At 39.6% G+C, this 144,179-nt stretch overlaps 1 protein-coding gene across 1 annotated transcript; it reads left to right on the top strand.

The window, feature by feature from the left end:
* Positions 1–32,658: 32,658 nt before the first annotated feature.
* On the top strand, positions 32,659–143,105 carry RASGRP3 (RAS guanyl releasing protein 3). Its single transcript, XM_033425272.2, has 18 exons — positions 32,659–32,918; positions 99,449–99,577; positions 102,377–102,568; positions 103,582–103,684; positions 105,515–105,577; positions 106,115–106,246; positions 107,676–107,823; positions 109,281–109,454; positions 109,839–109,955; positions 111,938–112,213; positions 119,183–119,260; positions 122,637–122,753; positions 128,628–128,743; positions 131,310–131,457; positions 136,429–136,465; positions 138,946–139,071; positions 139,418–139,782; positions 141,345–143,105. Exons 3-18 carry the CDS (start codon positions 102,499–102,501, stop codon positions 141,351–141,353), a joined length of 2,079 nt encoding a protein of 692 aa, XP_033281163.1. The 5' UTR covers positions 32,659–32,918; positions 99,449–99,577; positions 102,377–102,498; the 3' UTR covers positions 141,354–143,105.
* Positions 143,106–144,179: the final 1,074 nt, after the last annotated feature.

Here is a 144,179-nt window from a genome sequence, read left to right as displayed (position 1 = left end):
CCCACCCCCCCACCCCAATACCCTTTGCAGACCTTGTTACTTCTGCCCGGAATGCTTTGCCCTTCTTTGTGGCCAAGTGAATACCTACTTATTCTTTAGGACTCAGCTCCAGTGATACTGTATCCATAAGGATTTTTCCAACCCTTTTCAGTCAAAGTTACATGTTCCTTTGTTTCTGCTCCCTTAGTCGCCCCCTCCCATGTTATCATAAAACACTGCTTTATAGTCGTTTTTCTTATAAGATGGCAAACTCCACGTTTTAAAAATTTATCTTTATACACAGTGCTTAATGAATGGTAGGCCTTTAGTAATATTTCTTGAATTAATAAGAGACATTCTTAAGTGATGAACTCTGCACAAAAGGGGTACTGCTACTGGATTCCAAATTGCCATGCCCTCTGTACCAGTGGTTGACAAGGCCAAGAGGCAATTACTCCGTAGAGGAGTAAACTATTTAGATTTAGAACCTGAGAAAACAAATTAATCTTCAGATGCTGGGAACTCCATTTTATATTTTTGGCCATGCCACACGGCTTGCGGGATCTTAGTTCCCCAACCAAAGATCGAACCTGGGGCCCCTGCAGGGGAAGTATGAAGCCCTAACCATTAGACTGCCAGGGAATTCCCTGGGAACTCCATTTTAACCTCACAACCCTTGTGAACCACTTGGGTCTCTCACTGGTTGGTACACTGATGAGAGCACTTTTGGGTGCTTTTTGTACAGCTTTGTCATCCCCCCATACAATTGGAGAATAGTTTGTTGGCCATAATAGTTATAATGCTTTTAACTCATGTATTTAAAAAAACAATGAACAACAACAAAAAACCCCCCAGAGTTACCATATGATCCAACAATCCCACTCCTGGACATATATCCAGAAAAAATGAAAACTCAAAGATACCTGCACCCCTATGTTCACTGCAGAATTATTTAAAATAGCCAAGACATGGAAGCAAACTAAATGTCCATCAACAGATGAATGGATAAAGAAGATGAGATATATATACTATACATACACGCACACAAACAAAATGGACTATGACTTGGCCATAAAAATGAAATATTGCCATTTGAAGCAACATGAATGGACCTAGAGGTTATCATACTAAGTCAGACAAAGATAAATATATGATATCACTTGTATGTGGAATCTAAAAATTACAAATAAACTTACTTACAAAATAGAAACAGATTCATAGAAAACAAAGTTTTGGTTACCAAAGGGGAAGGGGGGAGGAATAAATTAGAGTATGGGATTAACAGATATACACTATTATATAAAACAGATGAACAACAAGGATTTACTGTATAGCACAAGGAACTATATTCAGTATCTTGTGATGACCTATAACGGAAAAGAATCTGAAAAAATACATGTAACTGAATCACTTTGCTGTACACCTGAAATAGTACTGCAAATCAACCATACTTCAAAAACAAAATGGGCAGAGGACCTGAATAGACATTTTTCCAAAGAGAAAATGCAGATGGCCAACAGGCACATGAAAAGATGCTCAACATCACTGATCATCAGGGAAATGCAAATCAAAACCACTATGAGATATCACCTCATATCCGTCAGAATGGCTGTCATCAAAAAGTCTACAAATAATAAATGTTGGTGAGGATCTGGGGAAAAGAGACCCCTCATACTCTGTTGGTGGGAATGTAAATTGGTGCAGCCACTGTGGAAAACAGTATGAAGGTTTCTCAAAGCTAAAAATAAACCACCATATGACTCAGCAATTCCACTCCTGGATATGTATCAAAAAAACAAAGAAAACACTAATTCAGAAAGATTCATGCACTCAATGTTCATAGCAGCATTATTTACAATGGCCAAGATATGGAAGCAACTTAACTGTCCATCAACAGATGAATGGATAAAGATGTAGTGTATATACAACAGAATATGACTTAGCCATAAAATAGAAGAAAATTTTGCCATTTGCAACAACATGGATGAACTTGGAGGTATTATGCTAAGTGAAATGTCAGGCAGAGAAAGAAATACTGTATGATGTCACTTATATGTGGAATCTAAAAATACAACAAACTAGTGAATATAACAACAAAGTAGCAGACTCACAGATATAGAGAACAAACTAGTGGTTACCAGTGGACAGGATTAAGAGGTACAAAGTATTGTGTATAAAATAAGCTACAAGGATATATTGTTCAACACAGGGAATAGAGCCAATATTTTATAATCACTATAAATAGAGTATAACCTTTAAAAATTGTGAATCACTATATTGTACACCTATAACTTACATAATATTGTAAAAGTAACTTTAAAAAATAGTTTAAAAAAGCAGATGTACAATATATGTTTGATAGGACACCAACAGCCTGTTTTACTTAGTATAAAATTCAAGTTAAGTCACGTGTAAGCGGAATGACTTTCCCATATATCAATATGTCAAAATTTCTTCCGTCAGTTCAAAACCCAAAGATTTTAGAAGGCTGAGAAATCTGTGCCTTTTTCTTTGACTCCTTATAGCCTCATTCAGCCAAAAAGTTCAGTCAAAACTGTATTTTGGGGCTTCCCTGGTGGCGCAGTGGTTGAGAATCTGCCTGCTAATGCAGAGGACACAGGTTCGAGCCCTGGTCTGGGAGGATCCCACATGCCGCAGAGCAACTAGGCCATGAGCCACAACTACTGAGCCTGCGCGTCTGGAGCCTGTGCTCCGCAGCAAGAGAGGCCACGATAGTGAGAGGCCCGTGCACCGCGATGAAGAGTGGCCCCCGCTTGCCACAACTAGAGAAAGCCCTCGCACAGAAACGAAGACCCAACACAGCAAAAATAAATTAATTAATAAACTCCTACCCCCAACAACAACAAAAAAAAAACTGTATTTTGGTCTGAGGTGTCCTTTGTCTTACTAGCAATCAGAGTATCATCCACATACTGGAGCAGGGCTCCCTCGTTTAGTTAAGGGTCCCTCAAATCTTTTGCCAGGATTTCTCCAAATATTGTGGAGGAATTTTTAAAGCCTTGCAGTACTGTCTAGCAGTACTGTTGTTTAACTTTTGTTATCTAGATCTTCACATTCGAAAGCAAACAACTCCTAGAATTCAAAACTGAAGGGTATACCAAAATAAAAGGCCGGGGGGGGGGCATCCTTAAATCCAATACGGTAAACCAACAAAAATCTCTGGACAGAGTAGTGAGCAGAGTGTATGGGTTAGGGACTACTGGATGAATATCTTCTAGAATTTGATTATTTGCTCTTAAGTCCTGCATAAACTGATACTCATCTGTGTCTGGTTTATGGACTAGTAAAATTGGAGTATTGCAAGGTGACCAGCAGGGGCATATTAAAACATATTCAAGGAAGTCTGTTAGCAGGGGTTGAACTCCATACTTTCCCTGCTCCTTTATGTTTGGAACTTTTGCCCCAGGGCCAAGACTAACCTTTATAGACATAGCTCCTTGCTCTTGCTGTTGTCCCACCTACCCATACCTCTGGGCTCACCTTCTGTAGTATCTTTTCCAGAATGGTTGCTGGCCATTCTCTTTGGGTTTCGAGCAATAGAGTCTGCAATGCATAAGCCTGCTCGGGTGGTACTTCAATGTCCATTCGTCCAGGTGCAAATGTAATCTTGGCATTTAATTTAGTTAGTAAATTTCATCCCAGAAGAGGAATGGGGCATTCAGGCATGTATAGAAAGCTATGCTTCAAAAAGAAAAGCTATGCTTCAGATGGATCTCCCCTTTTGACAGTTTATCAACTGGAAAAAAGGTTTCTCCAAAATTTCTCCGGATACCCCAGTTACTAAGTCTCAGAAGAAAGTTTAGAAAGCTGGGTATTTAAAACCAAGTAAGTGGCCCCCCCAATAGATCAGAAAGTCTAAAAGTTGATTTCCCACCATCATAGTCACCTGGGATTCCAATATTGATGTACTCAGTGGGATTTAAAGGAACCCCTGGGCCCCGTTGTCATTCACTGTCATTCTCTTTACATGGGCATCTGATGTGCCACCTGTTATTTACCTTCAAGAATCTTATTCAGGATGGGACAGACTCTTTTCCAACGTCCCTCCTATTTGCAATATGCACATTGGCAGGCCCCTACTATCAGGTGCCTCATTCGAGTGGAAGGTAGGGGCTTGGGGCCTCCTACCTTTTGCTGAGTCCCTTGCTGGGGTGCTTCATTGGGCCTGGCTCTTCCCTGTATTAAGACAGCTTCAAGCAGAATAGCCTATTTCATTCTTTTTTTGTTCCTTTTTCCTGAACCTGGTCGCTGTCGTTAAAAACTTTGAAGGCAATTTCAACAAGTTGAGATGAGACAGGCTGGAACCTGGAACCCTTTGCTGCTGTGCTTCACCTGGACAAACGTATCCTCGAGCAACAGAATACAAAGAAATTATAAGGAACTAAAAATAACTGCGTGCAGTTGGGACAAATTATAGGCAACAAGATACAAAAAGACCAAAAGGACCCAACTGCCACTTCTGAAGAGCTGGGAGCAAAAGCAGGGTATTGCGCATGCTCCCTGTACACCCACCACAAAGGGCTGGGCAAAACACCTAAGCCACTCCTCCAGCCCAGCCCCTGGACACACCCCTACACTCACCCCATATAAGGAACCAGCTTGCCTCTCCTCGAGGAGTAACCAAGGGAACCTGTTACTTGTTTTTGCTCCCTTGTGCTGCAGCAGGAGCCCCAATAAAGCCTTGCCTGAATTTCTTGTCCAGCCTCTTATCAATTTCTATTGATTAAGGAGGCCAAGAACCCTGGTTGGTAACAGAGACATAGGCAGTCCTAAAGCCTCTTCCACCTTCTGCAATTTCTTCTGTGTATGGGGGCTCTCTGACCAATAAAAGCCATTAACCATATTTAAATTATCTGGTTGCCAAGTGGGGGTGGGGCAGGGGAGGGTTGGATTGGGAGTTTGGCACTAGCAGATGCAAACAATTGTATAGAAATGGGTAAACAACAAGGTCCCACTGTATAGCATGGGTAACTATATTCAATATCCTGTAATAAACCATAATGGAAAAGACAAAAATAAATTCTCTGGGCCTCAGGATGTAGATCTGTATATTGCTTCTAGGATTTAAAGACCTCTTCTAGAAATTCTGAAGGATCCTAATGCAGTTTGTTTTACCTCCTGTACTTCATTAGAATCCGCTGTTGGCACAGCTACTCTTGCAGCAGCCAGTACTGGGTTGCCAGGGGTTTCTTTATGAAGCCCACCTGCCTCTCTCCTAGCTTTATCCAGCACCATTCTACATTCTTCTCAAGTGAGGAGGTTATTTAATACATTTTGAACAGCTGCCTAGGTTGGGTTATGGGTTGCAGAAAAAAAAAAAACTGATGAAAAGGATTTTCCATACTCTTTGGGTCATCTCTAAGTTGACATATTGTTCTTCCAACTAAATAAATCCAAAGTTGAAAAAGGGGAGTGGACCCAGATCAATCCCATCAGCTACCCAGTCTCAGCATTCACATCCCCAGTGGGGACCTGACTTAACGGAGATTGCTCCACCTGAGTTTGGGTAGCTCCCTGGCAGGTACGAGGGGGCAAGACCATTCCTATTTCTCCCTCTTCAGAGACAAGGGTGGGAGTCGGGGATGCTAAGCCTGTGGCTCAGGCCTTGGCAGCAAAGGAGCAGCGGCAGCATCTACGTAAGGTGGGAGAAGGAGCCTTCTGAGTGTCCAACTAAACAGCAAGTTGTCCTCCTTTTCATTAGAATCAAGAAAAACAGGTTTGCCTTTCCTTCCTGTTGGATCATAATCTTATTTTCTTTGCACACATTTATTTTGATACAACATACAAGACGGTACATAGGTATTTCATCCCATTTTTCTCCCCATTTACAAAATACGTCTGTTTGCAAAATTATATTGTAATTTAAGGGCCCATTTTCAGACCATTTTGCTCTGGAGTCTAAAAGCTATTGTGGCCATGCAGTATTACCAAAAAATACCATCTTTTTCTTTTCCCCAGATTCATAATTGAATGTACCAGTTTTGGAGAATGCAGCAGAGAGGGCTGCAAGAGGGAATTGAATGAACGTTTCCCACCTTAAAGAGGCATTGCTTCCAAGGGTCACAGCAATGAAATCTTTCTGAGGGTCCTAGCCAAGAAGTTTAATCCCCAATAGCCAGGTTTTGTTTTTGTTTTTTGCGGTACGCAGGCCTCTCACTGCTGTGGCCTCTCCCGTTGCGGAGCACAAGCTCCAGACGCGCAGGCTCAGCGGCCATGGCTCACGGACCCAGCCGCTCCGCGGCATGTGGGATCCTCCCGGACCAGGGCACAAACCCGTGTTCCCTGCCTCGGCAGGCGGACCCTCAACCACTGCGCCACCAGGGAAGCCCCCCAGTAGCCAGCTCTTAACAATTAAGACAATCAGACGTAAACGGACATGGACAAACAAGATGAAAACAAAAACCAGAGCCCCAGGCCTTTAATCCAGGTAGTGAATATCTCAGCAGCTGTAACTTTTTATACTGTCTGACAAAATGCAGACAAAACCAAACTGTTTTTGCCCAGTTGGGCCACCAACCCACTATCTGGTCAGAATTGCAAACACAATCTAGAAACGGGTGTGGTTCTTTATTGAAGTTACTCACCCAAAAGATGTCTTCCTAACCAAACCTCCAAAACCGTTTGTTTCTCCGCTGCAAAACTAAGCACTGAAGGTCGGCAGCACCTCACCGCGGAAAGCCAGGGATGGTGCCAGAGCTAATGGACGAGACGGCTGCTGGGACTTGTCCACAGGTTCTCAGTACCTGCACGGGGCTGAAGAGCCATGGGCAAATGGTCCATCCAGACTTCCCTCCTGGACTTGCCCTCAACAAATCTGTTACCAACTCAGGTTTGTTTTGCCTGACGCACAGCAAGCCAAAACACGGAGACGCAGAGGTTTGCAGCAAAGAGAAACCTTGTTCGCAAGGCAGCCAAGTGAGAAAACTGGAGAACAAATCTCAAATCCGCCTCCCAGAGGGCGTGGGCTCGGAGTATTTGAGTTAAGGAATAAAGAGGCAGGCAGCGTATGGAAACTGGTGGGGAGTGTCGGGAACGTGGGGGGCGTGGAAAGGCGTGGAGCCGTGATTGGAAAAAGGTGCGGGAATCATGGTAATCATCATTCTGCACAGGCGTAGCTAAACTACAGGTCTGTGTACTTTCAGGTCACCAGGTGGACACTTGCGCCTGCCCAGTTGAACAGTCAGTGGTCCCATCTTGTCTTAACCAGCTCAACTGAAATAGACACAGCTAACTCCAAGTTTCTGGAAGACACCTGGGCCAAACATCTTACTCTTTAAGTTACTTGCCCCTTGGAAGACATGTAAGTCTTCTGTGGCAACAATTAAAACGGCCTTGATAGGTCAAGGCAGGTTACAGGTGAATTGGATTTAACTAACGATTACCCTCCGTTTCATCACCAGCTTTCACCTGTCTTTGAGAGCCTAGGACAGCCATTGTTGAAGGAGTAACAGTTATCTTCCAAGGCATTTATGGAGAGGGTTTTTCTTTTTTATAGATGACTCTAAGCATAACTAGAACATGCAATGCTTTCTTGTGAACAAACACAGAATATTGAATAGGACTCTGATTATCCTGGTGCTTCCTCCCCACATGCTCCCCATGCCCACACATGTATTTACATAAGAATTCACTGAAGCCTGCATGAGAATTCCACCCCCTCCCCAAATACCCCTGAAGCCAGGCCCACTCAAAGTGTGGTCCTCAGACCAGCTGTATTTCCTGAGAAACCTTCAGAAATGCAGAATCTCTGGCCTACAAACAAGATTCCTCAGATGATTCCTCTGCATATTAAATTTTCAGAAGCATTGTTTTAAAGAAGTGGGTTTTGTTTGGCTGTATTGGAATCACTTGGGGAGCTTGAAAAACTGATGGCCCTATTTCCAGAAGTTCTGATTTAATTGGCCTGGGGTGCAGTGGAATTCTTAGAACTGTTACTCTTTGAACCATGTTCCTTATCTATAAAATAGGGACAATGATACCTGCCCTTACTACTTCACAGGAGTGTAGAAGGGATCAAAATAAGATCATATAGGAAAAGCTTTACAAACCAGGATTCATTGTGCGCAGATAAGGAATGATTATTCGTTGCCCCATGTCACTAAACACTTTAAAACCTTGACTCTTCTACATGATCCTTTTACTACAGCAAAGAATTAGTCTGGATTCCTTCTTCTCTCTTCCCTTCCCAGCTGCTTTCCTCCAAACCCGAGGCTTTGTTTTGATACACTTTCACTTAAACTCTCCACGTCTCCAGGATCTAGAGACCCTATTCCTTGCCCAGATACTGAAATAATTTTCTGGAGGAAATGGCTGCAATGGAGGATCAGAAACAAAAGATCTTGGAGGGTCAAACTAGAAAAGTTATATGTAAAATTTAGGAGTCATCTAAACCTTCCGACAAAAAGACATCGTATAGCACAGGGAACTCGCTCAATATTCTGTAATAACCTAAATGGGAAAATTTTTTTTTTTTTTTTTTCAATACGCGGGTCTCTCACTGTTGTGGCCTCTCCCATTGTGGAGCACAGGCTCCGGACGCGCAGGCTCAGTGACCATGGCTCACAGGCCTAGCCACTCCGTGGCATATGGGATCTTCCCGGACTGGGGCACGAACCCGCGTCCCCTGCATCGGCAGGTGGACTCTCAACCACTGCGCCACCAGGAAAGCCCCAGGAAAAGAATTTGAAAAAGAATAGATACAGGTATATGTATAACTGAATCACTTTGCAGTACACCTGAAACTAGCATAACATTGTTAAAAACAAAAAAAAAGCATGGGATTTTGGAGGCAGAATCTGTGTTAGAAGGTGTGGGAGAAAAAGGAAATTAATCAGAGAACAAAATGCCTTTAGCTGCACAAGCTGGTTAAGTGTCATTTGAGACACAGTTTAAAAGTATTCAATTTTCAAGGTCTTCTTGGATCCTCTCTTCTTTGGAGAAAAATGGCCACACTGACCCACATAATCTGAAGTGTACCTGAGGCTTTATTCTCCCACCCTGAACAGGATCGTGAGACATAGCCAGGGCCCTAGGAGGGAGGCCCTGCCATCAGTGTAGCCAGAGTCCTGCCATCACCAGAGTCCTGGTGATTCAGTGAGAATAGGCCAGAAACCTTCCACCACCATGTAGAGTGAGAGGCAAGCAATTCCTGGATAGCATGGTAGGCTCGGTCTGAGAACACCCAGCCTGTTTTCCTGGGACACCTTTCTTCCCAGCAAGGCCATGACATTGAGCTTGAGGACCAAGAAGCTGTGTGACCAAGAAACAATGTGTTGACCAGAAAAGCACTCAAATCATTCAGTGCAATTGCCATTCATGATTTTCAAGCTCTAATTGCAAAATTACTTAGCTGGACAAGGGCCGGGACACCTTTGGATGACTTTCACCTTTGTTCGCTGAATTGAAAACACTGCAGTTTCTGCAAATTGTCTGAGAGCAGTTAAATGTCCTCCAAAATCTTCCCAGCCTGGTTGATGGGCCAGAAACTCACTTCCCGAGGGATATCACTCCTTCCCTCCTTTTCAAATCCTCCTTTGCATTCTCTTCATTAGTTCTCTGGACCAGTGCTGTCCCATAGAACTTCCTGCCATGATGGGAAGGTTCTATATCTGAGCTATCCTGTATGATAGCCACTAGCCACATGTGGCTATTGAGGACTTGAAAATTAGCTAGTGCAACTGAGGAACTGAGCTTTAGATTTCATCTACTTTTAGATAATTTTATCTAAATTTAAATAGGCACCTGTGGCTAGTGTGGACAGCACAGCCCTATGGTCTGACCGTACACTGGCCCTCACACTTCACGAGGATCCATTCTCTCCCAATTCCCTCCTCCAACCTGTGGCTCCCCAGTGAAGTACTAGGCAGAAAGCTGTTTATGGCAAAGGAAACAATGTCTTTGTGGCTACCACAGCCCTCCAAAGCAAATTTACAATCAATGTTTAAGAAAAACAACAAATGAACTCACATAAATCATCTTGTCTTACCTTCAGAGATCACCAGACACATTTCACTTCTGCCAAATATAATCAATCATTTTTGGCATAGCAGCAAACAGGGGCAAAAGGAGGATTACGGAGCCCTGAACCCCGGAGAAAGAAAGCCAGAGATACCTGCCAAGACAGAGAAAACTCCATCTCTAGCTCCTCTGGCCGTCATTGCCATAACTCAGGTGTTCTCCAAGTGTGGGCCCCAAACAGCAACATCGGCATCACCTGGGAACTCATTAGAAATGCAAATTCTCAGCTCAACCCCAGACCTACTGGACCAGAAACTCCGCGGTTGCAGCCCAGAAATGTTTTAAGAAGCCCTCCAGAGAATTCTGATGCATGATAATGTTTGAGAATCGCTGCCATAAATAACCGTCTGTTTGGTGGGCAACAGGTGCCCACTAGGCTCCAGAAATCATGGGACTTCTTTCAAGAAGATCCTACACCCAATGAGCTCCCAGGCACAGATCTTGAGATAAAAGCTCAGTTTCATTCTCTTTTTCCTATTTCTGCCCCCCAACCCACCAGCTTTTCCTATTAACCAGCCTGAACTTCACCCCTCCAAGTGGGCCCAAAGTAAATGCCTTTTTTCTCACCTTATCCAATAGTACTGGATAGTATTTTATTTATTGATGGTCTACTAGAGCACTCCACTAATTATTTTTCATACATTTCACACTTAATCATCATAACAACCCTGTAACCTAAGTATTAAGAGGTGTTGCTGGAGCTGGCCGTTACCAGCTCATGAGAGCTAATCGTGCATATCTATTCCCAGCTCACTGGTGGCTGGAAGCTGACCATGTGAGAGTATTTACACCAAAGAAATTGGCAGATGGAGAGCAGATTATTAAACATTTACCAGTGCACCACTGAATGATCCTTTCTTATAAATGAGGGAAACAGGATCAATGAAGTTGAGTTGGCCAAGATTGCATATATAGGAATTTTAACCCAGGTCTTGTAACTCCCAAATCAGCCTGTTTCTGTTACAAGGCTCTCCTGGTGATACCTGAGTTTGTTTCAGTCAACTGTGGGGGCATCCAGAAGGCACCAGGCTCTGCCCTTGTGTAGGGCAGAAAGGGCTGTATCAGCTCAAACTGATAGAATTAGGTGGGGTGGAAGGGGAAATGTATTAACTGGATAACAATAAAGCCACGCCTTTGAGTACAGCCTTAACTATTTTTGAAATCATTCCCCTTTAAGAAGGTCTTTTATGTTTAAGGTTTTCTTGGCTCCTCTCTTGGAAAAATTGGCCACACTGACCTGCAGAAATCTCAAGTTTAACTGTGGATTTGTTCTCCCATCCTGAACAGGATCTTAAGACACGGACAGGGATTTTGATAGGGATTGCGCTGAATGTGTAGGTCAATTTGGAGAGCAATGCCATCTTAACAATATTAAGTCTTCCAAACCATGATCAATCTTTCCATTTACCTAAATCTTCTTTAATTTCTTTCAACAACTTTATGCAGTTTTCAGAATGTAAATTGTACATTGCTTGATTAAATTTATTCCTAAGTATTTTATTCTTTTTGGTGCTAATATAAATGGAATTGTTTTCTTAACTTCAATTTCAGTTTAGTTATTGCTACTGTAGAGAAATACAGTAGTGTTCTACATATTGATCTTATGGGCCCCACTCCCAGCAAAGCACTTTCTGCCACAGCTGCATTAACCATCCCTTTCTGTGCCATCTCTTTCTGGTCACCTTTTCCAAACATTAAACCTGCTACTTATTGATCCCTTGTTCTGTGTCAAGCCTATCGTCTGATTTTCATGAGAACCTTACTCCATCTCCATATTATACATGAGGAACTGTGGCTTGGAGAAGTTAAAGAAAGGCCCAGGGTTCCACAAGGAATATTACCCAGAGCCTCAGCTGAGTTCCCAGCCCATACTCCCATCCATCAAGTCTCAATTGCCCACAGTCTTGCATACTCTTGCTTAGGAAGAAAACATACACTCCTCAGTTTACATCAGGAAATTAAAATGGGTGTAGAGGATATTCTCCTGCAGAGTCTCTTAGGGCAAGTCTTTTATCAGACTCCTGGTTACTTAGCATTAATTAGCCCCAGGTCACAGAGGCTGAAGAACAATGTCAGGCTCAAGTGCATATATCTCCTCCCATTCATTCATTCCTTCATTCATTCCCTCAATAAAGATTTACTGAGTACTGCTATGTACTGGCTGGCATATGAGGTGCTAGGATCCAGCAGCAATCTTATAAACAATATTCCTGTCTTCATGGAACTTCCATTCTAGTGAGGGGGCAATGATAAGTATAACATCATGCTAGTAAAACCTCTCTAAAGTTAGATGGAGGGCGATGGAGACAGCTATTTCCTGTAATATCAGGGAAGGCATATCCTGGGATTATGTTTCAGCAAAGGCCTCAGTGAAGTAAGGGCATGAAAGGCCTGCAAATATCTTGGGGAAGGAACTCTTCTGTCTTAGAGGAAGTACAAAGAACCTCAGGTGGGGGTGTCTGGGGAACATTTGGGCCAGCAAGGCCGGTGTGGATGCAGTGGAAGGAGCACCGGGTAGAGCAGTAAGTGATGGCTTCAGAGAGGCAGAGGGAACCCTTCTCCTGTGAGGATTACGGGCCCGGGTAAGAAAGTTTTCCTACTTCTTAAGACTTGTTTTAAACGTTCCCCTTCAACCTTAGGCATCTCAACTTTTCATTCCATTTTCAGACTCAAATGTCCTTAAATGGTGAATCATTTTTCTGCTATTTGTAAGCAAACTCTGCTTCCTCGCCATAGGGGTGATCCCCGCTTGTTCCTTCCCTTGTGGCTTTTACAGTCCCCTACAGTTTATTCTGGGCTATAAAGATCCCAGGGCATCCTACGGCATACAGAACAGGATGTCACGTTGCTCCTGAGCCTTAGGTGGCCAGCTCTTGGAAGAGAAAACAGCCCTTTCCTCTCACCATTTGGAAGCCCAAAGAGCAATTGCAAGGGGTGGGCACTAGGAAACACGCCCAGCAGGGTCCATTTCAGCTCCTTTCCTTTTAGACCCAGAAGTTCCTACCAGGTGGGATCCTTGGGGTGTTATGTACACCTTCTCCACAGGTGGGCAGGGAGCAGAGGGAAAGTGGTTGAAAAGGGGGAAATGATTTGATTAGATTTTTCCCACATAGAACTGGATGGGCACTAATTAGCTTCTGCTGAGATTTTAAAGGCCAAAGAGAATTGTCATTATCTCATCTATCCAATAAACATGTGTTAAATGCTTATTTTACCAGGTATTGTGCTTGACCCTGGGAACACGGAGATGAATAACTTGTAGTGTCTGACCCCACAGCTAGCTCAGAAAACAGATGTGAGCCCAACTAGCTGTACTACAACGAGGTAAGTAATTCAGTGGAAGCTAGAGCTCAGTGTTATGGAAACAAGGATGACCCAATTGATTCTGCCTGGCTGCGGGGGTGGGGTGGGATGGGGTGGAAGCCCTAGGGAGAAGATGAGATGATTGAAATTGTATTGGACTTAAATTTCACTAGGAAAAAGAAAGCAACGTATGTCATAGCCACTTCATCTGTCCTTCCTTAGAGCACCAAACTTGGCATCTTAGACTACCTACCTGGTCCTAATTTCTGGCTTTTCCACAGCCAGCTATGAGACCTTGAACAAGACCCTGTATCTCTTGTAACTTTGGTTTTTGATCAGTAACGTGAGCTCCGAAATCCCTACCATGTCAAAAATTGTCTAATTCTTCGATTTCCTTTTATCGAAATGTCTTCTCTTTCCCAGCCTGATTTCTTAATCCTGTTAAGTGTGAGCACATACATGATTCCTTACTTTCGAATGGCTTAAGCAATCTCAGGAAAAATCTTTGGAAAGCTGGGTGTTTCTGTGTTCTACAGATGCATAAGAACAGGTGGTGAGTGCTCTAACAATACACTGCATTCTGCAGATTAGAGCTTCAACATTTGAAAGACTTGACATGAAAAACATTGATTAGACTCCAAACCCACTGGCATTATGACAAGAAATTTCAATTTTATATTTGCCAATGTGAAAAAGGAAGAACTTCTTTAAATATTCTTTTAAATGTCTTAAGTTTCGGAATGAGTTTTAGAAGATTTAAAAATTTTTAGCCATCTATTTGTGCAAATTTTTCACCCAAGGTGACTGTTAAAGTCTGAGAGATCAAAGCAAAAGTCTTGATAAGAACTGCAGGTGGTCATTTAAAAGATAAAACATTAAAGTTTGCAGCTACAAGCTCGAGTTTCTCATAAAACTTTAAAAGACATTTTATTAGGAAGGGTTAGGAAAACTGTCCCATACTTAATATTATACCTGCTGCTTTCATATTTTATCTTTCTTAAAAATGAGTATACGTATAATGTAAAGAAATTTTAATGAATTTTTTTCCTTCAAGCTCCATTTAGTGGCCTCAAATTTCCTCCCTCTTACCCCAGTGTGCCAAATAAATACCTGTGAAATAGGCTTTTTCCCATCATTTGAAAAACACTAGGAAGCATTATTTCAGGGTATTTTCCTGTGGGTGGAGGCAATCGTTTTATTTAATAGTCATCCTTTACCCCACTGATCTGCAGTGACAGCTCTGACATAGATCAAGTTCCCACTATGCATGGTTCTATTTCTGAGCACTCTGTTCAATTCCATCACTTTTGGTTTATCTCTGAGTCTATACCATAGGTTTTTATTATTATAGCTTTTTCTTAAAGCTTTCATTTTTGGTAAGATCAATTCCTCCATCCCCCCCCCCTTTTTTTGTTTTAAGGAGTATATTCACTATTGCTTTTGTTTTTTTTTAATTAATAGACTTTTTTGGGGGCAGCTTTATGTTTATTGAAAAATCGAGAGAAAGGACAGAGGGTTCTTGTCTACTGAGCTAGTTAAGACCTCCCGTACAATATTGAATTGTAGAGTGGTGAGAGCAGCCATCCTGATTTGAAAGAAAATCCTTTCACTGTCACCCTCTTTAATATGGTGTGTGCTTAATTGTTTTCATGTATGCCTTTTATCTGGTGAATGTTCCTTCCTATTCCTAATTTGCTAGAGGGCTTAATATGAATATAAATGTTGAATTTTATTGAATTATTTTGCAGCTGAAGAAAATATTCCTTTTGGTTTTGTTGCCTACAGAAACCTCATGCAACTCAAGAATAAACCTTTAAGTCTGACATGACTGAACTGGCCTCTGTTTGGGGGGAATACTCAGTGAGTCATCCAAGAAACCCAGGTCACATAGGATTATAAAAATGTTCATTGATCGACTGAGATAATAAAATCTTTTATTATTCTCCCTTTAAGCAGGCAACTAAGTTAGTCAATTACTGGAAATTATAACTTGACTTCTCAAACAGTGTACAACTCTAAGTACATACATTGGTGCAAAATTAAAACCATGAGTGTATTGTATTTCCAGAGGGGCTTGTCTAGGAAGCCTTCAGTTCAGAGGCATAGAACAGTCAAATGCAGTGCCCTAGCATCTAGGAAGCACAGATTTACTTTATTTGCTCTGGCGACATACATCCTCTCCACCCCATCCCCCAGTGTACCCATATTAAAGATGAAAGAGCCAACAATGTAGAGAGGAAGTAAGGAAGGATGGAGTAAAAAACAGGAAGACAATAGCAATAATGAGATCTCCTAGTGAAAAGAGCATGGAGACACCAACATCAGAGCAAAGTGGATATTGTCCATCTAAGAGCCAGTGGAGGCATTGCTATGATGTTAGTGTCAAGGGTTTGCACTAGAATCCTTTAATTTTTTTCTGCTGTTTACTGTATATAGTCGGCCCTCTATATCACAGGTTCTGCATTCTAAGATTCAAGAGTTGAATCCTCTGGGATATGGAACCTGCAGATATGGAGGGCCAATGGTCCTATGCCATTTTATCAATGTATGACGCATCTGAGGATCTGTGGATGTCCTGGAACGAATCCCCCACGGATACGGAGGGATGACTGTATTAATATCCAGTGAAATATTTACTTTTACTATATGTATGAGTGTGAAACGGGCATTCTTTCACATTTATTTTCTTGCTGTGTGTTTTGTACCAAGTTTTTACTGACTCCTTTTGCAACTGTAGAAGAAACTGTTCTTATGTATTCTGTTTTGCTAGTTGATTTGTCTTAGCTTTTGTAAAAGTTTATTCAAATTTATCTCATGTTGTTATTAACTTTTGGTTTCCATTATTTGTTGGAAGAGTGTATTGATATCTATTTATACAGAATTCCATGTGGGATATGGGATTTCACTTACCAGTGAATTTGTTTTGTTTTATAGCCTACTCAGTACCAAATGTCACTGATATATTTCTTTTTAACCATGTGAATTTATTTTTTTTCCAGGATTAGTAGAATATTTTTGCATAATCAAAACCAGTGATTTTCATCTGGACGTCTGTATATTGAATACTATATCTACAGAACCCCTTTAAAACTCTCTTTAAAACAAGTAAGATGAAAACTATTTCAATTTTTTCCTCCACATTCCCATCTACCAAATTTCCTTGTAAAACTGGCATAAGTTATCTGCCAGTAAATACAATATATATTGACCTTTTATTGGATGCCAACTGCTTGCTTTGGTCTTTACATCTTTATGAATTATATAAGCAGAGCTTGCACAGCATTCTCTGGAGGTGGTTTGGGGTTTTTGTTGTTCTTGTTGTTTTGGTTTTGGTTTTTGGTCTGGGCCAGTCCCTGGAAGCTCAAACCACTAGATACAAGCAAAGCCCTGTGGTCTCCTGAGCCCCTACCCATTGGCATCTCTACAATGGACTACAAACCTGCAGGAGAAAGGAAACAGATCTGGGTGGTGTTTGTTTTTAGTGTCAAGGAGTGACATCACTGCCAGAGATTATGGCATTGTACAAGCTGGTGTGTGGGCTTGGATTTATAGCACAGAAAGGTCAAACTTTGGTTAACAGGACACATCGTTAGTGCACAGAGAACACTATATGTGAATTTTAAAAGTAGGAAACATTAACGCTTTTATGAGCTTTGTGTAAACTGGATGGTGTTTGTCAAGGCCAAAAAGTGTGCTTTATATAAAACTTACATGATATGCTTGGGCCAATTTTTTTCTTTTATTCTAAATTTGGTGATAATTTTTTTTTTTTTCTCCAGTAGGCAAAGGCTCTTGCTGGGTTAAAATCAATGAGTTGGACTTTGGCCAATTCCCTTTTTTATTTCCCTGGGCCTGAAATAGTCAATATAGGAGCTCACAGTTAAAATGTAGGAGCTCACAGATAATAAATGACGTGGAAATGTCCAGTAGGGACTGAAAGGTGAATCAGTGATGTTCTCTCTCTATAAGGGTGTGTAAATGGGCAGAGCTAGGGAGAACAGGGCAGGGGTTTGGGGTGTCATCAAGACAAGGGCTCTAATGGGCCAGATTCTCCCCACATTGAATAACTCTCAGAGTAAAGTGGTTGCTCTGGAAGCATATGATCTTCTTCAGGACCACAAGAGGACAAACTGAAGTCATTACTTTAAAATCAGAAAACCGTAATACAAATTTCATGGCAAGTTAGCATTGCAGTTTAGTCCCTAAGCTTGAATGAATGGCATTTGGGACTTTGCAGTGGAAAACAGAGATTAATGATGGGCTTTGAACCATCTTTATCTGAGAGCACCACCACTGGATGGCAGTAACAATCCTTGGAGTTCCCCCCCTCTTTTTTTTTTCCCTTCTACTCATTAGCTAGTCCATCTTGTCCACTTACAAATGCCATGCTTTTAGAGTTAACTTCTACCAGAACACCTTAATGTGATATGCTTATGACTTGCTAGGCTAAAGTTCAAAAATAAAAAAAGGAAAGATAACTATGTGTACTGTGGTTAAAACAGGATACAGAAATTTGGATGCCCACAAAAGTCAGGCAATTTCTCCATCATTTAAGGTCAATACTCAGTCATTATGTCATTTAAAAATCAAATTAGGTCCAAAGTGATGAGATATTGTTTACACAAGGTCTCATAGGAACTTCAAACTTCTAAATGCTAGGGAGAATAATGGTCTCAAAAAAGGACACAGGAGTTATATCTTCACTTGTTACCTTCAGAATTGAGCAAAAAGTTATTCAGTCCCTAGAGTGGACTTTCAAAAGAGGACTCACAGGCACTCAAAGGTCTCCATATCCAAAATTGAACTCACTATCTTAACTTTCAAGGTTACTCATTAACTCATTCATTTACTCAATAAATATTTATTGAATACCTACAGACTGGAGCTGAGTGCTGGAAATATAATAACACCCAAGGGAATCAGAATCTCTGAGAATGGTATAAGGTCTAGTCATTTTACTTTGGTAATTTTTAATACTGATGTAAATTCAAACTTAAAGAAAAGTTGCAAGAAGTGTATAAATAACCTCCATAGTTTTTACCCACGTTCGCCAATTGTTTCCATTTAGCCCTATTTTCTTCTTTTTGTCTGATCTTCCACCTCTCCATGTATAATTTTTTTCTAAATCATTTGAAATTAAGTTGCAGATATTGTGTGCCTTTATTCCTGTTTTTGTCAGTGTGTTTCCTAAGAACAAAAACATTCTCTTATATAAACACAATATATGATCAAAAATCAGGAAATTTAACATTGGTACAACCCCATTGTTTAAAAAAGAGTCCATATTCAAATTTCATCAGGTGTCCCAGTGTTTTTGTAGTAGGGTGGGGTTCCCAGGAAGCAAAGTCTGGGATGGAGATCAGTGTGCAGAAATTTTTCTAGGGAGCACCCTCAGGATCAGGGAGAGAAGGAAGCAATAGAAGAAACTGCACTGTGATGTGGTCTCAGCAAAGGCTAGGCTAACCCTCTGGGGACCCTGAAGTTCTGATGTCCTTTAATGTCCTGAAATAAGGTGAGGGATTTGGGCCTTTATATTATACATTGACCAGTTATTAGATCTGAGCTGCCCTGGGGAAGGAAGCATGGGAACTTTGTGCAAGGCAGAACTCTCCAGCCTATAGTAATTTCTGAGGACTGTCAGCCAATGGTGCCCTGAATAGCTGGAGGAATAAGTCCTTCAGTCTTCGAGGAGACAGAGTGGCACATCACAGCTTCCACTATGGTCCACCATTTGCACTACTCAGATCCACTTCATATAAATTCTGGGAAGAGTTCCTCCAAGATTCTGTTGGATCTCTTTTCCTGGGGGATATGGATAAGAAGGTTAATAGATAAATTACACCCCTGGCTGTAAGCAGTTGGAGCCCAAACACTTGGGACCACAACTGATACTCATCATCTACTACCCATTCCAGATTGTCTCATTCTCAGCCACTGTCTTTGCCGAGTAGATGCTTTACCTGTTGGCAAGACCCAGATCTTCATTTCTGAGGCCTCTGAGCTCCTGATCTCCATGACTTTCTTAAGTATCACTGCTGTGTTTATCCATCTATCATCAAGATGAGCAAGGAATTGTCAAGAGGCACTCCAGTGGATCAGGAGGATACCATCACATTCTTCTCTGTCCCATTATATAGAGCAGCCCTCCTCCTTCTGATGATCAGGGTCCTCACTGCTAGCTGGCTAGTCAGGTGGCAGCTTCAGAATCCCACATGAGCATCTGTTTTCTTGGACCACTCCTACCACTGTTGCAAGTTGAGTTTCCTGGGAAGCAGACTCATCACACAGGAATTGCATTAGGGAGTGTTTTTGGGAACATGCTTGTAGAAGGGAAGAGAAGGAAGTGATATTAGGTAGAAGAAGAAAATGGATTTTCAAACTCAGCAGACTCTCCATCTCCTTACAATCTTGTAAAGTTCTACTGTTTAAAGGTTTTCATTAAAACCAATCACATCAGTGGCATCAAGTAGTATCACTGGCACTTCTAGCCTCAATTTCTTCACTGAATTAGCTCCCCCAAAGAATGAAACATTGGATGAACACCACAGAGATGAACATCCCTGTCAGGGTTTCCAAAATCCTTGTATTCTTCTGCAGGAATACCTTTTATTCTTCGAATTCAGTGGTTACACTTCAATAGGTTTCCCATAAAAATATTGTTTTTATTTATGAAATCATTTATCACTGGGATATTCTTTGGTAGGATTTTTCAGTAAGATTTTTTAAATGCCTCACAAAAAAAGCAGTTCTTTGGGAATGTAACTGTTGAAATAGAATCTAACAAGTACCATAGATGTAGACATGTTACAAACGTTTGTACTTTCACCCCAGTACATGGCCAATCTGTTCTAATATTTGTTTCTTCATATCTTCAGCAATGTTTTCTATGTGGCTTCACCAAAAATGTGCTGACAAAGCAATGCTTTTGAGTTTGTTGGTCCTTTGTTTTATAATTACTTCAACCATCTTTTACTGTGGCAGGAAGAACCAGAGACACTGATGGTTCGTGGCTTTTGTTCCTTAATTGTAAACTGAAAAACCTCAAAAGAGGCTTCTAAGCAATTATCAGTAGGTTTCATGAGATTTGTCAAGAACTGGGTTTGTTCCACGTAACTTTAAAAATCTCCAAAAAACTGCTGAAGTTTGTCTCCCTGTTCTGAATGCTTAGCTTTTAAATGTCTGGTTAATCACTGGAATTCATATTATTAATAGATAAGATCTCAAGACATAATATGCTAGCCAACTAGGGAGAATTTTATCATGAATGTATATGTCCATTAGTGTAAGTCGATGTAAATCCATATTTTAAATGGTCTTCTTGATAATTTTAGATTTGGAGGGACTCCTTCTTGCTGTTCTAATCGCATTATCATTCTTTTTTTTTTTTTTACCATAATGCAGCTGACTTGTACTCAGAGTAGAAAGGTTTGCTATGCCATTTTCTTTAAGTTCATTTTGCTGTTATCTTTCTTTCACCAGTTACTTTTTTGTAGAAAGCTTTTTAAACCATTTTTCCAAAATGAGTGTTAACCTAGTTAAAATGAGATATTATCTGAAAATCTCCTTACTGGGCACACGTTAATGGAATGTCTGAAGACTTGCTAGAAGCAGTCAATTGACTGAGCCAGGACTGTCATCTCTTTGGCACTTTTTCCTCCCTTGGATATCTTAAAACCACTGAGGCTTGGAAATTATAGCAATTAGCATACGCTGACTAATGTAACATCAATGACAAGTTTGAAAAGTATGGGATCCTGTTAAGCCATGTCTCCCCCTTCTGAATTTGTGCAACTGTTTTTTTTAACCTCAATGCAGAATTTTACCTTTGCTCCTATTAATTTCACTTTCTGTCATTTGTCCCTGTACTTTAGCCTGTCAAGATCTTTTGAGATTCTGATTCTGTCATTCAGTATGGTTGCTATCTCTTTCAAGTTTGCATACCCTCTACGTCTTTATTCACAACTTTAATATACATATTAAGAAGGATATCTCTTTAAGACAAAAATAAAACAATACAAAAAAAACACAACTTCCTTCTGCTCCAGTTGCTCAGCCCCTTGTGTGGTGGACAATGGCAGGATGGTGTAGTCTGTACTCTCCACAGGGTTGCCTGCCAGGGCACTTCTGCATTTCAGAATCAGGTAACAGGAGTCAAACAACTCTTTGAATTTGTGTTCTCAAACTCCTCCTGCAGATCAGAGCTAGAGATCTTCAGAATTCTCTCCCCATGTTTCTAATCACCAGCCCCACCCCCCATTTGCTCATGATTCCCTTGTAAGAGAGACATTTGAATAAAAGTCTTTCCCAGATTTACCTTTTACTGATTTTTTTCCCAATTAGGCAACAAAATTTCATTTTATTCACTGATATGTCACATAGATTATCCAAGCAGTTTGAAGTCAGTAAGAGAGAGGAAAAAGGGAAGATTCTAGGATGACACCAGATTTCTGGTTTCAGTGGCTGCATTGAAGAAAGCTATTGCTTCTCACCTACTTCTCATGAGGAAAATTGAATGAAAAAGAAATGGAATCCAGACTTGAACATAATGAGTTTGAGATGCCCAGGAACATCCAAGTGGAGATGTTGAGATGCCATGAGATGAACCAGTCTAGAGCTTAAAAGGCCACTGGGATTAGTACTCTGCAATGTTCAGGTAGTAATTCTGAGGACACATTGAGTAAGTGCTCTCATAACTTCAGTCTCAAAGCAATTCTGGTCCTTGCAGTAAACATGGTGGGCCAGAAAGAGCCACAGGGCAAAAAAAATCCCTCTTTTCCAGGTGTGTCTTACTCTATGACCATAGGCAACACACATTAGGAATCATTTTGCAAGCTGCCTTTGGAATTCATCAACCCCAAATCTAGACAAATGGAGATTGCTACCTGAAGAGTTAGTTTCCGTCCTCAGCCTACACAACTCCAGGGGTGAACTGCAAGCCACAATAGCTGGTTATGGTCACCACTCTCTGCTGCCACCTCCAGGTGGGCACATAGCCATCCATGTATTGTGCTGGGGTACCTCACATATATGGGGACTGCTCTGAGCAGCACACATCTGCTACTGGGAAAATGAAGCTGGCCAGGCCCCCCACACAGAGATCAGAACAATCAGTGCCCACCTCCAAGTTCAAGCCATAGTAGAATCAGAGGCTCCCAACAGCATCAAAATTTCCATGCATGACTTGGGGGCAGCAATTCAGCTGGGAGGGGGAGCTAAGGAGTCTGCCATTAAGCTTCTTTTGCATAACAAACATCCTATTTTTACTTACTTTGTATGCTTATTTGGGATGACTTTGGGTGTGGAGGCTAATGGATGTCATGGGAGCTAATGGCCCTCTTAAGACACCCTTTGGTGCTATGACTTGGACCACCAATTCTGCTATGAAAACCACGCCATAACTTAGGGATCCGAATAACCTATTAGCCAAAGAACTCTCAGACTTCCATATACCTCCCAGACTTCCTTGTTCCTTCTCAACCTTAGGATCCTTACCACATCTAATTCTTAGCAAGATGCTTTCATCATTGAGAAGAAAAATTGTGCCTCTGCACCAGGAGAGCATCTTCCTGTTACACAGCACTTGACCCATGTCCTTCCCCAGTAGGTAGTTATTGTTAGAATTTGAGGTGTAGATAGGGAAATTGATATTTAGATGGTTTAAAGCAGGGGTCCTCAAGCCCCCATCCGCGGCCTGTTAGGGACCGGGCCGCACATCAGGAGGTGAGTGGCGGGCGGGCAAGTGAAGCTTCATCTGCTGCTCTCCATCGCTCCCCATCGCTCGCATCACTGCCTGAACCATCCCCTCCCTTCCCCCGCCCCGCACCACTGTGGAAAAATTGTCTTCCACAAAACCGGTCCCTGGTGCCAGAAAGGGTGGGAACCACTGGTTTAAAGGTCATCCGGATGGTAAGCGGCAGTAGAATTTGAAGTTGGGTGTGTCTGGCTTCAAAGTGTAGGCTCTTTCTACTTTTTCCATGCTTTCTTTCCTAGAGCATGGCTTGGATGAGCTGCAGAGCCACCCCAGCATACACAGCAGGAGAGGTGTCTAGTTCTCCAGATTGATTAGTTTAATGTTTTGGAGGAACCTTCATATAAGTTCTTGACTTCCTTCAGGCCATCTCCCCAGCCCTGTTGGACGATCCTGGCCTACTCAAAGCATTAACCATGGCCCTTCAGAACTTCTGATGGCTCTATATTTCGAATGGTGCCTTTTGACACTTAATTCTAATGACATCTGTGCCCAGAAAGCAGAGACCCACAATGCCCCACAGCCTGCCTCAACCACTCCAGTCCTAGTAAATTATCACAGTGGGTTTTATCACAGATCTGCCCATCTCCCAAGTCTGCAGCAAATTTTGGAGGTGGTAAATATCCTTTATAATCCCCAGTCTTCATCCTCTGACCTCCTTCTCATCTACTTTCATCATAGTCATTTGTTCACCAAAGATGTAGGAAGATTATCTGACATGACAGTGGCTTACAGTTCTAATCTGGCTTCAGAGAGCACACCTCCCTGGCCTCCAACACCCACAGCCAGAAGGCCAAATTCTATCAACCCAGTTCTGGAAAATGCCTCTGCTTCTACATCCATCTGTCTTTGCTTTGCTCCTTCCTTCTGCTTTATGATCTCATTTCTTAACTCCAACCCCCAATTTTGGTGTTTAGACTCAACTCTCCTTGCTCTCTTTTTCTCAGACCTGACACTTTGTCATTGGATAATGTTTTAAAAATGGCTCCTTCATCTTAGAAACAGAAAGTAGCATGGTGGTTACCAAGGGCTTGGAGGAGGGTGGAAAGGGGGAGTTGTTGTTTTAAGGGTATAGAGTTTCAGTTTTGCAAGATAAAAAAGTTCTGGAGATCTGTTTCACAACAATGTGAATATACTTAACTGTACTTAAAGTTTGTTAAGATTGTAAATTTTGTGTTAGGTGTTTTTTACCACAATAAAAAAAATGCAGAAAAAAAATTTTTTTAGCACCCAGAAAAAAATAAATGGTCCCTCCATTCCGATTTTTTCTGAGAGACACAAATTAAATTTGCTACAAATTTGAACTTGTTTTAAGGGAAGTTTATGCTATAACATGTATTCCAATATGGAACCTTGATGTTAGCTACGGCTATAGTCAGAATTCATGCAGTAATTACATAACCTGATCCTTTGGATCACTCTCTTGTATTAGTTAAAAATATATGTTTTGACCCCTGGACCATGGGTTCTCAAACTTCAGTGTGTAATAACAATCACAGGCTTATTATATATGCATATTCCAAGGCTTACCCTATGCCTACAGAATTAGAAATCCTCTGAGTTTGAGGCCCAAAAATCTGCATGTTAAATAAACTCTATGTTATGTTGAAACAGGCTGTCATTGAACCACAGTTTGAGAAATTCTGTTTTAGAAGGTATGCTGTTTTTAAGGCAAGGACCAAATATTTAATTTTATTTTTTCTTCTATGGGCTCAATCTCAGAGATTTGTACTTAGTAAGGACTCCCATGTGGTTGAAAAAATACAGTAAAAAAAAAAAAAAAAAAGCATTTTGCTGGACTTGTCCAAATAAAATACAATCTGTAGCATGTGGTTTATTTTAGAATTAATTGTGCATTAATATGTATTTGAGCAAGCCATATAATAAAGAGCTATAATGTGATGCTATCTCCAAAAATGTGGCTTTAGTGTTTTGAAATCCAGACTCTGAGAGACTCTGATCTCATATAGCTCTAAAAATGTCATTTCCTTTTTGAACTTTTTATCCCTCTTCAGCCTCTAGATGGAAATGAAGCATTCCTAGTTTCAACCTGACTTGCAACTTTCAATGTGTTCTCAAGGAAGTATTGGAGAACATTTATAGCATTCATTTCATCGTGTAGTCTGTCCATACAAGAATAACTGTGAATATACTTTTAAATATCATATATTTTAGAATTTAACTTTTTGTCTGAAGAAAAAAAGTGTCATTTATCTAGTGAGCAAAGCAATTTGGAGTTGCCTCATTCAGATTAAATTCATAATTTTAATAGTCATTTACATTTATGATATCACAAGGATGTGCAATGACAGTCTTTTTACTTAGACATTAATAAGACAATTTGTTCTTCATGTTCTGGAGGATTTTTGCCCATTAGATGGATGTTTAGATAAATGTCTGTGAAGGCTCTATCTAACCCTGAGAATCTGTGAATTTATACTGCCAAAGTAATTTTTGATACACTCAATATTACTTGGATGTAACGTGAAATGTAATTTGTTCCCCACGGAGAACATAGTTTTAGCCCAAAATTTGTCTGTACAAAGTGAATTGTCTAATAGTTTTATCTTCATGTATTTTTAGAATGATGTCATACTTTAGCAATATATACATTCAAGTGGAAAATCAAACATTGGATCAGATAGTAACACCCCAACTGATTTGTCTTTTAAGTTTTCTAAGGGATTAAGCTTTTATATATGCTCTTCCCCGCCCCCACCCCCATTTTAAGGTTTCAACAGTAACACAATGGTCACCAAATACATTGTATGAATACAGCCAGGATTTGTGACATTCCAAAATGTCTTGAGAGGCTTGAAGGGGCAGGTCCAAAGTCACAGAAGCTTAGACCTGAAAGGACCTCAGAGTTGGAGCAGAAGAACATTTAGGTTACTGAGTTGCTCAAGAGTGTATAATGGTGGAGAGATGACCTGCTTCTCTGTTGAGGCAGTGCACTTCCCACTGCTTTGAAGGAGGAAAAATTAAGTTGTTTTGTCTGTTCTGCCTGTGGATAACACTGTCCTCACTATCCTTTAGAAATCCACTTGGTATTATGTCTACTTGTTTCTTCTTTCTAGGTTGGTTACCCACTGTGGTAGACAAACTCTAGGGTGGCCACCATGATCCCCTGCCTCTTGGGATTCACACACTTTTATCCCCTTCCCCCCGAGTATAGGCAGGACCTATGACTTCCTGCTCACTAATAGAATGCAGCAAAGGTGATGGAATATACATGGTTATGTGTATATGATGACCTTACACATGACTATAAACCAACTTGATAGGAGACTCTCTTAGCCTGCCTGGCCAGACATGAAATAGCTGGGTCCACTGATTCAGAGTCTTACAAGGATGCAATCAAGTTATCAGCTGGGGATTTGGTCTCATCTGAGGCTTGACTTGGGAAGGAGCTCTTTCCAGCTCATGTGGTTGTTGGCAGCGTCCAGTCCTTGCATGCTGCTGGATTGAAGGCCTCAGTTTCTTGCTGACTGTTGGAGGGAGGCTGTGTCAGTACCTTGCCACGTGGTGCTCTCCAGAAGCAGCTCACAACATGACAGCTTGCTTCTTCAAAGCCAGCAAGGGACAGTCTTTGGGTCACATTGGCTACAACCAGAAGACTCAGTTATTTTATTTTATCTTTTTTATTTTTTTAACATCTTTATTGGAGTATAATTGCTTTACAACAGTGTGTTAGTTTCTGCTTTATAACAAAGTGAATCAGCTATATATATACATATATGCCCATATCTCCTCCCTCTTGCGTCTCCCTCCCACCTCTCTAGGTGGTCACAAAGCATTGAGCTGATCTTCCTGTGCTATGCGACTGCCTCCCACTAGCTATCTATTTTACATTTGGTAGTATATATAAGTCCATGCCACTCTCTCACTTTGTCCCACCTTACCCTTCCACCTCCTTGTGCCCTCAAGTCCATTCCCTATGTCTGCTTCTTTATTCCTGTCCTGCCCCTAGGTTCTTCAGAACCGTTTTTTTTTTTTTTTTTTTTTTTTAGATTCCATATATATGTGTTATCATATGGTATTTATTTTTCTCTTTCTGACTTACTTCACTCTGTGTTACAGACTCTAGGTTCATCCACCTCACTACAAATAACTCAGTTTTGTACCTTTTTAGGGCTGAGTAATATTCCATTGTATATATGTGACACATCTTCTTTATCCATTCATCTGTGGATGGGCACCTAGGTTGCTTCCATGTCCCGGCCATTGTAAATAGAGCTGCAATGAACATTGTGGTACATGACTCTCTTTGAATTATGGTTTTCTCAGGGTATATGCCCAGTAGTGGGATCGCTGGGTCGTATGGTAGTTCTATTTGTAGTTTTTTAAGAAACCTCCATACTGTTCTCCATAGTGGCTGTATCAATTTACATTCCCACCAACAGTGCAAGAGGGTTCCCTTTTCTCCACACCCTCTCCAGAATTTATTGTTTGCAGATTTTTTGATGATGGCCATTCTGACTGGTGTGAGGTGATACCTCATTGTAGTTTTGATTTGCATTTGTCTAATGATTAGTGATGTTGAGCATCCTTTCATGTGTGTTCGTTGGCAATCTGTATATCTTCTTTGGAGAAATGTCTATTTAGGTCTTCTGCCTATTTTTGGATTGGGTTGTTTGTTTTTTTGATATTGTGCTGCATGAGCTGCTTGTAAATTTTGGAGTTAATCCTTTGTCCACTGATGTGTTTGAAAATATTTTCTCCCATTGTCTTTTCATCTTGTTTATGGTTTCCTTTGCTGTGCAAAATCTTTTAAGATTAAGATTTTTAAGATTTTGTCCCATTTGTTTATTTTTGTTTCCATTTCTCTAGGAGGTGGGTCAAAAAGGATCTTGCTGTGATTTATGTCATACAGTGTTCTGTATATGTTTCCCTTGAAGAGTTTTATAGTGTCTGGCCTTACATTTAGGTCTTTAAATCAGACTCAGTTATTTTAACTTGCTGCATCTAACTGGTGTGAATTTGCACCCCGTAATTTTTTTTTTTTTTTTTTTCAGTACACGGGCCTCTCACTGTTGTGGCCTCTCCTGTTGCAGAGCACAGGCTCCGGACACGCAGGCTCAGCGGCCATGGCTCATGGGCCCAGCCGCTCTGCGGCATGTGGGATCTTCCTGGACCGGGGCACAAACCCGTGTCCCCTGCATCGGCAGGCGGACTCTCAACCACTGCGCCACCTGGGAAGCCCTGCACCCCGTAATTTATATTAGGATTCTAGAGCTTGTGATTGTGTTCACCTTGACAACATCAATATAAACTCAGTTTATAGTTTTTTCATTAATTGTATAGTCATATGTTTCAGGGGATTATGGAGTATATTGACTCTATTATGAATTCAAACTAATCTATTGTGTAAGCAAGGAACCTGTATGAACTATTAAATCAGCAACCAACCTACCTCTTGGCCTTCACTAGACTAGAGTGTCTGCCAAAGCAATAAATTTTACCTTAGGTAGGTAAATCAATTTCACTGCCATGTTCTCTCCCCTACTTCCTTCCCTTCTTTCCAAATGTTGCACCAAAATGTTATATTTGGGCACCAATGCTCTTGGAGCCCATGGCAATCTCCCTCTGTCTTCAGAAGTGTGCCATGCACTGTGCCTACAATGATCTGTTTTCTTTTCTGCATATTTTCCTCCCAGTGATGGTTTTGCTTCTTCTTGCCTCCACCGGTGATTAGCTTCACAAACCACCGTATGGTTGAGTCCAAAGGTTTTTCCCCAAAAGAACACACAACTGACAGAAACAATAAAATGAAAGTGTCCATGTTTTAAAATTAATAGAAAAACTTTTACTACAACACCAGTTAGAATTTCCTTTGGTTATTATGACATCAGATTTTAGTCTTGACAAAACTGATAAGCTCTAGACATTCATAACTGGAGAGTTTCAAGATCATTTTTTTTAAATCATCATTACACGGAAACTAGTGCTGTTTTATTTTAGGTGCATGGCAAACTGACAGAATACTAATCCAGTCCAAAGCTAAATCCAGTGAGGGCAGTCTAATTTAGATTTCTCCACTGAATTTTAACCAAGGCTGGGCTTCTGCTGGGCGATACTGTGAACTGTTTCATTTGTGCCAGGATTACTGTAATTTTGCAAGGTAACTTTAACATTATCAGGCTAAGTAAAAAATAAACTACTGATGAACAAAATTTATGGAAATTAATGGAAAAGTTTCACCTTTATCCCACTAAGTCTTCTAATTCCTTCGAAGAGTTAACTTTTATATTTTATTTTTATAACATAGAGCTCATTCCTGACTTTCAACCAGCTTTTCAATGTTCCTGCTAAAATTTAGAGACTCATCCTTTACTGATGTCCTTTTGATTATTCATTCCAGTAGCTCTGATTTATTTTTATTAGTATGATACAACAATTCAAGTCAAAGGAACACAGTTCCCCACAATTTGGTAATACCTAGAACTTCTGCACTTTGTGAACGAAGACAGGCTTTTTAAAAAAATACCTGCAAGGCATACAGGCTCAGATACAGGCAGTGCATTCAGGTCATTTGAGAAATAACATGCAGACTTCTTTCACATTTTCCTTGAGGACTTTTGCTTGCGTTTCCTTTATATTGTATACATTGAAATTCTTTGTAGATGACTGCAATAAAAAAATGTATTTTCCTCCACTTGCAAAACCAAAGCAGTTGAAGAAATTTACACATTACCTTTCCTTGCGAGGCCTTTGGCTTTTTCCCCTAATGCCTTTTAAGAGAGTCTATCGTTAATTTTAGATGAAGAGTACAGAGCCTTTCTGTTTCCATAAATGTTTTAATGCTTCGTTCCTAGAGATGGGCTATATGGGGAGCTCTGTGAAGTTGTTCTTTTTGAGAAGTAAAATATTTCCCCACGAAAAGAGAAGGAAAGTTTCCAGAGAACAATGAAAGCCAGGTAATTGTACTCGGAGTTTCTTAGAAGAGTTCATTCTTCGCACACGGGAGGGTGGTTTGCTCCCAGAAACTTATTACCCCGTTGCCAGTCATTTTTCTGCCAAAGTCAACTCATGTACCTTTTAGCCACTTCAGTACACTGCAGCTGTTATATCCTGACCACCGTGGACTTCCTTCTTCCTTTCTGCTGTTACAACGAGGTCATTCATTCCTTTCTCTCTCTCTCTCTCTCTTTTTTTTAAAAGAAATCTTTTCCTCCCCATCTGTGCCTGGGATGCAGATACTGTTGCTTTTCCCTCACCAGCTGGGGCTGCGCTCATTGTTCAACCTATTGTTTCTCAAAGATAGGGCTTTGCATTAAGGCTACAAATGGACAAAAAACGGCTGGCTCAGAAAACCGTCATCAAATTACTAAACAAAAATAGGGAGTGGAATATTTTGTCTGCATTTAGAGACTTTTCTTTTAATTTCTTCATATTTTCTTTGTTTTGCTTTATTTCAGGTAGCAACGATTTTCAAACATCCACATTAGTAAATTCTGCCTTGAATTCATCCTTTTTAATTACGATTAACCCCAAATGAGAGAGTGCTTTCATCTCTCCCTTAAATACCATCAGCTTGCTCTTTCCACTGCTTTTGCCTTGCTTTAGATAGCTTCCTCCTAAGTAACTGGGAAATTAGTATGTCTTCTCAACCTTTATGTGTAAGAACTCTTCTAGCCTTCTAAACAGGAGTCACTGGCATTAAGTGTTTAAAGTTATCCTTATTTTTCCACAAAATAAAATCTTGTCTCAAACCCTTTTATTTTCATTCATTTTTTGCTTATTTTAATTGAGGTCTAATTGACATATAACCTACCTAACCTACCTAATGGCTTGATATTTGTGTATATTGCGAAATGATCACCACCGTAAGTCTAGTTAACATCCCCACCATTCATAGTTACAAAAAATTTTCTTTCTTGTGATGAGGACTTTTAAGATTTCCTCTCTTAGTAACTTTCAAATATGCAGTATGGTATTATTAACCCTTGTCATCCAGCTGTACTCTCAAATTCTTTTTAGAGGGTGGGATACTAATAAACAAACAAAATAATTCTATAGGCTGGTGCTTCTCATACTTTAGTGAGCATGAGAACCATCTGGAGTTAAAATACAGATTGCTGGGCCCTGCCCTGGAGGCTCTGATCAAAGTGCTACTGATGCTATTGATCTGTGGACAGTGCTCTCAGTACTCAGCCCTTCCCCCTCAAAGAGATTCCTGGGTATTCCAGGATTGCTTCTTAAAGCGTTACCCAATGTAAACCAATGAAAAGAAAAGCTTGTTGAGACGGTAAGTGTATAATGATTGACAGATAGATGACGGATAATAAATAGATAATAGAATCCTATGAATCCTATGTTATTATTTATTACTTAAGTAATAACAGTTTTAAAAATTCTACCTTTTAATAAGTTTTTAAAGCATGGCATACACAGTATAAAAGTTAAAAGAGGGCTTCCCTGGTGGCACAGTGGTTGAGAGTCCGCCTACCGTTGCAGGGGACACGGGTTCGTGCCCTGGTCCGGGAAGATCCTGCATGCCACGGAGCGGCTGGGCCCGTGAGCCATGGATGCTGAGCCTGCGCGTCCGGAGCCTGTGCTCCACAACGGGAGAGGCCACAACAGTGAGAGGCCCTCATACCGCATAAAAATAAATAAATAAAAAAGTTAAAAGAGCACAAAATATGTATATCAGAAACTAAACTGTTCCCCCTTTCTAGATCTCCACTCCCGCTTTGCAGAATCAAGCATGTTTAAGTATCTTGTTAAAGTATGTGCACTTCACATTTTGAAAGAAGTTGAGAATTGCCCTCTATCAAATAGTCTATGCCAGTTTACACTCCCATCTACTATTATACAGATGCTTATTTCTCCACACTTCAATGGTAGCAGACAATATCCAAAATTTTGATCTGCCATTCTGACATGTGAAAAATGACGTCTAATTTTTATTTTACTTTGTGTTGCATATAATTATAAGAGAAGTTAAACAACTTTGAGTAGCAAGACTGTGGACAATCTATTAATTTAGTACAAATAGCTGACTGGCTTATAAATTCGACGTCATACTTTCATCCAAGCAAAAGTATCTGCTTTTCTTGTTCACCTGATATTTTCCTTTTGTTGAATCTTGCTTCAAAAAGTACTGCTTCACCTCCTTTTGAATGAAAAGAAACAACTACGGTAACCCCCCTTGTCTGCCCCTTTCCTCAGTTCCCCCGGAAATTTTGATTTATTTGGCAATCCTTTGAAAAATGAAGGCTTAGATGTAGATTTTTTATGGTCTGTAGAAAATAATACATCTCTAAACCCAAGCTTTGCTTATGAGAAATGACAGCTTATAGCCAAACTGAGGTTATAGGAAATCAAAGAAAATATTGACTATGGTGCACACACCAAAGCTGAATTTTCCTTAACTTGTTTATTGGTGTTCACTTGAAAGAAACACACACACACACACACACAACCCTAAGACTGCTTTTTGAAATCAAATGTATTTCCTGCCTTCTTCTTTCCTCCGGACTCTTACGACCAGCCTATTTATAGCCCAGGAAAGGAAAAAGCTCCGCTGGAGGCAGGAAAACTAAGTTCAGAAAGAATAGAAGGAAGTGTGCCTGCCATTTAGCCAAACAACCTTTAATTCAGTGAGCTCAAAGCTTAGCAGCTTCGCTGTCGTCGTTAGGCGTAAACAGCTTGCAAATTCGAATTTTTTACTCTCCCCATTTTTGAACTGGATTTGGGCAATGGAGGTGAACGCAGCATTTTAGAAGAGAGAACAGGAATCTCTAGGTGTTTAGATACGTGGAAGAGAAACTTGTAACGGGTTGGTGAAGCAGAAGAGAGGATTCAACAGAGGGATGCGCTTGAAATGATTCCACACCTGCGAGTTAAGGTAAGTGTCCTTTTTAAGACTGTCTATTGTTGTGTCTACATGCATATTATGCACTGTGGATATTAACCCCAGACGGTGCGTATAATTTGAGGGCGGTCACTCATGAAGAGCTCATAAGCTTTGCTTATATCTCTGAAAAAATGTGGAAATCAGCCTCACTTGTGACATCTTCGCTTTTTAACAATAATGTTTTTAAAGTAGTTGTTTCCTTAAGATAGCTTTATAGCCACTAAGTTTTCTTTGGTTTCATTATCACCAGGGGATTAAACAGTATACATAATTTCATTGAAGATCATTTTTGAAAAATAATTTCTTGATATTTGTCTGTTTTTCTACCCTTTTCAAAGTGCTGATGAGTGATCCATATACCATTTGGGGGGTATCAATACTGGTTTAGAATACATTTAATAGAGAGGCCCTCAAGCAAAAGTGGTCTATTTTAGAAAAGTTATTTTAACTAAAAATTAAATTTTGTATAAAATTATGTGAAGATTAAATTTTTTTTAATACAGAGCTTCTCCTGAACATTCATCTTCAGACCAAGAAAAACCCTCTAGAAGCACAAAAAACAGCACTTAACAGCTCCAGTGATAGAAACTGTTCACAATAATTATTTACATTTAAGTTATTATTTCAAAACATTCATTCAACATATATTTTTGAGTGACCTGAAAAAATGTCCCTGGGTTTGGAAGTGGAAAGGTCAAAAGGGAATGGATTAAATCCAAGAGCAGTTGATGCTGCCCACAAACACTTGTAAAGCTCCTAGAGACATTCCAACTTCTGTTAACGTTCTTTGCCATCAAACAAGTACGTTTGTTTAGATGATGCACCGTATTTGCATTCACCGCCGATAATATCCACATTCGTGTCCTGGAGAAACATGATTAATGTCACCATGATGTCAAACAAAGGAATAAGGTTCTGGTGGTTTATTGAAAAGGAAGAGCCAAAGGAAATGTGTTGCTGTTATTTTGGCTTATGCCAGTTTGAGACTGGTATGTTTAGAATCTGTCTTAAGAAGATAGCAAATCTGGAAGCCAGAAAAGCTGAGCCAGCCAGATTGCAACTAGTGCAGGAGGCCAAGGCTCAGTTCTGTCTCAATGTGGATCGCATTGGCTGTTCTCTTTCATGGAAGAATTTAAGGGTTATTTTCTTCTGATTAGAAAATTATAATTCATTCCATGGAAATATCAAAGTATAATATTCTTGAGTAGAAAGAGCGATATTTCTTAGTTAAAATTAAGTTGTAAAAAATAGAGTGAAATAAAATTAATCTGGACAAATATGATGGGTCTGAAGAAACAAATAAAACAAACTCTTAGCCCTTGTTTCCAGGACATTCCAGTGCTGCAAAGTCCTGAATTCAGTGCTGAATCCACTTTATTATTTCCACAAAGAAAAGTCTGAGGTAACCTAATTAATTGCTACTCCAGGTGGGTCAGCGACAGGGACATTGCTTACAGTGATCCTGATTTCTGTTCATGTTGAACCTTTCCTCTTATAATTTCAAAACAACATTCTCACTTGACACATTCATATGTTTACATGATGAGAATAAAAATGTTTTAAACACTATTGAAGGTTTAAATAATAGATAAAATAATGAGTTATGTATTTTATTCTAAGAATATGTATTTTTTCACTTTTAAAAGTCTTATTGTTGGTCATTGGTTTCTGGTTGCCCATAGATGCTTATAAATGTATCCATGAAATGCCAGTTATTTAAAATAGATTTCTTGGGAATGGCTTAATAGTTTCATAGCTTTCTTGATGTATTCTCAAGCTCCTGAGAATACGGTACGTTATTAGAGTTAGCTAATTCTGAAAAAAAAAATGCCAATTTTTTTAGCTTCTCTATTAATTAAATAGTCATTTATTTCTTCATTTCCTGCATAACTCCTATAATCACTATATGTTTACAGGTTGCATAGTATAGCCACCCCGACCCTCACATAGAAATATAAGTGAAATCAGATTACTCTTCAGATAGAGTGGAGTTTTAAGAAATTTAGTCACCAATGTAATCCACAACTTGTAGGATGTATTGAAGGTGGGGTGTAGGAAGAAGCATGCCAAGGCCAGGCAGCCATACCCACCTGGCCTGATGCTATGGAAGGAGGGGGAATTGCAAATTGATTTTCGTGGGTCTATGAGCACCTTAAATCCAGATTAGTGGCCTCTGGATGTTCTCTTTCTCCTGTGCTCTCATCCTCTCACATCCTATATTACAGGTCAGCACAGCACCACACCACCAAAGCATATTTGTTAAGTTCTCCTACTTATAATACATTCTCTACCTTTGATAAACTCAACATTTACTTGGAGAGTGGGAGTTATACAGAACACAAGGCATACTATATATGGAACGAAATGAATGATGTAGATAATAAGTACAGATAAGGAAGGCCTGATCCAGGCAGTCTTCATGGAGGGATGAGGCTGAGCTGAGCCTTGAAGGGCAGAGGGAGATCTCATGGGTATGGCAAGAGATAAGGGCATCCAAGACAAGAACGGAGCTGTGTGCATGGGAAGAGATAGGAATGTATTGATACTTGGGTTGCTGGATGAAATACAAGATTCCCACTGAAATATGAATTTCAGATAAACGACATATACTTTCTCTAGTAAGAGTATGTCCTATTTCACTGGTGTGTATGAGGCATATTGCATGAGACATACTTATACAAAATATATTTGTTGTTTATCTGATTCACATTTAACTGAGTGTCCTGTGTTTTTTATTTCCTACTGGCAACCCTACCAGAGAACTCTGTGTCAACCAGCTTGATAGAAGCAGGGGCAATGCCCATACAGAACAAGAAGAAAGCATCTGGATGAGGTTGAAGTCAGACTGCAGTGGGAAAATAATGCCAGACTAAGGAATTTAGAATCTAATTTGAAGACACTGGGGAGTCACTGAGGATTTTGAGAAGGGAAATGACATCAATAAGACCTGCCCATTCAAGGCAGAACTTGCTGGGGCAAAGAGCAGGTCACCAAGGTCTGGGTGCTGGTGACAACAGAGAGAAAGAAACCATCCCGATTGGGGACACATTAGAGAACATATCCCACATGTTTTGTAAACTGATTGGATATGGTTTTAGGAGGAGAAGAAGTGTTAGAGAGGATATTATGTTTTACTTAGAGTCCATTCAAAGAAATAGCCAAAGAGATAGAAGCAGGTCAGGGAGTTAGTGAGGGAAGCAAGGATTTTATTTTCAGACATATTAAATTTGAAGTGATGATGGGATAATCAAGTAGAAATAGTAAGTGGACAGCTGGAAATGGGAAACAGCTTAGGAGAAAGGTGAGGGCTGGAAATAATAACAACGGCCAACATTGATGGGGAATTTTCTATATGCCAAGCTTTTTAATATACATTCTCTTATTTCGTGCTCACAACCACCTATGGGCAGGTTCCATTGCTAGCCACATTGTATAAGTGAGAAAACTAAGGCTCAGAGAGGTTAAGGGACTTGTCCTTAATTACCTAGCTAGAGACAGAAAATGGAAGCCAGGTGTGCATGAGCTCATTCCCCTGGAGAATGTATCTGCTGTGGATTCACTTTCTCCATCTGCAAAGATCTAAGGGCACAATTGTTCATGCTGTAACCCAATTTTTAACCAGATGCCTGGTCTTTGTTCCTCACTACGGTAGCCCTCACAATTCTGCACCTTTTGGTTAATCTCTCTGAGGAAACGGGAATAGTTTATACACAGAGATTTTCTTATTGATTTTACTTATTTGTATATTTATTACCTAAATTGTTTTTCCCTTCAGTGCCTCATTTTTAGATTTCTCCTCGGTTATCTTATGAAATAAAGATTATACCATACCGAAGAGAAAACAGGACCAAGAAAGGGGTAAACACCTCTCCCTGTCCTTGGCTGCCCTCTAGTGGCAGAACCAGGTAACAATGCTCAGCCCAGGTCAGGGACAGTGCAGGCAGCCGCTAGAAGCAAGCTCTTTAGGAAACTAAGAGGTCACAGAATCACTGCAGAATCATCTGTGGGCTCCTAAAGGGTTTGGAGGCTAGTTGTGCTAAAAGATTCTGGAAAAGGACTTCGTGGAATTACTTAGACTTTTACAGCTGGCTGGCCCAAAGGGCATTTCGGATAGACCCGTTGTAGATTTATCTTAAACTTTGTAATCATTGAAAATATTTCACTTGTTTATCCTGTTAGGAAGGTACATATATCAAGCTCGGTTATTAAATTTTTAATGCACATCTGTGCCTTGATTGTTAAGGAATTTTCCTAGACATTTTATTCTAAATATTTATTTCAAAATACACAATATTTTTTCTACTAAAAAGTAAATAGTCTGGGGCTTCCCTGGTGGTGCAGTGGTTGAGAATCCGCCTGCCAATGCAGGGGACACAGGTTCGATCCCTGGTCCAGGAAGATCCCACATGCCGTGGAGCAACTAAGCCTGTGTGCCACAACTACTGAGTCTGTGCTCTAGAGCCCGTGAGCCACAACTACTGAGCCTGCGTGCTGCAACTACTGAAGCCTGTGCACCTAGAGCCCATGCTCCACAACAAGAAACCACCACAATGAGAAGCCCGCACATCGCAACAAAGAGTAGCCCCCGCTCACCCAACTAGAGAAAGCCCACGTGCAGCAACGAAGGCCCAACACAGCCAAAAATAAATAAATTTTAAAAATATATATATATGTACATAAAAAAGTAAATAGTCTATCTTTTAGGAATATATCCTAAGGAAATATTCATAGATTGAGGCAAAAATGTATGTAAAAGAAAGTTTATCTATTTGAAACAGACAAATTTTGGACAAATATACAAAATAAGGAAATTGCCAAATAATATCCCACAATATGAAATTACAAATAGCCATTAAACTACATTAAAATATTTAATGGCATTGGAAACTCTTTGTAGTAAATGTTAGGTGAAAAAGAGAAGACAAAAAATTATGTACATGGTGTGATCTCATTTTCTTAAAAATTATAAATGTATATATGAAAAAGAGTTAAGAACTAAAAATTCATACACCAAAATGTTAACAATAAGAATCTCTGGTCAGTGAGGTAATGGTGATTTTTATCTTCTACTTTGTCTCTGGGATAGCATGTACTACTTTTATTTTTTATTTAATTTGTATTGGAGTATAGTTACTTTACAATGTTGTGTTAGTTTCTGTTGTAAAGCCAAGTGAATCAGTTATACATATACATATAGCCCCTCTTTTTCAGATTTCCTTTCCATTTAGGTCATCAGAGAGCATCGAGTAGAGTTCCCTGTGCTATACAGTAGGTTCTCATTAGTTATCTATTTTATACATAATAGTGTATATAAGTCAACCCCAGTCTCCCAATTCATCCCACTTCCCCCACCTTGGTATCCATAAGTTTGTTCTCTACAACTGTGTCTCTATTTCTGCTTTGCCAATAAGTTTATCTGTACAATTTTTCTAGATTCCACATATAAGCAATATTATACAATATTTGTTTTTCTCTTTCTGACTTACGTCACTCTGTATGACAGTCTCTAGGTCTATCCATGTACTTTTATAATCAGGTACAAAAACCAGTATATTTTGAAAAAGTGGAAAACTAAGTCCCAGTGCTCTAATTTCTTGCTGTCATGGCTGACAGTCAGGTTTGTGCTAATTCAACCCCATTTTGGCTTCTTTGCCCAGTAAAGCACTGTATCCTGTTTGTGACAGCATAATTCATTGTAATGGAAAAGATTATGATGCACTAGTCTGGTCTATGACTTCACTGTATTCATGGGCAACAGGAAACAAAGACAGACACTTGTTTTTTTCATAATTGTTTTAGCAATAATTGACAATTGGAGGAAATGAATGGCAGAAAACAATTATGGGCAGACAAGATGGTCAGCAAATCAGACTGGGAAATGCAATGGAGCCTGTCTTAGTTCTATTAGTGCAACAATTTCAGAACATTACAAAGATATTATTGTTTTGTTTTCAATCTACTCCTGAAATCACTATTGTTTTTACCAGCAGTTACACAACTCTTTGCTGGCAGTAGTGACCCCCAATGTGTTTTTAATTCAGTAATCTGGTAATCCCACATCAGTGATTTGGGAATGAATTTTTATGTATGTTAATATTCAGTGTCAGTGTGAACTTCTCCACATGCATGACGTGTCCAGTTATAATGCTGCTATAATAATAACTAGCTCCCTGTTGCCCGTACACAGAATCTTAAAAGTTTTATTTTCCATTAAATTTTTAAAAATCAAATTCACGTTTCTATTTTCTGTGAAAAGATCCCTTGTCTTCATTTTAACAGCAATGGTGGGGGAAACCAACAACAAAAAGTCAAAACAAGTGAATTCATGATTCCCTCTCTTGTTTCCGTGCTATGAAATGAGTACAGTTAACAACGACTGAGATGAAAAAGAAGGATGTGTTATCAACTGGGAAAGAGCTAAGTAAGGCAGGTACTACGTGCACTGCAGTGACATTTATCAGTATCTCAACCAGTGACTTGTGTCCTTAGACATGACTTAACTGTCCTGTTGGGTATTATTAAAATGCTTTGGTTGGGAAAACTAAACATGAGAGGCTGCTTTAATCTTTACTCCTGGTCATATTCTCCTCTGATTAGCCCAATTTGGAATAAAATTCTGCAGCGGCTCTGACTTCCAATCTGAAAGACTAATTACTGGTCATGCAATTTATTGTGGAGGCCTCTAGACCAGCACTGTCCAGTAGAAATATAAAGTGAGCCACAAATGTCATTTTATATTTTCTAGTGGCCACATTAAGGAAGTAAAGAGACAGGTAAAAATTAGTTTTAAGAATCTCATTTGTTGAACCCAATATATCCAAAACATTATCATTTTGACGTGCAATCAATATAAAAGATTGTTAATGAGATATCTTACCTTCTTCTTTGGTCCAAGTCTTTGAAATCCAGGGTGTATTTTATGCCTGCTACATATCTCGGTTCACGGGCCTCATTTCATGTGCTCAGTGGCTTGAGGTGCCTAGTGGCTACTGGAGTGGGCAGTGCAAATCTCAACAGCAGAGCTGCAGTGCTATGCAGTTACATGAATGGCATGTGAAGTTTGGGCTGAGAGATTCTGCTGTCTGTTCAGGACTCACAGTCTTCTTTCTGATGTACTCAGCAGGCCACTCTTACATGTATCAAATAAAACTGAATCACTGAAAGGCAAGCAAAGGATTGAGAGTTTCTAAGTTTTGGCCTCTTAGAACAGTCCAACTGTTCGTTGGATCAACTGGAATGCTGAGAGTAACGATGGATTTTTCAGTTGAGAATAAGGGTAATAGAGGTTTTAAAAAACTCTCAATTTTTGAAATCTGGGTTATATGATTATAAGAAACTTTATTTTATCATGATGTTTCCAAGTGAATTTAGACATGGTAACAGATATTACACAGCCTAAAATGAACTTCTAGAAAGCATTATAGATGTTGTGCTCTTAATAATGCATAAAACTTAGTACAAAGAAATCTTTAGCAATTCACACACACACACACACACACACACACACACACACACACACTTCTTCTACCATTGTGACCATTTCTGATGTCTTTTCTGCAGTCTGCATTGTCTTATTTGAAGGGTAGGAAGTATGCTTCAATAATCTTGTATAACTACTATGCCCTGGGGACTCTCATGCCAGTCAGCTGGAGTGACAAAGATAGTTCTGTGTGCTAAGTATGGAGATACAAAAATAGAACCAATGGAAGTGGATAAAACTAAAAGACACTGTAGGTTCTTAAGGCCCCGCCAATAGCAAGAGACCTGGAAACAAGGGCTTCTGAAGTCCTGGCAAGGAGTCACAGCCAACTGAAATGATCATATTTTGGGTTCATTTCTTATTCCATGAAGGTTTGGTTACGGAGCTAGATTTAAAGCAATCAGAAAATTCTAAAATCAAAATAAAAGTTAAAGACATTTAAAATATAAATAATGACCATCCATTGCATGATATACAGATTGGAAGTGTTCCAAAAGCTTGTTTTTAAGAATGTTCTTGGCCCTCTGAATAAACTTTTCATTTTTCCCATAGAAGCAAAGTTGTAGAGTGACTGGTGTGTGCACCTAAAATATCATATCTCATATACTTACAATGAAATCATTACAGTGTATTTACAACGTATTCACAATGTATTACATTAAATTATTATGCTTAAATCATTATAATTATTATAAATGTGTATTAATTATTCCAATGCATTTACAATGAAATATAACTATTAATGTATCATTTCTACATTAATACATTATACCATGCACTAATACTATGTTAATAACTACATTACATTTATACGTTAATAATACATGAATAATTAACCTAAACAGAAAAATAATATATTGAATCAACTTACAATCTCCATCTACCCAAAGCAAAAGCACTGATAGAGAATCTAGGAAGTGCCAGGTGCTCTATCAGATGCCGGGACAAGCATAAAAGATAAATTGTATTTATCTTCTTTGCTAATGTCAGTAGGAAAGCAACTTCACTGGAGAAGAATGAGGAAATAGATGGAATTCTTTTCTCAGGAGACGGCCTTATTACCTGCGTGACGCCTAGGTGGAGAAGGCCTTTTCATTTGTGTCTAATTTTAACTTCTAAACTTCGGATTCTCCTATTTTTCCCCCGTCCTTAGGACCGAGTACCTCTAACGCTGCTCTTCAGGGTGTAGCCATAATTAGGAGCTTTTTTTGGTTCCTAAATAGGGCGTGATTTTCCTAAGTCACATTTGGCAGAGAGGTTAGAAGAGAAGAAGGTAGAGAAAGGTTGCAGTGAAAGTGAATGTAGGGACACCTGAGAAAGAGAATTCTACAAGCTTGCTCCGTCCTTCTGGGGGCGTGGGCGGGCGTGGGGAGGCAGAGCACGGGGGAACCAGGACTTGGGTCATTCTCTAAATTTTCCTGTGCAGCTTCCAGAAGGGGAAAAAGGAGGGGAGGGAGGCGGCGTGTGCAACTGACCTTTGCGTGTGGAGTGTGCTTTCCGAGTCAGTCTTTCATACCTTCGTGAGCGCCATTAGCTGTTGGATCCTGCAGATACTACGGCTGCTTTTCCTTATCACTAGTAAACGAGGAGCAGGTGGCAAGGTTAGGCACTAACTGGTCTTTAGGCAAGGTCAAGAAGTCTGAGTTGAGTGGGGCCACTGATTGATTTCACAAATCAGCAAGAGAATTCAGGGACATACAGGTGAGTTGAGATTATCCCATTCCTCCTTTACCGTCACTATTGCTTCTATGTTTGCTCCTTTTCCCCTTATTCAAGGACTCACTCCACCTGATTTCCTTCCCTCAGGGTCCCCCCTCCCCACACATTCAACTCTCCACATGCCTGAGAGCAGATTCGTCCCTTAGTATTCTCTATCCACAGGGATTGGTTCCAAGACCCTTGCTGGTATGAAAATCCTCAGATGCTCAAGTCCCTTACATAAGATGGCATAGTGTTTGCGTTTAAACTACACATACTATACTTTAAATCACCATCTCAGATTATGTGTAATACCTAATACAATGGAAGTGCTATGGAAATAGTTGCTAGTGCATGGCAAATTCAAGTTTTGCTTTTTGGAATCTTCCGAAAAAAAAATTTTTTGAACCCACGGATACAGAAGAACTGACCAACTGTAAACTGTCTTGGGGGTTGTTGTGACTTCGTTGAATTAACATTTGTTAAGGAGAGCCCCAGGTGTAGGATGGTGAGCAAAACAAAAGACCACAAGAGAAACTGAAATGGAGAGGTTTATCCTGGGGGAAGTACTCAGCAGCCCTGGAGGGGGAGGTCAAGGCAGGGACAGGACATGGGGCACACGCTTATATTAGGGTAGAATCCGTGGGTGGAATGCTTTGGGGTTCCTGAGCTAAGGCTCAATTCAAACCAAAAGGAGCAGGGTTTTGGTAAGCTCCACGGGGCTCCTAACAAAGGGACACAGGGCTCTTGGAGGTAGGGGAGACTTTGATCACAAGGGTTCTTGGGGAAGTCATAGCAGGAAGTTAACTGTGATTCTTCTGGCTGTTTTCTAGGGCATGCCCTTGTATGAGGGGCGAGGGTCAGTTTAAGGCACCCAGACGGCCACTTAGCCGAACAAAATGGATGCCGAGGAAGCAAAAAAAAAAATGGAGTAGCTTAGCTAAACGCTCGGCAGGCAAACTGCTTGGGATCTTAGCCAAGTTGCAATGAATGGAAATACATTCAAAGTAGCTATAGTGGTTATAAGAAAAAAAGTGTATCTCACAGAAGCACAAGAAATGAAGCTGAGACTGGCAGGGGCCTCCCTCCAGAAACCAGCTGATAAAGGGTCTGAGACCTGACTGGAGAACTTGATGGTTCCTTACCTCCACTCCTCCTGGGAGGTTCTGCTTCTCTCTCTCTCTGTCTCTCTCTCTCTCCATCTTTCCCTGCTTCACCATGACAGGGAGAAAGAGGATGTCCATTAGCTCCTGTTTGTCCTTTTTGTTCAAGCACTGATAGCTCTAAATTCCAAATTCTCTTGAGAAAGAATCTAATTATCCAGCTGACCTATACTTGCCTCAGGTGTCAATACCTTGTCTAGTCAGTTATGGCCTTGGGAGTGGGGGGTCACTATACTAATCCTGCAGATGGGGGCAGTTTTCAGCAAAGAGGGGCTTGAGCTGGGACCGCCAAAGCTGTCTCCATGTATAAGTGCCATGTATTTTCTCTCCCTCCAGACTTTCCTGTGCTGATCTGGCCAGCTAGGGTTATGCCACCCCGCTCCTTTCTCTCAATTCAAAGCCTGCATATGCTTCCAGATGCAGTACAGATGTGCTCTCTTTGATAAAACCATCGCTAGTCTTCTGTGACATCACCTCTTCTGAAATACTATAACACACTGTCTAATTGTCTAATATATTTAATCACATGATGTTTGGTGGTATTTCTTTCATTTATTCAGCCATTATTTGCCTATATAGTTAATTTTCCAGGAGTTCCATCTCTCATCGACCTAATTATGAATTCCTTGAGGTATGAGCCATGTATTGTGCTTTGAAAAACTCCCTCTGGAGTAGGTCAGTGTTCATAGAAGCATTATTCACAATAGCCAAAGAGTGGAAACAACCCAAGTGTCCATCAACAGATGAATGGATAAACAAATAATGGTATATACATATGATGGAATGTTCTTTAGCCATAGAAAGGAATGAAGTTCTGATATATTCTACAACATGGATGTGTCTTGTAAGTGAAATAATCCAGACACAAAAGGAGAAAAATTGTGTAATTCCACTTATGTTAAATAACTTGAATAGGCAAATCATAGAGATAGAAAGCAAGTTAGATGTTATTGAAGGCTGGGGGCAGGGATGAGTGGAGAATTCTTCATTAATGGTTATAGAATTTCTAATCTGGGTGGTAAAAAACTTTTGGAAATAATGGTAATGGTTGCACAACATTGTGAATGTAACATCCTTATGAATTGTAAACTTAAAAACGGTCAAAGTAGTAATTTTTTGTTACATATATCTTACCACAATTTAAAAATAATAATAATGTAATATACCCAAACCAATGAATTGTATGGTATGTGAATTATGTCCCAATAAATCTATTTTTTAAAAATTCCCTCTGGGAACCAGATACTATGTATAATAAGTGTGTAAGTAATACTTTTATCATTTGTTGTGAGTCATCACGACATTATAATTTGTAATGAGATTCGTTAAGACACAAATTTAAATGTGATAGAGGAGCAGATATGTTTCCTCAGTTATATATACTAGGTATAACATGATTACTCTGCACTTGGTGCTAAGGTAGGTGTTGAGACACATGTCAAGTGCTGCCCAGGTATGATTTGAGATCCTAAATTCTGTCAATCATTTTTATCTTTTGTGGAGTACCTGCTATAAAGTATTACACACCAATATACTAATTTTATGTTTGGTGAAAGAATGAATAAAAATATTAATAAGGTATACAGAATTTCTACTCATATATGTATTTTTTTCTGCCACCAACTTACCATCACTGGGGTTTCATTCTTTAGGACTGAGACATTGTTTTCCAAATATCTGCTCTTAAGACATAATATATTAAAAGAGAAGTTGATTTGTGAATTAGATTCTTGCTTCTCCATTCTCTGGCCATTAAATAAAGCTTTATGCTCTTTCAGTCTCAAAAAAAAGACATAATATAATATACTATGTAAGTAAGATGGAACATTGTGCAGCCATGGGACAAATCATGTTTCAGAGGAATAATTGATGACATTGGAATCTTTGAGAATATTTATTGACATTGGAAATATTTATGATAAATTAAAAAGGTAGACTGAAAATCTATATGCCCATTTTAAATTTTATAAAAGATAGGAAAGATATTTATTAGTTACCTATTTCTGTGTAACAAGTCATTCCCAAACTAAGTGACTTTAAAGAGTGGGTTGCAATCAGGTGTCAGGTGGGGTTTCAGTCATCTGAAGACTTGATCTGAAGTAGGGACTTGAAGACCTACTTTTGAAGCACATCATGCCCATGGCTGGCAGGTCAGTGTTGGCTGTTGGCTGGGACCCCCAGTTCCTCTCCTCTTGGATTTCTCTGTAGGCTGCTTGAATATCTTCATGACATGGCATCTGACTTCCTTCCGAGTGAGAGATCCTTGACTAAGATGAAAGAATGCTTTTTATGACCTTGCCTTGGGAGTTACACACCACTGCTGCTCTTGTATTCCAGTAGTCATGCAGGGCCAGCCCTGGGTCAGCCTTTAGTCAGCAAGGACAACACAGGGCATGTGAGGATCACTGGGGACCATTGGCAGGTGACCACAAATATACACTGAAATAAGAATTTTAAGAACGGTATGATTAGAGCTGATCTTATTTTTCTTTGTGCTTTTCTATACTTTTCATTTTTTTTATGGTGAACATACATGATTTTTGGAATCACACACAGTTTATTTTTGTGTATGGTGGTAGGGAGTGTTCTAATTTCATTCTTTTACATGGAGCTGTCCAGTTTTCTCAGCACCTCTTATTGAAGATGCTGTCTTTTCTCCATTGTATATTCTTGCCTCCTTTATCAAAGATAAGGTGACCATATGTGCATGGGTTTATTTCTGGGCTTTCTATCCTGTTCCACTTATCTATAGTTCTGTTTTTGTGCCAGTACCATATTGTCTTGATTGCTGTCACTTTGTAGTATAGTCTGAAATCAGGGAGTCTGATTCCTCCCCCTTCATTTTTTTCCCGCAAGATTGCTTTGGCTATTCGGGGTCTTTTGTGTCTCCATACAAATTTTGAGATTTTTTTGTTCTAGTTCTGTAAAAATTGCCATTGGTAATTTGGTAAGGATTGCATTGAATCTGTAGATTGCTTTGGGTATCCTTCAATTAGTTTTAAGGCTTCAGAAAAATAATTAAAAGAAGTTGAGTCAGGGAGCATTATCTGATCCTCTTATCTGTGTGTGTAAACACACACACATACACTCATATACACATACTCTTACACTCATACACACACATATCCTACACCTGTGGAACTGAATGGATTAAAAATGGATCCATCTTTTTTCTTTGTTATTTAATGATAGTCTTTGCATTTTAATGGTGAATTCAGACAATCAACACTGTGGTTGTTGAGGTATTTTTTATTTTCTATTTTCCATTCTTTTTCTCTCCTCTCCTACTTTCTTTTGGATTTTTCAAGTTTTCTGTATTCCAATTTCTCCCCTCTAGTGTTTTGGGAGTTATGTAATCTATTTCTTTTCTTTTATTAGTTATACTTAAAAATTTTAAATACATATTTGATTTAGCAAAGCCTAATGTTAATATCTTCATATTAACATCTTCCAAATAACATAAAGAAATCTTCTTCTGAATAACATAAAGATCTTAGAAACCTTTAATCCCAATCTCAGGCTCCCATCTTTTATGTTCTTACAGTTGCAAATTTTAGCTCCACTTTTTATAAACAATTTTGTTGAGGTGTAATTGTCATATAATAAATGGCATATAATAAAAATATACAATTTGATGTCTTGACATATGTATACATCCATATGTATCACCACAATAAACATAGCAATCAACCCCTTAAAAAAATACTGATTGAGTTCACACACGAACATACCTGATTGCATGTAAACTTGTTTTACTTAAGGGGTTCTGTTGCTTCTGGACAGAAGTAGCTGATAATCACCATTCATCCAAGCCCGCTAGGCATTCTGCTAAGTGCTTTACATTAATTATTTCTCATTTCTTTATTTATTGTCTTTCATTTTTAATTATAAATGCACTGCGAGTTTATTATAAGTGAATGTACTCAATATCAAAATGAATAGTATAAAAGAGGAAAGACTTGCAATCCTCTTTCTTTTTTCTTCAGAGTAGATACATGTTTATTGCTTGTTGTCACTGCAGATATTTTCTATGCATTTGACAACATAAACGATTGTAATAAAAATGGGGCTAGATAAATTGGGGGGTTGTTTGTTGGCTTAAAACAATAATCATTTTTGCTTACTGTTTTTTGCAGCTTGCTTTTTTTACTTATTACATCAAAGCCATCTTCCCATCCATCCTTCTCATGACTGCATGATTTATTCAGCATTGATAATACATTGTGATTATTTTGATCAATCTCCCTTAATTTTAGGTTGTTTCCTTTTTATTGTTGTTATTACAAGTGTTGTATTGAATTTGTCTTATGTATATCCTTGTGCATATATTGAATATTTTTAATAGGCTAAAAGTCTGAAATGCAACGTAATACATTATTTCCAAACCGTATAGCCACCCTTTGAGTCAGATATTATCATTTCCCTTTTGCAGTTGAGGAATCTTACACAGATCTTCCTCTACTTACAAGGGGGTTATGTCCCAATATGTCCATCATAAGTTGAGAATATCGTTAAGTGGAAAATGGATTTAATACACCAAACCTACTGAATATCATAGCTTAGCCTAGCCTACCTTAAATATACTCAGAACACTTACATTAGCCTATAGTCAGGCAAGATTATCTAACACAAAGCCTATTTTATAACCAAATGTTGAGTATCCCATGTAATTGATTGAATACTGTACTGAAAGCGAAAAACCAGAATGATTGTAGGGGTTCAGAATGGTCGTTAAGTGTATGGGTTGTTTCCCCTTGTGATTGTGGGGCTGACTGGGAGGTGCAGCTTGCTCAGCATCACTAGAGTATCGGAGTGCACACTGCTAGCCTGGGAAGAGATCAGAATTCAGAATTCAAAGTACGGTTTCTACTGAATGCATATAGCTTTCACAGCACCATAAGGTCAAAAATTTGTAAGTCGAACCATGGTAAATCGGGGACCGTCTGTACTTAAAGGATTAAGTGACTTAGCTAGTGAGAGGCTGATGAGGGTATGAGAATCCTGATTTCCCAGTTCTCCAATGTGCCAACATCCTCACCACTCACTGCTCAGCCTGTCCTACTAGTTTGGAAAATGGTTAAAAAAGGAAAAGTTTATTAATGTTGGAATTGTCAGGAAGATTACTGGGGATTTTCAGCTAATAGTAGTCCTATGGAATTAGAATGCAGGGGACATATTTCAGGCAATTTATAGTTTCACTTGGCCCTGAAGTTGAGGACACTAATATAAGAGTTGAGGGGCTATTTTTAGCAGGTTACTTTTAAGCATCCCTGGAGGGGTTGTGAAATAGCCTGTCTACCACAAGATGCTAGGAATTGCTTGCCTAATTTTTTGTTCTGAAGGAAAGGACACAGACCGTCTAGGCCAGTAAGTTGGGTCCAAAACCGGACTCATGTTTATTTTACTTAATAAATGTGTTCTTGAATAATATGAGTTGAATTTTGGTTGGTCGAATGCCATTTTTAATGCACCAGGGGTACACATATTTCTTGTAATCCTGCAATGAGTGGCTTTCTAAAACAAAGAATGCTTTGGTAATGTGAACAATTTTCCCTTAATTTATGTTGAATATAACTTTTTTTTTTCCTGAAGACAGGGAACCCTATGCTCAGTCGCTTGTGTCTTAGAATGTGTTGGCTGGTATAGCCATATTAGTTAATGGTAATGTGGAATATATATGCTGTTAAATTACAGACTAATATAGTCGAAACTCTCACTCCAAAGTCCCAAAGCAAACGACATGGTGAAAGCATATAAATCAGAAGAGGTGGTTTGTGATAAACACCCCACGCCAGGAGGAGTGTAGTTGCAGACCTTGGGTGCTCCTATCCTTATGTTTGGATTGTGGGCCCCATTCCTGCCTCACTGAGATGGCACGTGGAAGAGGTGTCTCTTCAGTTACTACAGTCACAGTCCAGAAAATAAGATAGAAACAAGTGAGGGTGCGTGAGACCCCTTTTCACACTAGTACCATTGCCTGCTTTGAAAGTATAGTCCAAAATTTCTAGTCCAACCTTAACATTTTTGTTCTTTCTATCAGTTCACATTTGCTCATACATTTTTAAAAATCAATCAGCAGTTGATTTTACAATTGGAATGGCCTTTAGAGTTCATGGAATTTTTGGTGTATGCAGATAATAAGGATTAGCCAGAGAGAAATAGACTCTAGCTTTTAACTTTGGCCAATTTTAGTCAATTTGTCTTAAGATGCTTTGTTTTTTTTAAAAAAAATATTATTCTACATGAAAAGCAGGCAAATATCTTCAATACAAGTGATTTAGTTAATATGCCTGGTAGGATAGGATTCAGAAAATGAATAATGAATAATCTTGATGCTCTAAGTTGACATTTATCAGTCTTTTAAAGGCCATGACTCTTGCATTGCTTTTAGTTTAGTCTTGGGAAAATAAATGAGAATGCATAGTAAAATGAATAACTTTGCAATCCCAATAATCCCAGTTTTGGAGATCTATACTCTGGAAATAAAAGCACCAGAAACTAAGATATATGTGCTAGAATGTTTAGTGTAACACTGCTTACAGAGGCAAAACACTGGGAGCATCTTTAGTGTTCAGCAATAAGGTGAATTAACTATAATATAACTACACTGTGAAGGAGTATGAAACTATTAAAAAGAATAAATTAAATCTGTATTCTTGATCTTGGAGCCAATATATATAACCATGATACACTGTTATGGGGGAAAATCAAATTACAGATTAATTTTTAATTGAAAAATAGAACCCTACACGTGTATGTATGTAGGTATGAAATACATTTCTCATAGGTGTGTGCTATCTCAGTGAGAAAGAGGGGTTCCATAATAATATATTTTCTTTATGTGTATCCCTGTATTGTTTGACTTGCTACAATGAGCATTATTGCTTTTTAAGTTTAAATATCTTATAAATTAAAAAACACACAAGCATCCTGTTTTTCTTATTTTGTAAAGGGAAACAAGACCATTCTTCCAAGTGATAATGTAGTTTTTCTGACCACTAAAATATAGATTTAAAAAGAATTTATAGGCATTCAAATACCTATTGAAGCCTCACCATTTAGGTTACTTTTCAGCTGTTTTAGCCCATGCTCTCCTGCATTGATCTCTCACTACCATGTGTTTATTTCCACCAGCCAAGAAGCTTTGGCTGACCTTCTTACTTCCTATGGTTGTATTAAGGAAACAGCACCCACCTCTCAGCTCTGACCCCTCCCCTGCGCTTGCCTTTCAATTTGAGAGTTTTACCACAACATAAATGGATCTACTGCCTTTCACTGATAAGAATGGCAATCACCAAGAAAAACCCTGAGAACAAACACTCCTTGTTTAATTAAAACATGAAGGAAAACTAGAAATGTCCCTACCACTTTTTTATGTGCTTCTAAAAGGGCTTTCTTAGTTTATTCCCTGTGATCTGCAAATAAAAAAACCCTGTAGCAAAATATTAGATCCTCATTCCTTGGCAGGTTCCCACTCTGATTGTGGTTGCCTTTGTGTTTTGCCAGGAAGTCATAAAAAAGAATATCTTATCCAAAGGCTTTCTACACACAAAGAGTATAAGTAGGCCTGAGATGCAGCCAAAAGTTTCAGCAAATAAAGTGCAAGTAAACCATGGCGATATTTAACCAAGTGTATGATAAAGACAGTGATACCTTAGGAAAAGATATGGAAATGAGGTTAGAAGCTCAGGCCTCACAGATTTATTACCTACAGGTGGTGATGGTTGGATTAAAACTTGAGCAAGTAGTTTGGCACTAAAGACTGGAAAACAGTGTGGAGAAAAGCGAACCCTCTTGCACTGGTGGTGGGAATGTAAATTGATACAGCCACTATGGAGAACAGTATGGAGGTTCCTTAAAAAACTACAAATAGAACTACCATACGACCCAGCAATCCCACTACTGGGCATATACCCTGAGAAAACCATAATTCAAAAAGAGTCATGGGGCTTCCCTGGTGGCGCAGTGGTTGAGAGTCCACCTGCCGATGCAGGGGACACGGGTTCCTGCCCTGGTCTGGGAGGATCCCACATGCCGCAGGGCGGCTGGGTCCGTGAGCCATGGCCGCTGAGCCTGCGCGTCTGGAGCCTGTGCTCCGCAACGGGAGAGGCCACAACAGTGAGAGGCCCGCGTACCGCAAAAAAAAAAAAAAAAGATGTTAAAAAAAAAAAAGACTGTAAAACAGGACTTGTAGTCAGCTGACTGGGTTTGGATAATATGGTATAATGAAGAGCAAAAGTGATTAAGTAGAACATTGACATTGTTTAGAACTATGCACAATTTTGAGCAATTGGATTTGGTATCAAAATATTGTGGCTATTTATAAGTATAACCATGGTGTAAACATAAATTCATTCATTCAGAAAGTGTCCACTGAGCATCATCCTGCAGTTCAGGCCAGTGGGCTGTGGTGTGAACCCAGGACAGCTTAGCTGACTCAGAAGGAGGCCAGTGTCTAACAGGAGCAAAACAGCAATGAGAGGATGGGGAGAAGTGAGGCCGAGGGGTCCTATAGTTTGCATATGAGAATAAGAGGGTTCGGAGTTTCTCACTACTCTTTTCCTATGATTCCTAGGAAGATCAAATTGTGCCCCACCTCTTGCACTTAGCTATCACACATTTCAAGAAAAAAAATAAATTTAAATATTTTCTTTGCCTCATTTATCACTGAATCAGATTTGTATTTTATGCTTTGAAATAGCAATGATGCTGACCCTTAAATAGAAAGGAAACCATAAATCTGAAAACTCCCCTCCTATTATTTTCTACACACTAAATGATTCTCAGAAAAATGCACAGAGGTGGCCTCAGGGATTTTATTTTTATTTATTTATTTATTACTCTAAGCAGCCTTTTGCAAGAACTAAAATAATTGTGGAAACAGCAGTGGCATTTTAGAAGATTTAGATTTAGTTTAACTTTACCACGAGTCTGTGGTTTCTAGGGGTGAGATCTTCAAAGACCGATGAAATTTGCTGTCAAGTCAGGGTTTTGAAATAAAACTATTGGGGGAAAAGTTATTATGTAAGTAATTATGCTAAGTAAGGTGTTTTATGCCGTGAACGCTTAATTCTCCTTCCTGGGTTATTGAATACAGCTTCAGCTAGAAATCTAGCATAGTCTAAGAAGCTATGCTAAGAAGTCTAAGAAGCTTAGATGGAGGGAAAAATGTTGCCATAAAGATAAATTTAAATGAATTAGATTGAATAAATGCAACTATACTAATATGTAATGTGTTTTTAAAAAGTAAATGAAATTTTATAAAAAAGGAAGAAGGAAAGAGAAGAGATAGGCAGGAAAAAGAAAGAGACTGAAAGTGGAAGCCTATTTTTAATCTGGACTGATTTGTCCAGAAATTTGCGAGTTTCTTCAGGGATGGTGCATAAAAGGGAGGTGTAGAGGATGGGGTGTGAGGGCATCTTCTGCTGAGGCATCCTCTGGTGAAGACTGTCCTCCTTATTCATTCTCCTCTTTATTTTTCTACAGCCCGTCTCCAATTTATGAAAGGCTTCGGTTCCAAAGTTTCACTTGTGAATCAGTTATTTGGAACTCAAGATGTTTTTAACCCATAGAAGCAGTATCCACAGAAGCAATGTTATAAATGCCACTCAGTCTACCAGGCCACCTCACGACCACTTAACCAATATCACTGGCTGAAACAGCGTACATTTGCAATGGATAATAGCAGCAAACTACTGTGGTGATGCCAGTAGTTAGCCCCCAAAGTGCAATACAATTGACTTGGCTGCTGTGCTTGAGGATAAGCAGGTTTAACTAGAAAAGGACAAGCAAGTCTATGAAAACTTCTATGACTACTAAATCATTTTGTGGGGTAAATGTGCAGGATTTGGAGTCAGACAGGCAGTCACATCCAAATGTCTCCTTTGCTGCTTACTAGCTGTGGGCAGGCTAGTTAATCTCATTAAAGGTCATCTGGGGATAATAACAGCATCTCCATAGAGCATTGCTGTGAGAATTAAAGGAGCATTTTGCAAAGATGTTAGCTTGTTATATACTATTAACAATATTTTAATATAGTATAGTATCGGTTAGGCCAAAAAGTTTGTGCGGGTTTTTCTGTACGATGAAAAACCTGAACGAACTTTTTGGCCAACCCAGTACTGATAGATACTGATTGTTATGATATATAATTATCATTATTCCTATATATGGCTTTCTACATGTTCCACTTTTCTTCCAGAGACATTATAAGCCTTGAGAGCAGAGATTTTTGTCACGTACTTTGGTGAATCCCTAAATGCAATGCACATTAAACACAAGACACTGTGTTTTCTCATTTATTGACAATGATTTGCTTTGTTCAAGGGCTTTGGAGATTAAAAGCTCTACTCTGATTCTTTCACAATTTTTTTCTTTCTATTTGTTACAGGCATGTAGCCAGCACAGCTCTTATAATTGATGGTGATTCGGTATTTATTTTGGTTCACACATGGTTCAAGGGGTAGAAAAAGGGAAGAACAAGAGGGGTAGAGAAAATTCCCCATGATTTTTAGACAAATGTTGGACAAAAAAGAGAAAGAGAGAAAGGACCCCAAAAGTATATGTATCTGAGAAAGAAATTATCAGGTAGAATTTACTGAATTCAAAAAATAAGAGAGTAATGTTGCCTACAATGTCCTCTGAAAAGAAGGTGGGAGTGGGGAGGCAGCATGGAATTAGTACCTCAAGTTGACCAGCAGGTGGTGTGTCACCAACTTGGAGCAGCTTGTTTGGAGTTTGGCACAAAGTAGATGGCTGGCTGGGCAGCTTTAGGAGGGGGCAGCTGGCAGGGCTTGGTTCATGCTACCTGATCATGCGTGCATGGGATGGATACCATTTGGGAAATTCTGCTTATGGGAATGCCTCTGATAGGCACAAAGGCCCATCAGGACGTCTCTGAGAAACTGAATCCAAGGTGTTCAAGCCAGACCGCATTTCCCTCTTCTTCCTGCATCCTTTGAACCTGGTAGTTCCACCACTTCAGTGATTTGCAATATTTATTGCATCCAGGACCAGCAGTTTAGAGAATAGAGACTTAGTTGAGAGGAAGTGTCTGGCTTTGTTAATGGATGGTGAGGCTTTCCTGCTCTTGGTCCTTTTTTCTTGATCATATTTCTTGTCAATGGCTTTCTCTTTGCGTAGATGATTAAAGTACTTAAGTAGAGTTATAGGTCTATATCTTTTTTCTTTTTCTTTCTTTTTTTTTTTGTGGTACGCGGGCCTCTCACTGCGTGGCCCCTCCCGTTGCGGAGCACAGGCTCCGGACGCGCAGGCTCAGAGGCCATGGCTCACGGGCCCAGCCGCTCTGCGGCATGTGGGATCCTCCCGGACCGGGGCACGAACCCGTGTCCCCTACATCGGCAGGCGGACTCTCAACCACTGCACCACCAGGGAAGCCCTATATCTTTTTTCTTCTATAAAAAAGATCTCATTTGAAAATGAACAACTGATACACATTTGTCATGGAAACAGTAGAAAAAAAGCTGATAAGCATAAAGAAGGGGGGAAAATTCCATGTGACCCCAACTCCCAAAGATAACCACTATTAAAAATTTGATATCTAAAGTTTCAGACTTCTACATGTTCACATCTTTTCTTAGAAAAATGAAATCATACTGAATAAATTGTTTTGTAACTTGTGTTTTTCACTTAATCTATGCCAAATATTTTTCCACGTTAATATATTTCAACATTATTTTATAATGATTCCATAGTGCTACCTCTTATGAATGTGTTATGATTTATTCTACTACTTCTGGCACATAGATTGTTTCAAATTTTTCGCTAGTATAAACAATGCTGTGAGAAACACCATTGTATATGAAAATCCATATTATATTTTTGGGATATATCTCTAGAACAGGAACTGAAGAATTAAAGATTATACATATTTTTTAAAGTTTTGCTACATATTACAAAATTATCTTCCTCAAATGTTGTAACAATTTATACTTTTGCCAGCAGACTATGTTAGTGCCATTTTTCAGACCTCCTGCCAACATTGGGAAGTATCAATTTTCCATCTTTGTCAAGCTTATAGGTAATAAATGGTATCCTATTATTGTCTAATTTGTACTCATTTTTAGGAAACTGAGTATTTTTCAGATGTATATTGGTCATTTATATTTCTTCCCTTGTGAACTCTTTATAATATCCTTTGCCTAGTTGTTAATTACAAATGCTATTCATATGTTAAGGCTCTTAAACCTTTAACATAAAGGTTTCATTTTTTAACCTCATTTTGTCATTTGTGATTTAATTTTGGCTATGGTGGGATTATTTCTGACATACACAAATTCTACATTTTATTCATTTAAATAGGAATTTTTTCTTTATGGTTTCTGCTTTTATGATCATAGAATAATTTTCATGATAAAAATATTTAATCATGATTAAAATGATTTTAAGGTTATACATTTTCTTCAAGTTTGTGGTTTTATTCTCACATTTTACTCTTCAGTTGACTAGGCATTTACTTTGTGTATGATGTGAGGTAATAATGGATCTTTATGTTTCCTAATAATTAACTATTCAACAAGTTACTGAATAATTCCCCACTGGGTTTAAATACTGTATTTAACAAATAAGCATTTTATTATAGTACTTGTATTTATATTTCTGGGCTTTCTGTTCTGTTCTATTGCTCTGCCTCTCTTGGCATCATTATCAATCTTCTAATTCTTGATTTTTTTAGCCTATTTAATACCTAGGACCACTCCCCTGTTGTTTTCTAAAAATTTCTTTACCATTCTGTTTTTTATTCTTTCAGATAAACTTCAGGATTTCTTTTTTAAGCAGTTCAAAAAATCTCTTTGGAATTTTAACCAAAAATTAATTATGTTTATAAATTAAATAGGGGTGAATTGACATCTTGACAATGTTGAGTCTTCCAGTCCCAGAAAATTGTATAACTCTCCATTTATTGAAATATTTTCTATTTTCTCAATAGAGTTTTATAAAATTTTTAAATATGTTATTCACTTTTTTTTGTCATTCCTAGAAATTTTGTTGTTGTTGTTACTATTATGGATGAGGTTTTTTTTCCCCCATTATGTTTCCTATCAGGTTTTGGCTGTTATGTGGAAAATTCTATTAATTTCATGTATTTATTTTTTAACTGTTCACCCCACTGATATTTCCAATTATTTAAAAAGTTGATTCTGTTGAGTAAATGATTATAACACGTACAAGCTGGGTAATTTTGTCTCCTGCTCTCTCATAATTCTTTTTTAGCTTCTTTTTCTTATCTGGTCCAGAATAGTATGCTAAATGATGGTAGTGACAATGAGCATCCTTTTCTTGTTTGTTTCTGATTTTAATGTTAATACTTCTAGTATTACACCTTTAGGTATGATGCCTGTGTTTGGTTTGAGATACACAATCTTACCACGCTAAGAAAAATTCTCCTATTTTATTTTTTAAAAATTGATATTTAATTTTATCAAAAGACTTAAGATTACCTATTGTGCTAAACTGAAAGCTTTTTTCCATTGATATGTTACTATGCTAGTGCATTCTTTAATATTGAGGTTTTTTTTTCATCTCAAGGGTAAACTATGTTTATACAGGAGGTTAGTCTGTGGTTTCCTTTATTATGTTTTATCAGTTTGTTTGTTTAAGTCAAGGGTATTATGTTAGCTTTCTGTTAGTTTTGTCCACTTGAACATTTTATATAGCCTGGGAATTATCTGTGGCTTCAAGCCCCAAGAGAACTTGATTGTGTAAGTAATTTGGACCAAAAAGTTTTCTTGGAAACAAGTTCTCAATAACTTTTGCTTTTTTCCATGATTATTGAGCTATTGTTTTTCAGGTTCTTTTTGAGTCAGTTTGCCTCTAATTAACTGTTTTGGCTTTGTGCACACTTTTTGGTATGTGGTGTTCTCATTATTGAAATCTTCTAAGCATTCTATAGATGTTTTTTTCTTCTTTACCAGTCAATAATTTTTTTAAAGAAGAGTTATAAAAATTTTCCAAGAGCTTGGCTCCTTTCTAACTTACACTTTTGTAATTGTTTTATAGTTTTACTATAGCATGGTCATAGAACGTGGACAAAATAATTTCTTTTGGGGGGAAATTGCTTAGGATGGTTTGATGACCTAATATAAAATGTTTTTGCACACTTTAAAAATTATCTTTTCTTAAAGGAGTAGGCAGAAAATCCTTCTCTTTAATCATTCATTTATTCATTTAGCATGGTTTCAGCCACGTGTCTCCTATATGTCAGGCATTGTATTAGGTGTTGCAGGCTATAAAATGAATAAGTCATACGCTTTTTCTAAGGTAGTCAACGTTTAGATGCAACATAGATACATGAAGACCTAATTATAATACAGAGTAAGAAATGCAACAGCAGCAGAAAATACAAGAGAAAAATTCAAGCCCAGTCATAGGTTCTGGGAATATGAAGGTACCAAAGACACCACCATGGCCCCTGAGAGGCTTTCATTCTAAAAGTGTAAAAATAAATAAATAAATTGAAGGCAGAGACAGGCTTTTGGAGGCAAAGCGACTAATTAGGAAACCACTATAGTCATTCAGTAATAAATTAAGACATATGAGAGATGTAAGAAAACACGAAGAAAAGTGGGGATTTTCACACTTAAGGGGCAAGTAGAAGAAAAGTCCATATAGGAGGCTGAAGGAGGTAGGAGTAAAATTTTACGGTAGTCTCAGGAGAACATTTGAAACAGTTGGGTCAAATGCAGCTGAGAAGTCGAGTAAAATAAAAGCAGAGCCAATAGCCTTAGTGTTTGGTGACTTGGGGAAGGCAGTTTCACTGAAATGGATGGCAGGAGCCAGACTGTAAGCAAGTTGAGACTTAACTGGGATGCGAGATGATGGAGACATGGAGTATTTCCCCAGAAGCTTAGTTGTGAAGGGAATGAGTGGGTTAGGGCAGGAATTAAAGAAGCAAAGGATCCCTTTTTTAGGAAATAGAAAACCGTGAGCATATTTAGATAATTAGGAGGGTGAGCAGACAGGGAATGAAGGCACGGCTGTTGGCAAAAACATCCTAAACATTTAGGAGTTGCAAAATTAGACACAAACCCAGGGGGTGGATGGCCTCTGATCGGAGGAGGGCGACTTTTTTTAAGTTGAAGGAAATGATTGGTACCTGTAGACAGTATGGGCAGGGAGGTGGGATCTCCCCATTTCTTCATGAGGCTGGAAGGTGTCATTGTAGAACCTTCTATTACATTCCTGGACCTGGGAAGTTCTCGGGTCTTGGTCTGCAGTTGACAGTTTGCTTCCTAGGTATGATTCAGGATCCATCCCTTCCTCTCTGCCAAAAGGAGAAAGGCATTTCTGTGTTTACCGTTTCCTGAGTTTGTTTTTTTTTCTATTGGTTATTGAAGGGTTTCTCTCTTTTGCTAACGATGTGGTATGCAATAGATCCTCAGAACAATGAACAAGTCAATTGCAAATAAAGTAACTGATGGATGTCATAAGGTCACAAAAGTTTCTGTAGTTACAAAGTAAAAATAAATCAAAGTAATATTTTAAATCTTCAATAGGCCTCCTTTTCTGTTTCTGATTAATGATTGTCATATCAACATACAAGGAAAAAATGTTTATGAGGCTGACATGTATTTTAGCACATTGTATGTTGATGTCTTATTTCTATTACTAACTTTGAACCCTTAAAAAGGGATACAGTTTGAAGCTTGTAAAAAAATTTTCATTTGTACTTTGGGCTCTCACATGATGTTAACAAGTGAATCCCCTGAAAGACTGGTAAGACTGAGGGGTTTTTAGTCCTTTGCTGTTATTCTGGAAAAAGAGTCTATCTTCCGTATGGAGGGAAACTTCTGGTTTGATTAACACTGTAAATAATTATGAGACAAAATCGAGATATGAAAAATTGCCCACATAGGCTCTTCTATTGAGTAAGATCTCACTTATTAAAAATCAAAGTTGAAAGTTTAACAGGCTCATTATGGTTCAGAAATCCCCTGGGACATTTTAACCTTTTAAAATCTTTTTTGGATGTTCAGTTTGCCCAAAGGGCTTACTCTCTCTGTCATATCTCCACTCTACCCTGCTTGGGCACTGATTTGGGGAAGTGTCACTCTTACTACACCAAGAGGTCAGATACCCGAGGTTAGATACCACCCAAAGTCAGATAGTTTAAGGGCTTTCTTCGGAGAGAGGGACGAATAGGAAGTAGGGGGTGGAGGGGTTGGGAAAAGCAGCCCAGGTGAGAAGCATGAATTCAACAAAGCGTTCAGGATGGTTTGCCACTTTTGTGAGCAACACAGGAAACAGCAGGCTGGTCCCATTTCCTAGCATACCAAAGGGGGCAGCCGCACATCTGTAAAGTGCTTCGTAAATTTCTATAATTTCTGTTTCCACTCTCATTCCCTGGCTGGTAATTTCAACAGTGCCCCCAAATGTTGACACAATCCAACAGATAACTATGCGGAAGTTTGGTCTTCGGCTGCCTGAAATCATTTCCATTAGCTCTTTAGATAAAGCTGCGTTTTTGATATTCCTCATTAACCCCACACACATCTGGCCCTCAGCATCACTGGGCACAGCAGCCCTGTCCTTTGAAACTAAACCTAAGCATCCTTAGGCTGCTAGTCTGCCCTCCTCAGAAGAGTCCACTTAGTCCGTGGCTCTTCCAACAAACTGGAGGCTGGGATGCTGAGAAAACGAAACCAAGATGGAGCAAAGTAAGTGGCAGATTGATGTAGTCTAGGGGCACCTGGAAAGAAGAGCTGCTGCCACCTGCTGTACTGCCTGGGGTTCCTTCTTCCTGCTGTTCACGTGTCCCAATGAAAACCTGCGGGAGATAAGAGAGCAGACGGACTGCCAGCCCATCCCTCCCAACGCCCTCCCCAATACAAACACATCAACTTTCCACTTGCAGTGACCTGCTCTCCAGGGTGACCTAACAGCTGTTTGGGTTTTGTCACTAAAAGAAAACAAATTATGGAATGTACTGCTTTACAGGCTAATGAAATGGCTGAGCCAGCACAAGGGTTACGAGAAGGTTTGTGAATTAGGAGAATAATGATATTCAGTTTCTGACCTCCTGGCATGCAGCGGCATTTATCAGGAGGTGCATGTGACTGGTTAAGACACAGAGCCCCAGCATGAAGGAAACAGCTGCTCGCAGAGTGCTCTGGCACTTGGCAGCTGAACAGGCAGGGTGCTGATGTGAGGAATACCGCGCCCAACCGCCCCAGTAAGTAACTGGAGAACTTTCTTCTGTGTGCGTGTGCGTGTGCGTGGTGTGTGTGTGTGTGTGCGTGCGTGCGTGTGCACACGTGTTTTGCAAGCCACTGACAATTTTTAATTTTTATTTCCTTCTGGCACTAAAGGAGGTATTTTATTTGTTCCTGTTCCTAATAACCATTTGTCTTTTTACTGGTTTTTTTTTTTTTTTTAGGAACTGTTCTTTTCAGCAATGTTGTTTTCTAACTTTAAGGATTAGTGAGGCATATTGCTTGATTCCTATCTAGGAAACAGCGAGTTTATTTCCTGGTATTCGGAATTTTTATGGTCCATGGTGTTTAGGTTCAAAGCCAAGATTCAGGTTACGAAGTAGAGACTATTGAAGTGAGTTGATGACTAGATTTGATTTTAGTCAGTTTTATCACTGAAACTTTTTTTTTTTTAACCATTGAAAATGTTGTTTGAGAAATAGCTTGTGAATCAATTGTAGGTCTGACTGGACCATTCCTAGTCAATTTTGAAGACTGTCTCATTTAACTATGTGTAAAAATCTGCAATACAGAAAGCTAACAAAATATTTAGATTAGCAATTATATTTAGATTTTAGGCATGCTTTCTAATTCTTTGAAAGCTATACTTTATCATTCTTTTCTTCTCATCTTCATTACTTTACAGCTTTTCTAACTCACTTTCATCACTTTACAGCTAACATTTTTAGTCGTCCCTGGTCTTCCTTCTTTTAGGTACGGGAAAGTTCATGTTTTTATGATGGGCAGAGTCTTTCTTCCTTGTTTATGACCTGGATCATGAAAGTGTTGTCTGAAGCCAATTATCAGCTCTAGGGTGTGTGTGTGTGGGGGTGTCCTGGCATCCAAAACTGAGAGGACTTGTTCTTTCTTTGGTTCATTCGGCAGTCATGGAGCTTTCTCTTGGGAAAGCAGCGAAGCAGGCACAACACTGGAACAAAGCTGTTGTTCACAGGCTTTTGTCCTTCCATGGTTGTCACCAGACAGAATGTTTAAGAAGAAAGGAAAAGGGGAAAGGGAGAGGGCAGAGCCCTGCATCAATGATGTGAACCTCTGAAAGCGACAGGCCTCTGAATCAGACCAATGGGGGCAGGTAACCAAACAAGTTCGTTTTTCTGGACTGCCTGGACATTAAAGAGGGGGGCAGAGAGTGGTGTTTTGATTTGAATTCTGGCCAAACAGTTATTTTGCTTGTGAGAAACCCAGGGCACCCTGAAGTGTGCTTGTTCTGACAAGCATAAGTGACTGACAGATGGTCACACAGGCTCAAGCTGTACAGTTTGCTTGCAATTTCTGCCTGCTACACGGAGGGAGCACTGCTCTCCCTGCACCCCTGCCACCTCTCCTCGTATATGGAGGATGGATTGAAAATGACACGCTGGTTCTATCCAAGTTTCCCTCAGCATGGTTGGTCTTGAGTTGCCACATCAGCCAAAGATCTGGGATGGAAGCAGATTCAGATGCCTGGCTAGTCTGGCATTGGGAGGTTTTTCTCCTTCTTTCCCTTAAAATGTAGGATTCACAAAACCTAGAATGTCCAATGAGAAAATAATATTTGCAACTCTTGTTCCTCTTTATGCCAGTTGGGTGAGGTCCTTGGGTCAGCCTGTGGCCACGTGGCCAGTGAGTTCCCTGTCTGACTGCAGGGCACCGGCTGCCCAAGGGGCCATTCTTTAGGGAGTTTGCTTCTGGTATAGTTAGTTTCCCTTTTTCTGAAGGCTGATAGTGGAAAAGAACTCTCAGGTGAAATTGTGTCTCCAGAATCAGAGTCACACACCATAAAACCGAGAGGGTCTTAATGGCAATCTGAGTATCCTTTGAATTATAAAGAGTGTTGCATTTTTGAAAGCCCACAGATTACTTTGAAAAACCCAATGATATCTTGACTTTCAAAATATTAATATCAGAATAACAGAGACAATTATTTTACATGCAGATAGTATGTCCATAGAACCAAAGCTTTTAATTCTAGGATAGGAATTATAGAACATGCAACTTAATACCTTCATTTCAAAGATGAGGAAGTTGTAGAACATTTTTCTGGGTCCCAGTGCTAGTGAGTGGTAGAGCTTGAAAAGAGCTCAAGGCTTCTGCTACTACTACCATCATAATATTAACACTAATAGTTATAACTTACACTTATTGTGCACTTTGCCAAATGATGTGCTGTACAAGTGTATTTATATTCATATAATCCTCACAGCAAGTCTATGTGCTTTATATAATTATTACAGTTTTATAGCTAGAGAAACTGAAGTTCAGAGACTGTAGCCACTCAGCTATACATGACACAGGCAGAAGTGACACGGAGATCAGACTCCAGAATCTGCACACATTAAACAAATAAAAGTGGAGCTCATATGCTAATCTCACACATTGAAGCTTAAAAGCTCATGAAATGCAAATGAGACTATTTCGGCACAATACAATTAGACACACAATGTGTGTTACGGCCCTTTCGAACTCTCCATGGCAGGAAGGGTGAGGTTTCCCCTTGGGACAGTCCAAGCCCAGGCTATGTAGCAGCACTGACCGGCAGCGTGTTTTTCTCCGGTGAGAGTAGTTCACTGATGGCCCTCACATTGGTCAGAACAGCAATTGAGAGCTTTTTTATTTCCCAAGAATGCACTGCTCTCGCTGCCCCTGCTGGCCTTTGCCTCGTTTTTTCCTGTCACTCCTTTCCTTTGGAGGACAGCCACTCCACCCATGCCCCACCCCAAACAGCTGGCTTAGTGGTGATAACACTAGTGTCAGTCCTGTTCATTGTGTGACTCAACCTGGAAGGTTGGTTGTCCAAAGGGGTTGTTGTTGTTTAGGACTTAGAAGCAATGCAATCCTTCCCTCTCTTTGCTCCGTTTGTTCCTGGCTGTGAGAGAGGGTCGCTGGCCAGGGGACTGGGGGTGGGGGGCGGGGAGAGGAGAGATGTGCTTTTCTCTGCTGACTGGGAGGCTACCTGCACCTGCATTTTTCTGGGTGCACACTCCTCCCCCCACCTGCCCCATAGCTGAAGACTGACCTTCTCACTTGTGGGCCATGAACCTGTGGCTTGCCTGGGTCATCAACCAGAGACAGAGCCCTGAGAAAAACCTACTTCTCAAACTCTTCTAAAAATTTAATTTAACTCTGTATTCCTCCATGTGGTTAAATGTCAAAATGAGGGCTGGCGATGAGAAAGAGCACTGAGTAAGTAGCAGAAGGGTCTTTTGGTTAATCAGGAGGAAAGTTTAGTAAGCAGAGCATTCAGGCATGTCTTTGAGAAAGTCTTCAATGTTTTTTCAAGGCTGTTATAACAAGATTACACATTTTGAAGACCAAGCTCTTTGTAAAAAGAAGAAGGAATTTTTCATCTACTTCTCACCTGCCTGTTGCTTCTAAACCTAAGCCCAATTCAAGAGCAGCCAGCAATACAGTCTGCTAACCCAAAGCCACTGGAAATTACCTCCAATTCTTAGCAATTTGTGTGCTGCGGTGGGTGTTATGTGGGGACTTGTGAGATGGATTCAGAATCGCAGCAGAATCCACAAGTCATACTCCAGACCTGGTTTGAAGTAAAATAAAGTGATTATTTTCGTGGGATCTTTTATAAGGAAACAAATTTTGTGATGCAGTGCTTGTTTTATTTATTTATTTTTTTTGCCAGCTTGTGTTCCAAAGAACCTGTTCCCAAAGAGAAGTGAACTCCTTTGGGTCTCACTTTCTCTTTGTACTGGTTGCTCATGCGCCCCCGCTGGAGTTGTTTAGCTGTTTGTGTGTCACATTCCCATTGTTTTATGGATTTGAAAGTTTGGGTTTCTTGCTTTCAAATGATCACAGTAGGGTACCTCTGGAGTCTGCGGTGTGTATCTGAGTTCGCTGTGCTTTCATCTTTTTTGAGCCCATCAACTCTATCGAGAAGACAAACTCCTGCATTTTTATGGAACTCTTCCAGTATTAGACACTTTTTTGCACGTTGCCACAATCCTATGAAAGAGAGGAGACACTGTTACCATTGTTTACAGTGAGGAAACTGAGAATGAGAGAAAGTGAGTGACTTATCCATGGTCATGGGACCAAGCCCAACTAAATCCCCAGTTTTCAGACTCTGAATAATATCCACGGAATTGTTCTTTGTGATCATAGGGCTATGATTTGTGTTATCTTCTCATGGGTGAAAGGTAAATGGATGATTGATTCATGATGTGCCATCTCACACATGTCAATGATGATGTTTCCAAAGCCTTTGGATATTTGGCTTCAGAAACAGGGTCAGCTTAGTTACAGACACAATAATATTTGCTTTGGTAATATTTGTGAAGGAACTTAGTGGTCATTTTCCTACCCTGCAGACCCAATGTGGTTAAGTTGGAGTCATATCGACCTTGGCATGATGTAACATTCAGCTTTTAGAAGGGATCTTGTTGTTTTTTGAGATAAAAAGTATAGTCTGATGTCCACTATGCACTCCCCTTACCCAACAAAACCATCAGCATTCTTGGAAGTTCTGCCTGGTTTAGTACCCTTATTCCCATGGGAAAATAGTGTACTCTGACCACCAGGAAGAGAGTCCCTGCCACCATTTCCCTCTGCAAAGTTATCTGCCCACAACTGAGAGAGTCTTAGCTTGCTAGACTAGTTGAGAATCTTCACTACTAGTCAATTTTCTGTTATAGCAATCCAGTCCATTGTATAACAGCATAATCAGTACATTGGCAAGGTCCTAAAAATGACAGGGTGTGTTGCCTGATGATTTTACAGTGCAGCTGCACGTTACGATGGCTGGGGCTTAGAGGCAGAGGATGGGCGAAACAAGTGAACCGCTTTATCACAATAACAGCTATTATGTTTTTTCTTTCTAAAGTAGCTTTTTAAAAATATGCATGTGAAAAATATCCTTCTTCAAATTTAAAAACTCCTGAATAATATTTAATTCATAAAATGACTCAAAGAGCATTTTTCCTTAGTGATTACAGTGTAATAATCAGAACTTTCTGCGCCTGTCAAAGAAAAAAAAAAAAGAAAAGAAAAAGATGAAATAGTGGGTTAAAGGCTTACCTTCCTGTGTTATACTCTGTGGAACCTGAAGTAATATAAACTTAATGCCCCTATTGTAAGTGGAAAATTCAACTCAATATATGAATGACTTACACTGCAAATATCTCAACATCTTTTAGGTTTCTCTGTGATCAAACTGGTAATTTTGTTTTCTGAAGGCTTCTCTATTTGCCAGTTGCTGCCCTATCTTTGCACTTCACTTAGTGTTGGTTTAGGTGAACCTGTCCCTACCTCACAAAATGTTCCAAGACCCTTGCATAGATCATTATGCCATTGGCTTACTTTAGTATTATAAGCATACTCAGAGTTTTGTCTTTGAATGTGTTCCAGGTACAATGTTTGATCGAGAACTAGTAAGGAGGGAAAATATCAATAACATGGAAAGATTAAGTTCATAGTTAATTACAGAATTTCATTTTAGTCACCACTTTGCTGATGCTTAATTGTTGCAAAAGTCACAGACAAGTAACTACATTGGAATGTGTCTAAGTGATTTTAATTGCTTCTCTTTTCCCCCTCTGAGGTATTTGTGGCAGAGACTTTAGCAATTGATGAGCTGGCTAAATGGAAGGAGAACTCAGGCAGAGGGTCCATCAATCAGCCATGGAATCAGACTCCATAGTTTTTAAAAACAGAAAAGAAAAAGGGACAATTTAGTCACTCCTCTGATTTGCTTTGAGAAAGTAATATTTTTCCTTTCATCCAACAACTCAAAATGGGCTGAACCAAGTTTCCTTAGAGTCTTTTACTTAAGTTCACTTTGGGAATGTTCCACCTAGGGATTCCTTTTTAGGAATTGACACACTGTAAAACCACCCTGGTTTTGCAGAACTCTTTAGACCTAGGATCAAGGAGCTAGGAAGGACTAATGTTGTTTTCCAGCCACACTAACAACTTGCCCTGTAACTATGAAGAATGAACGTTCCCAAATCTCTAGTTAATATAGATTTCTGGAGCTCATAAACTATGCAAGAATTTAAAACAGTCTTAAAATAGAAGAACTGAGTATAATTTCCATATTTGGTTCTAGAAAACTAATACCATGAGTTCAATTTGACTAAACTTTGGATTCTGCTCCACTTAACAGTTCTGCTTTTTAGAAGCAGATAGAATTTCATTTATGCATGGAATGACTGCCATTCAAAATCCTATAAGTTGACAGAATATTTTAGAGATCGCTAATTTTTTATGGCTAGGACAGAGCTCAATCTGAATGGTGGTGCTCGAGATTTCTCTGTGGTCTCTTTCTGTCCCTGGTCACATCACTCTGATTTTAAGATGAATCTGTCTCTTTCTATTTTCCTTCTGTAGTTGGCATTTAAACTGAATCTGCTGCTGGGAGAGGAAAGAAACTGATGTTTATTTTTACAACACCCAGAGGCAGACACTACTGTGACACTTACAGAAGAAAAACTAAATTTCGGGGAGAATGAGGGCCTTGCCCAAGGTCACAAGGCAGTGAGTAGTAAAGCCAGAATTCTGGCCCTGGTCTTCATAGAAGCAAAGTGCATGCCTTTTCTATTCTATCACACTGTCTATATCATTACGTTTATGTTAAAAACTGATGCTCACTATGGAAAAGGCAGCCATTCTGTGGAGTCCGGATTCTGCTGTTCTTGTCATGCCCAATGCATAGCGATATCCATTAGAAGCATGCTGCAAGACAAAGAAACATACTAGGAATCTGGATTCAAGATTGGATTCTGCAGTATCATCCTGTTTCCAATGCTGAGGTGTTCCCTCAACTGTGGTGCTCTGTACACTGGCCAGGGCACCCCTGCAGAGCTAAGCCTCTGGCAACACTCAAAAATTATTATACTGTCTCAGATGATGACAGGTATAAAAAAGATCATGACTCTAGGACCTGGCTGATTAACCAGCAGTGACAGTTTGCTTTACATTATGTTTGGTTTTTACAAGAAATGACACAATATTGGCACCAAGATGGCAATTACATTCACTCCATGAATTGATTCTTGGGGCCATAGCTACAAGTAGATAGAAGGGCTGAGCAGAACTTGAAGCAGGACCAGTGGAACATATTTCACCTTATTTTATTTCTCCATGTTTTAGAAGAAATACCTTCAAACTCTTTGGAAGATGCAAGAACTTTGATTGACTTAAGCCACTGATGGTGTTATTGTGTAAGAATTAAGGCTTTATCTTTTTAGCTACAAGGATGACTGAGTAGCATGCATAGCCTGTCATTTTATGACATGCATAAAATTCTGCAACTATTTGGAATACTGTCTCACATCAAGTTTGTGGAAGAGGCTAAGATATTTGAAAAATGGTTTAGCGTTGTAATCCTCATATTTGGAAACTTCACTCAACCAGAAGTTATCAAAACCTCACTAAGTACATTCTAGTTTATGGGACCTCTTACATGGAAGTCAGAATTCACATTTGGGTGACAAAAGTAAAAGAAAAATCCAAACTATATTTTCCTATGATTCATTTGGCAAGTATTTTTAAACATATGCTTTGCACTGCATATTGCACAAACATAAATAATGGCACAGACTTTACAGGACATTACCACTTAGTTAAGCACATTGATATTTAAAAAAATTATTACATCAAACATCTTACAAATACTTTTCTATAAAAGAGGTTTGTACAGTGTTCTATAGATGTCTGGGGAAAGGAGATGACTATATTAGGGTGAGTCAGGGAAGGTTCCTTAGGGTTGGTGACATTTGAACTGGGTATAAAAGGATAAGTAGTCATTGTTCAAGAAGAAAAAACTATATTTTGAAAGATTCCTTTCCAGAAGTAACATGTAACTTGGTAGAGCTGAATCATAAGGTACATGTTGGAGGAGGAACTGGATAAAAGGCTCAAAGATAAGGTAGTTCCAGATGGTTAAGGGTACTGTTTGCCCTTCTGAAGCATTTAGATATTTTTGAGAACAATTTAAAGTAAAAAAATGTTTTTATTATAGAAAATTTCCAACATACACAAAAGTAGGTAAAATTATATAATGAGACCCCATGTGTTCATTACCTGACCTTAACAATTTTCAATAGCCAATCTTGTTTCATTTGTATCCCCACCCATGTTCTCTCTGTCCCATATTAGTTTTGAAACAAATGCCAGACATTTCATCATTCTACCTGTAAATATTTTAGTATACATTTCTAAAAGATAAGTTCTCTTTTGAAAAATCCATAGTACCATTAATAAATGTAAAATAATTAACAATAGCTTTTAATGATTATTGAAGCTTGTCAAGTAAAGGAGTGATATGAATATATTTGCATTTTGGAAAGAAAACTCTGGAGGCAATGAGGAAGACAGGTTGGAGAGAAAAAATGCCAAAGACCAATAGACGACTCCAGAGATGAATATGAATCAAGCCAGTGGTGAGGATGGAAGAATTTTCAGAATGTTTAAAAAGTAAAGTTGATAGTTCTTGAGAGCAATTGGATATGCAGATGAAGGAGAGGAGGGAGTTGAGAAAATTTTAACTTGTGTTAACTTGGAGATTTTAAACTTGTGTGGTCAGCATATGAATATGCCAATAACTGATGTAGTGTAGGGATTCTGTGAAAAGAAATTTAGCCTGATTCTTCATTAGCCAGAGACTATTGGAAACAAATCCAAAAATATTTTCTTATTACCCTCAAACAAAACTTTGAGACTTGGACTATTTGGAGTAAGTTTGATTGCTCCACCTTAAGAAAGTCATTAGCAAAAATTGGAAAACATCCAGAGAATAGCATCTAAAATTCTCCAGGGTAGAAAGGAGCCACTTGGACAGCCTCATAACTGACACCTCTTTGGTTTACATATGACTGATAGTTATAAAATCATAAAGGCTAATGAACGTGACTTATTCACCAAATCCCCAAACACTAAAAGTTTGAAAGATGTAAATTTAAAATGATGACAGGACCCAACAGATAAAAGTCCAGGACCAGATGGCTTTGCAGGTGAATTCTACCAAACATTTAAAGAGGAGTTAACACCTATCCCTCTCAAACTATTCCAAAAAATTGCAGAGGAAGGAATACTTCAGACTCATTCTATGAGGCCAGATTCATCGTGATACAAAAACCAGACAAAGATACCACACACACACATACAAAATTACAGGCCAGTATCACTGATGAACACAGATGCAAAAATCCTCAACAAAATATTAGCAAACCGAATCCAACAATATGTTAAAAGGATCATACACCATAATCAAGTGGGATTTATCCTAGGGATGCAAGGGTTCTTCAATATCTACAAATCAATCAATGTGATATACCACATTAACAAATTGAAGAATGAAAACCATATAATCATCTCTATAGATGAAGAAAAAGCTTTTGACAAATTTCAACATTCATTTATGATAAAAAAAAAACTCTCCTGAAAGTGGGCATAGAAGGAACATACCTCAATAAAGGTCATCTAAACACCCATATATAACACACCTCAGCTAACATCATATTCCACAGTGAAAAGCTGAAAGCAATTCCTCTAAGATCAGGAACAAGACAAGGATGCCCACTCCAGCCAATTTTATTCAACATAGTATTGGAAATCCTAGCCACAGCATTCAGACAAGAAAAAGAAATAAAAGGAATCCAAATTGGAAAGGAAAAACTAAAACTGTCACTGTTTGCAGATGACATGATACCATACATAGAAAATCTAATGATGCCACCAGAAAGCTACGAGAGCTCATCAATGAATTCGGTAAAGTTGCAGGATACAAAATTAATATACAGAAATCTGTTGCATTTCTATACAATAACAACAAGCTATCAGAAAGAAAAATTAAGGAAACAATTCCATTTAGCATCACATCAAAAAGAATAAAATACCTAGAATAAACCTACCTAAGGAGGTAAAAGACCTGCACTTGGAATACTATAAGACATGTCTGAAGGAAATTTAAAGATGACACAAACAGATGGAAAGATATACAGTGTTCTTGGATTGGAAGAATTAATATTGTTAAAATGACCTTATTATCCAAGGCAATATACAGGTTCAGTTCAATCCCTATCAAAATACCAATGGCACTTTTTTACAGAACTACAACAAATAATTTAAAAATTTGTATGGAAACACAAAAGACTATTGGTGGGAATGTAAACTGGTACAGCCATTGTGGAAAACAGTATGGAGGTTGCTCAAAAAATTAAAAATAGAACTACCTTATGACCCAGAAATTCTACTCCTGGGTATATATCCAAAAAAACACCCCAAAAACACTAATTAGAAAAGATACATGCACCCCAATGTGCATAGCAGCATTATTTATAATTGTCAAGATATGGAAGCAACCTAAGTATCCATCAACAGATGAATGGATAGAGAAGATGTGGTATGTGTGTGTGTGTATGTATATGCATATATATAGTGGAATATTACTCAGCCATAAAGAGGAATGAAATTTTGCCATTTTGCAGCAACACAGATGGACTTGGAGGATATTATGCTAAGTGAAATAAGTCAGACAGATAAAGATATGATATCACTTATATGTGGAATCTAAACAATACAACAAACTAGTGAATATAACAAAAAAGGAGCAGACTCAGAGATATAGAAAACAAACTAGTGGTTACCAATGGGGAGAGAGAAGCTGGGAGGGGCAATATAAGGGTAGGGGATTAACAGGTATAAACTATTATGTATAAAATAAGCTACAAGGATATATTGTACAACATGGGGAATAAAGCCAATATTTTTAATAACTATAAATAGAGTATAACCTTTAAAAAATTGTGATTCACTACATTGTACACCTGTGACATATAATATTATACACCAACTATACTTCAATTTAAAAAAGATTGGTTGACTGTAAAAAACATAAAAATAAGATATAAAATAATGGAAGGAATTTTTCACACTTTATGATGAAAATGTTCAAACAAGAAGAAGTTGAAAGAATTGTATAGTGAATATCCATCTACTGCCAATTCAATTTTACCATTAATAATTTACTATGTTTGCTTTTTCACATATCTATCCATTTATTCATTCCTCTATCCATCCATTGGTCCATATTTTTTTTCAGTATTAGTTGTAGACAGCAGCACACTCCATTCCTCAACATTTCTTCATACATATCATTAACTGGAGTTCAATATTTGCTTATGCAGAATTTATATTTTACATGAGAGATTAAATTTATACATTTGTTTTGCCAAAAGGAAAGGCTGTGATTCAAGAAAGATTAACAAAATTCATAGCTGCTTGTTACTGGGTCATTTATGAAAACGAAAAGCTGTTTGAGAACCTCTTGATCCTCAAAAGTTGTTGCCATATGGAGCAGACACACCCTCCCACAAAACAGCCTTTGAGGCACTGTCAAGTATTGACTTGGCCAAACTACCTGCCTCTCAGTAAATGTTAATTGGATTTGAATGTGAAAAAAATGAGACCCAGAAGCATAAGCTATTTGCCAGTAAGTGATAGAGCTGGTAAGAGAATAAATCACCTCTAATAGTTTCACATTGAGCATCACTCCCTGCCTGGAACAACTCTGCAGAGTAACAAGGGAACAGAGTGGATGATTTATAAGTAAAAACTGTAATACAGGCAATGCATTCTATATAGAATCATCCTGAGATTATTCAAGGGGAGCCAGTATTTGGACAATGGGAAAGGAAGTGAACTGTTCTCGCAAAATAGGATTCTTTATTCACATATTGAAAAAAAAGCCTCTGTTCATAAATATTTATCATCTGATATCATCCAAAAGGGATTAAAACAGCTTATGATAAACAGCAAAAATAAAATAAAATGAAACTCCAAATCATTAACATAGGAATAAAACAAGCATCAAAATATGCCAGTTAGTAGAGTGAGGAACAAGTTTAGACTTAGAAAGCTTTGAAATGTTGTAAATTGAATCAAATTCTGCCATGTTAAATCTTGCCAGTTGGTTCAAGAATTGAAACTCAAGCTGAGATGATGTCTAGAAGATGTGTTTGTTCAAATGTTTGTTGTTGCTGAAGATATCTAAGATTCATTTGAAAACTGAAAAATTCAAATAGTCAGACATTTGTCTACACAAAAAGCAGACATTCTGATACTAGAAAAAAATTTTAAGTGTTTGATTGACTTTTTCAGTTTCCATTTTGATGTTATGACATCTGTCTATATCAATGGTTCCTAACTAGGAGCAGTTTTACCCTCCACGGGACATTGGGCGATGTCTGCCGGTTTAGGGCTGTCCCTGTTGTGGGGGGGAGTGGAATGCTCCTGGCACCTCGTGGGTAGAGGCCAAAGGTGCTGCTAAACATCCTACAATGCACAGGCTGGACCCCTGCAGCAAAGAATTATCTAGCTGAAGTATCAATCGTACCAAATTTGAGAAACCCTGATCCATATGGGTCAGTTACAAATCTTACTCTAACATGCCTTCAAAAAACTTTAGATTATTTACAGACGACATTTCTTCTCTGTAACTGCTGTCGAACAGTAAGTAGTGACAACCTAATACTCTTAATGAAATGCTACTGCATCATCACCAGGGCAAAAATAAGATGTAAAATGACTAGTCATTCAGAATAAGGTTCACGAAAAGCCAAGCTGAGTGGTTCACAACACAAGCAGACAGCACTCTTTGGTGTGCAAGAGCATCAAATGTTCTCAGGCAAGAATACAGATATTTAACTAACAGTATTTTTACTGTTAGTTGTTAATAGTACAACAGCAGAATTCCAAGGAATTAGGGCCACATTGTTTACTGGAGCAGGAAAAAGGATCATTAGATCCTAAGTCATGGGACGGTTCATCCTAGGACATCTCCCTCTGGGACTTGGGGAGTTCATTTCTCTCTTCATTTGCTCCTTTTCAAAAACTCAGGAAGGAGATCTGAGGGTATTGGAAGCAGGTAGATTAGATAAACTCCTGCTGCCAACCTGATGATTATATGCCTCTGATTGATGTTATTCTCCTTCCTCTTACCCTTACCAATTGTATATACTCTACCTGTGTTTGCAACCATGTTGTCCTTCTTTCTTCATTCTTGTTACAACTGGCACCCATGCCCTCATCTTCAGTTATCTCTTCCTCCTTCTGAATCTTTAACGTCTTCCTCTCTACTAGATCATCCCCATCAGCATCCCGGTATGTTCCAGCAACTCTCATCTTATAAAAAACCCCCTGATCCCCACATCATCTGCCAATTTCTCTTCATTCTAATCCTAGACAAACTCAATAAACTCACATTCTACACATGCTGTCTTTGTTTCTTTATCCCCCATTCACTCTTCAACTTACACTAACGTGACTTCTGCCAACAGCTCCGCTAAAGCTGCTCTTGTCAGCGTTACCAGTGATCTCCTTGTAGCAAAAATTTTAAAGCAGATAGTTTTCCATCCTTCTCCTATTTGACCTCTCAGTAGCATTCAACATAGTTGATTGTTTTAACTTCCATGAGTATGTTCTTCTCTTGGCCTCATGGCACAAAATGATTTAAGTTTTCCTTCTACCCCTCTGACAACTGCTCCTTAAGATGCTTTGCTGCTTTGCCTCTTCTCTCTGACCTTTAGATGTTGGAATGCCTGAGGCTTAAGCCTGGACTCTTTCGTCCTTTCTCTTTATACTTTCTTCCTAAGGAATCTGAACCATTCTTATGGCTTTAAATGCTATTCACATGGGGTTAACTCCCAATTTTAAATTCCATCTCAGAACTTTTCTTGGAGCTCCGTATTTGTATAAATAATAGCTTCTTGAGACCTGCACACAGGAGTTTCACAGGCGTGTTAACATTAAGGCATCTTAAGCATTGGATTTCTTCCAGTATACCCACTCTCTCCATCCAGTCAACCTTCTCCAACTTGGCAAATGTAATTATGATCCAGCCAGTTTTTCAAGCCTTTCTTTCCCTCACATCTTTCTCTAAATTAATCTCCGAGTTTTGGCTCTTGGCTTAAGTATTATCTTTTCAAAGAGATCTTTACTTATCACTCACCTAGAATAATCCCTCTTATTCTCTAGCTTACCATCTGGTTCGGATTTCATAGCTTTTATAAAAATTTGTAATGATATGCCAACTTGTCTGTCTATTTGTTTGATGTTGGTTTCCCTTGGTAAATTGTACAGTCCACTGGACAGGGACCTGATCTGTTTTATTTTTTTTTATTTTTTTATTTTTTTTTAAACATCTTTATTGGAGCATAATTGCTTTACAATGGTATGTTAGTTTCAGCTTCACAACAAAATGAATCAGTTATATATATACATATGTTCCCATATCTCTTCCTGCTTGCGTCACCCTCCCTCCCACCCTCCCTATCCCACCCCTCCAGGCGGTCACAAAGCACCGAGCTGATCTCCCTGTGCTATGCGGCTGCTTCCCACTAGCTATCTACCTTACGTTTGGTAGTGTATACATGTCCATGCCTCTTTATTGCTTTGTCACCGTTTACCCTTCCCCCTCCCCATAGCCTCAAGTCCATTCTCTAGTAAGTCTGTGTCTTTATTCCTGTTTCACCCCTAGGTTTTTCATGACATTTTTTTTTTCTTAAATTCCATATATATGTATTAGCATACGGTATTTGTCTCTCTCTTTCTGACTTACTTCACTCTGTATGACAGACTCTAGGTCTATCCACCTCATTACAAATAGCTCAATTTCGTCTCTTTTTATGGCTGAGTAATATTCCATTGTATATATGTGCCACATCTTCTTTATCCATTCATCCAATGATGGACACTTAGGTTGTTTCCATCTCTGGGCTATTGTAAATAGAGCTGCAATGAACATTTTGGTACATGACTCTTTTTGAATTTCGGTTTTCTCAGGGTATATGCCCAGTAGTGGGATTGCTGGGTCATATGGTAGTTCTATTTGTAGCTTTTTAAGGAACCTCCATACTGTTCTCCACAGTGGCTGTATCAATTTACATTCCCACCAACAGTGTAAGAGGGTTCCCTTTTCTCCACACCCTCTCCAGCATTTATTGTTTCTAGATTTTTTGATGATGGCCATTCTGACTGGTGTGAGATGATATCTCATTGTAGTTTTGATTTGCATTTCTCTAATGATTAGTGATGTTGAGCATTCTTTCATGTGTTTGTTGGCACTCTGTATATCTTCTTTGGAGAAATGTCTATTTAGGTCTTCTGCCCATTTTTGGATTGGGTTGTTTGTTCTTTTGTTATTAAGCTGCATGAGCTGCTTATAAATTTTGGAGATTAATCCTTTGTCAGTTGCTTCATTTGCAAATATTTTCTCCCATTCTGAGGGTTGTCTTTTGGTCTTCTTTATGGTTTCCTTTGCTGCGCAAAAGCTTTTAAGTTTCATTAGGTCCCATTTGTTTACTTTTGTTTTTATTTCCATTTCTCTAGGAGGTGGGTCAAAAAGGATCTTGCTGTGATTTATGTCATAGAGTGTTCTGCCTATGTTTTCCTCTAAGAGTTTGATAGTTTCTGGCCTTACATTTAGGTCTTTAATCCATTTTGAGCTTATTTTTGTGTATGGTGTTAGGGAGTGATCTAATCTCATACTTTTACATGTAGCTGTCCAGTTTTCCCAGCACCACTTATTGAATAGGCTGTCCTTTCTCCACTGTACATTTCTGCCTCCTTTGTCAAAGATAAGGTGACCATATGTGCGTGGGTTTATCTCTGGGCTTTCTATCCTGTTCCATTGATCTATATTTCTGTTTTTGTGCCAGTACCATACTGTCTTGATTACTGTAGCTTTGTAGTATAGTCTGAAGTCACGAAGCCTGATTCCTCCAGCTCCATTTTTCGTTCTCAAGATTGCTTTGGCTATTCGGGGTCTTTTGTGTTTCCATACAAATTGTGAGATTTTTTGTTCTAGTTCTGTGAAAAATGCCAGTGGTAGTTTCATAGGGATTGCATTGAATCTGTAGATTGCTTTGGGTAGTAGAGTCATTTTCACAATGTTGATTCTTCCAATCCAAGAACATGGTATATCTCTCCATCTATTTGTATCATTTTTAATTTCTTTCATCAGTGTCTTATAATTTTCTGCATACAGGTCTTTTGTCTCCTTAGGTAGGTTGATTCCTAGGTATTTTATTCTTTTTGTTGCAAAGGTAAATGGGAGTGTTTTCTTGATTTCACTTTCAGATTTTTCATCCTTAGTGTATAGGAATGCCAGAGATTTCTGTGCATTAATTTTGTATCCTGCTACTTTACCAAATTCATTGATTAGCTCTAGTAGTTTTCTGGTAGCATCTTTAGGATTCTGTATGTATAGTATCATGTCATCTGCAAACAGTGACAGCTTTACTTCTTCTTTTCCAATTTGGATTCCTTTTATTTCCTTTTCTTCTCTGATTGCTGTGGCTAAAACTTCCAAAACTATGTTGAATAAGAGTGGTGAGAGTGGGCAACCTTGTCTTGTTCCTGATCTTAGTGGAAATGCTTTCAGTTTTTCACCATTGAGGACGATGTTGGCTGTGGGTTTGTCATATATGGCCTTTATTATGTTGAGGAAAGTTCCCTCTATGCCTACTTTCTGCAGGGTTTTTATCATAAATGGGTGTTGAATTTTGTCAAAAGCTTTCTCTGCATCTATTGAGATGATCATATGGTTTTTCTCCTTCAATTTGTTAATATGGTGTATCACGTTGATTGATTTGCGTATATTGAAGAATCCTTGCATTCCTGGAATAAACCCCACTTGATCATGGTGTATGATCCGTTTAATGTGCTGTTGGATTCTGTTTGCTAGTATTTTGTTGAGGATCTTTGCATCTATGTTCATCAGTGATATTGGCCTGTAGTTTTCTTTCTTTGTGACATCCTTGTCTGGTTTTGGTATCAGGGTGATGGTGGCCTCGTAGAATGAGTTGGGGAGTGTTCCTCCCTCTGCTATATTTTGGAAGAGTCTGAGAAGGATAGGTGATAGCTCTTCTCTAAATGTTTGATACAATTCGCCTGTGAAGCCATCTGGTCCTGGGCTTTTGCTTGTTGGAAGATTTTTAATCACAGTTTCAATTTCAGTGCTTGTGATTGGTCTGTTCATATTTTCTATTTCTTCCTGATTCAGTCTTGGCAGGTTGTGCCTTTCTAAGAATTTGTCCATTTCTTCCAGGTTGTCCATTTTATTGGCATAGAGTTGCTTGTAGTAATCTCTCATGATCTTTTGTATTTCTGCAGTGTCAGTTGTTACTTCTCCTTTTTCATTTCTAATTCTATTGATTTGAGTCTTCTCCCTTTTTTTCTTGATGAGTCTGGCTAATGGTTTATCAATTTTGTTTATCCTTTCAAAGAACCAGCTTTTAGTTTTATTGATCTTTGCTATCGTTTCCTTCATTTCTTTTTCATTTATTTCTGATCTGATTTTTATGATTTCTTTCCTCCTGCTAACTTTGGGGTTTTTTTGTTCTTCTTTCTCTAATTGCTTTAGGTGCAAGGTTAGGTTGTTTATTCGAGATGTTTCCTGTTTCTTAAGGTAAGACTGTATTGCTATAAACTTCCCTCTTAGAACTGCTTTTGCTGCATCCCATAGATTTTGAGTCGTCGTGTCTCCATTGTCATTTGTTTCTAGGTATTTTTTGATTTCCCCTTTGATTTCTTCAGTGATCACTTCGTTATTAAGTAGTGTATTGTTTAGCCTCCATGTGTTTGTATTTTTTACAGATCTTCTCCTGTGATTGATATCGAGTCTCATAGCGTTGTGGTCAGAAAAGATACTTGATACAATTTCAATTTTCTTAAATTTACCAAGGCTTGATTTGTGACCCAAGATATGATCTATCCTGGAGAATGTTCCATGAGCACTTGAGAAAAATGTGTATTCTGTTGTTTTTGGATGGAATGTCCTATAAATATCAATTAACTCCATCTCATTTAATGTATCATTTAAAGCTTGTGTTTCCTTATTTATTTTCATTTTGGATGATCTGTCCATTGGTGAAAGTGGGGTGTTAAAGTCCCCTACTATGAATGTGTTACTGTCAATTTCCCCTTTTATGGTTGTCAGTATTTGCCTTATGTATTGAGGTGCACCTATGTTGGGTGCATAAATATTTACAATTGTTATATCTTCCTCTTGGATCGATCCCTTGATCATTATGTAGTGTCCTTCTTTGTCTCTTCTAATAGTCTTTGTTTTAAAGTCTATTTTGTCTGATATGAGAATTGCTACTCCAGCTTTCTTTTGGTTTCCATTTGCATGAAATACCTTTTTCCATCCCCTTACTTTCGGTCTGTATGTGTCTCTAGGTCTGAAGTGGGTCTCTTGTAGACAGCAAATATATGGGTCTTGTTTTTGTATCCATTCAGCCAATCTGTGTCTTTTGGTGGGAGCATTTAGTCCATTTACATTTAAGGTAATTATCGATATGTGTGTTCCCATTCCCATTTTCTTAATTGTTTTGGGTTTGTTATTGTAGGTCTTTTCCTTCTTTTGTGTTTCTTGCCTAGAGAAGTTCCTTTAGCAGTTGTTGTAGAGCTGGTTTGGTGGTGCTGAACTCTCTCAGCTTTTGCTTGTCTGTAAAGGTTTTAATTTCTCCATCAAATCTGAATGAGATCCTTGCTGGGTAGAGTAATCTTGGTTGCAGGTTTTTCTCCTTCAACACTTTCAATATGTCCTGCCACTCCCTTCTGGCTTGCAGAGTTTCTGCTGAAAGATCAGCTGTTAACCTTATGGGGATTCCCTTGTGTGTTATTTGTTGTTTTTCCCTTGCTGCTTTTAATATGTTTTCTTTGTATTTAATTTTTGACAGTTTGATTAATATGTGTCTTGGCGTATTTCTCCTTGGATTTATCCTGTATGGGACTCTCTGTGCTTCCTGGACTTGATTCACTATTTCCTTTCCCATATTAGGGAAGTTTTCAACTATAATCTCTTCAAATATTTTCTCAGTCCCTTTCTTTTTCTCTTCTTCTTCTGGAACCCCTATAATTCGAATGTTGGTACGTTTAATGTTGTCCCAGAGGTCTCTGAGACTGTCCTCAGTTCTTTTCATTCTTTTTTCTTTATTCTGCTCTGCAGTAGTTATTTCCACTATTTTATCTTCCAGGTCACTTATCCGTTCTTCTGCCTCAGTTATTCTGCTATTGATCCCATCTAGAGTACTTTTAATTTCATTTATTGTGTTGTTCATCGTTGCTTGTTTATCTTTAGTTCTTCTAGGTCCTTGTTAACTGATTCTTGCATTTTGTCCATTCTATTGTCCATTCTATCTCCAAGATTTCGGATCAACCTTACTATCATTATTCTGAATTCTTTTTCAGGTAGACTGCCTATTTCCTCTTCATTTGTTAGGTCTGATGGGTTTTTATCTTGCTCCTTCATCTGCGGTGTGTTTTTCTGTCTTTTCATTTTGCTTATCTTACTGTGTTTGGGGTCTCCTTTTTTGCAGGCTGAAGGTTCGTAGTTCCTGTTGTTTTTTGTGTCTGTCCCCAGTGGCTAAGGTTGGTTCAGTGGGTTGTGTAGGCTTCCTGGTGGAGGGTGCTAGTGCCTGTGTTCTGGTGGATGAGGCTAGATCTTGTCTTTCTGGTGGGCAGGTCCACGTCTGGTGGTGTGTTTTGGGGTGTCTGTAGACTTATTATGATTTTAGGCAGCCTCTCTGCTAATGGGTGGGGTTGTGTTCCTGTCTTGCTAGTTGTTTGGCATAGGATGTCCAGCACTGTAGCTTGCTGGTCGTTGAGTGAAGCTGGGTGCTGGCGTTGAGATGGAGATCTCTCGGAGATTTTTGCTGTTTGATATTATGTGCAGCTGGGAGGTCTCTTGTGGATCAGTGTCCTGAAGTTGGCTCTCCCACCTCAGAGGCACAGCACTGACTCCTGGCTGCAGCACCAAGCGCCTTTCATCCACAGGGCTCCTTAATTTGGGATGATTCCTTGTCTATTCAGGTATTCCACAGATGCAGGGTATATCAAGTTGATTGTGGAGCTTTAATCCGCTGCTTCTGAGGCTGCTGGGAGAGATTTCCCTTTCTCTTCTTTGTTCTCACAGTTCCCAGGGGCTCAGCTTTGGATTTAGCCCCGCCTGTGCGTGTAGGTCGCCGGAGGGCGTCTGTTCTTTGCTCAGACAGGATGGGGTTAAAGGAGCCGCTGATTCGGAGGCTCTGGCTCACTCAGGCCCGGGGGTAAGGAGGGGCACGGAGTGTGGGGCGGGCCTGCGGCGGCAGAGGCCGGCGAGACGTTGCAGCCTGAGGCGCGCCTGTGCGTTCTCCCGGGGGAGTTGTCCCTGGATCCCGGGACCCTGGCAGTGGCGGGCTGCACAGGCTCCCCGGAAGGGCGTGTGGCTAGTGACCTGTGTTCGCACACAGGCCTCCCGGTGGCGGCAGCAGCGGCCCTAGCGTCTCATGTCTGTCTCTGGGCTCCGCACTCTTAGCCGCGGCTCGCGCCCGTCCCTGGAGCTCTCTCAAGCAGCGTTCTTAATCCCCTCTCCTCGTGCACCAGGAAACAAAGAGGGACGTAAAAGTCTCTTGCCTCTTCGGCAGTTCCAGACTTCTCCCCGGACTCTATCCCGGCCAGCCGCGGTGCACTAACGCCCTGCAGGCTGTGTTCACGCCGCCAACCTCAGTCCTCTCCCGGCGCTCCGACAAAAGCCGGAGCCTCAGCTCCCAGTCCCGCCCGCCCCGGCGGGCGAGCAGACAAGCCTCTCGGCTGGCGAGTTCCGGTCGGCCCGATCCTCTGCGCTGGAATCTGTCCGCTTTGCCCTCCGCACCCCTGTTGCTGTGCTCTCCTCCGCGGCTCCCAAGCTCCCCCACTCCGCCTCCCGAAGTCTCCACCCGCGAAGGGGCTTCCTAGTGTGCGGACACCTTTCCTCCTTCACAGCTCTCTCCCGCTGGTGCAGGACCCGTCCCTGTCCTTTTGTCTCTGTTTAGTTTTTTCTTTTGCCCTACCCAGGTACGTGGGGGGTTTCTTGCCTTTTGGGAGGTCTGAGGTCTTCTGCCAGCGTTCAGTAGATGCTCTGTAGGAGTTGTTCCACGCGTAGATGTATTTCTGGTGTATCTGTGGGGAAGAACGTGGATACCCTGGCCCTGGCATAATGTCTGGAAGGTAGAGGTATGTGCTCAGTTGATATTTGTTGAAACAATAAAAGACCCGGGATTGGGATACTGAACATAAAACAGACTCTTTTTTTTTTTTTTTTTTTTCCCTGAGAAGGTAAGAATCAGGTCCTTTGCTGTTAGAATTATATTTTTAATTATATTAAAAGGTAGCATTTAAACATCACCCAGAGGGGGAAAAAAAAGAGAAAAAAACAAGTTATTTAATAAATGCCTGTTGATTGATGGATAGATTAACCAATTGAATATTTAGTTAATTCCTTTAATTCCCATTTAGTTATAACATAAAAATAATACTATTAATTCTCTTTTCCAGAATTATTTTATAGGGCAAAGTTAGATTATTGCCCTTTAATCTCCTTTGAAGAAAGACGTTAAACACGCACAAAGTCCCATTTGAGATGGTGCAGAGATTACACATACTATCAATTTTTTTAGTCTGAGAACTGCGCTGCACTAATGTCTGAACTCCTGTGGTTTGTGAGCCAACAAAATGTCATCAGTCTAAATCGTTATACGCCCTATTTGAAAGGACACCATTTGACAGTGTTTTTGTGGAGTGGCTAGAACTATATCATTGTCGATGCAGCCTCAGAGCACTCCTCTCGGCTGCCCTGCCCTGTGGGAAGTGTCTTATGAAGCTGGTGGACCACACAGAACAGTGCCTACCCCCCACTTCCCTGGCTGATGGCGTCTGACCAAGGTACTGAAGGGTAATGGAGGTGAATGAAGTGGTATGAAGGAAGCAACTTCACAGGGAGGAGTAGGGGTAGTATTTCTAGACCTTGACAGGGGCATAGATGCCTCTGCAAAAAGGAAACCTTATGTTTTTTAATTGGATATTAAGTCTAAGGTGGCTCATGGACTCTTGGGAGGGTGTGAAAATTTCTGTATCTCAAATTTTTGTGACTCTAAAAAGCTGGTGGTGAGAATCAGGGAATAATGTTGTGTTTCCTCTCCTTCTGCATTAGGCAACTTTATCTGTTTTAAGATATAAAAAAATGACATCAGATGGTGCAACCTCAGGGAATACGGATTTTCCTGTGTCTTCTGAAATCCTCTAGGGCAATCATTCTCTGTGTGTTTGAGCAGTGGTTCTTTAACTTTTATTGATCACAGGCCCCTTTGAGACCCTCTCTCCAGAAAGAAGCTCATGGGCACAAAAACAAAATTCTGCATATGATGTCAGGGGTTTTACAAATCTCTGATTCTTGATTAAAAGCCTTGGTGTGGACTGAATTGTGTGCTCCCAAATTCATATGTTAAAGCTTTAACTCTCAATGTAACTGTATTTGGAGATAGGGCCTATTAAGGAGGTAATTAAGGTTAAATGAATCCTTAGGCATGGGGGCCTAATCCAATAGGGCTGTGCCCTTATAGGAAGAGACACCAGAGCTCTTGCTCTCCACCATGTGAGGACACAGCAAGAAGGCTGAAAGCCAAGAAGAGAGTCTCACCAGGTACTGAATTGGCAGCACCTTGATCTTGAACTTCCTAGCTTCTAGAACTATGAGAAATTTCTATTAAGCCACCCAGTCTGTGATATCTTGTCATAGCAGTAGGAGCAAACTAATACAAGTCTCTATCCTAGAAACTGCTCTTCCCCTCAAAGTAGCTATGTTTATGGTCACTGATTCCTGAAGGAGTGGAGCTGGGGAAGGGGCTCCCCAGTGAGCAAACTCTGCGTGTGGGAGAACTGCCCTGAGGAGTGTGTGGGAGCCTGGAAGCACAGGGACAAGATCAGCTGGCAGCACCAGGCCTGGCTCTCTGTCTGCCCTGGGCTTCATGAGTTCACACTAAGAGCAAAGTATGAAGGCCATGCAGAAGGATGATGTGCTCCTATGCTGGGCTTGGACATTTTCTATAGGTTCTCCTTCATTTCACTGGGCAGTTTGTCCATCTGAGCCCAGAAGCCTCCTTGAATTTCTTTCAAATATTTAATAAGAGGCAGGTTCCTCCTGAATACAAAAATCCCTTTTTGTAAAGTAGAGAAATCCTTTCCCCCGGAGTTAAGATTGGAGCCACCCGAGCCAAAAACAAATTGCTGGGAATGTGGGAAGTATTTGCTCCATCATTATCCCTCTTGAAAAAGCTGCTGCTGTCTGATGCGAATGGAATTTGAGGACAAGGACAATGAGAGCTGCAATTCGTAGACTATTTGGTCCCCAACCTGGGAGAGCAGGAACAGAGTCTCAAAGCCCGTAGTGGTGTTGAAGAAGCGAGTTTAGACTGGGGGAGTGGAGCATGTGCAGCTCTTTTCTAGAAGACTTAAAAAGAGAAGTCAAAGTTTGAGTGACCAGAGGTAACCAAGAAAATATGTGGGGTTCCATGTGATAAGAGTAAATGACTGGACAGGGTTTAGGATCCAAGCATCAGAGCCAGAGAGCCAGATGTGCCAAGATGAATTTTGAGTTCCAAGGCTCTACCTTCTCATTTCACCTTCACTACACGTCTTTACTCATCTCAGAGGTACCCAGAACTGCTTCTGATGCCCAGCATCCACCAACCAGGGATTTAAAACCTCCGTTATCATTTTAGACCCCTGAAAACAAAAATTATTATTATTATTATTTTTTTTTTTTTTTGCGGTATGCAGGCCTCTCACTGCTGTGGCCTCTCCCGTTGCGGAGCACAGGCTCCGGACGCGCAGGCTCAGCGGCCATGGCCCACGGGCCCAGCCGCTCCGCGGCATGTGGGATCCTCCCAGACCAGGGCACGAACCCGTGTCCCCTGCATCGGCAGGCGGACTCCCAACCACTGCGCCACCAGGGAAGCCCTACAAAAATTATTTTGACGAAGGGAGATGATTAGGTTGGAATAGTTTTTGCAAAATCATAGAGTCAAATTCCCTTGAAATCAGACCGGTGAACAGAAATTCCACATCATCAATGCTGATTCATTTCTCCATATCTAAATGGCAAAAGAGCTGCTTCGTATCAGAAAACTCACACTTTCTTAAGCAGATGGATTAGTTCAAAATCAGCCTCTGAAACATGCACTATTTATGTCCCAGGGACCCCACCCAGTATGAGCCTGGATTCTATGGAAGCTCTACTGTGATGGCCTATTTTCCTTTCTCCCATTAACTCACTGTTTAAACTTGGGCAAATTATGTTATCTTTTTGGTCCTGGGCTTCTCCTTTATAGAGTGAGGCTGTTAACCAGATAAACAAAAGGTCCCCTTGAAAAGTGGAAAAACATCTCTCTGTCTCTCCTGTACCACAAGCTGTTTTTCTATTAGAACTACAGAGTTTCTCTGAATAGACAAAAAAAGCTCCATCAGAAGACTTGAATGAGCAAAATGATGAAATCAGGTGTTTAGAGGCTAATTCTTGCAGCTGCACTGACTAGTAAATAACCCTCCCCTGATTGCTGGTTTCTTTCTTTACAATCATAAACAACAACAAAGGAAGAATACCAGCTCAACTTGTGTAGTCCCTAGTCATCCAAGTGACACATTGTCTAAGTGCTGGAAATGATCTTGGGAATTATCCACAGGAAATTATCCTGAGAAGTCCATAGTACCTCTGAGTTACTTGAATCTGACAGGGAGGAATAAGCTGTCACTAATTGTAGTCAACAAATCCAAAGCAGCAGAGAGAGGAAGTGGGAGAGAGTGAAACTAGATACTTACTGTAGTGTGAGGAATCTGAAAATGTATTTGCCTCTAAGCATGAGTAGGTACATATTTTTTGTATAGCTATCCCAGTATACATTCTATTTTCCCATAATCTTTCCAGAATCTACAAAGTAAAGTGTTGAGAGGGCATTGGCACCAAGTCCCATGCTCTTTGGTAATCGTTAGTGAACATCTGTTTTGTTGATTATGAGAACTTTTCTTTCTTTTTTCTTTTGGCTGTGCTGTGCAACTTGCAGGATCTTAGTTCCCCGACCAGGGATGGAGCCAGGGCCCCCTGCAGTGGAAGCATGGAGTGCTAACCACTGGACCACCAGGGAATTCCCCAAGAACTTTTCTGTAAAAGAAAAACATAGAAATCTGTGGAAATTGCAAAAGTTGGAGGTCATCTGGACATTTTAAACATATTGTAAGTGGAACTAAATAAGAATTTATTAGCCTGATCAGCCTTGACAAATGCTATAGAAATCCCCAAACTTACTTTCTTGCTTGGGCAAGGGTTTGTCTTGAAGTTTGAACCTACTCTTTTAATGGAAATAGGTCAGAAGGCATAGTAGTGGGCTTGTGACTCTTCCTTGTCTAATCCAAAAATAGGAACATTGTGAAGAGTCCTCCTTAGCATCTGTGATGTCAGGGGGCAGCCTGGTGGGCCTGAGGTAGGGGCTTGCAAAGGCAAATGTTTGCAGGGCCAAGAAGATACCGGAATAAGTGATGTGGATTAGGGATAAAAAGAATTCTCTTTGGGACAAGTGATATTTCACTTTCCTCTTAAATGTACTAAAAAAGAAAAGGCACATAGTGGGATGATAAATGGCCATGACACTTGGCCTCAGATTGGGGAGACAATAGAGGGTAGTGGAGACTTTGGGGAACTGGGAGGCAGTTGCTACTCAGTTCCAAACACATGTTGCCTCGTGGGAATGCAGCCCTAAAGCCAGTAGATCTGATGTTTCCACAAGAATCTAGAAAACTGGATTGTTTTAAGTGGAAGTCTGGGTTTGTACATTTTTGCAACTTTTGTGAGAGCCAATCCTGTGTGAGCCTAACAAAAAAGTACATCTATGAGTTAGATCTCTGTTTAGGAGGTCACTATTTTATAACCTGCAGATGCTGAGTGAGGAAGAACTTGTTAACATACACCCTCTTCACTTTGGAGAAAAAGCTAACACTTGTGGTTTATTATTTGTATGTCTTTAAGTAGGCTTTCTCAGATAAAGGGAAAAATGCAAAAGAGAAGGGCATTTGAGAACAATGTTTATAATGTGTGTACAGCCACTATACTTTCATATCTAATTGCTGTAACGTCAGAGCTAGAGTCCTTGGGTTATTACAGAAATCATGATTTTGTGTTAAGACCCACAAGCATATCTATGTGGGATGTTGCTGATGTCAAGCATGACATCTGTTCAGTCACCTTGGTGTGAATATGGTTCTCAATAAACAAAACCCCAAAGAACTCATTGGAAAGACTCAGGTTGTTCCATATTATAATGAAGAGATGGAGGTTTGGATACATTATAAAACAGATGTTTGGCACTTTATAGACAACACATTATTGAATTTAAAACTCCTTATCCAAAATCAAAATTAGATTTTAGGAAAGAACCTATAATTACTGAAAAACAGAAACACTTTTACAAAACCTGGACTCCCTTCACATTACTTTAGATGCATGAAGGTACTATATTTTGGTCTTGAGCCTTCTTTGATTTTTCAGTGAGATACTGCTTCAGATATTCCAGTACTTTTTGCTAGTCATTGATGTTTTTATGGTGGGTTTTTGCCTTTATCTCCCAAACCAAGTTTTACTACATTATTATGGAGTGGTAAGTAAATGATTGATTTAAACATTTTCTTTTGTATTTTTCTGTTTTTAAAATGCCATTACTAATTTGTGTTGCATTTAGTAGTGAGGAAGTATCTTTTTACCAAGTTCTTGGTGAATACCTTCAAGTTTTAAGTGATTAATAGTTAAAGAGGGTCTAAGGTAAATAAATAAATACATGTCCAATCTCCTGGACTAGAAATTAGAAGCAATTGTTGAAAAGAAGTCACTGAAGATAAGATATTGTGGTGAGATAAAGATTGGCAAGGGTATAAAACTGTGTGAACATGTAGACTTGTGAAATCCCCACAAATTACCACAGAAGCCGATGAGGTTCTTGTTCTAATTTTAGCACACAGCTCGGTTTCACTTACTATTTCAACTCTTCAACATCTTTCTTGTGACAAGTAGATCCATCAGCAAAACTTCTGGTGGAAATGTTTTTGTGTAATACCCACTCTCAAGAATTGTTTTTGAGGATATTATTAAGCTGACATTTATTTCCATTCTGCAGAGGAATGAATGCAGTGTCAGGACTGGGATCCCATTCATGACTCATTGGTACACACAAGATACTGCTGGCATTTCTATATGTATTTACTGAACTCTCCTGGTCTCTTTGGGGGCATGTATGTGTCTTTGTATCCCCTTAAGTACATATCTTATGTGCTTGATAAATATTTCTTTAAAAAAAATAGACTGTAACTGACAATAAAAATATAATAGGTTGGGTTGTATGTCTAGAGACAACTAGGTCTATCCTTCCAAAATAATGAATATTAGAGTAGGTAGCTGATTACAGAATCTTCATTTAAAAAATTTTGGGGACTAAGCCACAGTTGGTAGAAATGGAATTTAAACTAGTTCTTATTTCATTATTCAAATTTCCGGCCTATGCTTCCTTTCCCCCTTTTTTTTTTTCTCTCTCTCCCTTTCTCTTTTTCTTTCTTCCTTCCTTCTTCTCTCCCTCCTCACCTCCTTCCTTCCCTCCCTTCTTTCTTTCCTTCCTTCCTCTCTCCTTATCACTCTCTCTCTTGCAAAATGTGTATATATAGGTAAGATATATGTGACTTATGAGTTTGAGAGAGATGACATATATAGGAATCATTTTATCCCACAAGTTGAAGGCAGTTATTGGTTACTTGCCAGGAAAATAATAAAAGTAGCTAACATTTATGAGAATATACTATGTGCCAGTGAATAAGCACTTTAATTGTATTAACCCATTTAATTCTCATAACAACCCTCCAACAGAGATACCGCTATTATCCTACCATATAGAGAAAGATACAGAGACAGAGTTTGCTAAAGGGCACACAGCTAGAAAGCACAAGAGTTGAATTCGATCCCAATTGTCTGGCTCTAGAATCCAGGCTCTTAACCATTAAGCTATACTCAGAAATCATTAAATTAGTAAAATGTGTGAAGCCTACACAGACCCCACAGGAAAAGGCTACATTGGATTACGTCACATAGACCATCACAGAGGCCTTTTTAATTAATTTTTATGGGAGTATGGTTGTTTTACAATGTTGGTTAATTTCTTGCTGTACAACACAGTGAATCAGTCATACATATACATATATACACTCTTTTTAAGATTTTGTTCCCGTTTTGGTCACCACAAAGCATTGAGTAGAGTTCCCTGTGCTATACAGTAGGTTCTCATTAGTTATCCATTTTACACAGAGTAGTGTATATATGTCAGTCCCAGTCTCCCAATTCATCCCACCAGAGGCTTTTAGTTCTGATCTTTAGAACATGGTAGTCTCTCTCTCTCTCTCTCCATGTTTGTTGAGTAAGTAAATAAACACATAGGTACTTTAAGTCCAGTTTTAAGACCTCACCATTCTGTTGGCATTCCTGCTTTTCCATACCTATCTGCTTTTTTCAGTGTCATTTTCTTTGCAACATTTTCTTTTCAGTGTTCTTTTCTCTGCTCAGTGCAACCTCACTCATGCTTCAAGGCACAGCTCAATTCTGTGAGTCAGAACTTGTTTTTTACTTCTCTCATGACTCTTTCATAATGCCCTGTGTCATAATTTCTGTTCATGTGTGTCGCCTCTTTAGACCCTAAGGTCTCTGAGATCAAAATCTGTACCTGATATATACTTGTACCTCTGCCATGGTGTTAATCGCACTGTTTGACACAGAAATAAGTATTTATTAAATAGATGAGAAAATGACTGAAAGAAGTATTTGGTGTATGTTTATTCTCTCTAACATAAATCTGTGCTACTACAAATCTGGAGGCATGTCTTGAAATTCCATTATGGACATGTTAATATAAAAGAAGTAAATTCATTCAATAATCAAAAGAAAAAGTTTGAGACAAGAATAAGGTTAAAGATGAAATTGGAGAAGAAACAAATTTGAAGTTTGAAGACCATGTTGGAAGAATAAGATGGCAGAGAAAGATAACCATATAAAGATAACAGACATACTTCGGTGTTGGGGGCTAGAAAGACAAGAGACAGGGTCTAGTTCTTAAGAACTGTCTCTGGGGAGACAGAACCATTCAGTAACATAAATCATACAAAGCCTAAAGGAAGTCAATATGTTGAGTGCAAAAGTCTGCCTGGAAGAATTGGGAGGGAGGAGGAGAATTCAAGTAGGCATTTGAGAAGTGAGTATGTGATTGCCATGCAGACATACTTGGGGGAGGAGAGGCATTCTAAAATAAAGAAAGAATATGTGCAAAGCATGATGTCTTAGTTCAGCCTTCTATAACAACAGTATCATAGACTGGGTGGCTTAAAAAACAAACCACCTTCATGAGTTAATTACCTCCCAAAGACCCCATCTCCAAATAACATCACATTGGGGATTAGGGTTTCAACATATGAATATGGGGGGGACTCAAACATTCAGTCCCTATCACATGGGCACTATAAAAAAGAAGTTCATTTTACAGCAAAAGGTAAAGCGAGGGTGAAGAAAGAAGAGTGAGAGTATGGGTGGACAGAGTGAGGGTCATTCATGAAAGGCTTTGTATGCCAAGCAAAGACTTTAGATTGAGTCGATAGGGGATGGTGAAGAATTTTGGATAGGGAAGTTATGTGATCAATCTGATAATTTGGAAAGATTGATTTGGCACCAATAGAGAGGAGAGATAAACAGGAGGTAAGAGTCAATCTGGAAGCCTGACAACTAAGCATTGCAGTGGGCCAGGGGAAAGGTAACGACAGCTTAAACCCAGGAGTGGCAGCGGAGAGGAAAAGAAGTGGAGGTATATGAGAAACTCTCCACGGACAGATAATCAGACTTGGACATAGAGGGATGATGAAAGAAGGCATCAGATAATCTAGGGTGAGTCCCAAGTTTCTGGCATGGAATATTGGGAGAAAGGTTGAGCCATAAACCAAGGAAGGAAATATAGGAGATGTAGTAGTTTAGGAAAATGAAGAGGGCATATTTTTTAATTAATTAAAAATTAATTGGTATAACTCACATACCATTAGAATCTACATTTTTGAAGTGTATAGTTCAGTGATTTTGAGTATATTCACAAGGTTGTACAACTATCACAACCCAATTCCAGAACATTTTCATCACCCCCAAAAAGAAACCCTGAGCTCTTTGCAGTCACTCCCTATTCCTCCTTTCCCTCAGCCCCTGGCAACTGCTAGTTTACTTTCTGTCTCTACCTATTGGATTTACCTATTCTGGACATTTCATATAAATGGAATTTACAGTGTATGGCCTTTTGTGTCTGACTTTCTTAGCATAACTTTTAGAAGTTTTATCCTTATTAAAACATGTATCAGTACTTCATTTCTTTCTATGGCTAAATAATATTCCATTGTATAGATATACCTCATTTTGTTTTTCCATTGATCAGTTCATGGACATTTGGGTTGTTTCTACTTTTGGGCTATTATGAATATCAATGCTATGAATATTCGCGTACAAGTTTTTTGTGGACATAAGTTTTCAATTCTCTTGGGTATATACCTAGGAGTGAATTTGCTTGACCATATGGTAACTCTATGTTTAAGATCTGAGGAGCTGCCAAACTGTTTCCCAAAGTGGCCGTCTCATTTTACGTTTCCACTAGCAATGCATGATGGTAAGATATGAAAACTTACCCAAAAGTTAAGTAAAACTCATCCAAAGTCACTCATTAGTAAAGAGCAGAGCTCAAACATGCCTCTCTCCAGAGCCCACTCTGTCCTCTACAGCACACCACACAGCTGGAGTCCAACACAGAGGTGGTGGTTGAATCTGTGGTTGTGGATGAGTTTACATGGAGGGTCTGAGGCAAAAGGAAAAGGCGTAGAGACCTGCGAGCCCTCAGCAGTACGAGAAAGATCTGCATATCAGACTGGAAACGTGTGACCTGAGGCACAGGAGGAAAATGAGGGAAGAAAAGATGCCAGGAAAACCATCCAAGGGGAGAATTTTAGGCAGGGTGTGGTGAAGAGGTAACACATGGCTGCTGAGGCTTCATCTAACTTCTGACAAAATGCAGTGACCTCTACCAGAGTCTTTTTGGAGAGGTGTGCGGGTGCGGAGTGGAGGGAGAATTGATTTTGGTGGTCCGAAGAGGGGATGAAATAAGCCAATTCTACTTGGCTGTGAAGGATGGGAAGACAGGTGAGATGGCCAGTGGAGAGCTTGCATTCTTTGTTTTTGCTTGAGGCCAGGAAAGACACCTCCTGTTTACTTAAACTGCTAACAATTTATTTCCAGTTCATCAGTTCCTCCCTTGTTTTACAACTGTGCCAACAAAATCCTTGTTCCCATTTCTTTGCCCCCTCTAACTCTTTAACAGTGGCTTTGTGAAAAGCTATTTTCTTCTCCCTCTATCTTTCTTTCTCCTCCTTTGCCTCTCTAGATCTAAAAATACCCATTAGTTTCATGTTTCTAGGAGTTACACAACTTCTGAAGGGTAATTTGGCATATAGGGAACCAGTGCTGTCAACCTCTGAACTTCTTGGGAATTCCAAAAGTTCTTTTCAGTATTTTTGACAAGTCTCCACCGACCTCCTTGTCCTCCGTGTGTAAACCTACTAGTAATCCATTTATAATATTGTCCTAATGGGGAAATATATTCTAAATTCTGAATAATGACTTTTCAAATATAGTTTGGGACATTTCGTAATTTTAGGGCTTCCTTTTTTTTGTTGTGTTAAATGCCCTTAAAACCTTTTCAAGTGAAGTTTTTTTGTTGTTCTGATGTGGAAGGCAGAGTAATGTTATTTCTCTCGTGTTAGGGATGATGAGAGTGAACCTTAGAGAAAGGAAGGTGAAATTAGCTAATGTCCTAGATGGGAGGAAGAGAGATATCACCATCTCTTGAGATTTGTTTTTCTTTTAGAGAAAGGAAGAAATGTTTGCTGTAGGAGAAAAATCTGAAATAAAAGAGAATGACAGAGTCATTAAGTGGCACCTTCTAATTATGGGCTTCAAGCTGTGTAAATTTAATTGAGAATACAGAAATAATTTAAAAAGCATTTTGGGGGGGGTTACTATATTTTACTTTTAATTGGTTCCAATAAAAAGTGTAGCTCCAAATCCTTGATTCAGAAGTAATTTCAAACTAAGAATTTACTATACCATAAAAGAATGCTATAAACATACTAGTTTCTGAACAAGAGCAAAATGTTTTCACTTAGATGATAACACTGTACGGTTTCACTGGATAAGGAGAAATTACTATTACATCTTCAAGTAGGTCTGTATCTATGTATACAGAAATTGGCATCAAAATGACATAAGAAATCTAGTTTTTAAAGCCTATCAGTGTCAGTAGTAAAATTAGATAAAATAAATAATAATGATGGTGATAATAAAGCATTGTACAGTCCCTATCTTTTTGTGGTACATTCATTTACTTATGCTTTTTTTTTTTTTAAGCCAAAAACAGTTCAGAACTCAACGCATACCTACCCAATCCCAATCATTTTACTCTCACCAGCTCTTATTCTAATATTGTCTTATGTGTGTTCTTATTCTTTTTTCACGTGATGAAAAGTTTTGATAGCAGGTTGGTAATATCTATCCTATGCCCAATTCTAAAATCATGCTCAGATATTTCTAGCCACTTTGCTATCTGACACAAGTGAATTTAGCTGGTATTTTTTGTTTTAGTTCTGTGACCCATAAAACTTAACACTCTCAGGTGTCTCCTCTTTGAGGACATCTTCCTAGATCTGTTTGGTTGAATTTGGTCCAATTCCTATGCTCCTACAACATCCTGGGCATGTGTCTCTGACACTGGATTTAACAGGCTCATTGTTTTATAATAACCAGTTTATAATGTGTCTCCCACACAGGGATTTGGGTCCTTGTGAATAGCTCTTTACGTCTTCAGCTCATAACACAGTGCTGAACATTTAATAGGTATTCAATAATCATCGGCCTTTTAGCTCAATCAAACAAAACGCCTTTCTCTGAGAGCTTGGAGATACTTTTGAAAACAATCTTTCATTATGTTAGTGCTTCTTGCTGCATTCCTGTGTAGCAACTTAGAGCTCAGGTTTTAAAATCCTTTCTTGAGGGTTTCCCTGGTGGCGCAGTGGTTGAGAGTCCGCCTGTCGATGCAGAGGACACGGGTTCGTGCCCCGGGCCGGGAGGATCCCACGTGCCGCGGAGCGGCTGGGCCCGTGAGCCATAGCCGCTGAGCCTGCGCGTCCGGAGCCTGTGCTCCGCAACGGCAGAGGCCACAACGGTGAGAGGCCCGCGTACCGCAAAAAAAAAAAAAAAAAATCCTTTCTTGGTATCTTCAGAGACAGGCAGCTTCCACTCCCAGCTCCAAGTGGTGATATGTGAGCGAGAGATTTTGTCCTCCAGGCTGTGTCTTCTGTTCACATTCTCTTGCTTCTTAGAGGTTTTCTGTGTAGTGTCTTCATTCTCTTGGAGCCTCCTTTGTGTAGATTCTGTCCCCTGATATTGTCATCTGGTCCCAGTGGGAGGATCCCAAGTTTTACTTAACCCATGCCAAGTACTGAGAATGCCCTCCTGCTCATGGTGGGCACATAGGCATGAGGGTGCTAGTGCTGATACTAAGTACTAAATGGAAGTCAATAACTAGCTCAGAGCTCATCTCACAAAGCCTCCTTGCATTTTTTTTTTTTTGGTAACAATTAAATAGCAAAGTTTAGCTGCATTTTATTTATCGCTGGATTTCTGGGGTGGGGCCTAGCCTTCCAAAGTTCATTGGGTACAGTGCTCAGCACAGTGACTAGATAGGAACACTCAGTAAGATGACTTCCTCCTTCTCCTTCTCCTTCGTCATCATCACCATCATCATCATCATCATCATCATCATCATCATCATCAAACTCACTCGGAAGTAAATGAATAATCAAATGATAAGGGAATGTGACTTTATTTCAAGGCGTTTGGAACCAGGGCCTCCAAAGTATTAGTGCCACAAACAGGATTGTTATGAATATAATATTGGCATCTTCAGGAGAAGAAAATATTGATCTTAAAAAAAAACAAACAAATCTATTTTCCCAAAGTTTAAAATGTTAACTTCTGAGCTAGTTATGGGCCTTATTTGGGGGATATTATTTACAACTTGAATGCTGGAGTTGCCATAGTAGCCATAACCCTTCCGTGTGGTTGAACGTGTCCATCTGGAAACCATCTGATTGCAAATGCCTCATATGTGTATATGTCGGTTCTCTTCCATGTTCGGCTACAGCCAAATGCCAGGGAAACACGTCCTTGCCTGGACTTTAGAATTCCATTGTATTTATTACTAGAGCTTCTTCAAGACTTTAATTTCTCATTCAACTCATGTCAGGTGGCTGTAAATGTGTTAGTTTGGTTGCCAATACTAAATACTGTTAAGCAAGAAAAAAAGAAATAAAATGCAGTTTAACCTTGTTACTTGTTACCGAAAAATGCAATGAGGCCTTATGAGATGCGCTCTGAGCTGGTTATTGACTTCTGTTCAGTGTCTGGTACCAGTTAGTCCCTGAATTGTCAGGCTTGCTGTACTAATGATGGTTATTCATTTGCAGACAATAGGGCCAGTGATAGAATGCCTAGAAGCTAAGCAAAGGGAATAGTAAACATTTGTTCTAGACAATGCCTAGAAATTGATCTAATAGGCAGCCTTAACAACAGCTAACATTTGTCTGGGTAGTGGAAAAAAATATAAATTTTTGGAGTCAGATGGGCCTAGCTTTGCAACTTACATGGTAATATGATATGGACAAATAATTTAACTTCTCTAGGCCTCAATTTCCTCCTGTATGAAATGGTGAGACTAGCACTTAGCTTTCAGGGTGTTATAAGATTTAAACATAATATAGGTAATTTTCCCAACATCATGTGTATCACATTATATGCCACCAACAAGTAATATTTGTAGAAATTATTGTTTTCTAAAATCCAGGACAATGTTGATTATTAATGCTCCATTAATTTAGTAAAAGCTTTTCGTAGGGAAAAATTAATAAACAACAAGAGCTAACAATTTAAAACCCAGAAAAACCTCATGGTTACATTAATTACACCCGTCTAAGGCAAGAATGAAAAAATTACTTTTAGATTTGAGAAATTCAGTATTATGCATGGCTATTCCCTCCTGTCAGCCTTAAATAAACTTCAGGGATATTGCTCCACTATCCATAAATGTGGGATACTTTCTTCTATGGGTCACCATTATGGCCCATTTAGAATGTTTTAACTTTGCTGTAAGCACTGGGCTCATTTTTTAAGCTCATACTATCCCAGTTGCTTTGTGATGGAATCAACCTTCATAGTGCTGGCAATGAGACTATGACAGAGCACTCTAGGAAAAGTAACTGATTGAAGGAAATAAAGTAGGAAGATAAATTCAAAGAACTGAGAGGTAAAGTTGAAAGAAATGAGAAAGAAGATTAAAACAAGACCAGTGTAGAAGTACCCAAAGAATGCATGAAGAGTGAACAACAGTAATGTATCTTGTGATTTATGACCTTTTGAAAAGTAACAGATAACGAGGGCATTGGAGACTGTGCATGGTGAGACAGAGATACAGAAATATTGGCTGGGAGGGTAGAGAACATGGTAATTGTGGCTGAGGTTGAAGTTGCCAGAATGAAATATTCTGGAGCAAGTCAAAGGATGGGAGGTAAATTATTTCTTTATTATAATTTCCGTTCCAATAGTATCTTCTTCCACGTTTCAAGCAAAGCTAAGTGAGACTGGAGCAGGGGCTCATGCCCTCATTTGGAAGTCACCTAGAAAATGCCAACCATGCTTCAGCTCTGAGGTTCATACTTACAGAAACTTATACGACTAGACTCTAACAACAGAAACTCAGAACTGCCTGGTCCATACAGGAGAAACTTGCCATGTGACTTGTTCCAGAAAAGTTACCTTAAATAATTTCAGAAACATGACACAAGTGAGTGATGTCATCCTAGGAACAAGGAACACTAAACTTCCTCTCAAAACAAACTCCAGAAGAAGAGAAACATCAGCCTTCTACTCTGGATGGAAATAACCCCAATACTTCTGGTTTCTTTCTTCTGCTCTTCACAGCATCTTTTGTTTATTTTCTCCTCTGGATAAATCTCAGATCTGTTTCCATCAGACCTTCCAGTGGACGACCTTATCTCCTTTTTAGAGTAAATAGAAGTCACCAGACAGGAACCTCCTTGACTTCCTGCTATCAAAAGGATGAATATACCTCTATCTATACCCATTTTTTTCCTCTTTCGTGCTGTCACATTGAAAGAGGTGACCCTCAGCTTTATCCAAGGTAAATCCCTCCACCTGTGCATGGTCTATCACTCCTGTCCTCCCAGAGACCTTGTTATATAAATTCTCTTTCTCCTGCCCCTTAAATTTCCCTTTCCACTGATTCTTAGCACTTAAACATGATCATGTAACAGATATCCAGAAGCTAACTCAACATTCCCCTTAAGAGGTCTCAGACATCTCTAACTAAACACATCCAAAAGTGAATTCATCCTTTGCTGCCCCCTCCATGAACTTAACTACCCCTACCCCCATCCCTCAATTTCTCAATCTCAGGGAAATGGCTCCATAACCCAACCAAATGTCTAGCTGGAAATCTGCAAATTATCCCTGATTCCTCCTTTCTGCTGATTTCCCCATAGCCAATAGATCAACAAATCTCATTGGACCTATCTTCAAAATATATTCTGTGACCAACCACTTCTCTCCATCTCCATTTCCACACATTGGTTTCTCTTTCATGGATGGTTATAATTGACCACCAGCTGATTTCCCCATCATCAGTGTAGGTCTTTACTAATCTCTCCTCCATACTGCAGATGGAAGGATCTTTAAAAAATCCAAATATGATCATGCCATTCTCCTACTCACCTTTAAAACAATGGTTTCTCATTGCCCTTCAGATAAAGTCCATACTCCTTAATATAGCTTACAATACTGTTTATGAGCTATTCCTACCGACCTTTTGGTCTCATCTCTTGTCTCATTCAATACTTCAGTCATTCTAAATGTCTTTTAACTTTTCTTGATTACCATTTTCCCACCCACACTTGGCCTAGCTAAAACTCCTCTGGCTCCTAGACTGTATTAGTGCCCTGCAACTTCATAGGATACTTTATGGTAATTACTTGTTTTATTCTTTGCTGGAGTATAAGAGCAAGAATTGTGTTTGTCCTGCTCACCAGTTTATCCTTCTCTTTGCTTATCTGCAACTTCCTCTACCAGTCACTCTAGTAGCTTGCTTGGTATCTGGTGTCTAATAGATCCTCAGTAAGTATTTGTCAAATAAATCAACTGTCTTTCATAGTTTTGTCATTTCTCTTACTGAACTCAATAATCTTGATTCTCCTGTGGAGTCTCAGAGAATATAATGACAGCACTTTTAAAATCTCATGTCTGTGGTAAGAAAGGAAGATTAAGCTTGAGTGTTGCCAGAATAACAAATGCTATGACACCCTTGTTGTTAATCCTTAAAGTGTAAAGGTTTGTAATAATTACCACTCATTTTATCAAAGGATTTAGGCATTTGGAGAAACCCCATGTCTCCATATGAAGGTCATATGAGTGTAAGAACATACACATGGTTATTTATCTCTAAAGACAATATCTGCCATTAGGAGGGAAAAGTATTCAAGAGTTTTTGTTTGTTTTTTCTTACAACAGAGATAGTGCTATAGACAAGACTATCTTTGGAAGTTCTAATATGGCCAATATAATTTCAAAACTATTTCTTGAATAGATATAATATTTCACCTTATACATTTTGCAATCCTAGAGCCAGGAGCAAACTTCGCTGTTATTTTGGTGTGTTTCCTAGACACTGTCTGGGAATTTAGTCTACAACATCTCTAACAGTCATTACCTTACTTTGGCTTGAGCACTTTCAGGAATGGGATTCCATTGCTGATGAGGCCTCCTGCCCCACTACTAGATGTCCTAGTGTCACAGTATTTTTTCTCCTATTTCCTTCTCCCTTCTCTAAACTAACATTTCTCTTTCTGTCACTTCTAAATGTTGATCTTCTACTTCACCTTAAGTCCTCAACTTAAGACCTTTAAATACTGGAAGAGAAGAGGAAGTGTGGACAAAGGGAGACACCTTCCCGAGCACCCAGTGTTTTGCAGGATTGACAGTGGGTACATTTATGTTACCTCACTAACTTCTTAAACAATCTAGTAAAGTAAGTAGCGTTAATGGCGTTTTACTCAAAGTAGTAAAATTCTCCCCATTTGTCTATCTAATGTTGAAATCCAATTTTTAAAAACTTCTAAATGTTCTGAGTCAAGAGCCTGGGATGTTAATTAAGATCTGTTCATGTATAGTTGCATGGAATTGGCTCCTTTTCACTGTTTCTAACATTGAAAGCATAGTTCTTATTGTCCTAGGCAACCTCACAATGTTTTTGAGTCTTCACCAGTCACGTTAATGGTCTTTTTTGCTGCATGAAGACATCATGGCCTTTGGAAATCACACCCAACAGAACTCTATTGCCCTTCTGAAGTGAAACCTTCTCTCTTAGAAATAATTCAAGCCCTGGGGAAATTTTGGCTTATTGCGTCCTTTTCAGATTTGTGAGAAAATGTTTATGCTGAGGAGCAATAATTTTCAGTGCAGCCAGAGCGTACCTATCAACACAAAAGCAACTCCTAAGCCATCAAGAGACTAAACAACCTGGACTAAAATAACATTGACATTCTTGTTGAGACAGTCAGGAGTGATTTATAGTCGGAGCTTGATGATCGCCACAACAAATTGTTTTAGAGATTTATTAACATTCCAAAGTCAGTGTTTGGAAATCCACCCATAGAAGTATATTTGGACTAAAATAGTATTTTACACTATGTGTATAAATTTTGGTTTGTCACACATCGTTTTTAATAGGCTGAATGTTTTAAAAACAATTTGATCTTAAAAATATCGTGGCACCAAATAACTACTTCAAATGTATTCTCTTTTTAACTAATTTTGTGAGTGACGTTTAGACAAAAACCACTTATAATTGAAGGGTTTTGGAAATGCTTTAAAACAATGTGGATTATTCAGTGTTTCTATTATTTAACTCTGGGGATTTCTTTCTGTTCTTTTATCAGGTTCTCCAAAGTACTTATTATTCGAGTTGGGTAAACCAGTTCAGCAGACTGAGTCCCCAATGCATTTTCCAGTGATGATAACTGCCCTTAAAATTCTTTCAGACCTGGATATCTACCTGTGTGAGACCAGTAAGTAAGTGTTTCTTTAAACCATTTTAGATTATGTAAGAAACTCACCAAAATAATTATGCCAGAAAAACTAAAAGAAACATGTCATGGTATTAACAAGAGTCCTTTGGATGATGAGATTATGGGTAATTTTTTTTTCTTTCCTTTTTCATTACTGTCGTATTTTAAATGATGAATGTATATTGCCTTTGCAATAAAGAAACTTTACTTTTGAAAAAGCAGTTGTAGATACAATAATATCCACACATATGAAATGAGATCTCAGGTGCATATGCAGATGACAGAACGCTAAGCAGAGACACAGACACATCTACTGATTGAAGAAACAGATTGCAACTGGAGAGGCCCACTTGGCTCTCAGGTACTGGCTTCTTTACAGATCACAAATATAACTCCAAACATGGTGACAGGTCTTTGGTGCCAGGTTATTTCTAACCTCTTGTGGAAAGTCAATATCTTCCCCAAACAAATTAGCTGAATAATTTTGGGTTTGACCTAAGAATTAGTTTAGTTAGTCTAGGTTGTTTGGTTCTAAGTAATACATTTACTATTCAGTAACAAGAATTAACAAGATAAAAAACCTTCCTGTTTATACAGGAAGGTAATCAAACCTGTCAATTGTCCGTTGTTGACTTTTCTTGGGATTGACAGAATTTACGTTAAGGAAATCAGAGAAATGCTGCCCCAAAATGTCCTGGAAGAGGTACCAAGTTCTTATTATGAATAGAGTATAGGCAGATCCTATCACATCTAGAAGGCTAGCAGAAAGTCTAGAAAACTTCTATCCCAGTGATGTTTACTAAAAGCTAGTTTAAATAAGTAAAACAAACTAAAAAACAATCCCTTAAAATTTTATAGTATCCACTCGTACAAATATATACATATTCAAAGACAAACTTTTTACCATTTTTATTTTATTCTTTCTTTATCCATCCATCCACTCATTCATGAGTTTAGCAAATTCTTTTTTGGGTATCTTCTATATGAGAGGCAAAAATCTTAGCAGTTGGGCAGTACACCAGAGAACTAACACAAAAATTCCTGCATTCATGGAGCTTACGTTCACAGTGCTAGAAAGATTAAAAAGTAAATAAACAAGTAAAATATGGAGTATGTCAAATGGGGATACGTGTTATGAGGAAAAATAAATCCAGTAAGAGAGGTAGGGCATGCCAATTGGGAGGTGGGCTTGGAGGGAGAGTGTTGTTTTAAATTATGGTGGTCGGGAAAGGCCTTACCAATAAGGTGACTTGGTTAAGAGATGTAAGAGTTGGTTCTAGACAGCTTTAATATTCCCATTCCAGAAGTGGGACAGCATTGACCCAGTGTTTCCGTTATTTTTATGACACATGAAATAATCCTTCTTTTGATGCTCTAAGAGTAGTACCTTTTGCACAAGAGTATGTTTCCACCTGATTTATACAGCTGGTGAACAGACTCATTCAGATGTCACTCTTCAGTGGTACCACTAAACTAATACAGCCACACATATGGACCTTAGTTTTTTTTTCTATTCATTCACGTGTTTGCCTTCTGAAGTTGACTATGAGCCCATTGAAGGCAGGGATAAGACAATGATATGTTCATCTTGGCAGCCTCAATGCCTTGCCTAGTGCCTAGCAATTGTCAGGTGCTCCATGACTACCAGTTGAACAAATAAACTTTGAGAGTAAAATCGACTTTAAACAGTTCATGAGTGAATTCCCAATGGCCACGTTTACCTCCTAAACTATCCACAGTGGGTAACTGTCTTACATCATGATGACCTCTCAATTTCTCTAAGCCTTATATGTGGCTGGCATCAAGGACTTGCTCTGTAAAATAAAATGATGGTATGTTTCCAACAGCGATACTTTCGGTATAAGCATCTCTTAGAGGTTGTTTCTAATCCCACTTTCCCCATGACAGTGCTATAAAATGGGACAGCTGTCATGCCAACATTTTTCTACTACCTCTGTGACAGATAATCTGGTTTATATCCTTTTTCTGAGATGCTGTGGAGTGCCATTTTTCACACAAGATTAGGGGGCAAAATTATGACAGCCTTATGATATCCCCACTTGGGAGAGCAATAAAAGGGAAAAAGGGAAACCAAAAACTTTATTTTATAATGGAGTCCTGATTCAAGGCCATAATAATTGTATGGTTTTGGACCAGTTGCTAAATCTGTGTGAATCCCATGACCTTGTCTGTAAACTGGAAATAATAATCTACCTTACAATATCGTTATGAAGATCAAGTTGTATAATATATGCAAAGCATTTGGTGTAGTGCCTGGTACATAATGTGGATGTTCAATAGATTATTGTTAATATTTTACTACTATTAATAATACTGTTACTGTTAGAGAAGTTATGCAAATAAGATTTTTTCTACCAGTTGTTGAACGTTTACATGATCCCTGAGGATAACGCTCATCAATATATTTGCTCTTTAAAGTTATCTCCCTCTATATACTTGTAATAATATTAAACCAAGTAACGCTTATAACAATGTACTCTTGAATGTCTTTATCACTTAAGAATATGAAGTGTAACATGTTGTATCAAAAAAATTTTTCAGCTGCTAAATGGGATGGTATTTAATAGGGAACGTTTCCATGGTTTCAGAGCATCATACATGCTAAGGAACAGATTAGCAGGCATTTCACCATCATGGTGGTTCACACAATCTCTGTCACTTTGATGCTTTTCTTGCAGAAATATAGTCAGTGAAAGTCATTATCTTTTCAGGTAGGAAAGTCATGCTTTAACGGATAGCAGAACTCTAGTCTGATATTTTTTTCTTTTGTTTCTTTAGAGTCTTGAGACTCTAGGACAGAGACCACCACTAGGCACAAACATCACCTGTTTGCATGATTATGGAGATGGTCTACATGATGTTGAAAATGCCCCTAGTTTTTTGACAACGGCTAAATAACCATGGGGTCAAGTGGACTTGGGAAAGCGGCAACATTAGATGAACTGCTGAGCACTTGCATTGAGATGTTTGGTATGAGCCTTTTCTCCCTTCTGTACATCTTGCTACTCTTACTTCCCCCTGTTCAGATGTAGGTGTTGCCATGGAACAGAATTCAATCTCCATACCTTGGTATTTAAGGCCTTTTTGATTGACCCCAATCTGTCTCCCCAGTATCACTGCCCTCTGCATTTCCTTCCCTTTACTACCCACAGCTGATACCCCAGCCATACTGTTCACTTAATGTTTCTGGAACATTCCCTACACCTTTCTACCTCCATGCCTCTATCATATTACTTCACTGAAATTCTACTTCAGAGCTCATTTCAGATGTCACCCTAGATGTTCATAATATCATTCCTAATCTCCCCTGTCAGGAATGCTGAGTGCTTCCTCCACTCTCCCACAGCCCTTTATGACTTTTTTATGGTATGTGGTATATGCTGCTGTGATAATTTCTTGGTCTTTTGGCTTAGACAAGAGTGAGTTGCCCAAGCTCCTGCATTCTTCCTTTGTGTATATGTCTTGTATCTCCTACTAGGTTGTAGACTTTACAGTTATATGCCCTTTATGTTGTTCATCTACCTCAGCATTTTGGATTATTCCTTGCACAAACAGAGTCACAGAGGAGTTGTTTGTTGAACTGATTGTTATAGGAAGAGTTAAACCAGACAGAAAAGGGTTGCCAGATAAAATACAGGATGCTCAGTTAAATTTGAATTGCAGATGACCCACATTTTTAGTATAAGTATGTCCTAAATAGTGCATGGGACATACATATACTAAAAAATTATTTGTGGTTTACTTAATTCAAATTTAACTGTGTCATGTATTTTTATTTGTGAAATTTGGCAACCTTACATCTGAGGAAGGGTGAGACCTACCCACTTAATTTGCAAGGAAATACCAGCAGAAGTAGGAGGAAAATGATAATGGGGTCTACAAGAGAATTTTGACACTGATGTTTCTCTACTGATATTAGAAAAAGAGAAAAGTAGTATGTACTGTCGTCTCCTCACCTCTCATTTTATTTTATTTTTTAACAGATGACAATGGAGAGCTGAATAATAGTTATTTGCCAAGAATAGTTCTACTTATGCACCGATGGTATTTATCTTCCACTGAGTTGGCAGAAAAACTTCTCTGCATATATCTTTTCAACTACTGTGTAATTTTTACAATCATAAATCAAGTTCTGTATTTAGATAGAGTGTCTAACCACAGCCAGTAAATGAAGATGAATAAACAGTCTTCAGTCGGTTATCCAGCTGTTTTGTGAATATATATACATGTCTAGACAAAACATCTGGATGATTGACCAAATAGTTAACTATCCATCTGGATGTGTTGGCTCTGCTTGGAAATAATCACTAGATATAAAATGAAACAGGAGCTGTAGACTGAATGTTTCTAACTTGTCTTAAATATTTCTGCTGTTAGTATAATGAAAGAATATTTAACACTGATTCAAGAGCTAATTTATTCCTTTTAGGAATGCAGAATGGTGGACCTAGAGGATACAGTTTAGACATATGGAAATGCCAGCCAAAATAATATGATCTGGCTCAGGCATAAACACCACCTAAATTTTCACACTTCCCTTGTTGGCAAGACACAAGGAATATTCTAGCAGGTTTATTACAATTTGTTAATTGATATTAATTTTAAATTTTCTTCTGATATAAAAGCAAAAAAAGAATCCATAGTTAGAAATCCCATTCTATAATAAGGGCTTTTAGCAGTCCACCACTTTTGTACACGGTACAGTCCTAAAAGGTAGTTAAAGGCCAAATGACTGAAAATGGCTACAAAATAGTCACACATTTATACGGAGGTTTTATTCCCCGAGATCTAATGTTTATTATATAACCACTAATGTTGGTTCCTACAGTCTTTGCCGGCTGCAAGCCCAGGGGTCCTGCAGATGAGTGAGAAGCTTTTCAGGACAAGGGGAGCCTCAGAGGGAGAGGGTCCATTGAGTACTATTAGGGCCAGCGTGGCTTCCATCTGCTTACTTCAAGCTTCCTCCATTTTCTACTTCTTTCTTCCAACATGCCCCCAACCTCGGGGCAGAAGGGGATGTTAGAGAAGATAAGGGGACATTCACCCTGAACAGAGGTCCCTGGAAGTGAGCAAGATACTAGTACCCAGTGGTCCAAGGATTCCACAGGTCCCACTACTGAAAGGCAGTACATAGAGAAGGATGGAGGGAACTGACTCAGTCTGGTCCATCCCGCCTCAGGATCCAAACAGTGTCCAGAAATGTGCCCACAAGCAGCACCCTCATCATTAGTAGGTCTGCTGCTGTATGAAACACAAATAGAAAGGGATATTTAGGCACAGTAAAGTTTAATATCTGAAAGTACAGATTGTATGAAAGTTGAAACTGCCTGTGAATTAACATTTCTTTAGATATTCCTCCCTTTGGATTCCTTGCTCACTGCATATCCATGGTGCCTGGCATATAGTAGGAGCTCAATATATGTTAGTTAAAAAGAGTATGACTAAATAGACTTGAAACTAAATCGCAACACAACATGTGTATTAATATACCCAAAAATGACATTTTCAAATACTAAAGAAATTAGAGTACTTATATAAAGCATTAATCCTATATATAAAATCTTTTTGGCTAAAATGGTGCTTTTATGTACTATTGATTTTAAATCATCTATAGTTGGTAGTATATTTGTAATTACAGCTGACAGTCATCACTTGGTAAGTGCTCAGAAAGGTAAAACTAATTTTATAAATGGCTTCTCTTCCAGACCAAAACAATACATCCCAGAGCAATAATACATTGTGTCAATTATTTAGCACTGATGTCATCAGAACACACTTTTCTCTCCATTTGAAGGTACACATAACCCTAATATTCCTAGTACGGCCCTCTTATTAGGAATTCATGTAAATTGATCAAACAGCTGCAGGTCTGTGCAAAGGAAACAACGTGCAAGGATTTTTCTTTAACTAGTGTACGTATCGAAATGCCAGTGGAGAAAGCTGTGATGAATTTCGATTAAAGATCTGTTACTTCATGAGGTAAATATTTACGAATTTAATTGTCTTGTGGTTTCTAGTTCTGCGATTGTTGACAGTTTCCTTTTCACCATACAACAGACCTAGTCTGACAATAGAATCGACTCAAGTCCCCCTTTTATTGATTTTATTAAAACTGTTCCTGGGAGTAGAATTCATCTTTCTTTTGGACTGTAGATCAAGCAGTGGTCAATGTGATTAGGGAATGAAAGCAGCTCTTAGAAAGAGTACATTCATTTTTTTTCTACTCCCTCACCATACACATTCCCACCTACTTGCCATGAATTGGGATAAGGGTTTCTTCTCAGCAGTGGTTCTGAAGAGAGAGAAAGAAAGGCTCAGGGTGGGAGTAGTGGATTTGAGTCCTTGATTAAAGGAGGGAAGAGGGAGACTCAATGTGATGGATGAGGGATGGGAGATTGCTAATTTGGCATGTGGTCTTGATGCATTGTTAAATGTAATCTGTAAAATGATACCATGGTTTCCATAGAGGTCTAGCTTGAAATCTTCCAGTTGTCAAAAATACTTGATGCCTTTCAGGTACTGGATTCTGAAGTTTCCCGCAGAGTTTAATTTGGACCTCGGTTTGATCCGTATGACTGAGGAATTCCGGGAAGTAGCTAGTCAACTAGGATATGAGAAACACGTCAGCCTCATCGACATATCCAGCATGTAAGAGTGGCACAAGCTTCTTTCAAACAAGATGAGTCCACTGTTTGAGGGAGGGGGTAGTGATGACCCCACTTGACCTCCATCCATACCATTTCAGAATCAAGGTGTGCTTCTCTGAGGAAAGCTTTGATGCAATGAGCACAGTCCCATCGGACAGAGTTTCTCTCTCCAAGCTTCAATTTCTGTATTTGTAGAATGGGGATTGTACTTTCTCATGGGGTATTATGAGCATCCAATGAATACCTGAGATAATATGTGAACGCATTTGGCACATAACAGATGCTCAGTACTCGGTTACTGAATCTAGTCTCCTATACCCTTGCCACTCATAGTGTGGTCTGTGGGTCAGCAACATTGGCATCACCTGGGAGCTCAACAGAAGTGCAGAATCTCAGGCCCCACCCTAAACCTGCTGAACTGGAAACTGCATTGTAATAAGATCCCCAGCTGATTCATATGATCATTCAAGTTTGAGATGCTCTGAGGTCAGCCTGAGGCTATACAAATGTTGACCATAGTTGTGCCATGAACTCGTTAGCTCAGGGATTAGGAACTTGGTGCTAATTAGGCTAGCATTTTATATTGACTAGCTAACTTTGTAGACAAAACTATTTTAGGCCTGTGAGTATGGTTAGCCATATTGCAAATATGTGCTCTTGTGTCCTAGGCATTCATACTCTAGTCTCTTTTCCTAGAATACTTCAAGAGTGATCAACGGTGAGTGATCCAGGAGTTATTAGGGATGTTGTTAAAAATAAGGATTATTCAGCCTGACTCCTCTACTTACTAGCTGTGTGATCTTGGGTAAAATTTTAATCTCTCTGTGCCTATATTTTCTCATCTATAAAATGGGAGTAATAGTAGTAATACCTGGTAGAGTTGTTGTGAAGATCTAATGAGTTAATACTTGTGATTATAGTGGTGCCTGGGACATCTAAGAGTTTGATAAATGTTTATACTAAAAAATACAGATTATTCAGATTATTCATTCCTAGTAAATCAGAATCTCTGGTAGTGAGGTCTAGGTCTCTGTCTTTATAACAAGCTTTTCAAAAAATCCATATGTTGCTGAAGTGTGAGAACCAGCTTTTGATGGTTTCCATCACCACCTATATATTGATAAACTCCAAAATTTATATACCTAGCCCTAACCTCTCCCTCATGATCCAAACCTTACTGGTCACAGGAGAGACCAAGCAAGGGATTCTGGATGAATCAGTGCAAACCTACCCTGTATGGAAAAACAACTCGAAGTTTATATTCTATTGGCAATGGGTCAGTGGTTTTCTCTTCAAATATGAAGGACTGGGCGTGTATTTTGCACAAGCCCCTGGAAGCACGCCAAGAGTTACACAGTCAGTAGGTTAATAACTTCCATTGAGTGAAATGAGCTTTCAGCACATTGACCAGACTCACTCTTCTTTTATAGTCCTTCCTATGACTGGATGAGAAGAGTCACACAGAGGAAAAAAGTATCCAAGAAGGGAAAAGCCTGTCTGCTCTTTGACCATCTGGAGCCCATTGAATTGGCTGAGCACCTCACTTTTCTGGAGCATAAATCTTTTAGAAGGATCTCAGTAAGAAACTGGACACTTATTCTTCCAAGGATAACAACCACCATGCCAACTTTACCAAGAGCTGCATTTTCATACTCTGAAGTGTTGGCAGCCTCTGTCACTGTGCTCCACTGGAAAAGTGCCCTTAACTCACAGGAACAATCCCTTTTAACCAAAGATAAATATTATCCTGTCTTTATTTTATGGCTCAGGAGCTATATTTCTGTTGCTATTTTCAATGTCTCCTTTCATAGGATTAAAGCATGATTTTCTAAATATTCAGTGGAGATTTAACCATTCAAGGTTTATTTAGCTCTGTTGACTTCTCCCAAGTGAACATGTTTAGCTGGGCCCTTCATCTTGGGAGAAGAAATATTTATTTAGGTTGGGATATGTATAAATACCTGATTATGGATATAGGTTGAAAATAGGAATTGTAAGCTTTCAGGAGAATCTCAACCTCAGGTTGTTTCTTTCGCAGGGATGGATATCCTGGATTAAAGTTTTCTTTCCTACTCTGTCTTGATAGAGTTCCTCCTCTGCATCCCTTTTCTTCCCCCTGACTGTGATCTCTTCCTAGCCACCTACTCACTATCCATTTGTTATGATATTTCCACAATGGTTCACAAACAGCCTTTGTCTTTGTCTAACCAAGCTCTGGGGAAGTCACTTCTTCTTTTCCAAGATGCCAAAGAATGAATTACGTTATTGCTTGCAAAGAAGAACATGAGGTTAGAAGTATGGATTTCTGAAAGACTGATTCTTTTCACTAAGTAACCCTACTTGGAGAGGACCTTTTGATTCCCCACAGGCAGGCCATGAGAGGGAATCCCCTGCTCTGTTTGTATGGTAGGAGGCTCATATGTATCTGATGACATCCATGCTGACTTCCTGAAAATGTGTCAGTTTTGCCAAAGAGCAGCCTTACTCAATTTCTGTTTTTTCTCTTTTCTTCTTGAAAACACATTGCAAACTTATTCTGACTTGAAATTATAATATTTATATTCATTTCCTCTTCTTTAATGTATGCCATTGTATCTCGAACTTGCCTGACCATTGGAATCACCAGTAGTGGGTGAAAAATGGAGATTCTTAGGTTATTCCTCTGGAACAGTGATCCTTTAGGTCTGACATGTTCCCCCAAACCAGTATTTTAGCAAATGCCCCAGGTGGATCTTATGATCCAGCAAATTTTGGACTCACTGGAATATGACTTTGAGTCTTGTCCCTTCCTCCTCCCATCAACACTGTGGTGTGTAATAAGTGTGCATCTGGATGTGGAAGAGTGAAATGCAGCAAAATAACATGTTAAAGATACAGATATATTCAAACTTGTAAGATGCCATTATAAATGTGAAATGAAAGAAATCATTATGCTGTTGTGAAACATTATCTCACCCCTTCCACGCAACATTCTAATTTATAATTTTTTCAAAGACTCCATTATAATTCAGAGTCTCTGAATCTTCCTTTACTAGTTCACTGATTACCAAAGCTATGTCATCCATGGCTGCCTGGAGAATAACCCAACCTTGGAGAGATCTATTGCTTTATTTAATGGAATCTCTAAGTGGGTCCAGTTGATGGTTCTAAGCAAACCAACCCCTCAGCAAAGGGCAGAAGTCATCACAAAGTTTATCAATGTTGCCAAGGTATGTATGTCTGTTAATTAGACTGGGATTCTCAAAGGATTCTAGATATTCATTCTCTCTACTGAGAAAAGTCGTTGAAAAAATTTGGGGTTCACAATATAAAAGCCAATTAAAATACCCATAAATGTCTAATGAGCAAATATACTTCTCTCATGCAAGAAGATTGCTTTTAATTGGCCGTATTTGGAAGCATTTAATGTAGCTATTTTTCTGTGTAATGATTGATATATTTTTCTAGTGGATTTCATTTGTACTTCATTTTGAATTGATACTATTTTCCCTACATCCTTGTTGTTAAATTGTAGGACTTCATCTGTACCTCAAAAAGGTCAGAATAATTCAAAAATTGTTACTAAGTATTGAAGTTAACCTTTTCTATTGCAGAAGCTCCTTCAGCTCAAAAATTTTAACACCCTGATGGCGGTGGTAGGAGGCCTTAGTCATAGTTCCATTTCCCGGCTCAAAGAGACCCATTCTCATCTTTCTTCAGAAGTTACAAAGGTACAGTGGATCAGATCATAACCCAAGTAGAAAGTTTGTTTGTAAATTGTTTGGGGGTAGGATGATCCTAACAAATGTCACTCAGAAGGGGAAAGTTTTCTTCTTAGACAATAGGAGGTTACAGCCATACCACCTGGAAAAACAGATTAGAGGTGGCAACAAGTGTCCTAATAGGAATGCTTTGAACACTGTTAACATACTGCAGTTGTAAATATTCAAAAAATATGTGTTTGGTGCTTACTATGTGATAGGCATTGTGAAATACATGGGGGTTACAAGGCAAATATGACAGAAATCATTCCTACCGTCCCGTCCTCAAATGAAGTCATTGAACACCTGCTCTCTTCATAGTACTGTGTTCAACACGGTGGAAGACACAAAGGAAGGGGAGGCAGAAAGAAATCTTTTGTATAGAAAGCCCTCAGATTTATAGCTCAGTTTTCAGGGATTAAAAAAAAAAAATTTAAGCAATGATTGTTTCCCAAACTGAACTTTTTCTGCCATATTTATTTCCAGACTACAATAATATTTTTCCTTATTGAGCAAAAAAGAACATTTCGTCCTTATGAAAAGATTTCCTTGTAAGCGTGTACTTTGTTATATCAGTAAGGACACTTTCAGCTGTAAGTTAAAAAAAAAAAATCTTGGAATTGCTTAAACAATAAGTAAATGGATCGTCTCACATACCTGAAAGTCCAGAGGCAAGGCCAAGTCCAGGCATGGTCTGATCAGAGCTCTGGCTCAGTTGCTCTGTATTCCTCTGAGTATGAGGTTTTTGTTTTAGTTTTTGTTTTTCATCGGATTGGTTTCCCTCCTGATTGGGCTGTCTGCAGCAACGGGAAAATTATGCTTTCTTGTTTATGGAAGTTGGAGATAGGGAAAACCTCTTTTCAGCTCTGCACCCATGGAATAAAAGACCTTCTTTTTTAGACAGATTGGACCATCTCAAATCACATGCCCACCCCTGGGCCAATAACAGTATCCAGAGGAATACAATGTACTGATTGGCTTAACTCTGTGTTCCTGAACCAATCACAAACCAGAGGGATGGAATTATGAAGATGGTAGATCAGAACCCATCCTTGGATCTGGGCACGGAAACAGCGTCATCCGAGACACATGGGAAAGAGTAGACTGATCAAAAGTAGACACATGGGTCTATTAGGAAGGTATGGCTGCCGTTAGGCAACCAACAATAGCTTGTGCATATAAACAGGAGAATATAAACCACAGAAGCACTGCTGAGTGACCTCAAACACTGCACCCTTTCCAAGTATAATGGGGCTCATTATGTGTTTCATTTTCCTTTAGATTAGTAATGAATTTCCAGTAAAGAGCAAAACATATTTTAAATGTTGTAAAGAATAAGAATTCAGTGGAGGCTCATAGAAGCTTGCAACCACCAGTGTGTCTTCAAAAATTATTTATTTGAACTCCCCTTTCTTACAGAAAAGAAAACTGAGGTCCCCAAAAGTGAAGTGACTTGCTTAAGGTCACCCTCCTAGTTAGTGGCAGAGTCCAAAACCACAGCTATCTCACACATCAGTATGACTGTTCCTACCCCATACTGGCCCCTTCAAGTTATATCTTGAATGCAACTTTCTTGGAACAACTAGGAAATTTTAATATACTACATACTTCAATACAATACATGCTTGTATTTGTGGATTGTAATATTTCCATGAATTACAAAATACTTATATATACATGATGCTATTTAACATCTCAACACCCCTAGTAGGTAGGCAGAGTTGTGGGCTATTTCTCTTTTGACGCAGAATGGAACAGGCTGTCCAACTCATAGCCAAGCCTAGTACATTTTTCTAACTGTCTTTTCCCTGGTTAATATTTCCCTGCATCAACGTTGGTGCAATTGATACTTCTTTCAGTAGGCGAGGAATTTCCTAGCCACACACTGTTGGGCCTGAGGGTGGGCAGAAGGGAAGGCTGTTTGAAAATACTACTTTTCCATCTGTTCCCAGAACTGGAATGAAATGACGGAGCTGGTCTCCTCCAACGGCAATTACTGTAATTACCGCAAGGCCTTTGCTGACTGTGATGGCTTCAAAATCCCAATCCTTGGCGTCCACTTGAAAGACTTGATAGCAGTCCATGTCATTTTCCCAGACTGGATGGAGGAGAACAAAGTGAACATTGTGAAAATGCACCAGCTCTCCGTTACCTTGAGTGAACTGGTCTCCCTACAGAATGCCTCTCACCACTTGGAACCCAACATGGATTTGATCAACTTGCTCACGGTGAGTCCAACGGACTAGAGTTTGTGCTAATAACTCTCCTGCACCTCACTTCCCAGGGTATGCAGGAAGATCCATGCCAGCAATTCACAATGGGGGTGGGGGAGGTGTTGAATTCAGGGTCAGTAGATGGGAAGAAATCTCAAAGGATGAAGGGAGGGAAACACACCTGTAACCCAAGTGACTTGAGACACCAATCTCCGAGCAAAGAAAGTTCCCTTTGCTTTGAGGGTCCCAGTCTCAGCCTCCACGGCTCTGGCTTCTGCAGTTCTTAGAGAGGCCCTCCAGCCCTGTCCTCAGTGCCTCATCACACTCATCTAATTCATCACCTCCTTCTCTATGCCCTCAACTCATCGGCTTCTCTTGATCCTCACTGCACTGCTGTAGTTGAAGCCTGGAGTAATGCGGGGACCTCCTCTGAGATCTCCCTCCCCGTTACCCCCACCAACCTCCCCAAACCACCAGATACAGGTCCCAGTCTGCCACTGGAGCCCTTCACGACTTGTTTTCTGACTATCAGTTTCTCCTCGTTTATCATCACCTGATCTCGCATCACACCTGCCTTTGAGGAATGTGGGACTTATACTTTCCACCACAAATTGCTGCCTTCTACTTTCTGGCTTTGCATTTTCTTGGAAAATTCCTTCCTTACCCACCCCCCAACCCCACCATGACTAGCTTAAATTCAAAAGCCTCTATCTTTCTGGAGCATTCTCTGTTTCCTTCCAAAGCAGTAAGGCATCTGTCACATGTGTTGCCCTTGTACTTTCTTATCTATAGGAGGTATCACTTGACATTAGATTTTTTTTCTATTTACCTGCCTTATACATCGCCCGTCCCCAGCATCTCTCATAGTATTGCATAACATCTTAACGGAAAAACCTGAAATAACTTTTTGGCCCACCCAATACCTGGCATATTTAGGAACTCAGCAGATGAACTGGGTGCTGTATTTAGGAGTGGGTTGGAAGAAATTCACCTACTGCTCATACGTTTTGGCCTTGGCGGCACGCACCATTAGCTGGTCTCTAGGTCCTAGCACTTTTAGACACACAGGTGTATAGTAGAGAACATTTCCCATTGGCTGCTTCTTTGTCAGGGGGAAAGAGGCATAAGCAAATTCTCTCACCCTTGCTTAAACAAGTGGAGGAGCAACTTCCTTGTTTGGGTTTTTGACACTGTAGCATCTGAAACTTGGCTGCAATACCGAATTGACTACTTTCCTCCAGTAGCCATGGGGAATGAAAACAAGAAGCCCTCTGGAACTCCAAATAGCTAAATCCTCTAGGACTGCTGCATTGGGATAAGAGTGCAGTTCCTAGACCTTCTCACAAACTGTTCCTAGAACACAGAATTGTTTACCAAGGAAGAGAACCCCTAGGTGTAGGCAATAATGGTAGCTGCATTCTTAGTATAAAGCAGAAGTAGCCAACACACAGAAGCACAAATCTCTTGGGGTTGAGTTTGTGTAACAAATAGTAAACACCCAGACATTCTCTGTTAGGGTGGGGGAACCTCACAATAATCCAGGCAGCTGCCTTTATTAACCATTTGCCATGTAAATCTGTTTCCATGAATAAGTGACCAGAGTTGCAGCCCCAATCAGACTGTAACCCCACAGCCACAGGTGATGTCTGAAGACCAGTCTCAGGGGGTAGCCTAGGCTCCAAGTGTCTGTGCTCAGGCTGCCTCCACGAGCTGGGGGAGAACTTCATGAGCAGCTGCCTATGCTGGGCAATTCCTCATCTGGATAAAAAATAATAATGGAGTAGGGAAAAGAAATTTGAATTGTAAATGCAGCAGGCAACATCAGGACAGATATTTGAGAAATACTAAAGGATTTGGAATGAAATTTTGGGGCTGCAGATGGAAAATCTGAACTCCAGAAGTAAAAGCTAAGAAATAATTCATTTTTGCTGGAAACAAAAGAAAAAAGAAAAAGACTCAATCTCTCAGTCTCTCTGTGTATCTCTCTCTCTCTCTCTCTCTCTCTCTCTCTCTCTCTCAGGAATTGAAGGAAAATTTAGAAGCCACCAAGCACCATATTTAGTCACAGCAACATTGTATAGTATAGTGTAATATAATGGCAAGAGTCTCAGATGGGAGACATAACTTTTTGTCCTGCCTCTGCAGTTACTTAGCTTTGTCTCCTTGCTAACTAGTCTTGACTTTGGATTTTTCCTAAAGGGTTTTGTGCTCATTTGTAAGATCTCATCCAGCTCTAAACTTCTGTGGTGCTAGATGTAAGGAATGGTGGAGCCTTGGGACTAAGGAACCAAGTGTCAACCTAATTCTGTGGTTCCGGCCCAGTGGCTCATCAGGATAGCACAGTTCCGCAGATGAGCACAATTGTCAAGCCAGTTTCTATTTAAAGCCAAAAGCCTTCCTCTCTCCCCACAACCAAGGAGAAAGTTCGGTGCATTCATTCTTCCTGGCCCTAGGCAGATTAATCTCCTCAGAATGAGGATGGAGGAGACTCCCAGGAGGTGTTCACTGGAGCCCAGTGAGCATTTCATGAACCACATACATGTTGAGATTAGAACCATACGTTGACTGCAGCTGCCCAAATGCATGTGAGGTCATTCTTATTAAGCACAGCATTGAAGGGGTGATCCTTTTTGCTCCAAGACTCTAGGTCAAGTTTCTGCCTGAAGTGACTGCTTCTAAACATGGTCCCAGGTGAGGAAGCTGATATATGATTGAGAGCCCTGGAAGAAAGAAAATGAGAACTCTTAAGTTAATGAACAATTGCTAAATGCCTGCTCTGTGCAGTAGGCTGTATAGCAATGCTTGAACTTTCTGTAATAGTTGATTACAGTTTTCACAGCACTTTTCACATACATTTCCTCAGTAGATTCTCACACACACACCCTGTGATGTAGCCTGGGCAGGTCAGAGGGTGTAACATCACCCCTGCCCCTTCCTATTTTAGAAATGAAGAAGCTGCGATTCATAACGGACAAAAGGCTTGCAAATAGCCAACTTCTGAATCCCAGTTTGTGTGTGTGTCTCTCTTTCTCTCTCTGATGGACATTTACTCTGTAATGTGGGAATATTGCTGACATTTACTTTATTTTGCATCTGTGAAAATTAAATAATCTCTCTCCCTCTTCATGGGTGTGTAAAGAAAGAGTTAATTACAAAATGAAATCTATGCAAGCAGGGACTATGTTTGCCATTTTTATCATTGTAATCTGAGCCCCCTGAACAGTACTGGGCACATGAAGGAAAGAGGACCACACCGCCAAACTGTTGGGATTTGTATTGTTCCCCTTTTTAGGGAAGATCTGGAGAAAACATTTTCCACTGTGATCCCAATTCATGTAACCAGGAGCTTTTAAACTGACGCTTCTTGTTTCATGGTATACAAAATAGTCTGATTTTTTTTCATAGTATTTTTAGATCTATCAGTTACATTTACCATTCTGAGTATATGCAAATTACTGGAAAGCCCCTGTATTTTTACAATCGAAGAAGAAGAAGAAGAAAGAAGAAAGAAGAAGAGGAGGAGGAAGAGGAAGAATTGCAAAAATGGTGAATGGAGATAGTTTGATGACCAAGTGTGTGTTATTTTACAATTCTCCAGTCAAGACAATGTCGGTCCTGAGGTGCAGACTAAATCCACAGCCATCTTTGCTGATAGGCTTGGATGTAAAAGCAACAACCTGAAACAGTGACTCAGAACATTTTTTAGAAACAAACAAGCTTAAGATATGTTAGACACAAATAAATATTTTTGAAACCCCATTGACAAGCTGCCTATATTATTTAAAAGGTGTGTAGGAAGTAGAACAGATCACTTTGTGCAGGGCCGTAAGGCCCAGAGGAGATCCGAGAAAGCAAGTAGGATCGCAGCTTGGAAAGCAGAGAGATGGCTAGAGTTAACCCAGAAGGTGGCTCTGCACTCGTGGATGAGCACAGTGGCATTTGGCTGCTGCACTGATTGGGAGCCAAACCCTGCAGTTCCCATCTGTGTGGCCCTCTAAACAAATCCCATTGGACACCATTAGCTCATTTAATCCTCACAACAATCCTGGGAGGGAGCTATTATTGATGATTCCCATTTTACAGCTCAAGAGACAGACTCAAGAAGATTAATGACTTGCCTAGGTTCATTTGACCACTGATAAATGGAGAGCAAACATTGGGAGACAACAAAAATATTTCCATCATAGAGTCAGATATCTGTCCATGTGACGTATGAAAATACTCAGGGATGTTCTGTGTCTTTTGAAAGAGCATCTCCCCTATTTAGTGTGTGGCTTATTTGGGTTTCTGGTTGGATGTTCTTGCACTGCTGGCATCTCCTTTCCAGCAGATGCCAGTGCTGTCATCAGAGGAAGAGTCAGGAGGACAAGAACATACTCATCAAAGCCCAGATTAACTCCTGACAACAAGGAAGTCAAAAGGAAGAAGTCAGTCAGTTTTCTGTCTATGTCACATTCACAGTGCAAGATAGCAAACTAGGACTGGGATTATAGAGGTGGGATTACAAATGCACTGTCTCCTTTTATGAAGCTTAGAGACCAGTAGAGTCTTCTGTTGTGGAATTTACAAAACAGTGGGCAACTGCCCATGGCAGATGTGTTTTATTTGGCCCACACGGAATCATAAAAAAAAATCTGTTATTAGTTGCCAGTGCTTAAAAATGAGGATATTTTATATAAAACTCTAGATTTCTGACTTCTCTTGACAAATTAGATGTGGCAATTGTCATCAAACTGACAACAATTTGCCTTAGATGAGTAGTGGCTATCTCCCATTCATCAGTGATCACACCTTCCCCTATTGCTTCCCTAACCCAGAGATCCAGTGTCAAATTCCACTTATCAGCACAAATTTTTCTTATTGTTGAGCTATGAGGAGAGATCCCCAAGTTAATCATATCTGCAAAACTCTTTTACCAAATACATTGTTATACCAATGTCTCTATCACAATATCCCTTTCATGCATCTCCCTTCACTCTTTTATATGGTGGGCGGGTTCCTCAAAGCATTTGTTTGTGACATGGGGACAGTTCCTCTCCTGAAAAAAGGCAGGGCCCCTGGACGTAGAAGTGACTGCTGTTCAGAGGAAGGTGGATACAGTGTGCATTCTTTGTGAGCATGATTTTCATGATCTGAAATGATACTGGGGCAATTTTATAGTAAAGTCAATTTTATTATGCTTAAAAAAACCTTTAGATGACAAAGTCTAGATAATGCAATACATGACCAGATATATGAAATCCTTAATTTAACTGCTGTATTTAGTAGCTAGAATAGTGACTACAATGGTCCCCGCCATATATTAGGTGAGCAATAAATATTTGTTGAATGAATGATGCAAAAATGACAGTTTATAATGCCAGTTTCTTTTTTAAAAAAATGAGATAGAACAGCAAGATAAATCCTTGAAAGACATCCTGTGCCTCTGAGTTTTCTCTTGCTCCTAGGCACCAGGCACTGAGCTGGAGATAAGGGATCCTTGATGTTACAGGCTAGGACCAGGGACAGGTGTATAAAATAAGACTTGGAAATGGAATAAAGCCTCTCACATTAAGCCTTTATCTTTAGACAAAATATGTCAAAGGAAAATTTTCATGCTTAAAATGGTCAGAGAAAGGGCAGGGCACCTGGTTCTCTTCCCTGTTGATAAAATGGTATGATTCATCAGGTTCTTAACATTGAAGGGCACGTGTGGGAATTATCCAGGCTTATTTTAAATCTTATGACTTCTGTTTTAGGTAAGTGGGACCATGCATTTTAAGGTTTTGCAGATTTTATCCACGCAGTTTAATCTTCATTTACATTCTTATCCTTGCCTACCCTAATCTTTCTCTCTGTCTTTATTTCTCCAAGTCCTCCCAGTTAGGTCCCAGTTCACAAGTTCCTCTGTGAATCCACCCTGATCATTTCTGTCCTCAGTGGCCCCCACACATAATAATAAAAGTAGTTGTAACAGCTATAATAATAACAATAACATCAACAACACCAGATTACATTTCCTGAGATTTCACTGTGTACTAGGTCTTGTGTGAAGTATTTTACATGCATTATTTCATTTGATCCTGATAAAAATCCAATTAGATAGGGACTTTTGTGATCATTTTACAGAAGTGGAAACTGAGTGTCAGAGAGGAAATAACTGGCTCAAGGCCACAGAGCTAACCAGTGGCAGGCTCAGAATTTGAACTCAAACCCACCGGTCTCCAAAACCTCTCCCTCATGCTTTACACGCTGCCTCCCTGAAAAATTCCTATAGCACTTAGAGTGGGGCAACTTCCTTCACATTTAGCATGTGTTGCCTTTTGTTGATGTGAATATATCTTTTTGTGTTCAGGTCCTATTTAGTCAAATAAGGTGTCTGGCCCTTGAGGGCAGGAATGATTTTATACCATTTTATATCACCAGAATTTAGCACAATGCCCTGAAATAATAGAAACCTATTAATTGCTCTTTCATTTCTGCAGTTCTTTAGTCAAACCTCCAAGACACCATTTATTCCATTTCCAAGTCTTATTTTACACACCTGTCCCCAGTCCTAGCCTGTAACATCAAGGATCCCTTATCTCCAGCTCAGTGCTTGGTGCTTAGGAGCTACTCAATAATTATCAAGAAAAATTGAGTCAATGGTTCTTGTTGATGCTGATGACCACACTAGGCTTAACTTTTTTCTTTTTAAAATTTCGTTTTCTGGGACTTCCCTGGCGGCCCGGTAGTTAAGACTCCGCGCTTCCAATGCAGGGGGCGTGAGTTTGCTCCTTGGTTGAGGAACTAAGATCCCACATCCTGCGTGGCCAAAAAATAAAATATTAAAACTTCTTTAAAAAAAATTTCATTTTCCACCTCTGCATGCATCTTTTTAACGTTCTACATTCACTCAAGTTATTAGACATTGAGCTTAAGCATTCAGTTTGGAAAAATTTCAGTAATGTAAATAAGTAAATAAATGATTCAACATCCTTATTTATCCCTTCTAATTTGTTGTAGCTTTCTCTGGACCTCTATCACACAGAAGATGATATTTACAAACTATCACTGGTGCTGGAGCCTAGAAATTCTAAATCGGTGAGTATTGTTTTCTCTCTCGGGTTCAGTGACAAACACCATTATTTTATATTTACAATAATTGACCACTACAGTAGTGCTTTGTGATCTAAAGATTGAAGAATTAAAAAATCTGTATTCTTCCCATTTTACAAATGGAACAGCTTAGCCCTGACAGATAATTATTTCTTCACATTAGAAGCTAACAAAGAAGAACATCATTTCCAGTTACTCTGTTTTATTGTTGATCTTCCATGTTCCCTCTGAGAACCTGCACCGCCCCCAAAAAAGAAGGAACAATAATTTGAATGACCATTCTAGGCTTTTTTTTAAAAAACTGATTCTACATAAAATTAGATTTAATAAATTTTAAATACCCTAATCATAATTCACAAATTTCTCTACTAATGATTCATCCAGTTCAGAATTTCAGTATCACATTGGAGAGAGTCTCCCTTAATTGATAGCTGAGTCTTAGTAAAGAAACATTATATAATGAGTTGAAGAAACTGAATTACTGAATGTACACTGCTCATTACTCTTATCAAGTGGACTGTAGCTCAGATATGCTTTGCACTAGTAAAAAAACAAATATCTGGGTGAATATGAAATTTACAATGAGGATGAGGTTTGCATGTTGAAAAAACATTTCTGTCTGCTTCTTATATCCTGAGATCTGTTTTCTTATGAAGGTCTCATTCATTACCTCCGTACCAGTTGAGTTCTGTGGCACATTGCCAGCACCCCTAGGGCCTAAGTCTGTCCATCTATTAATACCTACTACCATTCTGAACCATCGAACTGAAAGAGGCAGAATGACTGTGAATGCTGTTCACAGTAAAGGCCAGGTGGGAGACTATGAACTTGAGTCTGAGTCAGTTGACCTGGTAGCATCTGTTCTTAAAATAATGTCTGTGGTGGTCCATCACCATGTTCCCCTCCCTGCCAACCCCAAGAAGCCCATCTCCTGGGGACACTGCAGAAGGCAGCCATATGGGAAGATACAGCACAGGCAAAGGGAGGGGTTAGGACCAGACTCTTCAAAGTTCGCGTGATGAAGAGAGAGCTAGAAAGAAAAGTAATGTTACTGAAAAAAAGGAATTCGTAAGCTCCTCCCTCATTCCATAGCTTTGGTGTGATGAAGCTGTCCTGTACATGCACACACAGCATTGCCACCTCCTGACGCCTTCCTTTACCTATAACTAGGCACCTTAATTGCCACCTGTTGGTTGTTGGATGCCTGGCAGTTCATAATATATATGTTATCTCATTAACTCTGTTAAGGAAACAGAGTCTGGTGAACATAGGTGTCTTACACAGACCACAGAGCCAGTCAGTAGGAGAATTTGGACTGGTCTCAGGAGTCTGCCTTCACCGCCTGTGCTTTTTCTACAGCGTGATGCTGCCCATTATTTTCCCACCACCCCTTGTTCAGAAACAGGGTTAGAATGACCATTTTAGCACACATGCCTGATTTGTGCCTTTTAGATTTACTTTGGTTTATTTTCAGGATCAAGTTTTACCAATTTTAGGAGACATTTCCATCCAACATAAAAAAGTCTTTTTATCTCTTGTAAAAGCAGAAGCTTTCAAAGCCCCTTCCGAGTGCTAAAATCCCATGAATCTATGAAAACACATTTCCCAATCCCTTTCTGTCTCTTCTCTAAGTGGAATGTCACCTTATTTTGTATTTAGTGTTCGATGCATACTGGTAACTAAGAACAATTTCCCGTCAGGATTATATTCCTGAGAGCCTGTAGCTTTAATGTGCTTACAGTTAGCACTGGGCAACCTCCCCTAGTTAGTCCCAGAGCTTCTCAACCTTATTCTGTTCATGGCACCCTTAGTGCCTCATAATTTTTTGTGTTTTAATTCATGTCTCAGTTTTTTCATGCTCCCTCTAGGTCAGAAGAAATGCCTAACAGTTTCACTTATAGAATAGTTAGGTCCAAGCAACTAAATATGTATAAACATTGATGTTCTAATGGCTTATGACCTGCCTGAAAAAATAATACACACAGATTGAAAACAATAACATTTTTATTTCATTCTTAAATAACCACAATTACTAATGGATATGTGTGCCTGTTGGGCATGGTACAATTTCTTAAATCTTGGAATCAGATTGGATACTGTCACCTTTATTGCTTGTTCCACATTGATTTTTTGCTTCTCAAGGACATGATATCATTGATAGAAATGTGGCATGAGCTGATGGGTGAATTGTGAACTATTTCAAGCTGGTAGTTCGTGTGCTATTGACAAATATTGAGTATTGCTGTATTTCCCTCAGAAGTTTGAAATATCTTTCGGTAACCCTCTGAGTTCGTCGCAGTGCTCCAGAGGAGGGGTGTGCCTTGCTGTATAGTTTGGGAACCAAGGGTTTAATCCTTTATTATATCAACAAGATGAAAGGCTTGTGTGTGTGCATGTGTGTGTGAGAGAGAGAGAGAGAGAAACTGTGTGTGAGAGTGACCATATTCAGATGGCAGATAATTTTTTGTCCTGTTTGTAGCTCACGGCAGCACCCACCTCACAACATTGGTAGAGGCTTAAATCTTTACAGTTACACCTCAACTCCTCTTGCAAAAATGGTTATCCCCAACTCGGTATCAAATTTAAAAACAACCTGCTAATGCAGGTTTGTATGCATGCACCAGCAAAAATATTTCATCATATGAGATCCCTAGGGAGAGGATACGAAGTGCACAGCACTCTTGGCTCCCAATAGGATTGTGTTTCACACTTGTGTTGTGTAAACGAGTTATACATTATTGCTACCATCTTCTCCACATTATTAAGTGAAAATGTCTTGCACGAATGTGGAAGAACCTGTGGAGGAAACAAGTTCACCAAAGCAGGGCTCAAGAGAGCTAATGATTAGCCAAACCGTCAAGAACTGATTAAGCATATTGAGAGATGCTGGTAAGATGACATAAACTTGGCTGTGCACTGCTGGCCACTTACTGCACACACCTAATTTATCACTAGCACTGACTATTAAAGAATTAGATAACTGGTGTTTTATGTGCTTTGTATTATACAAGCAAAAAATTGTATGGATTGTTACAGAGATGTGTAAGGGTGTTTTAGTAGTATCTGGGGAACTTGGATAGGATTTTTGGGTGAGCTGGGAGAGCAATATTTTTTTCCACCTAAAATAATACAATCTAGGCTGCTGTTAAACAAAATATGTATTTAGTTACAGATTAGATTCTACAGACAAAATATTGCATTAACAAAATTTTCACTGATGTTTTCAAAATATTTAAGTACTACATAAACAGAAGTTTTTACTGATATTAATATGCAAAACTTATATGGCTTTCTCAGTGTCCCTGGTCCAAATTGCTCGAGGCCCCAGATAAAGTTGAAAAATGTGTGTGTTTTCTGTCAGCAGCCTACCTCCCCTACGACGCCCACCAAGCCCGTGGTGCCCCTGGAGTGGGCCTCAGGCGTGATGCCAAAGCCAGATCCTACAGTCATCAACAAACACATAAGGAAATTAGTTGAGGTAAGTGGTTGAGGGACAGTTAAATGTGAGCAGTTAAAAGGAGGCCCCTTTCTCTTTCCAGAATATTCTCTGGTTGCCCAGGAATCAGATGGAGTCCATGAAAACAGCCCTCTAGCAAGTAAGAGCAATTCAGTAGACACTTAGCTCTACCTGGCACTGGCTTCTGGGGAAGAACCTCCCAGGAAGTCCCCCTTTCCCCTTCCTGTCTGTCAGTTCTCACTTGCCCAAATACTCTCAGCTACTTAGAACCCCTCACTTCCCCAGGCATTTGACACTTCTGTCATTGTTCCTGCAACCCAAGGGACTGTTTGAGGATTAGAATCTACTCATTAAAACCCACATGGGGGCTTCCCTGGTGGTGCAGTGGTTAAGAATCTGCCTGTCAATTCAGGGGATATGGGTTTGAGCCCTGGTCCAGGAAGGTCCCACATGTCGCTGAGCAACTAAGCCCGTGCGCCACAACTACTGCGCCTACACTCTAGAGCCCACAAGCCACAACTACTGAGCCTGCGTGCCACAACTACTGAAGCCCACATGCCATAACTACTGAGGCCCACACACCTAGAGTCCATGCTCCACAATAAGAGAAGCCACCCAATGAGAAGCCCGTGCACCGCAACAAAGAGTAGCCCCTGCTCACCGCAACTAGAAAAAGCCCTCAGGCAGCAATAAAGAACCAATGGAGCCAAGAATAAGTAAATAAATAAATAAGTTTATTATTTATAATAAAAAAAACCCACATGGGTCACCATAAAATGCTGGATAAATTGGTTACCTGAGGGTAGGAAAAAAGACTGTAAGTTGAGTAGTTTCTCCAGCTGTATATATTTGGGGGTCTGTGACACCGCAGCGCAACAGCATTTAGGTCAGAAACATCACTTAATGAAGGGCAAGATTGTGTCAGAATTTTCCATATTAAAAACAACAAAAAAAGAGTAGATGCACCAATGTGGGAAAGATGGAAATATCTCAGACACTAGAAATTGTGATTGTTGATTAAACATCTCCCTTCATGGACTAGTACATCCTCAGATGCAATAGGAACAAGTCTTTGGGATATTATGTGCTCTTTGCTGGGAAAGGGCGTTTACAGAAAAAGAATGTTCTGTATCTTGGATTATCCATGGAACTATGAAGTGCTGAAAGAAAAGTTGCATGGGGCATGGGAGTCAGGAAGGGGAGATTAGAAAGGGTGAGGGAAGGGGATGAGACAGCCATAAGGTCCAGTGGAGACCATGTGATGATGTGGTAGTGACAGACCCAACTTGGAGCCAGGGAAGGTGGGCAAAGGATCTGGGTGCATGGAGTTGCAGCTCAGGAAGGTCTAGAATCAGGAAATGAATGAAGTAATTTTTCTCCTACTCTCTCCTCTGCTTTTCTCTGAATGCTCACTCCATTCTCTGCAGACAGACTTTCCTTGCTCCACACGAGGAGCCTCTTTCTCCCCCACCCCTTTGTACCTTACCTCTTTTCTCCAATTCCAGTTTCATGGGGGAAGGTTGGCCCAGTTTGGTTAGATTGAGTACTATTGATTTAATTGAATAAATGACTGGGTTTCATTTGAATTTCCATAATGAATTTTATTCCAAAAAAATCTTGTACTCTCAGTATAAATACAGGTATTAAACTATAAATCGTAAGCACTCCATAATAGTTCATTTTTAAGCAATTTTGATTATGGATAAGCATTGATAGTGAGACTTGCAAAAAAATTCAGTTATTTATGGATAAACTTGTAATGGGTGCTAAACAATCATATTTTTAATTAAGTAATTTGTTCATTTATACTTTGCCTACTTCCCAAAATACTCCTGAAGCAGTTGTGCCCTAAGGCAATACAGATAATATGTAACAGAATCCACAGGGGAATTGCCAACAAACACATGAAAGAATGTTCAACATCACTAATCATTAGAGAAATGCAAATCAAAACTACAATGAGGTATCACCTCACACCAGTCAGAATGGCCATCATCAAAATATCTACAAACAATAAATGCTGGAGAGGGTGTGGAGAAAAGGGAACCCTCTTGCGCTGTTGGTGGGAGTGTAAATTGATACAGCCACTATGGAGAACAGTATGGAGGTTCCTTAAAAAACTACAAATAGAACTACCATACGACCCAGCAATCCCACTATTGGGCATATATCCTGAGAAAACCATAATTCAAAAAGAGTCATGTACCACAATGTTCATTGCAGCTCTATTTACAAAAGCCAGGACATGGAAGCAACCTAAGTGTCCATCAACAGATGAATGGATAAAGAAGATGTGGCACATATATACAATGGAATATTACTCAGCCATAAAAAGAAACGAAATTGAGTTATTTGTAGGGAGGTGGATGGACCTAGAGTCTGTCATATGGAGTGAAGTCAGAAAGATAAAGACAAATACCATATGCTAGCACATATATATGGAATCTAAAAAAAAAAAAAAATACGGTTCTGAAGAACCTAGGGGCAGGACAGGAATAAAGACGCAGACATAGAGGATGGACTTGAGGACACGGGGAGGGGGAAGGGTAATCTGGGACGAAGTGAGAGAGTGGCATGGACTTATATATTCTACCAAGTGTAAAATAGATAGCTAGTGGGAAGCAGCCGCATAGCACAGGGAGATCAGCTCGGTGCTTTGTGTCCACCTGGGAGGGTGGGAGGGAGATGCAAGAGGGAGGAGATTTGGGGATATATGTGTATATATAGCTGATTCACTTTGTTATAAAGTAGAAACTAACACACCGTTGTAAAGCAATTATACTCCAATAAAGATGTTTAAAAAAAAAAGAAATCACAGGGGAAAGAGAGATTGCTTCATTATAACTGGACTCTAAGTCAAATGTTTGCATACATGTGTTTGCAGGGAGAACTTACAAACTTTTTGAAAATCCAATTTAGCAGAGGGCAATGGAAAAATCTTTTTTCTTTTTTTTTTGCTGTACACGGCCCTCTCACTGTTGTGGCCTCTCCCGTTGCGGAGCACAGGCTCTGAACGCGCAGGCTCAGCGGCCATGGCTCACGGGCCCAGCCGCTCCGCGGCATGTGGGATCCTCCCAGACCAGGGCACGAACCCATGTCCCCTGCATCGGCAGGCAGACTCTCAACCACTGCGCCACCAGGGAAGCCCAAAAAAATCTTCCTTATTTTTCTCTGATTATAAAGAAAGTCAGGGCAGTCCACTGGTTAGGACTCAGCACTTTCACTGACATGGCCCCAGGTTAAATCCCTGGTTGGGGAATTAAGATCCCGCAAGCCACGTGGTGCAGCAAAAAAATAAAAAAATTAAAAAGCTGAATATTAAAACATTTCAGAAATAGAAAGTTTTACTTTCAGGACTTGATGTCTCTTCTGTCTAGGGTTAATCACTGGTAAATTGTAGATCATCTTGTATGATTTTATTCTCCCCCCCCATACACACACACATATATACATGTATATCTTTGAGAAAGCTTGTTCAGTTATTTCCTTAGAACAATTCCTAGAAGTGGAATTGCTGTGTCAGAGTAAGCACTGATTGTCCTCCAGAAAGATTGTGGCTATTTGCTTTACCAACTTGATAAGAGAGTGCCTATTTTCTCATAACCCTAGGAAATTATCAATTGTTTTAATGTTTTCCAATTTGAGAGATAAAAAAAAAGTTTCATTAGTATTTCCATAATTACTAGCAGAATTGAATGTCTTTCCATGAATGTATTGTCCATTTGTATTTTTACTTTGGTGATCCTCTGTTTTCCTTTTGTGTCCTCTCGTAAGTGTTGCAAATGATTTTCTCTGTCATTTATATTTAAATTTGTTAATTGAGCTTTTTTGATTCAGATATTTTGCATTTTATTGTAATGAAATACTTTTGTTTATGACCTCTGACTTGGATGTCGTCCTAAGAAAGGTCTTTCCTACTCAAAGATAATAAAACATGAAAAATATTTTTATCTATTTACCTTTGGGTTTTTATAACTTAATTTTTACATTAAAATATTTAAGGCATCTGGAATTTAGTTTGGGGGCAATTTATTTTATAAGATTATCAGCCATTTAACTCAACAGCAATTATTAGGTAACCCATAATTTCCCTGTGGATTTGAATAGATACTTTTGGATATTCTGAATTCTTACATACATATGGATCTGTTTCTGGACTGTACTCTCTGCAGTAAGTTGCAATACCATGTTGTTTTGACTAATGTATCTTTGATTTCTGATAGGGCACATTGCCCCTCATTACCCGTCATTGTTTTAGTTAAAATATAACTGACCTTCTAGGTGTTCTAGGTGCACAACATAGTGATTCAATATTTCTACACATTACAAAATGATCACCACAATAAGTCTAGTTACCATCTGTCACCATACAATTATATTAAAATATTACTGACTATATTACCCATGCTGTACTTTCCATCCCGTGACTCGTTTATTTTATAACTGGAAGTTTGCACCTCTTAATTTCCCTCACCTATTCATTCATCCTCCCACTCCTCTCACCTCTGGCAACCACATGTTTGTTCTCTGTATCTATGAATCTGTTTCTGGTTTTTTTTTGTTTGTTCATTTGTTTTTTAGATCCCACATACAAGTGAAATCCTATGATATTTGTCTTTCTCCACCTGACTTATTTCACTTAGGGTAATACCCTAAGGTCTATCTATGTTGTCAAAAAATGGCAAGATTTCATTCTTTTTTATGGCTGAGTCATATTCCATTTTATTTATATACCACATTTTTATCTATTCATCTTTTGATGAACACTTATGTTGCTTCCATATCTTGGCTATTGTAAATAACGCTGGAATGAACACAGGGATGTATATATCTTTCAAATTAGTGTTTTTGATTTCTTTGGAAAAAATACCCAGAAGTGGAATTACTGGATTGTATGATAGCTCTGTTTTTAATTTTTTGAGGAACTTCTATACTGTTTTCCATAGTAGCAGCACCAATTTGTAATCCCAACAACAGTACATGAGGGTTCCCTTTTCTCCTCACCCTCACCGACACTTGTTATTTGTTGTCTTTTTGATCATAGCCATTCTGACAGGTGTGAGGTGGTATCTCTGTGTGGTCTTGATTTGCATTTCCCTGAGATGAGTGATAAGTGATGTTGAACATCTTTTCATGTGTCTGTTGGCCATCTGTAAGTCTTCTTTGGAAAAATGTTTATTCAGGTCCTCTACCTATTTTTTAATTGGGTTGTTTGTTTTTTGATATTGAGTTGTATGAGTTCTTTGTATATTTTGAATATTATCCCCTTATCAGAGATATCATTTGCAAGTATCTTCTGCTATTCAGTAGGTGGCCTTTTCATTTTGTTGATAGTTTCCTTCCCTGTGCAAAAGCTTTTTAGTTTGATATAGTCCCAGTTGTTTGATTTTGCTTTTGTTTCCCTTGCCTGAGATCATTACTCCTCATCTTAAACAAACAATTTTAGGTTATTCTCAACATGTTCACTTCTATAGGAACTTTAGAATCAATTTGTTCATTTCAAACGAATTCCCACCGGGATTTTGACTGCAATTACATTAAATGTATACTTTGATTTTTGAGATAATTTAACATTTTAAAGTTTCATTTTCTATTGTCATGGTACTGGCATTTGTGAATTCACCAAGCCTTACTCCTACTCAACCCTGAGGTCTCAGTTGAGACCTTGCTTTCTCCAGGAAACATTTTAAAATCGCCCTTCCCCCTCCCCCAGCACTCTGTCTTTATCCTCAGCGTTGCACTTATCTCATTATACCATAAAGGCATCTCAATTTTGTTATCTCCTACTAGATTCCAAGCTCCTTGATAGAAAGAATAATATGCTAGTTATCATTGCTTTCCCAAGAGGCTGATTCATAAATAGTCATTCAATAAATATTTGCCTTTCCTTTGCAGTCTGTGTTTAGAAATTATGACCATGACCAGGATGGGTACATCTCCCAAGAGGACTTTGAAAGTATAGCTGCCAATTTTCCCTTCTTGGATTCCTTTTGTGTGCTGGACAAAGATCAGTAAGTTTAATTTTGTTTTATTGTAATGCAACTGTCCCGAAGCAGAAAATTACTACGAAAGGAGAGCAGGGAAACCTTTAATTTATGTCTTGACAGAGTTGATCCTAGTGTATTGATGAAAGGTGTCTAAGGTGTCTTTTCACTGATTTTTTTCTTGGTGTCCACAAACATGACTGGCTGGATGGAATCACAGGGCAGACCACATCATCGGTGTTAAGTACAAGTGCTCACTTACAAATTAGCCTAGCTCTCCATTTCCGATTATTACTGCTGCAACTTAGCTAGTTCATCAACCCCAAAACCTCCATCAAAAAAGAATAGAGACTAAATATAGTTAGATCTAGCATGGTGGAGTCCTCAGCATCAGTGCACCCAGGGGCAATCTTAAAAGTCATCAAGTAAGTAAGATCTTTTTTTACATTACTTACGATCTTCAGGAGAGCCGGTGATGGCTGCAGATAGCCAAGAAGTGTTTATGCTTTGTTTTTTCATTTGCTAGTTCAGAGGTTGTCTTGAGAAACAAAGGAAAAAATATATTTCTCTTTAGCTTCAAATGATTCATGGGAGATTAAATAACTTCAGAGGCTAAAACCTGGATCATTAAAAAATTATAATGATTAAAAAAAAATTTGCCAAGAAACCCTGGCATTAATAATTTTATCACTTCATTTTTAGTTATGTGAGATCAGTTCCTAGTTTAAAAATCATCTGTAATGAAATGCTGGATTTTATATTGGTTAAATGTCCAAGTTATATCACATTAAAATTCTCTAATATTTTTGTTGGTGTGAGAATTAAACGAAAATTAAAGCCTTGGTACTTTATCATAAACATCTTAAAACCTTAATCCATCTTCATTGTATAACAGAGAATACTTTTAAAATAAAATTAAGTTATTAGAAACATACACTTCCTTTATAAAATAAAACTTAAGTTTTATTTTATAAAACTTACTTCCCACTAACTACCCACTTCTTCCCTCAGTTTGTTTGTCAGTGACATGTTCGTAGAACATGAACTTAAAATCACTTCCCAGTCTTCATTTTGTTTCTCTGCCGGTTCTCGTTTGGAACAGAGAGTGTCCCAGCAGATATATTTTTTTTCCTAAAAAAACTTTTTTCCCCTAAAAATGAAGGTTTAAAGTATTCATAGCTTACATGATTTCTTTTGTCAGACAGGCTTAGATATGTTGATTTTGAGAGAAAAATGGACCATCCAGGAGAAGAGTCTAACAAGTTGTCAAAGATATGGCGCCAAGATTCAGTAGAACGGTTAGGGCAAGAGACGTAGATTGTTAGGTCTTCAGCCCAGTCGTGTTAGCTGGAGTTCCAGGAGTGTGAGCACAGTCTGATGGGAAAGTTTAGAGGAACATGAGCACGGGGACCTGAGGAATGCAGCTTCAGGGACTCCTCTCCCCACGTGCAGCAACTGAAAGGAAGACGTGGATCCTGCAGAAGAGCTGGCAAAGGAGGCGCATAAGAGGCAGGAGGGAAACCAGGGCTACATGGAATCACAGGGGACTGTGGAGGAGGGAGTGTCAAAAAGGAGGAAACCTGTCCCATGTCACATGCTGCCAGGAGGTCAAGTTCAAGGAATGAGAAAAGGCTGCTGAGGATGTCACTGTGACAGTTTCAGTAGAATGGTGGGTTAGAAACCTGGTTATATGGAGGAAAGAGTAATTGAAAGAAATGGAAAAAATCTCTAACGAGTACTCTTCTTGAAAACTGCAGGAGTAAGAGAAGAAAAAGGGAAAAGACAAATGTTGGAAATGGAGGCAGGATTGAGGAAAGACATTTGTAAGGAGGGGAAGTCCTGAGTGTATTTGTAAACAGAGGAAAGAGTGGGTGACAAGATGCAGCAGGAGAAACATGGTCCTGGAGAGGCTGGAGAGTGGGGGAGGGGAGAATGACCCCCCAAGAGAGGACCGACGAGATATAAAGGAATTCTGAACTGGCATGGAAGGGTATGGAGAGAAGGCAATATGCAGCTCCCTTACGCCAATGGATTTGATCTTTTTTGGTAAACAAGAAGTCAGGGTGTGTGGTGGTAGATGCAACCAGAGTTTCTATGTGGAGAAGATCTGGAAGAATCACTCTAGTGAATGATCTGTGAGCCAGTAAGACATGAATGAAAAGATTACCAGTGGTAGTGGCCTGGATGACATCAGGCAGAATGAATATGAGAATGGTAGGTCCAGTTTTCACAGTTTTCTGCCTTTCTCTAGCAACCTGATTCTTGCAAACTCTATTGTGAGGCAAAGGCTAGAAAGGAGATGTCTTTCTGGAAGCTACTACTTGGTAATGAAGAAGACTTTCTGTGCTGCAGTGCACAAGCCACACACACACACACACACGCACACATATCTTCTGCTTGCTAAGAAAGCCTTTGACACTGAAAGCTGTCCTTTGAGTTTCTCTCTTTTCAGATGTGACAGGAAAGTGAACATTCCCCACCCCCCACCCCCCGCTTTTGTCCAGAAAGGTTTGGGAGGTGAGTGATTTAAGTGTGGCAATTACTTAGCAACATGGCATTCAAAGATCCCTCTCTTCTTTGATTCTCTTCACAGGGATGGTCTAATTAGTAAGGATGAAATGATGGCTTACTTCCTGAGAGCTAAGTCCCAACTACACTGTAAAATGGGACCGGGATTTGTCCATAATTTTCAGGAGATGACCTATCTCAAGCCAACCTTCTGTGAACACTGTGCAGGATTTGTAAGTCTGTTTTCCATTGCTTTCTCTTCTATGTAGTGATTTGTGCAGTATTCTGAGAATGTGGGAAAATGATACATGAACAGAGTCCATTGTCTGCCTTAGATCCAAAGTAAAACATGATGGCTCCCTGAAATTAAACATGCAATTAAAAACGAAAGCAAGATCTGCAGATTTAGCTATGTTCTTTCTAGGAATGCAGGGCTGGAGAAGACAGGGAAGGTTGGTGAGGCGTATTAACTCAGGAGAGCAGTTTGTCTGTTAATACCTGCCAGGGAAAAGTTCTGCCCAATGAGCCATGGCACCCATCACTGAGTGCAGTTAAGTGGTATATTTATTATAGCCGGTTCCTCTCAGTTCTTGTCTCATATGGTGTCAGTCACTAGAAATCTATCATGATATGGCTCCATAATTCATAACTCAGAAAGGAAAAAAAATCTTTTCGAAGAGAAGATGGTTATAATAATAAATAACATTTACTTGGCATTTGACAGTAATAAAATATTTCCTGAGGCATTAGTGTAATTAATCCTCATAACTAGCCCATAAGGTGGGCCTTTTACTCTCCCCATTTGCATATGAATGTAGAGAGGTCCAGAGAGGATAACTCAAGTTTCCCAGGTTTTCACAGCCAGTAATGACTAGAGCCAGGACTCAAACTCTAGTGTTCTGGCTCTACCTACACCACCGCAACAAATGAAGGTTGTACACCTCACTTCCCCACATCTGATTATCCTTTAGCAACTAAGGTCATGTTTGGCCCTGGTGTTAAACAAAGACCCTCGAGCTCTGAACATCTTCTAGTTGATATCCAAGTAATGTAAGATGGAAAATGTAGTACTCTACACAAGGGTAGCCCAGCAGCCAGGTGAGTGGCATTTGTCCAGATGCCAGCTCAGTTTTGTTAGCTTCATTCAGCAGTCATGTCCCCCTGTGGACCCGTATGGAATTCGTAGCTGATATCATATACGCTCCCATTAAATTACATTTTTCGCTTTCAGTCTTGAATAACTGGCTTTGGGGAGCCAAAGGCAGGCGTTTGAATTCAAGCACACACCCCGCTGAGAAAAGGTAAATTAGAGGCAGTGGTTACCTCAAAGATGGCCCCCCCATGATCATAGAAGCTGCTGTGATCAAGGGCAAGGCAGCCTAACCTGCTCTCTTAGCCCACCCCAGGGAAGGAGAGGTTCTCCTACCAGCTACACCACTGGGATTGCATCACCTGACCATTTTATCATCAAACAAATACATTTCCTTCTTCATGTATCTCTCTTCTGATGGGAATGTTTGCCTGTATCTAGACCTGAAAAATGCTCAAGTGGTACGGAGCCATGTGTAACTCTCTCCTGCAGAGTGAGGCCCAGGGAATCTGTTTGGCCCTGGCCTGGCACAGCCAAAAGTCAGGCTGAGACATCTGACCCATGGTGTGGTGTGAGAGTTGGTAGGTCCTTATCAAATCTCAAGGTCTTGTCTCTGCTCTCCAGTCCTTCTGGATGTCTCTCCCTTCCATGGAGGCTCTGGTTCTATAGAAGCAGCAAGGTAGGCTTTCTTGGGAGCTTCCACACACTTCCCTCCCCAACTCATCGGAGCGGATTTGCTGGCGCTAGGTTTTTGATGCAGCTGTGATCAGGTCGAAAGCTCTGGACTTGGAGTCCAGAACTCTGACTTTGAATCTCAATTCTGCCCCTTATTAATCTATGTCCTTGACCAAATTATTGATCATCTTTGAGTCGCTGTTTTCCTATCTGTAAGAGGGGGTTAAGACTTACCTGCCATGTTGTTGTGGTATTAAATGATATCAGACATGTTGCATACCACAGAGCTCAGAGTGAATCTTTCTCTTTTTTTAGTGTTCCTTTATGCTTTTGGAGTTTTATCGAAATTAACTCATTCAGAGTTTTAATATCCCTTTTTATTTTTCAAAATATACTTAATTTCCTTTCTATAATTTGAATTGATCTTTACTCACACACCTTTTTTAAAAAGTTCTTTGGTTTTCAAAGGGATTTATAAATACCATGCTCTAGCTGGGTCATTGAAAGGAACTGTGGGGGAATAGAAGGAACTATTTTTTAGTGCTTGGACCACCTGCTTTTGAAATAAATTCCATTTTAAGGGTAAGGAAGACAAATAGACACTGCTTGAAATACATTGATTTTAGAATTAGAATTCCAGAGCTGAAAGAATTTTGCTAATTCCCTTATTTTGAGCTCTGGAGAAGTTAAGTGACTTCCCTAAGGTCACATGGATCACTAGCAGCAGAACCATGACTCATGTTTAGTTCTTCTTACTCCCAGTCGAGTGCTCCTCCCACCAGTCACTCCAAGTCTTACAGTAGCCTCAGGTCTCTAAATCAGAGACTGTGGGAAGTACCCTCTCCTGTCCTTGGCTGGCACGCTGACCCAGAGCCTATTCGTGCCTCGTGTTGTCTCCCGCTTTTTTTTTTTTTTTTTTTTTTTTTTTGCGGTACGCGGGCCTCTCACTGTTGTGGCCTCTCCCGCTGTGGAGCACAGGCTCTGGACGCGCAGGCTCAGCGGCCATGGCTCACGGGCCCAGCCGCTCCGCGTCATGTGGGATCTTCCCGGACCAGGGCACGAACCCGTGTCCCCTGCATCGGCAGGCGGACTCTCAACCACTGCGCCAGCAGGGAAGACCCCCTGCTTCTTAAGTAAGCATTAGCAAGCAACGCCCTGACTTGCCCGCCTCATGGGACTCATGCTTGACTTTATCTTCTTCAGCAGTTTCTGCAGCTGTGCTAATAACGTGCCATAGCCAGAGATTTGGATGCTTCTTAAACCTTATCCTGTCTTGTCCTAGATCAGCGGCTTTTGTTCTGATCACACACAAAACTCCCAGGAGCAATGGCTTCCTCTCTTTCCCTGAAGTGACATACTCTTCACATTCTTCTTTTCCTACTTACTAGCTATGAGATCTTGCCAAATGACTTCACCTCTCTGTAGCTTAGTCTCCTCATCTGTAAAAATGAGAAAATTATTATTACCTATCTCATAAGGATATTGTGAGCATTAAATGAATTGCTACATGGGACTTCCCTGGTGGTGCAGTGGTTAAGAATCCGCCTGCCAATGCAGGGGACATGGGTTCGATCCCTGGTCCGGGAAGATTCCACATGCCATGGAGCAACTAAGCCCATGCGCCACAACTACTGACCCTGCACTCTGGAGCACGCGAGCCACAACTACTGAGCCCATGTGCCACAATTACTGAAGCCTGCACTCTAGAGCCCATGCTCTGCAACAAGGGAAGCCACCACAATGAGAAGCCCGTGCACCGCAACGAAGAGTAGTCCCCGCCGCCACAACTAGAGAAAGACTGCGTGCAGCAATGAGGACCAAACACAGCCAAAAATATATAAATAAATAAATTAATTAATTAATTAAAAAAATGACTTGCTACACATAGCTTAAAACTGTGCCTTTCACATAGCAAGAGTTCATTAAATGTTAGCTATCATTGTTATTTTTGTTATTACTATTACCAAGGGCTCTGTGAGGAAACGATTTCTCATTGCTACAAAGTTTCCCAGATGTGGGACCTTGCAAATTATTTAACTTCCTGCATCATCACACTCACCTTTTATAAAAGGGAAGCAAACTGGATTATCGTTAAGATCCTTATAGCTCTGACAGATGTGATTGGCCTACCCACCCACTTTCCTTTTCCGTACTGACACCTCCCCATCCCTTTTCCAGTCATCCTAGGCACCTGAGGCCTCGCTTCCAGTTAGTTGTCTTAATAATCCTTCCTGTCTCCGAGGCAAAGTGTTGCCCTGTCCCAAGAGACATTTGCATTTTAATAATGTTTTCTGGAGGACCAAATAACTTTTAAGGCTCAAAGGAATCACTCTCCACTGATGGAATTTCCTTGTCAGAAAGAGAGTAAGGAGCAACTTTCCCAAAGCCTTGAATCCCTTCACATCAGTAGCTACTCTCCTAGGGCCATGATGCCCACACTCAGGGCATTGTTCTGCTATAACACATTGTGAACAACACTCCCATCAATGCCAGTAGCCCACCAGCCCTCTTTCTTTCAAAATTATTTTATTAGGTAGATATCAGCCACTTAGCCTAACCACTCAAAGTGTAGAAATGGAGCTTCTCCAACTTGAGCTAAGCCCGTTTAATTCATCAGCACTGTATGTTCCTGATGCCCCTGGTTCCCATATGCAAGTGCTGCAGGAGGCCTGGGAAAGAATGTGGGAAGTTCCCTTCTTCACAGAGATTACAGTGTGGCAGAGGTTTGTGAAGACACCACCACCAGGATGATGCCCCTGAACCGCCTGGGCAAACACTCCCTTGTTAAACTGTAGGCCCTCACATCTCTCCTGAGACTCTCGTCACTTCCTACATCCTACTCCTTACTTGCTTGGCAGAATCTGAGCCTTTTCTGCATCTCCCACAGCCCCAGCACAGGCCAAACACGCAGCAAATGCAGAGAATAAATACACAAACAAATGCAAAATCTTTTCCTCTTCTGTATTCTTTCAAGGTAGAAATGCTTCTCAGAAGAGAATCAAGCAAAATCCAAATGCTTTAGTGGGATGCATTGCTTGGGTCGCTTAATTTACCGTAGGGGGCGCCAAGAGCAGCTAGTGTGATTTTAAAAAAAAGCAGAGGGAGCCAGGGGCTATCAAAGGCAGAGTGACAGAGTCTCCCTGTGAGTTTTGCTGAGAGCGCATTATGCCAAAGTCCAATAAATGCACCAACGTCAGTTTCCCATCCCAGCTCCCGTTTGGCTCCCAGAAAGAAAAGGGAAGCAAAACTCCTGTTATTGCCCCAGCTGCGGTGGGCTGGGAGAGGGTCCTTCTATCTGACAGGAAGGGTGTCAGGAGCAGCTACATCCTGTTTGTGCTCTACCAGGCATCGCGTTTCCCAGGGCTTCCTTCTCTGTGGCCTTGTTTTCTTTCCAGATTTCTCTCCAGATTCCCTGACATTACTTTGTCTTTTGTTACAGCTCTGGGGCATAATCAAGCAAGGATACAAATGCAAAGGTAAATGTTACTTTGTTAAAATTTTTATTTTATTTTATTTTTTAAATTAATTTGTATTGGAGTATAGTTGCTTTACAATGTTGTGTTAGTTTCTGCTGTACAGAAATGTGAATCAGTTATACATATACATATATCCCCTCTTTTTTAGATTCCCTTCCCATTTAGGTCACCACAGAGCATTGAGTAGAGTTCCCTGTGCTATACAGTAGGTTCTCATTAGTTATCTATTTTATACATAGTAGTGTATATATGTCGATCCCAATCTCCCATTGTTAAAATTTTTAAATGTGACTTTTGGGGCAGGAATCATATTTGTCTGAAGGAAACTTTTTTTTTTTTTGCCGTATGCGGGTCTCTCACTGCTGTGGCCCCTCCCACCGTGGAGCACAGGCCCTGGACGCGCAGGCCCAGTGGCCACAGCTCATGGGCCCAGCCGCTCCACAGCATGTGGGATCCTCCCGGACCGGGGCACGAACCCGTGTCCCCTGCATCGGCAGGCGGACTCTCAACCACTGCGCCACCAGGGAAGCCCTCTGAGGGAAACTTTAAAGCTCTTGGCATCACAGAGAAATTGGGGCTTTGGGGCTACTGGCAACTGAAGAGTTAACGGTCCAGTAAAGGACTCCCTGAAGTTTTGGAGATCCCAGGCTGGAATTTTACCGCTTGTTACAAAGAGCAAGGAAACCACACTTATTATCCCACACACATCTAACCCCTATCTCTAAGATGTCTTGCCCATAATCAGCACACATTTAAGGTGGGAATTCTGAGGAGGGCAAGCCTAATGGAAATACTGTATATAAGAACTTTGTCCTTCAAGGGAAAAAAAACCCCATGCTCATTTCTGTAATACATATGCGTTTCTTTCTACTCTCACATAGCTATTCCTTTCTCTACTAAATCACAGATGATGATGAGAAAAGAGGAGATACATTTGCCCCTTTCAATGAATTTGTTCATATACTTCCCCCATTTAATTGAAATTTATAGCAATTGAATAAATATATATTTGATAAATGCAATAGGAATGTTTGGCTACTTGTAGATATATGATTATTACACATTATTGGTGTTCAGAAAACTGCTGGATATTTTATGCAGACTGTTTATACTGGTTCTTTTAAGAATCTGATAATGCTCTTGAAAAATATAATAAAGCCACAAAATGAAATATCTTAATCACAGAATGCCTTCAGATTAATAATGTTCCCTTGTGATGCCTTTTTTCTCTAGCTGTCTTTCAGTATTTGGCCCTCATTTTACATGGACAGGGAACTTCCTTGAACCTCTATGGGAGCCACCTTTTAGTGCTCAAAAAACAAACAAAAAAACCCTTCCCTTTTGTTCTCTGAATCAGTTGACTTAGTCTAACTTGAATTTTTACTTTCAAGCAGCAGAGATACTGGTTTCTGCCCCTTATCCCCTAGACACACACAGACACAGACAAACACACACACACAATTTTGTGAAGATGAAAATCAATTAAACCCTAGGATCTCTGTTCAGATGGTATTTCTCTTAAAGACATATAGAGTGAAAAGTCTAATTAAAATAGACCAGACATGTCATTGCAATTTGATCTTTCCCTGATGTTATTAAAAAACCATTTGAAACAAGACCATTTAGGGGAAAACGGGTATTGGAAATAATGAGAAAATTCCTCTTTGATGGTGAGAGAAATATACCCTATAAAATGATCATATCTGTTCAGTGATTTCAGAGAAATGTAGGACCCTCATCGTATGAAGTAATTGTGTTGCTATCTGCCAAAGTGGCCAAAATTTTGTACCCCAAGTAGCAATTAATATCTACTTTCTTAACTAAAGCATCTAATGGGAAGGCCACAGAATCTGCTGCATGCCATTTCCAAGCCATAGTCAAATCTGAGACATGTTTATTGAGCATATGCTCACCTTGTCTTCTGCTTCTATGCCAAGAAAGGAAGCAAAAGATATAATCACTTGCTCTGGAAAAGGTTTTGGGAAATGAAGAAGAATAGAAAATGCAGACAAATACTGAATGGAGGGACAGCTTGCTGTAAATATTTAGAGGCAACTGTAGGTCCTGGGAGAGACTAGATGCTGAGGCTTCTCACCCTCATTCTGGCTCAGGGAGCCTCTTTGTGGGGAATCCATCTTGGTCTGGAGAAGAACCCCAGTTCCATGTAATTTGCATTTAGTTTTGGGCAAAGGCAACTCCCCATTCAGGCTGCCCCTGCTTGTTGCTCCCCAGCACTTCAGTGAACTGTGTAGAAGAAGCAGCTGAACAAATACAAGAGAGAACTTTAGGAACCCCAGGAAGGGAAGAGAGTCCCACTGGCCCTTTTACTAGACCTAGACACACCCTGTGGACCTGAGATTAAACACAGAAACAAGGGTGGGGGAGGGGAGGCGTGAGAGCCCAAACGCCAACCTGGAAGCCTGATCAGCACCTGACATGTGGTTCACACTAATCACCTGTGATACTTTTGGTTGTTTCAGACTGTGGAGCCAACTGTCATAAACAGTGCAAAGACCTCCTGGTTCTGGCCTGCCGGAGATTTGCCCGGGCGCCCTCCTTAGGCAGCGGTCATGGGTCACTGCCTGGAAGTCCTTCGTTGCCTCCAGGTAATGTCCTCAACTTTCTTTCCTACTGCAATTTCTCTCTGCTCACCTTCCATGCCTGCACTTTGGTTGGGTTCTGGATCTAAAGCTAGTCAGAGCCATTATAAACATAAAGGTCTTCAGGGTAAGCAGCAGTGGCTAAAGACCCTTGAACCCTACATGCTCCTTTTGGCTTTTGGGTCTCAATAACATGCAGTTCACCTGAGGTCAATTTCATTTCACCTCTGGTCTGTTCCTCTAGGACCTTACCCGTAAGACTCCTGTTGTTTGCACCCACTTTGACGGTTTGCTGTGAAGCAGTCAGATGTATGATTAATCACAATAATCACAGTAATCTTTCCCCTTCCAGTGCAGGATGAGGTTTTCGAGTTCCCTGGCGTCGCAGCTGGACACCGAGACCTGGACAGCAGAGCCATCACACTGGTCACAGGCTCCTCTCGCAAGATCTCCGTGCGGCTGCAGCGGGCCACCACCAGCCAGGCCACCCAGACCGAGCCTGTGTGGTCAGAGGCTGGCTGGGGGGACTCAGGGTCCCACACCTTCCCCAAAATGAAGTCCAAGTTCCATGACAAAGCAGCAAAGGACAAAGGCTTTGCCAAGTGGGAAAATGAGAAGCCCAGGGTGCAGGCTGGTGTGGATGTTGTTGACCGAGGCACTGCGTTCGAACCAGACCAGGATGAAGCTGACATGGTTGAGACCAGACAGGACGGTGAGGTCAGTGCTGGTCAAACCACAAATAAAATCAGAAGAGGGAGGCTGAAAGCAGCTGAGATGAGTGTTATAGTGAGTCCACAAGGCAGCCTGGTAGTTTTGAAAGCAGAATGGTTGGGAATCAAGACATATCACTTTTAGTCTTGTCTTTGGCTAGTTATGTGACTCTGGACAAATGGTCTCTTCTCCTTGGACATCAGTTTTATGATGTATAAAACTGAACCGAATGGGTTCTAAAACTCAGTGAAGGTTTCTGTGTCTGTATACTGACATGATGTCCAGGGACCCTTGACTGTTGCTTGTATCCAATATAACAGTACGCTATACCCATCAGCTTAGTTTTCCAAGCTAGAATCAGGGTCCAAACTCAGAGGAGGCAGTGAAAGCAAAAGACATGTAGATAGAGAAGGAGAGCTGGAAACTCTTGCCCCTACTTAAAAAATAATTAAAAAAAGGCTTTTGACAGCATCATGGAGGAGAGGGTGGTGAATATCAGAGACATGGGGACCTCAGCGTTCTATGTGTCAGGCTTTGCCTCCACGCAAAAAGTATGTTCAAATCATCCAAAGCAAATTGGGAAACATGGAATTTGTTAGAACAAGCTGAAAATATAAATTGATTCAAGATGGACTTAGATAAATTTATTAGTCAACAGTCCATAGTGTATTAAGAAAAAGGATTTGGGGAAATTGGTGTCACATTCCTAACCTAAAAGTAATGTCATGGAGGGAAGCCATTGCCTCCCTACTGAATCATTTTCATAAACAGAATATTAGGTTAGGTAGAGACCCTACTGGATCAAGCCAGTGCTCTTTTTTCTCATGACTGGTCCTCCACATTCCACCTGTCCTCAGGAGATCTAAGCGCACAATCTCCATAGTTTCCTATGATGAGAAAATCGCCAATGACCTTTAACCAAAATTCCTCTAGTTCCTTCCTCATCGAAGACAATTAGTAAGGATGCCGCACATGGTCTTCAGTAGTATGAAGTTTATCGTAAGTTCCTTCTGAGCCATTGTTTCCTTTCTTTTAACACCAACTTTTTTTTTTTTTTTGTGGTACACGGGCCTCTCACTGTTGTGGCCTCTCCCGTTACGGAGCACAGGCTCTGGACGCGCAGGCTCAGCGGCCATGGCTCATGGGCCCAGCCACTCCGCGGCATGTGGGATCTTCCCGGACGGGGTCACGAACCCGTGTCCCCTGCATTGGCAGGTGGACTCTCAACCACTGCGCCACCAGGGAAGCCCTAACACCAACTTTTAAAACAGCTTTATTGAGATATAATTTATGTACTATAAAATTTTCCCATTTAAAGTGTATAATTCAATGGTTTTTAGTATATTCACTGAGTTGCACAACCACCACTACAATCTAATTTCAGAACATTTACATCATGTGCTGCGTGGACTACATGGTCTTTTATTTCCCTCTATGAATCTTGAGTATACAAGGCACTGATCATTTGAGATGTTCCCTTGAAATTATCTGATAAACTGCTTTCTAGGAGTAGTCTTATTTTTTTAAATGAGATGCAGCCATACAACAGGTTCTGATTCGTATTGCAGGAAGGCTGACTTCAGGCTGAGGACACTGAAGGCAACTGTGTTGGCATTTGGAAGGAGCAAGATGAGACGCTCTGAAGAACACTCCAAAACTCAGGAAGTTATCTGAAAAGATATCTGGACATTTACTGCCTTGTGACACTGTGGGATCTCCCTGATTGAACTATGGGACAGAGGACTTACCCTATGAACTATTTATTTCCTCCTTCCCTGCTCCTAGTGAGGTGCCACAAAGACTGTGTTATGTAGTTGGTAGTTTTCTCTCCTATCTTTCTCTAGAGCCATTTATATACGGGTGAAATGAAAGCTTTTGTGCATGTACTTGATATTCATTCTCTAAACTCAGACTTTGCTTTTTCTGTGAGAATGTTATTTCAGTATTTTTATAAACTTTTGAGGGGGGTGTTTAACGAGGAGTCGATTTAGGGGTCTTTTTGTGGGCTTTTTGGACGGGACCAGGACTTACTTTTTTGAGGGACAAGGAAGCTCTTCCAGACTTGGAAGGCAGTGGTTCTTCTAATGATGATCTGCTGCAAGGAGAAGCTGTTTACATTGTTCTTACCATACAGTTGCTATTATAATGTGTAACAAGTCACACTTCTATAATCATATAAGTCTTGCCAATTCTGTATCACTAGGTAGCTACGACACAGTCATGAAAACTATCCTAATATTTATCATTGCCATGGGGGGAAATTAACTAAATACATGTCCCATCTCACTAGGTTTAGCCATCTTTCATAAGACTGCTATTAAGAAGTATGAATAACAATTAAAAAAATCAATTCAAGTTTTTGGGAATAAAATTCAGGAGAAAAACAAACCATCCCTCAAACCCCTTACTGAAATACAATTTTTAAAATTCAACCAGCAATTTTTAAAACCTCAAAATAGTTTTGAGAATTTTGTTTGTTATAAAAGAAAACTTTCTGGTTGTGAAAGAGAGCTCTCATGCTCTTCCTCAGAAATTGCCATCATGATTAAGAAGAGTCATAGAAAGCAAATCATCACAAACCACCTTTGATTAACATTTCATTTAAACTTTTAAAGTATCAATATTTTGAATATCTTCCTTTGACCCAACATTACTAGACGTGGGTCTGTTTCTTACATGATGAGAGAAGAAAGAACTTGGTTGAAGACGTTCAAAAATAGAGATGGGTTTGAGCCTATGGCTGAGGAGAATGACCTGCTACCAAGTGCCCAGTCAGAAACTGGACCCACAGAGGCGCATTGGTCTGCATTTGGTAGTTTAAGTATATATAATCCACATAAGACTGAATTTGTTTCTTTTGGGGCAGTCGCTTCAATAAAAAAATGCCTTTCTTCTCATTTTCCATTAGGTAAATGAAGACAGTTCTGTTCAACAAACACTTGAGTACCTGCTCTGGGCAGGTCCTATGTTAGATGCACAAAGAGGAACAACTCTTCGTCTCTGCCCTTGGGAGCTGAGAGCCCATGGGCATTTAAGGCAAGATGACCCCTTAAAATAGAGTTTCAAATTAGGTAGAACTGACTTAATCATGCCAAACAGATTCAGAGATCAATTTGCAGAGATATTGCAAGTTAAATGAAGTTATTAGGTGAGGGAGTTGTGATTAAGCTCAAAAATGTAAGAACTCACCATTTGCGAGCACCTCAGGAAGCAAATAGCCATCCCCAGTGTTGGTTCCATGTATATATACCCTCTATTCCTATTCATAAACGCAATGAAATACATGTTAACAAAATTAAAAAGAGAAAACGGCAATTTAAGTACAAGAAACCCTTCTTGTGTGTGTGTTTTTTTTGTTAATGAATGTTAAGACTATTCTTTTTCTTCTCAAAGCAGTTATTTCACTTGCCACTTAGTTTGGGTTATTTTTGATTTTTCACATATGAGAAGAGTTTTATAGGATCAGCCTTCCTGTTACAACGATACTAAATGAACCTCGAGTAAAAACAAACCAAAAAAATAATAAAACTAACATATTATGTGTATATATGTACGTAAACTATTTTTGTATATGTGTGTATATATGTGTTTATATGTATACACAGGCATGCAAACACACACACATACACACACACATACTACTATTATTACTTTGCTGAAGAGGAATTCGAGTCCATAATAAAGCTGCTTTATAATTTTGATTATATCATTTACTCATAACCAATGGTGGCTCTGATGTTTCCAATATGTCCATTTCCCATAATCAATAAAATAAGTAAATTAGGCAAACCCATGGTGGAGCAAAAAGAACTATGATGGTTGGTTCCTCCAGACCTTCCTTTTGTAGGTTTGATGATCACTGTCAAAGCAAAAACAAAACCAAAATCTTAACAGTGAATATTGGGAGTTCCCGGGTGCTCTAGTGGTTAGGATTCTGGGCTTTCACTGCTGTGGCCCGGGTTCAATCCATGGTCAGGGAACTGAGATCCCACAAGCTGAATGGCACAGCAAAAAAAAAAAAAAAAAAAAAATTAATAATATTAGATACCAAGAGAGGAAATGTTAGATACTGCAGCTGGGTCTTCATTGAAGGATGTGCTAATTGTATTGATGCTTTTTGAGATCTGCCTAAATCAGAGAGTGATCCTAACCGGTATTTGAACATTTTATGTTGAGTGGTGTTTCCTGAAGCAATAATGTCCCCAGATTTCCATGGTAAAACAGCCTCTCCAAAAGACAGAGAGGTTTGCTGTTTAACAATGAAGGCAGGACTCCTACAGAAGGAAGTACCAAACTGTTATTGACGGCAAGAAGCTTAAGCATTCCTAAGATAAACACCTTGATTTTTGACTGAGGAGGTAAATTCAGTCAAATGAGATTCCCACAGCATATCTTTGGCATGC

The sequence above is a fragment of the Orcinus orca genome, chromosome 13, assembly GCF_937001465.1.
Source record: "Orcinus orca chromosome 13, mOrcOrc1.1, whole genome shotgun sequence".
Classification (NCBI taxonomy): domain Eukaryota; kingdom Metazoa; phylum Chordata; class Mammalia; order Artiodactyla; family Delphinidae; genus Orcinus; species Orcinus orca.
This window is presented reverse-complemented; position numbering and strand designations above follow the sequence as displayed.

Bases quoted from the DNA above. Each gene is read 5' to 3' on its own strand.
- RASGRP3 (XM_033425272.2), top strand. From the start codon at position 102,499: ATGGGGTCAAGTGGACTTGGGAAAGCGGCAACATTAGATGAACTGCTG. The intron at 105,578-106,114 runs GTAAATATTTAC...GATGCCTTTCAG, and splicing joins AAGATCTGTTACTTCATGAG to GTACTGGATTCTGAAGTTTC. The intron at 112,214-119,182 runs GTGAGTCCAACG...AATTTGTTGTAG, and splicing joins ATTTGATCAACTTGCTCACG to CTTTCTCTGGACCTCTATCA.